The sequence below is a fragment of the Medicago sativa genome, chromosome 1, assembly GCF_051527215.1.
Source record: "Medicago sativa cultivar Bolivia chromosome 1, Bolivia_mono, whole genome shotgun sequence".
In the NCBI taxonomy this organism is placed as follows: Eukaryota; Viridiplantae; Streptophyta; class Magnoliopsida; order Fabales; family Fabaceae; genus Medicago; species Medicago sativa.
In genome coordinates this window covers 65,105,130-65,249,308 of record NC_140749.1, presented here as the reverse complement: position 1 = coordinate 65,249,308, position 144,179 = coordinate 65,105,130, and the positions used below count along the sequence as shown (strand labels likewise).

At 33.5% G+C, this 144,179-nt stretch overlaps 9 protein-coding genes, 5 non-coding genes and 3 pseudogenes across 15 annotated transcripts; 5 read left to right on the top strand and 12 right to left on the bottom strand.

Annotated features, from left to right (window-relative positions):
* The window catches only part of LOC146956451 (uncharacterized), a 4,982-nt pseudogene extending 4,708 nt beyond the window's left edge, over positions 1-274 (bottom strand).
* Positions 275-756: 482 nt separating this feature from the next.
* Positions 757-863, top strand: LOC146956450 (small nucleolar RNA R71). Its single transcript, XR_015025267.1, has one exon. It is a non-coding gene; the product is annotated as a small nucleolar RNA R71 (small nucleolar RNA).
* An 8,732-nt stretch (positions 864-9,595) lies between these two features.
* Positions 9,596-16,400, bottom strand: GR (glutathione reductase). The gene is made up of 11 exons (XM_085728930.1): positions 15,997-16,400; positions 14,369-14,594; positions 13,982-14,260; positions 13,718-13,894; positions 13,038-13,091; positions 12,807-12,955; positions 11,945-12,008; positions 11,669-11,839; positions 11,445-11,582; positions 10,845-10,939; positions 9,596-9,835 (listed from the first exon to the last, which is right to left on the bottom strand). Exons 1-10 carry the CDS (start codon positions 16,356-16,358, stop codon positions 10,898-10,900), a joined length of 1,662 nt encoding a protein of 553 aa, XP_085585056.1. The 5' UTR covers positions 16,359-16,400; the 3' UTR covers positions 9,596-9,835; positions 10,845-10,897.
* Positions 16,401-18,786: 2,386 nt separating this feature from the next.
* Positions 18,787-20,045, bottom strand: LOC146956448 (photosystem II reaction center W protein, chloroplastic-like). Its single transcript, XM_085728922.1, has 2 exons — positions 19,859-20,045; positions 18,787-19,216 (listed from the first exon to the last, which is right to left on the bottom strand). The coding sequence occupies exons 1-2, from the start codon at positions 19,953-19,955 to the stop codon at positions 18,900-18,902; spliced, it is 414 nt and encodes a 137-aa protein (XP_085585048.1). The 5' UTR covers positions 19,956-20,045; the 3' UTR covers positions 18,787-18,899.
* A 1,165-nt stretch (positions 20,046-21,210) lies between these two features.
* On the bottom strand, positions 21,211-27,850 carry LOC146956447 (putative galacturonosyltransferase 6). Its single transcript, XM_085728880.1, has 8 exons — positions 27,605-27,850; positions 27,489-27,523; positions 26,350-26,391; positions 26,091-26,226; positions 25,620-25,971; positions 24,692-25,046; positions 22,608-23,123; positions 21,211-22,231 (listed from the first exon to the last, which is right to left on the bottom strand). Exons 1-8 carry the CDS (start codon positions 27,684-27,686, stop codon positions 21,950-21,952), a joined length of 1,800 nt encoding a protein of 599 aa, XP_085585006.1. The 5' UTR covers positions 27,687-27,850; the 3' UTR covers positions 21,211-21,949.
* Positions 27,851-47,287: 19,437 nt separating this feature from the next.
* On the bottom strand, positions 47,288-49,597 carry LOC146956446 (histone-binding protein MSI1-like). The gene is made up of 2 exons (XM_085719765.1): positions 48,835-49,597; positions 47,288-48,187 (listed from the first exon to the last, which is right to left on the bottom strand). The coding sequence occupies exons 1-2, from the start codon at positions 49,558-49,560 to the stop codon at positions 47,480-47,482; spliced, it is 1,434 nt and encodes a 477-aa protein (XP_085575891.1). The 5' UTR covers positions 49,561-49,597; the 3' UTR covers positions 47,288-47,479.
* Positions 49,598-59,646: 10,049 nt separating this feature from the next.
* On the bottom strand, positions 59,647-60,447 carry LOC146956445 (PRA1 family protein D pseudogene; annotated as a pseudogene).
* Positions 60,448-60,578: 131 nt separating this feature from the next.
* LOC146956444 (U1 spliceosomal RNA) lies at positions 60,579-60,739 on the top strand. The gene has a single exon (XR_015025144.1). It is a non-coding gene; the product is annotated as a U1 spliceosomal RNA (small nuclear RNA).
* A 2,709-nt stretch (positions 60,740-63,448) lies between these two features.
* On the bottom strand, positions 63,449-64,497 carry LOC146956443 (PRA1 family protein D-like). Its single transcript, XM_085728898.1, has one exon. The coding sequence runs from the start codon at positions 64,278-64,280 to the stop codon at positions 63,699-63,701; it is 582 nt and encodes a 193-aa protein (XP_085585024.1). The 5' UTR covers positions 64,281-64,497; the 3' UTR covers positions 63,449-63,698.
* A 663-nt stretch (positions 64,498-65,160) lies between these two features.
* LOC146956441 (GABA transporter 1-like) lies at positions 65,161-70,048 on the bottom strand (annotated as a pseudogene). Its single transcript, XR_015020165.1, has 7 exons — positions 69,826-70,048; positions 67,776-67,898; positions 67,394-67,488; positions 67,107-67,290; positions 66,856-66,986; positions 66,038-66,252; positions 65,161-65,603 (listed from the first exon to the last, which is right to left on the bottom strand). The product of XR_015020165.1 is annotated as a GABA transporter 1-like (transcript).
* TRNAM-CAU (transfer RNA methionine (anticodon CAU)) lies at positions 67,643-67,714 on the top strand. The gene has a single exon. It is a non-coding gene; the product is annotated as a tRNA-Met (tRNA).
* Positions 70,049-75,510: 5,462 nt separating the features above from the next.
* Positions 75,511-82,122, top strand: LOC146956440 (Signal recognition particle, SRP9/SRP14 subunit). Its single transcript, XM_085728875.1, has 4 exons — positions 75,511-75,693; positions 75,902-75,970; positions 80,991-81,084; positions 81,857-82,122. The coding sequence occupies exons 1-4, from the start codon at positions 75,622-75,624 to the stop codon at positions 81,931-81,933; spliced, it is 312 nt and encodes a 103-aa protein (XP_085585001.1). The 5' UTR covers positions 75,511-75,621; the 3' UTR covers positions 81,934-82,122.
* Positions 82,123-97,042: 14,920 nt separating this feature from the next.
* Positions 97,043-98,427, bottom strand: LOC146956439 (uncharacterized). Its single transcript, XM_085749338.1, has 2 exons — positions 98,330-98,427; positions 97,043-98,222 (listed from the first exon to the last, which is right to left on the bottom strand). Exons 1-2 carry the CDS (start codon positions 98,425-98,427, stop codon positions 97,043-97,045), a joined length of 1,278 nt encoding a protein of 425 aa, XP_085605464.1.
* A 7,888-nt stretch (positions 98,428-106,315) lies between these two features.
* WRKY21 (WRKY DNA-binding protein 21) lies at positions 106,316-108,868 on the top strand. Its single transcript, XM_085728892.1, has 4 exons — positions 106,316-106,454; positions 106,868-107,690; positions 107,792-107,917; positions 108,437-108,868. The coding sequence occupies exons 2-4, from the start codon at positions 106,888-106,890 to the stop codon at positions 108,579-108,581; spliced, it is 1,074 nt and encodes a 357-aa protein (XP_085585018.1). The 5' UTR covers positions 106,316-106,454; positions 106,868-106,887; the 3' UTR covers positions 108,582-108,868.
* Positions 108,869-113,256: 4,388 nt separating this feature from the next.
* Positions 113,257-115,394, bottom strand: LOC146956435 (small ribosomal subunit protein uS19x). Its single transcript, XM_085728889.1, has 4 exons — positions 115,309-115,394; positions 115,066-115,214; positions 114,551-114,608; positions 113,257-113,664 (listed from the first exon to the last, which is right to left on the bottom strand). Exons 1-4 carry the CDS (start codon positions 115,309-115,311, stop codon positions 113,416-113,418), a joined length of 459 nt encoding a protein of 152 aa, XP_085585015.1. The 5' UTR covers positions 115,312-115,394; the 3' UTR covers positions 113,257-113,415.
* LOC146956437 (small nucleolar RNA U30) lies at positions 114,216-114,298 on the bottom strand. The gene has a single exon (XR_015025325.1). It is a non-coding gene; the product is annotated as a small nucleolar RNA U30 (small nucleolar RNA).
* Positions 114,901-114,983, bottom strand: LOC146956436 (small nucleolar RNA U30). Its single transcript, XR_015025326.1, has one exon. It is a non-coding gene; the product is annotated as a small nucleolar RNA U30 (small nucleolar RNA).
* Positions 115,395-144,179: the final 28,785 nt, after the last annotated feature.

The window sequence follows — 144,179 nt, the reverse complement described above, 5'->3', positions numbered from 1 at the left end:
TCTCACCTTGTGGTTCACTAATCTCTTTCTCAACCTCACTAGGCTTGGTCCTCGGGGAGTCCTCTAATTGCTTACCAATCCTAAGTGTAACAACGTTCATTCTAGGTTGGCAAATTTGTTGGACAACTTGGAAGAGTTGAGTCTCTAAGATCTTGTTGTGAGAGGAAATAGAGTCTACTTTTGATGTAAGCGTAACAAGAGAGTCATTCAAAAGTCTAGTTTGATCCATAAGTTCCTTGAATTGTGCGGATTGATTCAAAAGATAATTTTCCATTAAAAGTTCAAGATTAGATTTTTGAATGACTTTTTGAACGCTTGCATAACTTGGCGGTGTTGTTTCTTGAACCAGGGGGTTTTTATTAAGGCTTACCCCTTGGTTGTTTTGAATAAAATTTATTTGTTCAACACTGCCTAGTTTGCATTCACCACATTTTTTTACAAGAGGGAGGTGTAGAAGTAGGAGTGCTAGCACTAACATTAAGTTTTTCAAATTTGTAGGTTAGTGCATCGATCTTAGAAGCAAGGTGGTCATAGTTAGAGATTTCGTACATACCTGCCCCCCTTTTGGAGGGTGAAGACTTCGTAACGACTTCTTCATCGGTCCATTGAAAGAGATTTAGAGCCATGTCTTTAATTAAAGCATAAGCTATCTTGAAGTCCTTGTTCATTAGAGCACCACCTGCAGCTGTATCAACAAAGATTTTAGTAGCACATGACAAACCATTGTAAAAAGTGTGGATAATTAACCATTCCTCTAATCCATGGAGGGGGCAAAGTTTGAGCATTTCTTTGAAGTGCTCCCATGAATCATGAAGAGATTCCCCCTCCTTTTGATTGAATTGGAAGAGCATTGCCCTTAGTTGGCCGATTTTTGATGGGGGAAAGAAACGGATGAGAAATTCTTGCTTCAATTGGTCCCATGAGCTGATGGAACCAACTCTCAGAGAATGGAACCAATTAAGAGCCTTGTTTTTTAGAGAAAAGGGGCAGACTTAATTTCAAAGTCTTCACCCTCAACCGTTGGATACACGATAATAGCATATGGCTCTTCCTTTGAAGGAATTACATATTCTTTAAGAGCACGTTTTTCAGCCATGTCGGTATTATCTTGTGTTCTCCAAGAAGTTAATGGTGAATAAAAATAAAAAGAAAAAGAAAAGGAAGAAGAAGAAGAGAGAAATCTAATCACTAAAGAAAAGTTAATTAAATTAGTTAACTCCCCGGCAACGGCGCCAAAAACTTGATAGGCCAAACCGCAAGTGCACGGTCTATCGAAGTAATAATAGTAGTAAAGAGTATTGTTCCGCTAGGGAGTTGTTTAATTCAATTAACTTAAAAAGAATGATTAGAGGAGGAGAAAAGTTATAAAAAGAGAGGTTTAGTTGCTGAAGGTAAATAACAATAATAATAAAGAGCCTTGGGATCATTGGTTCGTCATAACAACGAATCCTTCACAATCAAGCCTTAAACTTTATAATTCTACGTTATTCTTAATTTCTAAGGACAAGTTTCTCTTTAGCGTATCAAAGCTTCTCTCGAAGTCAGTGAGTGTATCCCTCCAACAACCACACTTATTCTCATGGGTGATTGCCTTTGGGACCCTTGAAGATCGAAACTTTATGTGTCCCAAGGTTTGCTAGACTATTCTCATGTTTCGTAAACCTTTCTAAATTCACTTGTTCGAATATCAAAGCTCCGCGTTCGCTTTATGAATTGATATTTGTGATGATGAATTAACCATTATCAAACCCTCCGCGTTCGCTTCCACAGTTTGATAATAATTAATTCATGTTAAAACAGTGAATTTAGATAAGAAATTAAGGTAACATATAATTAGGGTTTAAGGCTTGGATTGATTCGGATTACGTCATTAGACTTATCCAACAATCCCAAGACAAAGAAAGTCTACTCACTCATGTTCATCGTAGACATGGGGGAAGAAGAGAGAAAACAATAAAGTAAATTGCAAGGAAGAAGGTAAAGGAAAATAAAGACTTTTATTGAAATAATGCTGAAAATATTCTAAGCAAAGGTGAATTGTTTATGATGGAATGCTACTCTATTTATAGCTTTACAATCGACTTAGAAACTAAGCAACTATAAGGGCAAAACAGTAAAGCTGCAACGGAGTAACTTGGGCTTGAAGAAAAGCAGCAAAAGAGGCTTCTGGGGGTGGCACGGCCGTGCCACATGTTGGCACTGGCCGTGCCAAGCTTCTGACTTGGTGGGAACATATTTTTGCACTGTATTTTCATAATTCTGCACCGTATGTGCTCCAGTCCTCTTTCTTTTGCTCCAAGACACCTTCCACCATATATTCGTTCCTAAAATATAATAAAAAGCAATTTGAAGTAAAATATTCAAAAAGGAAATGAATATGCAATAAAATAAAATCAAATCTTTATAAAACTAAACTAAATAAAGCAATAAAATAGACTGCACTTGCGGTTTTATCCCATCATTGTTCAAATTTTGTTTAGAATAGAAGAGTTTGAATTTGAAGATTGAAAGTGATCTGCTGACTTGTATGATATGTTGACTTTTGCTACACACTTGTAATTTGGTTTGATTTTTTTGTTGGCTTGTGTGATATGCTGACTTTTGAGTTTTAACTAGACTATATGACTATGAGTAATGAGTGTCACTGTGCGACTCATTTTCTTTTTGGTTAAATATGTTATTGGTTCTTACATTTTGCGCCGCTTTAAAGAATAGTCCCTACTTTTCAATAAATGTTTTTAAAATCCCCATATTTTTACTCCGTTAGCATAAATAGTCACCAAACGAAATGGTGACGCGACAATTTTTTTTTTGTTATTGTTTTTTAATGGATTGGGTCTAACGAAATGGATAATATGACCCGGTCCATCGATCCAACCCAATCCATAGGGGATTCAAATCCCTAAATTCCCAAATTTCTTCTTCTTCCTCCTTGTGATCTCTCTTCTTTTCCAAATTTCTTCTTCTTTCTCTTTTTCGCCCCTCATTTGTATCGTTAAATCAGAAAACATAACATTAAAAAACACTACAAATCCATAAAAAAACATTGTTCATTATCTTCAAAACCCAACATATGTTTCTTCTTCTTCAAAAACCTCTCAATCTCATTTATTTTCTTTTCACTCCTCAATTGAAAAACTAACAAGCAAGCCAAACTAGACATTCTCCCTCATAATCTTCAAAAATCTCACGAAATCCTCTTTCATAATTTGGGTTCACGATACAAATGAGAGAGTTTTTCCAGATCTGGGGTTCATGCTGTAATTCTTGAATGTGGGTTTATTTATGTGAATCTGAGCACACAGTGGTTTGAATATGGGTTTTTGATTCTCAAATCTAATTTTTTTTATGGTTAAAAATTGTAAGTGTTTATGGTTAAAAAATTTGGAGTGTTTATGGTTCTTATTGTAGGGTGGGTTTGCGAGGGAGGATTTCATGAGGTTTGCAGAATGAGGAATGAAATGATGTTGTTAAAGAAGATTTTATGAAGAAGATTGCTAGAAGATGAAGTTTAATAAAAGAAAAAAGTTTGGGAACTGAATATGGTTAGAGATTTAGAGGGTTGATTTGTTGATTATTGAAGAGAGGTGGAGAAAACAAGAGGACAAGAAGAAATTACAGAGATGAAGAAACACATGAGGAAGAAGAGGAAATTGTATGGGACTGATTATTACCACATATACATCCATGTGCATCTGATTTTTTGCCACATCTTAAAAAAAATTGGGACCCACTAGTTGCCACATCAGCATTCCGTTAAAGAATTGACATTAGGGACTATTTTTTATAACAGAGCAAAAATGTGGGGATTTTAAAAACATTTATTGAAATGTAGGAACTATTCTCTAAAGTGACGCAAAATGTAGGGACCAATAGCATATTTAACCCTTTTCTTTTTTATTTTCTCATATCAAGCACTGTTATAAGATCATATGATTTCCTATTTTTTGCTAAATTGTATTTGAATGGTTGATAAACATTGATGAGTACTCATGAAGCACTATTATTAGCTCTAAATTCATTGTAATTTGTTGTTATAGGCTTTTAAATAGTCTTTAATGTTGTTTAAATTTGTTTGCATTGAAATAGACTTTTAAGTAGGTTTAAGGCTTGTTTAGCCAATTTAGTAGATCAAATGAACGATTTGATGACCTTAATGTAAAATAGGCCACTTGACAAAAAAAAAATGTAAAATAGGCCTGGAAGTGGGCTTACATGCTAGTTCAAGCTTTTTAATAGGCCAAGAAAAACAACCTATGATAGGCCATATGCCAAGCTTAGACTTGTAAATTTTTTCGTAGGCCAGGCTCAAGCCTTTTAAAGCCTGGTCTGGTCTGGCCTATTCCTATCCCTAATTCTTATGCATTATCGCTTTTAGTATTTTCAAACATTTTCATCATATTTACTTATTACTTAGGACTATGCACAAAAGAACAAAAATATGTAGGCACAAGATGAAAAATATGTAGATTCATCACAAAAGAAGTTTTAAGATTCTATGTGAAGTAAACTCTTAAATTGATGAAAAAATTGATTTTCACGTTGATGAAATTGATTACCAAAAATGAAGTAACCGGTTACATGTTAAATTTTTTTAACGTTACAACATGTAATTGGTTACCAAAACAAAGTAATTTAATACCTTTCTATGTTAAATATAAGATTCTATGTGAAGTAAACTCTTAAATTGATGAAAAAAATTGATTTTCACGTTGATGAAATTGATTACCATAAATGAAGTAATCGATTACATGTTCAATTTTTGAATGTTACAGCATGTAATGGGTTACCAAAACGAAGTAACTTAATACCACCTGACAAAATTCAATTTTTCATTGAACCCCATTGAAGGATAATAAAAATGTTATTTGAAGGATAATAAAAATGTTTTTTAAGGTGTTATACTCTAGACCTATGGTTTTCTTCCATTTATAAATATGTAATCGAGTAAGTGAAAAAATAATGTAAGAATCTTTGTTTTGGCGTCCGGTTCTCAAAGAAAAAGCCTTGGTAATATGAAGTTCGTTCCCGAAGATAAGTAGCTTTAGCAATTTGTTTTTGATAGAGTCTGTTAACCACTTGAGCTCAATTGCTTAGTTATAAATAATGTGAAAGAAACTATATAAGAGTAAGATATTTGAAAATGAAGATTGTGAGTAAAGATGCATGGTATTTATTAGGAGGTTGTTAGGTCATAAGTTGGCTGAATAAATTAATTATGTGGTTGTGAGATAAAATGTTATGAGTTACCTATATGCGGTAAAAAATTCTCATAATCATTGGAGAAATTGGTCCTTCAAAAAAAATTGTTTGAGAAATTGGATTCAGTTTTGTTTTAGACTCCACTGCAACTGCAACAAACTCTCAACATTTTCTCTATTCTATAAACAAACTTCTTCATCTTCCATTTTTTCTCTATTCTAATCTCTCGCTATACTTTGTACGTGAAGATAAATCATCAACTATTTATTGTATTGTAAGTATCTCTATCAACTTCGTTTGATTTTGCTCTGTTTCTTTCGCAGAAACAAAGCAAAATCAAAATCTAATATAATTCATCGAAGAAACATAGCAAAATCAAATGAAGTTGATAGAGATACTTGCAATACAATAAATATTTGATGATTTATCTTGACGTACAGAGTATAGCGAGAGATTAGAATAGAGAAAAAAATGAAAAATGAAGAAGTTTGTTTGTAGAATAGAGAAAATGTTGAGAGTTTGTTGTAGTTGTAGTGGGGTCTAAAACAAAACTGAATCCAATTTCTCAAACAATTTTTTTTTGAGGGACCAATTTCTCAAATGATGATGAGAATTTTTTACCGTATATACGTAACTCATAACATTTTACCTCAAACACATAATTAATTTATTCAGCCAACTTATGACCTAACAACCTCCTAATAAATACCATGAATCTTTAGTCACAATCTTCACTTTCAAATATCTTACTCTTATATAGTTTCTTTCGTATTATTTTTAACTAAGCAATTGAGCTCAAGTGGTTAACAGACTCTATCAAAAACAAATTGCTCGGGCTACTTACCTTCGGGAACGAACTTCATATTACCAAGGTTTTTTCTCTAAGAACCGAATGCCAAAACAAAGATTCTTAAATTATTTTTTCACTCATTCGATTACATATTTATAGATGGAAGAAAACCATAGGTCTTGAGTATAACAATTTTCCCATACGTCTTTTTCTGGTGTGTTTAGCCTTCTTTCAAGTGTCAACAACAATTTTCCCTTTTCTTGTGTGTTTAGCTTTCTTTCAAGTGTCAACAACAATTTTCCCATACCATTACAACAAGAAAATTGCTCTTCTCCCATCAAGATTTGCCCACTCCCAACTGAACTTCACAAAATACCCTCCACGTGACTTGAGTCACGCATATGTTATACCCAACGTGACTTAAGTCACGTTGAAATACAACCTACGTGACTTAAGTCATGTTGAAAACTCCCGCTGAATCCCAACGTGAGTTAACTCACATTGGTTTTCTTTCAATATTTTTTTTCAACGCTGACTTTCTTTTGAAAAATAAAAAAGCAAAATGCGTAGTAACATAATATTTCACAGGTAATGGAATACAAGTCATAAAATACCGAAAACCAGTGCATTATCTATTCTAAAGCACTGAATATATTAATATCATTGCATGAAAAAGTAACCAGTTCAAGTAATTAGGTAGACTTGTAATTTGTAAATGAACTTCAAGTAACTAGCATTCTTGCTCTAAGTAAAAGAAAAAATTAAATACTTCCATTGCAAGCATAAGGACCAATTCTCATGTGAACATAGAAGCCTACTTGCTGCGCCAACTTTATGATGAAGAGCAATCATCCCCAATATGAAACATGAGTGAAACATAGAGACATTTGTTGCTTTTACTGCATCACACAAACAAACTCCAACAAGCAAATATTGAAAGCAAACCAACGTGTGTTAACTCACGTTGAGATTTAACGTGAGTTTCCTGCGTGACTTAAGTCACGTAAGTTGTATTTCAGCGTGACTTAAGTTACGTTAGGTTTAACACCTGCGTGACTTAAGTCACGTGGAGAGTATTTTGGTAAGTTCAGTTGAGAGTGAGCAAATCTTGATAGGAGAAAAGCAATTTTCTTACAACAATCCCCTAGACCCTTCGTCATTGGGATGAGTAATGGGTCTGATAATGTTGAAGTGAGAAATTTTGAAATTTTTCTGAGGTTGAAAAATTTAGAAGAAAACAAAATTATTGATGTAAAGTTTGAGAGATGGGGTCTTGCTATGTAGTATCCCCTGACCCCCCCCCCCCCCCCCCCCCCCCCCCCCCCCCAGACTTGTAACTCAAATATGAGGTGAAAGTCTAATGGGTTGATGACGTGACCATTCAAAGGTTGCTTCGCTCGTTGTTCGAGCTTTTGGACATGTGATTACGCCATAACACATTGTTGATAAAAATGACGCGGTTGTTGCTTTTTTAAGGGGTGTGATTTGAATCGTTAGATCTAAAGGTGTAAGATCGTACAGTTTGATCCTAACAGGTGTATTTGAATCGTTTTAGTTGACAAGGTTTAGAACTGATACTACTTACCAAAATGTTTCCTTATTCCAAGCAAGTGTTTTGTGGGGATGGAGTGCTAAAAACATCAGTTTATTTGAAAAGAAAAAAAAAATCTCATTTGTACAGAATATATGGATGGAATGGAGGTGTGCTGAACTTTGCTAATATTCAGCATAATTGTTTGAAAATTGCTTTTCTGACATCAAAAAGTTCATATTGACACAAGTAAATGACCAAATTACCCCAGAGGTAGTTAACTGCCTCTGGCTTTGCTGCACTTAAGTGCAGTTCCAGTTGTGATTTTACGCGTTTCGGTCGAAAAATAAAAAAAAACGAAACTTATTCAGAATTTTACGAAGCTTTACAGATACCTCTATAAAAATACATATAGATGATGTGAACTGTTTCGTAACATTCCGAATAAGTCTCAATTTTTTTTATTTTTTCGACCGAAACGCTCAAAATCGCAATTGAAAAAAATAAAAAAAATTGACACTTATTCGGAATGTTACGAAACTTTGCACATCATCTATATGTATTTTTATATAGGTGTCTATAAAGTTTCGTAGCATTTCGACTAAGTCTCGATTTATTTTGATTTTTCGATTGAACCATGCAAAATCGCAATTTGTTTCTAAGTGCGAGTCCGAAAAAGTGTCCTAGAGGTTGAACTTTTTCACGATTTTTTGCACTCATGTTTAAAACAAAAAAATAACATCTCCCAGAAAAAATTTGAATTTTTCGACAAGGGACGGATTAAATATGAATTTTTAACGCGCCTAAAATTTAAGACACAAAAACATCAAAACATCAACCTAAAAAATGAATTTTGAGCTGTTTTTTTGCAGACACCTCTATAAAAATACATATAGAGGATCTGAAAATTTTCGTAGTATTTCGACTAATCCTCAATTTATTTTGAATTTTTTACTGAAACGCGTAAAATTGCAATATTTTTCCAACTGCGCGTCTGAAAATGTTATATAGAGGTTGAATTTTTTCATTATTTTTTACACACATATTAAGAAGATAAAGAAAAAACATTTCCCGCAAAAAATTAGAATTTTTCGACAACGGATGGATTAAATATGAATTTTTAATGCGCCGATAACTCAAGAAACCAAGACATCAAAACGTCGACTTAGAAATTGAATTTTGAGCTGGTTTTTTTGCAGACAGCTCTAAGAAAATATATATAGAGGGTTTGTAAAGTTTCGTAGAATTCTGAATAAGTTTCGATTTATTTTGATTTTTCGATCAAAACGCGTAAAATCACAACTGGAACTGCACTTAAGTGCAACAAAGCCAGAGGCAGTTAACTACCTCTGGAGCCAGCGGCAGTTAACTACTACCGGATATGCCAGAGGCAGTTAACTGCCACTGGGGGTAATTTGGTCATTTACTTGTGTCAATATGAACTTTTTGATGTCAGAAATCTAACTGTTTTCACAACACCGGCAGAAGACAAGTTAGCTACCTGGGTCACTTGCCATCCATCCAGAGAAGTTGTTACAGTTTTAAATGTGTATGGAAGTTTGTTTGGATTATACTAAAAAGCATGTTTTGGTAGGGTTTGCTTAGAAGTTGAGATGATGCGCAGATGAGTGTGGTTTCAGTGACAACATTGGGATGTTTAATTACACGTGCTGAGTGAGTTATTTGCAATATCCTACGGTCGAATTTTCTTGGAATCAGGAGTCTGAGAACATTTGATCCTATACTGATTCTAACTTAGACTGCTTGAGACCCATTATTCGATCCAAGAGCTGCATTGCTATTCATCCATCATTCGAAGTATACAAGAGACAAGATGAAGTTGAATTGGTATGGGAAAATTCTTCCCACCCTATTCCAGTGAAGAATTAAAGGCTAAAATTTATTCAAGATGATGTTATTTATTTATTTTTTTAAATATTTGGATGCATTTCAACACACAAATTGAATCAATCTACCCCATCCTATTTTGTGCAGGATAAATTAATCCACTTTTCCATGCGAAAAGTTTGAAAAGTTAATATTCTACTTAAATCTAATTATACTAACCATGCTGTGTCTCAACTCCAACTGCTTCAAATTAAATAAGATAGATCATTTTATTTAACATTAAGGTCCCTCATGAGATTTCCTCTGAATATGTACAAAGGGATGAGGTGAAAGCGAAAAATAAATTACAAATGGCACATAATAGCTCCCAAAATTCCATTCCGCCCTTTTCAAATGAGCTCACCCCGCTATTTCATGTATTGTCTTGAAAGCTCAGTTGCCGGAGATCATTCGAAAAAGCAAGCCTGCGTAAACATTATTAAAAATTCATCTAGTCTGTCAGAGTTGCTAAAATTGCATTCATTTATTAACATTGTTCAATTGCTCAATAATATATTAGAACATGACAAACGCCGGAAACATGTTGCATTGGTAAGGATACAAGAGACTACAGGTCATAAAAAACATACATTCCTGCCATTTTGGGTTGGGAGTTTCTTCAACACAAGCAAGCACAACAAAGAGTTCAAAGAATAAGTAGTAGTGGTAGTGGATTTTATACAATGGTAAATGATTATTATAACAATAATACTGTGTTATAAAAAATAAAAAAAAAGACTTTAGATATCTGTATTTAATTTTATATCATTTTTTGGTTTAAAGTATCATATTGCCGCTATAACACATGGATAAGATAGTAAAAGACTTGGCTACATTTTCGGTTCTTATATTATGATTAACAAACATGCAAGTTGAAATCAAGTCCTCTCAGTTACCCCTAATCTACCCCCCAAATTCCCCTTTTCCTAAAAATCTCCACATGCTGAACCAACTTAATCATTTTAAACCTTTTTTTTGTGAATAAATCATTTAAAACTTTATTAATTCCACAAAAAATCATTTAATCAAAATATGAAGTTTAAAATAACAAAACCTGAAATTTCTCCATTACAGACCCTAAACTTGCTTACCACAAGATACTTCAAATTTTGTAACTATCTACCAAATTCTGAGTTTTGTAACTACATCAATTTCTGACCCACATGAACCATCAATGGAGAGAAAAAAAATTAAAAAAAATGGATTTCGTAGGTAATAAGAAATGGGAAATTGGGGAACTAAATTCAAGCAAATTTTTTATTGAATGTCCAAAACCAAGGGTTGATAATAATAGAGAAGAGAGCCAAGAGAGAGCACCTAAACCTAGTATCTAGTATAGTGCCATAGTATAACACAAAAGTTCTTATTTATCACAACAAAATGCAGCATCTAAGCAAAAAATGCATTTCTCAAGAAATAGTATTTCACCCTTACCTTAAGGCATCGGCAAGTTTCTCTGGTATAACAATTGAAGCAAAGCAATATTGTTAAGTTCCGGCTACAGCTTTTGCTTCAGAGTCTGGCTTTCCCTAGAATATATTAAAACAAAACAACCATTACGAAATTTTTTAGAAAAGAACCAATAGCATGCTAAGAGAACCATAAAAACATGGTTGGAAATGAAAAACAAAATACTACTAAGAAAACATGTTTTTCAAGCTATCTTTTGTGTACCCAATTTTGTACCATATATCATTTCCATATGAATAATGACATGTGGTTTTATCACCCAAATGAATTAAGTATCATATTGCTAGACTTCTTCGTGAGGGAAAGGGGTGACAGCAGGCTGTTGATTTGATCAACAGACCCAAGTAATCATGGCCTGCACAGGGAAGTTTTCTTTTGTTTTTTTTTTTTTTTTTTTTTTTAAGAATTCTAAAGTCTTTCAATTCTCAAGTACAAGGCAACGGAAGTCGACGTATTCATTAATGGTTAAGAAATCATCACAATATTTAGTATGCTGAACAGAATGCAGGATAATTTCTGCACAAGATATCAACGGAAGACACTGGCTGAGAATCCTTGATTTACCTGTGAATCAAGGCTCTTTCGAATCTTCCTAGTGGGAGTCCTCATGGTGACAAACTCCTCAGCTGCGGTTGGGTGAATGCCTACAGTAGCATCAAAGTCTGCCTTTGTCAATCCAGCTTTAATAGCAACTGCAAACCCCTGTTTATCATGCAAAATCTTATAAATAAGAGAATACTCATGTATCATTATCTGAGTAATATAAAAACTGCAGTAAAGACAAAAACCTGCACAATTTCAGGAGCATCATCCCCACACATGTGCAAACCCAGAACTTCATTTGTTTTTGCAGACACTATTAGTTTCATAAAAACCCGGTCTGGAAGCCCAGAGAGGGTGGCCTTCAGTGGCCTAAAATTTGCTGTGTAGACGTCAATATCGCCATATTGTTCTACAGCCTGTGCAAATAACCAAAATGTTAGTAAATCATAATTTGTATAATTCATCAAAATATTCAGAAGATCATTGATCTCAATGGATTTAGCCTGCCATAGGTCATTCACCTGCTCCTCTGTGAGACCAACTCCTCCAATTGGTGGTTGGGAGAACACAGCAGCAGGAACAGCTCTATAAAAGAAAGAATGTAACACAATCTGTTAGGAGGCTATGAAATACTTAAAGCAGACCAGATTATAGCTGCCATTCAATATATCTACAAATGAAAATGTGAAACAAATTTTAATCATAAATATGTGCAAAAAATGAGATGACTAGGAAAATAAACAAAATTTGCATAGTTAGCACTTCGCAGCAACTACAACAACCACCGGCAGCAAGCTCGATCACACATAGTTACACATATCAAAAACCAAAATATCAAACTTTGCTAAAAATAGCACTTCGCAGCAACTACAACAACCACCGGCAGCAAGCTCGATCACACATAGTTACACATATCAAAAACCAAAATATCAAACTTTGCTAAAAATCCTCTAGTCATTTTCCTTTTTCCACCTCTTTTAAACCATTAAAGCTCTCGTCATGATGTTACACACATATATTTACAAACTGTAGCATCTTGACCATTTAAGAAACAATGGTGTAATAGTTTAAAAAAAAAATGGTGTAATAAACCTCGCCATACAAATTCGTGTCAAAAACACATTGTCAATTTGCTAATTATCTAAGATTGATAGACGAAAAAATAGATTGATAAACATAATACTTTTCAAAGTTCAAACAAATAAAAACCAAATCAATTTTTAATGCTTGTTAAGCAAGATCAGGGAGATCATTATAAATGGTTAAGCAGTTGGATTATGATAATGACTAAGAAGTCAGTTGATGATATACAACCACACACTGGTCACTGAAGTCAATCTTTAATCAGGTTTTGTTGTCTCATTCTGAAACAATGTATATTACCTATAATCAGGTTTTGTTGGCTCATTCTGAAACAATGTTTTCGTTAATGCCACTCCCTCCATCAAAGCAACTGGAGTGAGATTTATCCTGTTTGTAGCATCTCCGATTGCCCAAATTGAAGGAACCGATGTTTGAGAGTATTCATCAACCTGGGTGAATGGGAGTAACACTGAGCGATCATATGAATATTTATCATATAGAAACTAATGAGTAATGATAAGCTTACACTACCTCTATTGATCCATCTTTAGCAATCTTCACACCAACAGACTCCAGTCCTAAATTCTGCAGTGAAATTGTAGTTCATAAATGAATCAACCATGTTATTAGCTCTTTCTGTAACATGAATAAGATAAACAGACAGTTGAAACGGTAAAATTTAACTAAACTTCAAGAACATGCAAGCCGTATGGAAATTGAGCCAACTAAGAAGCATGTGGAATTAAAATTAGCCAACCCTCAAGGACACTGGAGTTCAATAGTTCCTAATTTTGATAAATATGGAAATTAGCTTTCAGCATCAGCACATAATTATTCATGTAATATTAAGCAAGGGGCTGAAGGAGTGTGTCATTTTTTTAAAGACATACATTTCAAGTCCTAAAAGTGTATCATGGGAAAATATTGACATTTAAGTGAATAAATAAGACTATGTTTAAACTATCTTTATTTGATAAATTATATTCTCTTTTTCATGTCCTTTTCAATGACTTTCTGATTGAAGGTAATTATTGGAAGGCACAAATAAAAATCTTCCCTCCAAATTATTTCATACGCTAAAAGAGTATTTTTTTTTTTGGTAGTGCTTATAATCTTTTTTTGGTAGTGATGCTAAAAGAGTATTTGCTGGAACTTTACTTAGTTTTGAAACAGTCAACTACAAGTAAAACTACATAATCAAAACTTCATACCTTAGTATTAGGTTTGCGTCCTGTAGCAAACATAATATGAGAGAAACCATCCACGGTACCTTTGCTGGTCTTTAAAGAGAGTGAGCCATCAGCTGCCTTAGTGATAGCTACAGGAGACTCCTCAGTATGGAATTCAATACCTCTTAGAGCCATATTTTCTGCGACAAAATCTCTAATCTGCAGACATAATTTATAGTTTGAATGTGAAGAAAGAGTTGACACAAAGTAACGATTCAATACATTGTATTGTCCATGCTTGCTTACCTCTTCATCAAATCCTCGCAAAACCTGCTTTTGTCGTATAAATACATGAACATTGCTTTTCAAACCATTAAAGATACCAGCAAACTCCAAGGCAATGTAACCCCCACCAACAATGGCAATCTTCTCAGGTTTTGATGGTAAATCAAGGGCAGCATCTGAATCTATTGCATATTCCTTTCCAGGAATATCAGGAATGAAGGGACGACCTCCAACTGAAACTAAAATGTGTTTGGCTGTATATAACTTCCCATCAACATCAACTGTGTGAGGATCTACAATCTGTGAATTACAAAAGCAATATCAGCACAATAAAAATTTGATCTTTTTTCTTTTTTAAAATTACAAAGCTATTTATTACATGGAAATGGATCCAAAGAATCATCCCACCTTTCCACGGCCTTCAATCAACTTGACATTAGAATTTTTCAAAATATTCTTGTAGATGCCAGTAAGCCTCTGCAACTCAGCATTTTTATTAGCAATCAAACTACTCCAATCATGCTTAGGTTCACTGTCATATTTCCATCCAAAACCATTGCTTTCTTCAAATTCGTGAGAAAATTTTGAGGCATAGACGAGTAATTTCTTTGGCACACATCCACGTATTACACAGCTGCACAAAGATATGCATGTAGATGGTTTTAGAAGAGAATTGATTTTTTATACAACCAAATTTGAACAACTTTCATGACAACTTTTAAGGTGGTCAACACAGTTTAAATGAGTGGTTAATTACATTCAATAGATAGTTAATGGATAATATCAGATGTCAAATCTCATTAACCACGTATTTGGGCGTGGTTAACCATAATTTTCAGGTGTTCAACTACATATAAATCTAAAGACTTGAAAGTAGTGGTTAATCACGTTCAAATTAACAGCTACTGAAGTTAGAGGAATGCTAAAGACAACCTCTCTCAAACTCTCTCTTAAACAATTTTTAAACTGTTGGTCCAAGTACCATTTTCCAAAAACCAAATACGGGATAACCGGCTTCCCTGGTTTTAGATACACACGATTTTATTTTTTTATTCAAACTTCAAAAAAAATATTGCTCATCTCTTTCGTTGTGCCTGACTCAGTAAACCCACTCCTAATAATCAATACAAAAAATCTTCTGTTAAGAAACAACTACCACAATACCACACTTCAACAAGCCAAAGAAATGCTTCTCTTAAAAATGAGTTTTTTCTCTGAAAAAAAAAATGGTTTTTTTACTTTCTCTATATAGTTCTTCATCTTTATTTCAACTTCAATAACCACAAACCCAACCAGTCTAGTGTTCAAATCTTAATTCTTCCTCCTAATATATGTGTTCTTCTAACACAACAATTTATAATAAATGCTCTCTATGATGAAATCATTGGGATAAAATTTTAAAACAATATAGTATTAACTGTCAACAAACTTAATATCACAACCAACTTTCTTAATTCTCGTGTTTTTGTCAAATGGGGTCCTATATTTAGAGACAAGGGTAGTAGTATTAGTTAATGAGTTTAGACACATGTTATATCCATGAACCATATACCATGATTAACCACATGTTTCAACTAAATTAACCACCTAAAAAGTTGGTTATTCAAATAACACATCTCCTTTCAGAAAGACACGGAGAAAAAATCAACAATGTTTAACCAAAGCGAACAGGAGCAAATTAGCAAGTCAATAAGGTAAAAAAGTAAAAACTCATGTTCATGTTAAAGTTCTATCACTTGTTCTTATGATTTGCATAAAAAAAAGCAAAGCACCATAATATCATGTAATTAGCCAATTCCATTTTTACAACGTTCTCATTACAATTATTAGATAGACATATGTATACAACAGCACTATTCATTTACTTACTATTAGTACATTTTTCACACCCACATCATATTAACAACATCTGGAATTGTTCGTAAAACGTAGCTCATTTGGTTATACCGATATTGCTAGGTTGGACACTTTCAACGAACTGTGAAATTAACTAAAAAACGGAATAAGAAACCCCAAGCTATGGAAGAGGAACTTACGTGCCGCCGACACCTCCGGCGGTATCCGATGAGATTGTGGAGAACGGAAGCTCACAGATAGCAGCGTTAGCACCAAAATTCGAGGCAAAGCGAGAGGCACGGACACCTCCGCTTCCGGCACCGATGGTAAAAAGGTCGAAGTCATAGTGGCCGGTGGGGTCGACGCCGTTTTGCGATTCAGCGCGGACAGCGAAGGTGCGGTGGGGAGGGGATTGAGAGATTAGGGTTTTGGTGGAGAGAGAAGGTGTGAGAGAGAAGGAGCGAGAGAATGGGAAGGTTTTGGTGAAGAAGAGAGTGTTTCGGGTAAGTAAGGGAGAAGAACAAGAGAGGGAAAGTGAAGTAGCCATTGCTGCTTGCTTCATTAGTTTTGTTTTTTCTTCTCTCTCTGCTTCTCCAAAGTGCTTATTTAACACGTCAATAATGCGAATATATATATCTATGAGTTGAATAATACAAATTGGGAAATTAATACAAATTGGGAAATTATACCCTATACCCCTACATTTATACCTTCACCCCTAAAAATCACAAAAATTTCCAATTTTACCCTTTTTTTTTCATTTGACTTCACCCCCACAAACCATTTTGGGAATTGTCAAAATTGTACGGGGAACAATTGAAGAAAGATTTCAGGAACTAAAATTCATCATATTTAACAGAATTTTTAAAAAACAATCCCTTATAAAGTTGTATAAAAAAAGATAATTAACAAACAAAATTTATCCCTTATAAAAAATAAATAAATCATATTACAAGTTGCAATAATGAATTGGAACAAAACATGATCACAAATCTGAAAAATAAAAATCGATAAAAAAGAAAATAAAATGTAATAGATTTATTTATTGTAAACGGTAATTAGGTTAAATTGGATTAATTTTCAACACTGAAACTAACAATTTTGAAACAAGAAGATGCCTATCTATAGAGTTAATCCCAATGAATTCATCCTTCAAAAAAAAATCCCAATGAATTCAATAAATTGTGTTGGATTAAATTCCAGAATTCAATAAACAAGATGACCAATATTAAACTCAAAGTTTGCCCGATCTGTTAACATTCTAACAAGAAAATCCAAAACATAAGGGTTGGATAAATCCCAATCACGAGATATGTGAATGCTTTGCAAAAATGGCAGCACAAGCCACGACTCAATTACAACAATGGTTGTTTCCAATCCAAGGACGTGACTCAATTTGCGGCGGTCGTCGGCGGCGATTTGAATTTTGTTGATTGATGCTCCAATTTTTGCTTTTGGATGGTATTAGGAGTGGCAGCCGTTTGATCTCTCGAAGATGATAAACCTCAATCCATAGGGAGGGTATCATACGATGTTAGAGAAGCTAATTCTGGAAATCTTTCATTTACATTTTTTGCAACACAGAAACAAAATTTAAGTGGGAAATATTATGTGGGGGTGAAGTCAAAAAATAAAAGGGGTAAAATTGGAAATTGAAATGGTTTGTTGGGTGAAGGTATAAATGCAGGGGTACAGGGTATAACTTCCTACAAATTGGTCTTTTGGCTGGCACTTCGCAGTTCGCACGCACGCACGCTACATTTGGATTCGTTCGTCGTCACAGCTTACCGACCGTTTTCTTAACTTTGTGTTAAGCATAAGTGCTTATTATCATAAGTTTTTTATGTATAGATTTATTTATAGAAAAAGATAAAATAAAGTTAATTTTATTTTAGGGAAAATAAAGTTAAATTGTTTTTTGAATACATGTTATAAGTTTTTTTCATAAGTTAGTTTGGAGAACTTATAAAATTAAGTTGAAAAGAGCTTATGAAAAATGTCATAAGTTGTATTCGTAAGTTCTTCTAATTATTCTCACAAAATTTATGTTATAAGTTAAATAAGTCAATCCTAATAGTATGGTTACATAAGGTTAATTTTGGGACTTCAAAAAATTTGATTGAATTATTTTTTTTAATAACAAGTTAACAAATTTAATTTGTGTTTTTTAGTGATATATTTTATGCGAAACTGAAGAGATTTATATCTTAAGTTAGGTATGACTGTGATAGATGACAAAACTCTCATTCAAAAAATTTAACACTATTGCATTCTTATGATTGGATTTGAATTCGTATCTCTAAATAAGGTGGAAGATATCCCTTATCATTTTATTCAAATGCTCCTAAAAAAATTTAATTTGTGTATGATTCAATATTTTAAAAGTGAGTTTATTTTATCAAATAATAGGCTAAATTACACCATAGTCCTTTAAGTTTGATCATTTTCTCGGATTGATCCTTTAGGGTTTTTTCTCGAATTGTTCATTTATGTTGCATTGTGTTTGCACGGTTAACATTTTAAACAAGTTTTATTAAGAAAAAAAAATAGCATGTGTGATATTTTGATGCTGAGATACACATAGATATGTCATTCTTCATTTTATTTTCTTCCTTCACTTGTTCTTCTGTAAATTTAAGTTCCAAATCAAAATAAATTAGAGCTAGTATCTTATTTTTCGCAACAAGTCTTCACTCAGATGCACTGGTTGGAATTCACAAACACAAAACAATGAGTAATTCGTTCATCTTTAACTCATTTTTCCCACTGCTATTTTCATTCAAATTCTTATCTAATACTGTATTTTTATCTTCTCATACTTATAAATTGGCGCCTGAGCTAAGTTTGTCTGGCTTTGCCCCTGAGTGTAACCAACCCTACTTACTAGGACAAAGTTTGGTTGTTGTTTGTTGAATTGTTAATGCATTTTTATGTGTAATTAGTGAACGAATTATACACATAACTGAAACAAAGTAATGAAGATTAAGAGCTTAAGAAAAGAAGAGGTAATAATGAACAGCACAAGTTATTACTTAGATACATAATATCATCACAGAAAATAACTGAAGTACTTTGCTACATTCCATGATTCATTTCAAGCAATTTAAAGGGATAATCCAGACTCTTCATCCTCTTCAAGACTCGAGGCGTAGATAAAGTAGAGAGCCCAGATAAGACCGAACACACCAAAAAGGATCCAACCAAGAAGGTTGTTGCTGAGTCCAAAGGGAAGCCCGGTTCCTTCAGTGCTCATTCTTTCATCCACCAATGCCATGGCTGCTGGGCTTGACATAGCTGCAGCACATGCAGCTGCAAACAAAGATGATCCCATTCCAATGTTTGAGTTGCTTTCACTCACAGAAGAAGGCTTTCCCTCCATCGAACACCTCACTCTTCCCACCTTAGCCATTGTTGGCAATCCTGAATAAAATGATTGAATGTTAATTTATCAATCAAAATCATCCAAACCTCCGTCGATTAAAAATGGAGTAGACAATCATAATTAGTCTCATTTTTTAAAAACTGAACCAAATATCAAACAAGCGAGACATCTGAATCATGATTCAACCACCTTCAATTGCTTGAATCAGGACAGATCCGTGATCGAATTGCCAAAATAATCGAGCCATAGTATAAAATGGTTCAAATTTTAAAACACTATTCTAGTCCTCAATAAAAGTTATGAAATAAAGTTTAGTCCCCGAGAAAAAAAATCGACAAATAGTTTTTCATCATTACAAAATTGGGAGGGTAGTCTTGGAAGTTTAGTAACTTAGTGCAAGTTTGAATTTGCACCGAGTTTGACAAAATCAAAAACCACATGTTGGATCTTCAACAATCAAACTTACCGTAACATCAAACATGCACTAACTAATGCATTCTAAATTGATAAATATGAGAGACTATTGGGTGCCAATCTTAAAACATATATATCTCTGTCCACAGAAGTACAAATAAAATTCTCTAGAAAATTGTAACTTGTAAGTAAATAAATCAGACATTGAAAGATATAGTATCATGCTATTCAATATTTAGGATGAAAATCAAGGAAGAACAACATACCAAGAACAGGAGAGGATGAAACTGCAAGAGGTCTCTTTTGTGCAAGACATGCACGGGTGATCGATGCAGTTGTAGTGGTAGCTGAGATGGTTGCCATTTTAATTTAATTTTTGTTTTAGTAAGTGTGGATGATTATGGAGTGAGGTGACAGAGTATGACCAAGCTACTTCTCTTCTGCCTTCCAGATACTAGTTTAAGTGAAGTTGTTTAAAATTAATAATATGAATGCAAAGGTTGTCCATGCACCACAAAACAAGGATAGATTGAAGCTCATGGTTGGATTTTCTTATCTGCATTACTCCAATTATTTTTTTCCACGTGTCGGGTGATCTATTTCATGGCCAATTGTTACCCCCACATTACGCCAAACCCTTCTTTCTTCGTCAACATAATTAGATCAATGGACGTATATACTTTGAGCTTAAATTTGGTTTCAAATAACTTTAGTGTATTGACAAGAAAAAAAGGTGAAAATAAGTTACAATTTTGTTATATATTTTATAAATTAGGTATTTGGTAAGTTGTAATATGCTGACTAATCTCTCAAGTTAAATTTGGTGCATGTTTAGACCGACGATTAGTTTGACAAAATCGGATTATGATTAAGTGACTTTGAGGTGAAAAACTCATGATGACTTTAATGTAAGTTCGTGTGTTTTATGAAAAAGAAATAATAAAAAGATGATAGAGAAAATAATACAAGAGAAAGATAGACACAAAGTCATCGTGACTTTTTTGTCTTAAAGCTATTGAATCCCCAATCCAACAAAATCATAGTTTCGGATCCCACTTCGATGACTTTAGTGCAAACGTCATTGTGACTTTGTGTCTATCTTTATTATCTTATATTACACTCATTTTATTTTATTATTTCTTCTCATCTCTCTTTCATAAAATGTACAAAATTACAATAAAATCAATGTGACTTTCCTGCTTTGAAGTCACCGAAATAGAATCTAGCGTCATCGTAATTGTTTAAACTATACTCCCTTTGTTCCCAATTATAAGTAAATTTGACTTTTTAGGTTCATTCAATTAACAATGTATATGGTCCATAATATGAACCACATACATCATTAATTGAATGAACCTAAAAAGTCAAATATGTTTATAATCGGGAACGGAGGGAGTAAAATATAACTTTTGTCAAAATTGCAATGGCTAGTCTATCAATATTATCCTGAGTCAATCGTCAATCCAAATATGCAAATCACATTATTAACAAAAAAATTAAAAAATTAAATAATATTGTAGCAACAAAGCTCTTATTCAAGAGTTTTTACCATGGTATCATTGGTAATAATCAAAATAAAAACAGTTTTTTTTTAAATAAAATACAAATAGGAAATAAATTGTTTCTCAAACCAACTATTTTCCAATAGCAATTAGCAAAACACACAAACAGCTGATTCCATTCAAAATACAGGGCAATAACATCAGATATTTTCCAATAGCCCCTTCAAAATATTTGAGGGGCCATAGCACAACCACGTGAAATTTTTTATCAGAATGATGACAATTTTGAACTAATCTTACAATGTTGAGAGATATAACAGACCTCTTCAGCCATTCCAGACCTTTCTAACCTTTGGTTGCTGTTCAGTTTCACTTCTGATCTTCGGTCTTCCATAACCGCCAGAAAATGAAACACAACTAGGTCATACTGGTCTTGGCTGTTGGAAAGATTGCACAATGGTCTTTCCTTTCCACCGTGTAAAGATTAAAGATCAAATCATACTAAAAAAAAATCAAAATGCAGCCATCATCTCTATTCTGATTTGTAAATTTGTTCTTCCATGTAAAACATAGTGCAACTCCTGGTTGGCACGCCGAACAAAATAACAAAGAACGTTGGCGTGAATTAAGAGAGCAACTATGTAGAGTGTAGACTCACAAGAAGCAGTAGCATCAGTGTCCACTAAAACACTCATCACTGACACTTATCTTGATTGTAACTGTAAATTGGAGAGAACGTTTTCGGGAAGGATGGAGAACTATACAACAAGAATCACAGAAAGAATAAAGTGAATCAAGCGATTAATGTGCTACCAGACTTGTCAACAAGAGAAGTGGACAGTTTTAGATTTTCAGCTATGGCTGGAGATTGCACTGTTGTAGAAAAGGGTGGTCAAAATTCAAAAATTTGGTCCAATAACCTTTATATCTGCCCATTGCAATATCTAACCATGGCTTCCTAATCCCGTCATAGTGTATAACGGCAGCCTGCTCAATCTCATTTCGATCGACTCCTGAGTTATGACCAAGGCCAAGAATGTGCCATCGTCTGTCCAACACCTCTGTCTTGTTATAGAAGGTGAGCCAACCTAAAGGCATACGTGCAACGTTCCAATTCCACAATGGCTTCTCAGAACCCTGCAACCATTCACCCCAACAAATTTGTATGCATTATAAATTTTATCTGAAAGAAAATATTGCAGGAAACATTTTTTGTTCTGGTCAAACTTCCAAACAATGATAAAAACAGGCCCACACATCTCAATTTTCAAATAGTAATTGGAATGATAAGACATTTTCCCAAATAATCTGATCAAACCATCAAAATTTAAAATAAAAATAAAAAGAAAATAACAAGTTCAAATGCCATGGCAGCAATTCTTTAACTCTCCATAACCTAATCAATGAGCCTAACTGAAGAGTTGATGAGAATTAGATGTGAGAAACTTGATTGGGCAGTAAATAGCAGAATCATACTAAAGTACTGAAAGTAAAGACATTTTTGTAACCATACCATTTGTGAATATTTGTTATAGACAGCCGTTAAATTATGTCGCCTCCATTGTTGCAAATCAAACAAATTCATTCCAAATGCCCATGTGCAAGAATTGACATCAAAACTCTCTCCAATTAGTGGATCTGAGAAGTTTATGAACGCATCAATCCTATGAAATGGGGTTTTGCCTTCCTGACAAGTTCCAACAGCTCCATTAACATTTCCATTCATATTGACATTCCATAGTTCACTGAGATCTTGTTGAACCACCACATCATGATCAAAGATCACGATCTTATTTAGGGCAGTGAAAATGTCTGGCAGGTAGAAAAGCAAGTAGATCAATTCAGAAGTGTATCTTGGATCGCTGTTACCATTTTTAACGAAGGTATTGTATTTCGACAACCATTCAATGTTGTCCGTGCTCTGTATATGGACAGTAGCATTGCCAGGAGAGTTTATCAAGAACCACATCGAGATCGCTGGCAAGTTGAGAGAATCAGTCACTATATGGAAAACAAGTTTCCCTGGTTCCTGCAGTTAAAAAGTCACTATCAAGCTTTCTTGCCATTATATTCAAGCTGAATAATCTGAATAATTAACATCGAGTAAATAATAACAACTGATATAGGTTTATGAATACTGAAAAACAAGAAAGACACCCAACAATGACACGGAGCATACTATTGATGGGAAGGATATACTCTTGTTACAGATTATAGCACCTTAGTCTAATACTCCTATTTATACTAATACATAATCAGGTCTAGTATGTAAACGAATAATTAAGTACTAGTTATTAGCTAATTTTACATTAGGTCATTTTACCCTTTATCCTTGATGGTTATATTTAAACATGGTCTTGTACCTCATTTGAGAATCAATCAAACATTTCAACAATTACCTTCTTCTCTCTAAAATCCTAAAACTCTTACTCTCAAATATTCATGACAATTTCTCCTTTGTATCGGATTCTATTCTAAATCATTAGAATCCCTACACTTGAGACTTGAATTTTATCGGTTCGTCCCTAGAATCCATTTTTACCGTCTAATTGTATTACTAGTACCTCGGCCATAAGAAAATATCACAAAATCCTAAGTTCCCGTCCATAATTAGATGATTAACTGACTTCAATGTATGTTCTAAAGATTTTAGATACTAATCTAAAGATGTCTTAAATATACTTAAACAAGAACTTTCTTGCAGATTCCCAAAATAAATTATCACTGTACTGTAAATATATTGAAATGAATCCATTGTTTGTTTTACAAATCAAGATTAAGAAACAGGATCTGATTCAGAGAGCCAGGACTCATCTAAGAAAAAACTACTTATTAGGGAAGCTTATACCATTTTTATCTCTCTCTCATCTTGTTTACGCTGCAACAGCTATTAAGGTTAAAAGAGTTCCTCCTAACTGGAAAACAACTGCTTATGCATTAGTTAATGGTGTATGTGATGTGATTAACAATACCTTTCCTTTTGAGAAAAAGAGAATCCAGTTATAAGCGCAGTAGAGAGGTATTAGATTTGAAGTTAAAGGGAGGCATTATGAAGGAGTATCAATTATAGTAACAATTTCTATAATGAAATATTATATATCAAGTATTTACAGTTTACGCAGCCTAGTTTTGCAGTAAGTGCAGCACAACACCCAATGTTGCATGTCATTCAAATTGCACTAATATAGCCAAAAATGAAATGCTATGTACTGATAAGGTTCAAGGAAGGATTATAATGACGGATCATGTTCTTACCACTTGCTCTTTCGTTCACGATTTCAATGTGAAGAAAATAGAGAAGAAAAACAAGCACTTTTAGCCAATATGGAAGAGACTTGACAAGCATCAACAGTCCAACTAACCCCACTAAGGGACTAACTTTACGATTCTCAATGTTGAATTTTTTTATAACTAAACCTATTGGTATTTGCTGGTATTTTTTTTCTTTTTCAGCAGTTGAATTAGGAGTAACAACAAATACAGTAGCTGAAAAGTAAAAATAAAGAATGGCAATGGGAAAAAGAAGCAACCTAGTGCTACAAAGCTCCCACCATAGCCAGTGGAAGTTAAATTCATATGAAATAATAAGGTATTTACCTTGGCAGTTGAGACAGTAGAGTTAACAACAACTGCACATGCCAGAACATTGTCAGAGAAGACAACATAATGATAAAGTTCTGGATGATGAATCTTATTTTCATTTGGAAGCTTTCTCTCCTCAGGTCTTAGGGCAAAATATTCAGCAGTCAGCCGCATAGAAAGACAGTGAAAGTTTTTTTGGGCAGTCCGTACAGCAAGATTAACAAGATATGTTGCCTGACTTCTCTGAAAACGAACTTGCTCTTCAGTTTTGCGCTTCATTGCTTGAAGCTTAGAAGCCACAGAACAGTCTGAGACAGAACGGCTGACAGTAGACAGTGAGGCCTCCATGTGTCTCATTGCCTGCAACACACTGTGAACTTCGATTGTTTTCATATTGTAAAATATCATCAATTTCAGAATTCGCATAACATCAACTTTCTAGATGGATACTTTTTCACTGGAAGACCAACGATGTTACTCATTAGTTTCTCGCCTATATTTTACTTTGAACTTTTGAGAAAAATGATGTTTTGGTCCACGAAGAATACGAGGTTTCTTAATGATCTCTCCATTAATAACTCTCGATTAAATTTAAATCCTGCTTTTATGTTTAATTTGCTTCTACTGATCCCTTTCTACAACCTACATGCTTCAATAAGTAGTATGCATACTTAGTACCAAAATGAAGCAAAATAAAGAAATACTAGGATTCAATTCAGAAAACTAGAAGCTATGGGACCAAATGAAAAAGGTGTCACATATACATCTTTTAAGGACTAAACCATTAGTTTTCTCTTGAAATTTCAAGACTGTGTTTGTTAATTACACTATTCAGACCTTTAAGGACTAAACCATTAGTTTTCTCTTGAAATTTCAAGACTGTGTTTGTTAATTACACTATTCAGACCTAAACGCAAGCACATAACTACGTAAGAAACTTTACCTCCTTGACAAATCTGAATCCCGGGTGGCTCCTTCTACTGCTCGCTCCATCTCTTTCATTTGCAGCTCCAGCTCCTTCAAGTGTGAGTTGCTGCTTGGTGGTGCAAACTTCAAGTATGCTTTAGCCATTAAAATTTTATCTTTAATCTCTTGAACCTTCTGATTTTTCACTTCACGAGAATTAGAGTTTAAAATATGATGATGGTCTGCTATTCGACCTGATGGCCTATTGGTCACTTTAATATTCTCCTTCGATGTTCCATGCGCAACATCATTTACATTTGTATCTTTGTCTGTGGAGGATAAACCTTTTCTCTGAGCATCCTTGTCTTGTCTTTCATCATGGTTGAATCCTGAAAATTGATAAAGATGCAAATTTCACAATCCCTTTCAGTTAATTACTTGAGTGTAATTTTGAAAAGGCTCAAAATTTAACAATTCAAAATAAACCTACATGGCTACATATACCAACCATTTCTTTCAACAGCTGCAATTCTAGATTCCTCATCATCACTATTCTTTTCTGAACTGTAACTAATTGTTGAAACGTCTTTTTCTTTGTAAACAACTCGATTAGGCTCTTCTAATTCTTCAGCATCTTGCTGAATCTAAAAAGAAAAAGGCCCAAATCACAATCATAAATTTAAATTATTTATCTTTCATCACTAGGAAGAGAAAACAAACAACTCAAGGTGACAATGAAATATTTTTTTTATCAAATCTCCCACTACCTGTTCTACAGCATTTAACTTCAAACCATCCGTCCTGTATGTCTGCAATCAAAACATAATTCAATAAATTCAATTTCCATAGTCGAGAATAATAACCTATGTATTTGGATTAACTTTAAAAAAAGTCATTATTAAGTCATTATGTATGAGTTCTTTCTATAACAAAAGATAAAATATGGTCAAATTATTTCCACATAAACTATAAGTTGTTTTCGTAAACTATCATAGAAAGCTTATGAAAATAAGTTGAAAAGAGCTTATGGACATGTCATGAGTTATTTTCATAAGTTGTCCCTAACAATCTGACAAGTGTTCACTTCAGTACATCTCAATGAGTGTAGAGCTTCTGAAAAGTTTAAATGCAAATGCTTTTTAACTAATATGTGTTAGGACCTCCGGGGAACCTAAAACACTGGGTTGGATCATCACATTGGACCAAGAGCAATCACACAAGTGAGTTTGCACACTATATCTTCACCTAAAACCTTAAGGCATTAGGTATATGAGGTCCTAGTGCTCCACGTCAACTATTTTTATCCAATGTGAGACTTTTAACTCACACTTGACGCACCAACAATGTGAAATATCATTGTTTAAATTAAAAGCTTCATATTGAAGATATGGTTAGTTAGATTATCAGAGCCTATCCAAAATCCGTTGGACCACCTACTATCAGGTTTCAACTATCAGGCTATTCGGGTCACAGTCCAAATGTCCAATCTTTGGCGTGGGGGGTGTGTATTAAGAGTCCCACATTGGAAGTGATATGACCTGAACACGTGATTATAAGTGGGGGCAATCCTCGTTTTACAAGTCAGTTTTGTAAAGTTGAGTTAGGCCCAGCCAAAAGTTTAATATTTCATAATCATTGTAAGATTATTTCAAAACTACAACTGATTGTTGAGAACTTTATCCAATATAGCTCAAAGGCTCAAAGTTTAATTGCCTACTCAATACATTTTCTAGTAATTAACATGAATCAATCGAAAATATTAAGATTCAGATTATCCACAATTAAACTCCAAGAAAGCACAAGAAATTTCATTGACCTATAAACTCGATAACACTAGAACACTAGAGTTAAAAAAATTATATGTAAGAAAAAAAAAAGCTTCTATCAAGGTGAAGGAGAATCTTACAACACGATACAAATCTTCAAGGAACTCTCTTCTCCCTGAAACACAAGAAATTTCACAATAAGTAATGGAAAAGAAATAATGGGCCCCACACGTCCTTAGGAGAAGAAGAAGAATACCTAGGAAAATGAGAGGAGCAACGAGGGAAAGAAAGAGAAGAGAGAGAATGAGGATCCTTTGGCGTTGACGAAAAAGCTTCATAATGAAAGTGTGGGAAACAAGTGCATTTGGAAGATTTAGATCGCGAAGTGGGTTAAACACTTGGAACTGAATGATCTGAACATTGTTCTTTCTTGTTTATCCATTTTTGCTATGTGTGTGTTTTTCGCAGCACAAACAACAATGTATAGATTTGGAGGAGGAGTGAGTAACACTAGGTGAAGACCAGTGTGTTTGTACTTTTGTCGTGTGTCTTATCTTTCTCGTTGCAGGTACAATTGTGACACAACACACGCGCGTCACGCGAATGAATATAAGTACATCAACATGAGAAAATGAGAAAATTGGAGAGGAATGCTAGCAACACTCACTTTTCAACATTCTCTCTAGCACTCACGCATTTTATTGCGTAAAATCCGTGTGGGTTTCACCATTTTATCTTGAATCTATTTCTAAAGTATGTAAATTGCTGTTGACACATCTCAACAGGCTGAGAAACACGAGTAAAGAACCAAAATACCCCTCGGTAGTAAACTGCCGAGGAAACAAGAAACCGGCAGCAGTTAACTACCAAGGATTTCCTCGACAGTTAACTACCGAAGATTTCCTCGACAGTTAACTACCGAGGATTTCCTCGACAGTTAACTGTCGAAGCGTCCTGAAGCCAAGGCAGAGGCAGTAGCTTTTGTATCCTAAACCTGTAATGTGTTTCAAACACAAAACACAACATATGTACCTGTTTTTTTTACGCATAATGGTTCAAATCAGAAAACAAATATTGGCGCAAATGCACAACTTAATTAAACCAACATTTTTACCATTAACGAAAGTAAAATATCCCAATGAAATGAAAACTAATGTCGTCAGAATACGAACATACAAACCAAAGTCATCAAAATACCAAAACTAAAAAACAAGTCCTAAAAAACGAACTACAAGTAATCATACTGTTGGTCGTGGTCCTGCTGATGCTGGTGCCTCCTCCTCGGCCTCTGGCCTCGCCTCCTGGTAATGATCGGTGCGATCTGCTGCCTAACATCATGCAAGGCCGCATACAACTGCTGAGGGGTCATGCTCATCACCTCCTGACCCAAAAACGCATCAGAATGGGCAACAGCGCCGCTAACCATTTCATATGTATCAGGCGAGCTTCTCGCCTCGTACCGCTCCCACTGCTCCGCAATGATCTGCTCCTCATTTGGAGGCCTCGAAATATCTCCCGGAAGAAGTGGCAAAATCTGAAGGTGAGACACAACGGTGTACCATCGTACATAGCCATCTGCCATACGCCATGTATGCTATCCTGCATGCTCACCCCAATCGGCCGCCTTAAGCGTGCGAGTGCGCAAGTCGACGAAGGCCTGCACAATCTCAGTCGGTGACAGCTCTACAATCTCAGACGGATGTCTAGGGACGGTCTGGACGTATCCGTACTGCCTCAAAATCCTCTCGGGCAAGTGACGGTACACCCTACGATCACCGCACATAATCCAGCCTGAATACCAGAATACCTCCTCGAAAGCCTGGAAGTCCCTGTGCTATTCGTACGGCCTCCAGCATACGTCATCAAACGTAATACGATCAAGCAATGACTGATACGTGACCCCCTCTCCATGACCCTTTTGAAGCTTCCACCTCGCCGCAACCGGTAAGTTTTCAACATAGTCGGGGTTTGGATCAACATCATAAAACTTAGGAAAGTGCGCCAAAAATCATGCCTGCACAAACCATACAAATCACATTTATAAATTATTGTGCACGAAAAATATAACATAAAAAATAATAGTTATCAAAAAAAAATAAAAGTTAACAAAAAAATAAAATATAAATTTTCTTACAGTGAGCAGTGTCACGCTTCCCCCAAGTTGCCTGTCTCTGGGCAAACAGGCCTCAGCTAACTCGTTGTATAGGTATGCAAGTGTCATCCCTCCCTACGAATAATTACGCATCCCCGCGTAGCCGTCCTCCATGGTCGTCAGATAGACCAACTCGATGCGTTTGTTGCTTCTATCACCAAACAACAAGCATCCTACAAGATAGAGAAGATAACACCTCACACAATATTTCCTAACCCTCTCCAACTCCTCCATCTCCTCTGGATCCTCAGTATCTGCCAATATGTTAGCCCTACCAAGGTGCGTCCTATATAATTCCCTCAGCTTTGGATAACTAATGTATCCATCATACTCTTTATTGCAAATTTTCTCTGCCTCCCTCTTCGACGCACCCAAGTGATTCACCAGTAGTGCCTCTCCCTCCTGTCTCAACATCTTCTTTCGGTGGCCCAACATCCGCCCTTCAATCGGAACATGCATAAGACATGCGACATCCTCCAAAGTCACGGTCATCTCCCCCATGGGCATTGGAAAAGTGTTGGTCTCGGGATGCCATCTCTCGCATAGAGTCATCAGCAAAGCATGAGGCACAGTGGCGTAGCCCAAGAAAACCAAATCATGTAACCCGCTCTCCCTAAGCGGATCCCAAAACTATCTCTGATTGTCGTTTGGACGTCCGAGAGTCAAAATCTTAGCGCCATGATTAATCGGTTTTACAGTACGGAACTTACGGCACTGAAATAATAGAAAAATAAACATAGTTTAAACAATGTAAACATTTAACTAATAAATATAAAACTTAACAAATGCAAAAATAAAAATAAAGAAAACATATAAAGAAAATCACAAATTTAATTTGCCGCACATATTTTTAATTTAAGACATAACATATGTAAAACTTAAAAAAACATATAACAAAAACAATTTAAATCAAGAAAGAAAATATAAAGAAAATAATTAAACATAAAGAAAAGAATTAAAAAAGGGGAAATAGTCACTTTGGTCCTTGAATGAGTGACGAGTAGTCACAATAGTCCCTCAATGTATCGAAATAGCAAAATAGTCCCTGATTATGCACTTTGTTAGTCAAAATAGTCCTTGATATTAAAATATTTCGTTAATATTGTCATATTAGTCCTTCAATAGACTTACTTATTGTCATATTAGTCCTTATACGTACTTACTTATTGTCATTTTAGTCCTTATATCAAAGAGTTATTGTGAGTATTAAGGGGTTATTTAAGCTTTAGGGACTATTTTGACTAACAAAGTGGACAATCAGGGACTATTTTAAAATTTTGATACATTGAAGGACTATTGTGACTACTTGCTACACATTCAGGGATTTAAGTGACTATTACCCCAATTAAAAAAACACATATAAAAGTTGATATAATAATTAAACAAACACACATATAAAGAAAATAATTAAACATAAATAAAATAATTAAAAAAAACACATATAAAAGTTGATATAATAATTAAACAAACACACATATAATTAAACATAAAGAAAGAAAATTTAAAAAAATTACACTTACGTTCTCTGAATTATACCAAAGCGGCAATGCCACGTGGTTGGCATAAGAGTGCAGCAGAGATAGGTTTTGCGGTCCTCCAGGAAAGGAAGGGTCCTTAGGTAACACCTCCGGGGCAGCCGCTGCTGCAATGTCATCATCATCTGGTATATGTTGCTGCTCTGGCATATACTGCTCGTCGTACCCACCATCAGTGACATCATGGTGATCCTGATAATTCAGGTACTCCACCTCCTGGGTCGGGTTAACCACCTGCGACTCTTCAGGCTGTGCCTGAGAAGCCTCTGAAGCCTGAGAAGTCCCTGAACCATCCGACCTCTGACCTCTTCCCCTCTTTGGGATGTGCCCCCTTTGCCTCTCCTTCTGGTGGCTTTGAGTCATCGCATGCCTACCACCAATCATCTTAGATGGATCAATGGGGTCCTGATCGGTCATATCTACGAATTTTTTTTAAAAATTAACATCATTTCCCATAACCTAATCAAACACATTAAACCTAGACTAAACATAAACATTAACATTAAACCTAAACGCACTAATCATAACTTAATCATTAACGTTAACATTAACAACATTGAACATCATTTCCATAACCTAAAATCATTCATATAATCATCATTACAATAAAATTTATGTCCATCATTTCCATCATAACTAAATCATTTCTATACACTTAATGATTTGTGTCCATCATAATTCTCATAACCTAAACACACTAAAAAATCAATATACACTTAATCAAACTATAATTAACATCATTTCTATCATTTCCATAACCTAAACTAACTAAATAATCAATATAATTTTCATTGAGGCATTTGATCAAACACTTTGTGTGCAAAGTATAAAACATATTCAAATTGTGTTCATTTGCCACCATTCAAAGCCACATTATCATTTAAACAACATAGGCAACAACTACATTCATTTATCAATTCATAAACTACACATGCAATCATCAAATTGTCAATTTTAAAATCAACCATAACCACATGCAAACTACTCTAATTTTTTTAAAAAATAAACCTAAACAAACTAACATTAACATTGCAATGATTAATGGTACTTACTTGTGATAATGTGGGGATGATTGGCTTGCAATTCGTGAAAATGGATTTTGGAGAGAATTTGGGATGTTTTTGAAGAAAAGAAGGAAACTGCAAAACTGAGTTTCTGCTTCTGTTTATGTTCAGCACGCCTCGGCAGTTAACCGCCGAGGATTTCCTCGGTAGTTAACTACCGAGGGGTATTTTAGTCTTTTACTCGTGTTTCTCAGCCAAACCACATGTGTATACAACAATTTTCCTAAAGTATTCTACCTACATATATCTTACTCAACAAGAAAGCAAGTGTTAAAAAGATAGTGTCATGGACACTAACACATTTTTTTATTGAGTGAAATTCATGTGGTTTCCACATATTGAAAATAGATCTCACATAAAGTGGTGAGATTCATATGAGTTTCACTCAATAGGAAAATAAGTGTTAGAGAGTGCTAGAAAGAGAATATTCATAGCATTTTTCATTATTTAATAGCAAATGTTTGCGATTTAAATTACTCTAACTACACCCACTTTAATGGTATGGCATAGAAAAATAGTTGATTTATGTTAGATCTTAGTGTAAATTTTACACTACAAAACACATATATTAAACTAGTTCTAATGAGCCATACTTTGCACTCTAACGGTACAACTGTATATACACTCTCACTCATGTGTCATGTGATAATTTATAAATAGAGTAATCGACCGCAAAATCATATACACTTTCTTGTTTTGTTGGTACACCATTTGTGCTGATGAGGAAGAATTAAAAACCACCTTCAGCAACTCCAACAACACCATAGAACCGCTTCTGCCGACTCTTTTTATCGTGCATAGATCAATAACAATCACTGCAAGAAATCTTGCATATTGCCAGGGAACAATGCCAGGAGCAAGAAATCCTGGCAAATTTGCCAGGAGCTATGCCAGGGAAAACTCCTGGCAAAGTTGCCAGGGGCAACCCCTCACAAAAATCGTGGCAAAATGTATGCAGCAGAAAAGATTCTTCTGTGGTCAGAAAAAGCAGGACGGTACAACACTTTGCCAGGGGTTGTGCCACAAAAAAAACCCCTGGCAAATTGCAAAGCCTGCAAATTTGTCAGCAAAGCCTGCAAAGGCTACGTGAATAGCTGTATGGCAGCGCTGAAATGAGTTGACTAAAGAGCCGCTGGGCTCTGTGGCGGTTTGCCAGGGGCAAGACCCTCGGATAACCCCTGGCAAATTGCATCTATGAAAGGAGGTATATAAGCTAACATAACACATACTAACACTCATAACCCTTCTTCAGAAGCTCAAAACTTTCTCTCAAACCCTTCTTCTCTCAATCGCTCAAACCCTTCTTCCATCAAACATTCAAATCTTCTTCTTCTATCAAACATTCAAACGTACAAACTCACCACATATAAACATGCAAAAGGGAAACAATTAAAATCGCACAAACACAACAAACATAGAAAGCGATTCTGCTCTTCCTCCTAAACTCCTTCAACCTTCTAAACACACAAGACTCAACACAGTCCAGTTTCGACAATTTCTTTACCATTCGACAATTTCTTTCTCCCTTTATTTTTGCTTCGGTTTTGATTCAGATCTTGACCTTGAGGTGAACTCAGTCCAGTTTCATTTTGGCTTCAGATCTACCTCTGTATGAATCGAAGTTCTGCACTGTTGTTGTTATTGTTGTCCTTAGATCTCAAAAATGTAGTGATGTTATGAATTTGGATTTGTGTGTTTGAAAAAGTTTGATGTTGATTTGTGATGATGATGAAAATGGATTGATGGATGTTTTGTTAGTTTAATTGTGTTGTTGGTGTATGAATCGATGAGATGATGGCTGGGAAAATTATTCAATGTGTTCTTGATATGTTCATGATATTTTAAAATTATTTAAAATAATTTTTATTATTAAAACAATTTTAAAAAAAAGAAATAAAAAAAACAATTTAAAAACGTTTATTTTAAATATTTTATTAACGTTTTTTAAAAAAAATTCGTACACAATTTGCCAGGGGTTAACCCCTCGCAATGTCCCTGGCATGTTTTGAAAATGACTGATGTGATGGTCTGCAAAAGCCTGCATTGACCAGAATGTGGCAGAAAAGCCTGCAATCATGCAGACACAATTTGACAGGGGTTGAGCCAGGGCCTATGCCAGGAGCGCATTTTGCCAGGAGCTAAACCCCTGGCAGGACAATTTGCGATGAGCGGATTTGCTGGGTATTGTGCTCTTGGCAAAACTCCTGGCAAACGTCCATTTGCCAGGGCTTTCTGCATTTTGCCAGGGCTTCCGCCCCTGGCAAAATGCAAGATTTCTTGTAGTGAATTTTTATGGGAACTAAGTTCTTGTAACTTCGATCCCTCAGCCTACCAAAATAATAGTTGGAAAAGGTGTGAAATCTTCCAAGATAGCTAGATCCATCATGGCACCTCCACATGCTGAACTCGGCAATTGGAGTGTCATAATCTAGCAGATTCATGTTGAGCCTAAGCATTCACAACGAGATCCATGGAGATAATTGATTTTCAGAGGGATTTGTGCAACTTAAAATCTCACAAGCCTTTGAGAACTGTGTCACAACCTTAACAATCTATGGAAGACGAACATGGTCGACGTCTGATGTTATATCCTCAAAAGGAAACTTAATGAGTTAATTAAGATAGAGAATGACCCTCACCCAGCCTATCTCACTTGGAAGGGTCCTAGAAGACCTCCCGTGACATTCTACAACAAAGAATTACTAGGAGGAGTGTTAAACTCCATCTTCTCCCTCCTTATCGAGATCTACGTAGCCAAATTCAAAGTAAAAAGAGCTTAGATCGATTAAGGCAGCACATGTGATGTCATGTATGCCAATTTATTCAAAACTTTGTAACTTCCTAAGAAAAGCCTCCTACCTTGCCATGGGACAAATGTGCAAGTCTTCAACGGAACACCCATGCGTTCGTGGGGATATGTCAATTTTATGGTTACCTTGAAATAAAGGGATGATAGAAGAACGATCAAGATTTGTTTTTCATGGTTGACAACAAAGCAATGTTAAATTGTATTTTTAAACAAATAACCCCCAAAGTACTATATGCCAAAATGTTGACTATGCATAAAACATCATGCCATTCACACTCAAGAATGCAGGAGCGGCTTACCAAAGAATGATGAATAAGATTTTCAAGAAACAAATAAGGAACAAGCTCAAGATATGCATGGATGGCATGATCTCTAAGTCAGAGGATGAGATTCATCACACCCGACACTTGTAGGTCGTGTCGCCAAGGTTTGCAAGCACAACATGCGACTAAACTTGAAAAAGTGCACCTTTGGGGTCTGAACGGGGGAGTTTTTAGGGTTTTATTTACTAAAGTGCGTGATAGAGGTGAATACAAACAAATGTCGAGCCATCATCACCGTGGACATCTCTTACAAAGAAAAAAATCCAACTCTCAATGGAATGCAAATCACCCATTCTCACTTCATATCTAAGTTCACACAATGCATCATGCCATTCTACTAGTCGTTACGAGAGGAGGCACACTTTGAATGGACATAAGAATATGAGGCAAATTCCATCAAGCTTAGGGAGGTTTTATCTCAACCCCTGGTACTCTCTGGGCCAGATCTGGGGGAGGAATAAGGAAGCATGTCGTTTGGTATACTTCGTGAGTAAAGTAATCAAAGGACCAAAGATAGGGTATCAGAAGATCGAAAAGGTAGTTATGGCCTTAATGAACATGACCAGGAAACTTCACTGATACTTCTTGGCCCATTTGGTAATAGTGCAGATTGACCAGCCAATAAAACAAGTGTTGTTTAGACTACACTTGACCGAAAGAATGAAGAAATGGTTCGTACAAATCTTTGAATTTGACATTCCATTTGAATGTCAGACAACCCACAAAATTAGGGTTGACAGTTATATCCTACTCATTTATCGCCTTTCATATTCAACAATCTTCACAATGTTGACAGCTGATCGAAATTTGTTCACCCTGGGTAAAAATCATTTTCATTGTTTTTCCACAAAGTATAATACACTTCTTCTTTAAAGCTTCGTGTTCAATGTCATAAATCATGTCCTTTAGTTGGTCATCCAAATTTAAATTCACTTTCACCCTTTTGGACAACACACTTGTTTTTTCTAACTTCTCACTGTTCCATGTATTGTTATACCTTAATTTTAGACCTAAAAATACTTGCTCAAAATGTTTTTCCATCTCTGATATGTGTCTATTACTCTTGAGAGATTGCCAATTTGATATTGTTTTACCCTGATATTTCACCATGCTTTATCTACATATGTTACTGTCTTTGTTTTGAAAATATTTTCAACTGTGATTTTGTCTGTGGTTTTCTTGCATTCGAAGTCATTTGAAGTTGTCTCTGATCAATTGCATATTTCTCTGCACTTTATTTCAACTTTATTTGCAAAAATCATGGGAAAGGGCATTTTAGTCATTTCCTGCATTCAAACTCATTTTAATCCCCGAAAATTGTCTCTGAGTCTTTTCAATTTGTTTGTATAAATCCTTGTTTCAATTCCATGTTAAAATCCATTTCAAAAAATTGCACTTGAGTCATTTTGAGTCAGTTTAGTCCCCAAGGGCGTTTTGGTCATTTCACATGAAATTTTGACAGAGAGAGGATACTTTAAAGTACCTCATTTTGTAGTTGGTTCATTTTAGTCCCTTTTGTGTTTCTTAATTGTTTCACTTTACGTTTTTTCCATTTTACCAATTTTATTCCAATTTTATTATTATTTTCATTTTAGTCCCTATTTTTCTTTTATTTTCATTTTAGTCCTTTTTGTTATTTTTCTTTTTTTTAGTCCTTCAATTTCTGTTAATTGCATTTTAGTCCTTTAGTTTTTTATTTTGAAGTCCAGTCCTTTAGTTTCAATAATTGCAGAAGGGTCCCAAGTCAGAATTTCAGGTCCAAGGCCGAGCCATTTTAGTCCAAGTACACATGTCACAAGCTCATTGGGTCAGACGTCACACTTGGCCTATAAATACAAGCCAACTCATCAATGCACAGTACCAATCACCATTCAGATTTCGCCAACTCATCAAAAATCACAGAAACAGAATCACATTTTCTCTCTCTTGGCAGTTACGATCAAAACACAACAATTTTCCAGAAAAGTTCATCCCCAAATCCAAACCCTAGAATTCCAGAACCATAAATTCAATCCAATTTCAGCAAAATTGCAACGATTCTCAGAGATTCATCATCGAATCTTCATCCCTGAATCGTTTTCTTCGCAATTCAAGTGTGAATTCATCACTGTCTGTGACGAATTCGCCACGATCACGAAGAAAAGTTTGAAAAGAGAAGAAGAAGGATCAAAGTAAAATTTTGAACCGACGAAGAAGAAAAAGAGATTCACCGATTTATTTTCGGTTTCCAGAAGTTTCAAACACTTACCAGAAGGATTCGAAGCTACTACGAAGCTCTTCGAAGAGTTCTTTGTTCGAATCTCCTATTAAACTCAGGTAACTTCACAAAAACTTCTTCGTTTTCATCGCAAAAGCTCATCGAAGGTTTACAAACACAAATAAACGGTGAATCGAAGCAGATTAACAAGTTCTAAGACTTGTTCTTTCGAAGAACTCTGAAAAGATTGAAAAGATTTGAAAACCGAACCCTAAAATGTAGATCTACGAAGATTCACCATTTATTTTGCAAAACTACGTTCATATTCGTAATCAGTGTGAAAAGTAGAGTAAGTTAGGGTTTAGATCCATTCAGATCGGAGTTGTTTAGGACTTGCCGGAATCTGGAATTCACGGCGGTGACGATGAAGATTCTGATGAATCTTCATCTTCGCCAGCCGTTTCATTCCAGAAACCGGCGGTGAAAGATGAACAAGGGAAGAGAGAAGTGAGAGCTTCTCTCACTATAACGAGAGAAGAGAGAGAAATGAAAGAGGGAAATGAATCAAACCGGCGTGGTTAAGCTTTTATAGCCAACTGAACCGGACCGGTCTGATACCGGTCCACTCCCCTGCATTCTGAGCCGTTAGATCTAGGTTTTTGCTTCCTGGATCGATCCAACGCTCCTGAGCTTTCCTATGTGATCCAGATCCGTCTAGGCTTGGGCTTGGGCCTGTTTCTGTGTTTTTCTTGGGTTTCTTGCTATGTACACCTGCTTTGTTGCTATCTGAACCCCTGTATGTTTGATTTTAGGCCAAAAATTCCTAAAAAAAAATTTATTAAAACTTTTCTTGTTATTTTTAAATGTTCTTGAATACTTTTACATGTTAATTCTGACTTGAGAAATATGTGAAAATATTTTGTTTCTTGTTAGTTTAATGCTTTCTATTTTTGTTAAAACTTTGTGAAAATTACTAAAAACAATTCCTATATGTTTCTTGATGTATTTGTGATGTTTTGTGATGATTTTACATGTTAGAAAATGGATAAAAAATATAGGTGAATTTGCTTGTGATTTTTTTGGTGCCTTTTGTCAATATTTGTGAAGTTTTTTTGTATGGTTTGATTCCAATATTTTGCCTCATGATGATTGATACTTGATGAATAAATTTTGTGATATGTTTGTCTTTAGTTTAGTGTATTTGGTACTGTTTGTGATGTGTGGTGTTAGTTTCTTGTTTTACAAGTTATGTAATTAATTGTTTGTGAAAATAAAGTACCAAATGTGTCTAATAATTCTCACATTGTTGATTGTAATAAAACCTTTGGAAAATTGTCATGATATGAGGGTTATAGGTCATATACTTGTTTTGATATTATGATAAATTTTAGGTATATTTTGCTACTTTTATGTTAAGAGTTTTGTTACTTTTTTGTCAAGTTTTTTTAGTGTTTCTTTTGCTTATAATTTCTATTCTCTTATGCCTTATGCTACTAACCCTCTCATTTTATGTTTCATTCATCCATAAGCATCCCATCCTCCATCTTATATTCTTAGCTTTTGTTTCTTGCACTTTAAATTTTGCCAAGACTTAGCATGTAAAACCTAGGTTTTTTGTACTTTACTTTATGCAATTTAAATTCTTGCAAGACCATAGCATGTAAACTAGGGCCTATGTAAAGGACAATGGACTCTAATGATGTACACCGACACAAGCACCGACACATGCACACACATCACAATGGATACTTTAGATGTATGCTTAGGGAATGTATGATTTAGATGTATGCTTAGGAATCACGATACTTAGAAAAATTCTCTTTTCCAAAAAACATGAACAACTCCACTCAAATAATTTTCCAAAGAAACCTTGGGATCAAAATCCCATTGAATTTTCCCTTTATTTTCTTAAACAAAAACCTTAATGAACTTTAATCATACTTAGACCTTTTTTTTGCAAAATAACTAATCACACCTCACATTTTCCAAATCTTATGCCCTTGAGGCCTCTCTCTCTCTTATTCTTCAAAATTCCATTTTCAAAATTAAAATCAACCAACAAAAACAAAAACATTTTTTGGAAGAGAACTACATGGATTTTGATCCCTTAAAAGGGTATGTAGGCAAGAAGTCAAAACTTCTCCAATTCCAATAAAACAAAAATCCAAACACATTCCTCTCCCTCCAATTCTTAACCTAGCAAACCCTTAGGTGTAAATAACATTTTCAAATAGTATTTAAAAATAAAGCGCGTGCGTAGAAATTAAAGACGGTTCCTATAGGATACTATAGTCGTTATGGGTGCCTAACACCTTCTCATGACGAAAACAACTCCCGGACCTCAATTCTCAAGGGTTTTTCTTATTTTTCCCTTCCCAAGAAAAATGAGATATCAAAGGTTAAAAAGGTTCAAACTTAATCAATGTTTGACACCCGAAAAACCAAGATAAAACATGTATATGTTATATAAGTGCTACAAATCTCTTCAACAAAGATGATCCCATATTGTAACAACATGAAGTGGATTCGAGCGACTCATTAAATTATTAAATTTAACCTGAAATTCAAACAAAAATCAGATATAAGAAAACAACGAAATAAATAACCCCTACCTTATACGTTAATATCATAAACAAATAATGAATGGGCATGAAACCAAGATATGCCTAAAACGAAATGAATTAGGCATGCAAACAAATTTATATGAAGGAAGACTACATAGTCACACCTAAATAAAGATAAAACTTAAAATTCACAATATTTGGAGATAGAGGTAGATGATAATATTACAATGTTCAAAAATGAAAGTAAATTATGGTGTTGCACCACTAACACCTCATTTGGTTATTCTCGCGGTTTGTTTGCATTTCATCTTGTTGCTAGGTGTATGTGGTACTCCATGTTTGGTTTCTTTCCCACTATCTCATATCATTTATATTTTCCACATCCACTGCATAATCGCTTTCATATTGAACTAAAATGGACTAATTTTTTTCTCTATCTACCATAAACCGCGACTTGCTCATGTTCAAAACAGGGAGGGCTATCATGAAGAAAACCTTATTCATATTCTTTGCAAAAACAACAAATTGGGTCGATCCGAATTATATACATAAAACACCTTCTCAGTCTATTAATAAAAATCCACAAATTCTGAATCAGACAAGTAACCTAGCAAGATGAAGAACCCAGAAACGAAATAAAATGAAACCGGAAACGAAAACACGGGTGAGAAAATATAGCAATTCACTCAGAAAACCTGAAACACACAATCATAGAAACATGGTTCGATTCACTTGGAAAGCAACAAAGGAGACAAACAAGTGTGAACATATGGAGAAGAAGTACGAATGGAGAAAATGAAATGGAAGGAGACGAACACAACTCTTCTTTCTATTTATTAATTAGACATTTTAAATTTAAAAAATAAACTTTTATGGATTTATAAATTGTTTTTATGGTTAATTATGTTTCTAGTCCCTATAAAATAGCGACCTTGTAAGTTTAGTCCCTACGTAATTTTAATAGCATTTTTAGTCCCTATAAAAAAAATTTACTTATAATTTTAGTCCCTGCTAAAACAAAGTTTGATTAATTATCCTTAAACTCTTAAATTTTTGAACGATTTTTTTGAGACAAGATTAGAACACTATGAAAGGTTCGTTTACTAAAATTTAGAATTTTCTGACATGAAATGAATTAAATATGAATTTTTTAAAACGACAAAAGTTAAAGATAAAAAGTAATAAAATCTGGATGTAGAAATCAAATTTTGCGATAATTTTTTGCGGACGAACTTTTAGTAATGTTCTAAACATGTCTGCAAAAAATTGTTCAAAAATTTAAGAGTTTAAGCATAAATTAAACAAATTTGAATTGAGTATGGACTAATACTCAGTGCAGAAAAACAAAATTAGGGACTAAAAATGCTATTAAAATTAAGTAGGGACTAAACTTACAAGGTCGCTATTTTATAGGGACTAGAAACATAATTAATTAACCCTTGTTTTTAAAATAATGAATTGCCACATTTTTTCCACGTGTATATGTTGATACAATAATCAAGTTTCGGATAAAAAGTGCTAGATCAACAAGAAAATGACCCCAAGGACTTTTTTAAAAAACAAAAAAAAATTTGCAAGGGTATATTTCAATTTTTTTTGCAGGGACCAAAATCCAACCAAGCCATATTTGTACGGACCATTTACATATTTTAAATAAAACTATTTTGAGTTCTTTATTTGAGTTTGATATGATTTTTCTCATCTCCTCGGATCCTCTCCTAAAATGTAACAATAAGTAGCTAAATATTTCAGTGTAAAATTGTTGCACCACAACCATGGAAGAAGATCTGAATCTCGATCTACCTGGCTAATTTTTTAGTGATTATGATTTGTATTTGTTGTGGATGCTTATATTATAGACTTGAAAATTTGATCCTAAATTTCTATTTTTCTTCTTCTTTGGACTTGGTTTAGTTTGCAAGGAGTGCATTTATATACAAAAATAAGAGAAGAAGAATTGGAACGTTGTCCTATATGCAACATTTATTTAGGGGGAAATCATTATACGAAAATGAGGTAAGTCCCTCACAAAGTCTCTTGTCGTATACTTATAGTGCACTTTTTTGTTTGATTTGGCATGGTTTAGTATTGTCAATTAGGAATAAAATATATTACGGTAACTTGCAATTGATGTTTCTTAGATGCACTATAATTCATTTGATTTATTCCAAGGGATGATAATACTTTTGTTGCAGTCTTTGACCAAAACTAGTATAATCTAAGCAAACAATCTTCATCATAAAATACAATATATATAAATTATAAATGGAACTTTATGAACATATTTATAATTCTAAAGTTAGATCAAAGATTTGAAGTATTCATATTGCATAATTTGTAAGATTCAAATAATAAATTATATTTTTTTTGTTCTAATTGATAGTATTTATTGAGAACAAATATGTCAACTGGATGCATTAGTACATAGAATCTTTATTTGAGTTTGTTGCCTTCATAATTCTTATATATATATATATATATATATATATATATAGGGAGCATATATAGGGAGCATAATACATATTATATATAGGGAGCATATCTAGTGAGAAAGAGTATCCTTATGTGAGAGTGAGAGGGTGACATATCAACCATTGGATAAAAACACACAGATCATATTAAAAGACACTCATGTGCTCCACTTTTCAGCTATCACACACATTATTTCAAACAAAAAAAAAATCCACAAACCCCTCACCTTATCTCTTCCATATTCTTCTTCAAACCTCTCAGACCTTGTTCTTCACGTCTAGGTCACTTACAATGACCCCCTCCTCCTTTATTCCTCTTTCAACACGTATTGGTTTCTCTTTCCCATTTTCTTTGACCATTTTTGTAAAAAAAAATAAAATAATGTAAGTCTGTAACAATGTTTGATGAGTGAACGGTCGCGAGAGGGAGAGATTTTGCGGTCACGAATCCACGGCGAAGAGGGTGAGGCGACCATGGCCTCTGATAAGTCATGGGTACAGATTGAAACGTTCGCATCATAATCTAAAACTCTCCAATTTTTTGACCCACGATTTGCCCAATTTTCAACCTACGATTTCACTTCTTCTCAATACACAAGCACACAATTTTATTTGTTTTTTTGTTTTGTTTTTAGAAGTTGTGGTTTCAAACGGTTTCTATTACTGAAAATTTTTGTTACCTCTTGAAGTGTAGAAACGATTTCGATCACAACAAAGCAATGTATCAGTGCCTCTACATGTCCAAACCAACAAATCTTCTCTAGCTCTCGGTGCTAGTCAAGCGATCAGAGGTTCATAGAGAACTAGGGTTTGCAATTTTTAGTTAAGGGTTTCTGTTAAGTGGTACACAAATTTTGTACAAGTGAATTCCATTTATAGACTCGCTTGTGCGCACCATATCCTATGGTGTACTGTTTTCTACTTAAAACGCATTGTACATTACGGTGTACCACATTTAATAATTTAATTAACTAGATATTTGACCCGTGCGTCGCACGGGTCTATATTTCGATTAATGGTTAGATTTTTTTTTTAGGGAAGAAAAAAAACCAATGTTGGGATAAAGAAAAAGGCAACAATTAATGGTATATAATTGATGATGCACTATTTCACCCGCTTTTAAAAAAAAAAGGCAATTCCATTTGCCCACATGTTCAATATTAGATGTATTAAACGCAAAATGAAAAGTAATCTAAACCATCAATATCGATATTATCATACACGATCTTCATATGTTGATAATTGTTGCACTTTTTGAGTTACACATGTTTCATTTAAAAGCAAACCAACAATAGAAAAATTGTAAATAAACTAAAATACACCAAAATAAATAAATTATGTTGGGTTGTTGAATTAGCATCACAGATTGTTCAGATGCGATGCAATAGCTGCAGTTTTGGTATCACATATTTAACTACTCCTGGAGTATATTACACTGTTACATGTAACTAAAAAACTTCTATAACATAGGTATCAAGGATTCAAGACTTATATTCAAGACTTATTGAACATCAAACTTTGATCACAAATTGGAAACACCAGTCATCTCATATTAGTAGCAAGACTTTGAGATTACTGAACTGTTAAACAAAGTCCATCTTCATTGGGAGTACACACATAATGGATGATTTGGGTTGTGTTGTCTTAGAAGTCTATCGTGGACGGTGAATTATCAAAATTTGTAACCGGTCTAGCATGAGGATCCATTGTCCTCAATGTTTCAGTGTCTACACATCCTCCTTGAAACTACACCAAATAACAAAACAAAAAAATTGCTATTAGTTCAAATTGCTTACAAAAACAGCCATCATTGGTTAACATAAAAAAAACATCAATAAAAAAACACACTAATTTATTGTGTCCTTGTGTCTCTTAAAAACACAACACAATTTCTCAAACCATCAGCACACAAATGAAAATCAAAGTTTTAAGATGAAACCTAAAAATAAATGGAGCTAAAATATAAAGCAAAAGAAGAATCACCATCATCCACACATCATTATGCGAGTTCCAATTATCTTTTTGGCGATCTTTTCTCACAATGACCAACGATTTTTAGTAAATTTCATCAAGTTGATTGCATAATGACCAACCATAGCATAGATATAGAAAGAGTTAGGGTTAAGAAATTTAGTTTGGAAGTAGAAAATTGTCGTGTGAGATTCAAATGAAAGGTAGAAATGAAGAATTGAGATACATATTGTCTATGGAATTGAGAAGAAAGGTAGAAATGAAAAATTGAATTTGAATCAACAAATGAAAGAGTGTTGACTGAATTGATTTATGTGAGGAAATGAAAGAGAAAGTGGAGACTTAATTTGTTTCTTTGGAAAAAGAAGAAAATTTTGAAGGTGAGAGACAAAGTCATAAAGCCTACAAAATTCTATAGTTGAATTGTTTTCCAGGTGGATAGTTGTTTGGTTTTCAACGTGGCAGTGCAATGGCCTTATTTAATGTTTTTCAATGTTCAAGCATGTATAATGAATGTATCACGTTTCACAACATAGCTTGGTTAATCCCACCGAATTTATAAAGTCTGGCAACAAAAGGAAAAAATTTTGAAATTCAAATTGGCAAGATTGTGGGAGGGAAATAAAGTAGGGTTAACCTCTTAAGCATTTAATGCAGTGGAATTAGAGGGAAAATATTAGGGTTTAGTGATAGCTTAACCTAATAAGCTTTAAGAATAAAGGATAAGTCATATTTATTAACTTAATTAAGAATAAGTCCCTTACTTATTAATTTATAAATAAGTCTTATTTATTTATTTTCTCTCATCTATATGTCATATGTGTGTGACCTTATAGGTTCCCTTCACATTGATAATAATATTAAAGCATATTATAAACAACGATAAATATCTACCAATAAGTGGTTGTCACCCAAGTGAGAAGAATGTCATGTGATATGACGAAACATTTTCCGTGATAACAATCATGTGCATAATTACCCCTTTGTCTTTATATCTATATTGAACATAAGACATAGATTGTGTCATCTTTGTATAGCTCAATATTTATATTTCTTGATACCGTAATATATTGAAGGGTTAAATATGTTTTCGGTCCTTATAAATATACCAATTTTTCGTTTTAGTCCCTCTAAAATTTTCCTTCAACTTTTAGTCCCTATAAAATTTTCAATCACTACTTTTGGTCCCTATTTTAAAGTTAATTTTTGTATTTTTTAATGAAATTTTGCAAAAATGTCTAGAATATTGTAAAAATATTTCCCAAAAAAAATTAGAATTTTTTAACAAAACATAAATTTAATATGAATTTTTAACCATAAAAAATATAAAAATTCATATTAAATTCATGTTTTGTTAAAAAATTCTAAATTTTTTTGGGAGAGATTCTTATAATATTATGAATTTTTCTGCAAAATTTTATTCAAAAATATGAATTCTACATATGATTTTACTTTAAAATAGGGACCAAAAGTAGTGATTGCAAATTTTATAGGGACTAAAAGTTGAAGGAAAATTTTAGAGGGACTAAAATGAAAAGTTGATATATTTATAGGGACCAAAAACATATTTAACCCTATATTGAATAACGAATAAGTTGAATATCTCATATTGACTAATTCGGCATGTCCATGCAATTTTACTGTCATATTTCACCAAGAGGCCTAATGATACTTATCCTATCATGCAGGAGGAGAAAATCTCATCTAGGACACTCATGTCTCTCAGCATGATTCATCGAATACCCAATAACCAACTTTATAGTTAACATGTTACAAATAATGTTTTAATGGTAACAAAACACTTGAGTCCACATCTAGGGATCATAATGGTTTCAGGTCTAAGAGTAGTATACATTATTATAATTATGAGAATATCTTATGACATCTTTATAACATACTATGTAGTATTACGATGGTGGGTCAATCTAATATAAATATTACTCCAAATGTTTATACCTATGTATAGACTTAATATCTCATATCTATGACTTGTGAGGCGTGGTCATCAATCTTCATACATAATAGTATATACGCTTCATTATTATCCCCATTTATAATAAAGTTTGACTACATATACTTTTAAGAATAGTATTCTTTGTGTGAATGAAATCTCACGATTAAGTATCACTTAATGTTTCATTACTTGAACTATCTATTCAAGGGACTTTATTAACCTTATAGAAAATATAATAAAGAAAGCCTCATTTTATTTGATAATAAAAGTCATGATACATAAGTTTAACATAAAACTATTGTCCTTTATGGCTTACACCAACATGTAGAATCGTACAATCCCTCAAGCAATGCTTTGTATGAATCTTATCTCATATCTCAACATCTGTCATCGGATATATTCTCCAAGTAGTATTTATATGAACATCTCTATCACAAAAGAGTTGATGAAGCATGTCAAATACTTAAGTCTAAGAAGAAGAACCAGGTGACAAAAATGACGAGAAAGAGGATGAGAGATAAAGGGTGATATAAAAGGCAGAGGATGAATGTGGTATAATTGATGCATAAATGGTTGATTGAGTTTTATTCAAAGGGTGGATCATCGAGGGAGAGGGTGAATATTTGGAGAGAAGAAGTTTTGAAATGGACGGGACATGAGGTAATTGGAGGGTGTGGTTGCCAATGGAGTGAGTGGGGAAGATGAGGTTAAATGGAGGGAGTTGTAATAATGGTAATGGAAGAAATTTCATTTTAAAAATAAATTATATTTCTATTTATTTTCTGTAGAGATCGATTCTATTATGACTACATTGCCAATTTTTAAATAAAAATGACATAGGACTTCAACATAATATCATGGTGAAGACAATCATACTTCAAACCACAAAAAAACTCAACAACAAATTAAACAACAATGTTTAAAAAGGATGAAATATAATAATATCAAACCAATACAAATAGAAAATCCTGCCAACCTATTTAACTAGTTTATTCCAAATAATTAAATCATACAATAAGAGAACCTTATGAAATGTTATCAACTTCTTCACCACCATCATCATAATTTCTCTCATACAAAATATCACCATCTTAATCATCATCATCGTAATCATAAATTCCTTCATCATAATCACCACCACCACCACCATCATCATCATCTTCATCATCACCATCATCATCATCATCATCATCATCATTATCTTTATCTTCGTCTTCATTACTATAAATCTCCTCACACATCTTCCATACATGAATTGAATTATCCATAGAAACACTAGCAATCATCATAACATCAGAAGAATTCCAAGACAAATCAGTTATTCTTCTTGTATGACCATTGTGAACAAAAAGCAATTCTGGTGGACCATTTTTAACATTCTCACCATTTTGTATATCACCAATCTTATTAATATCCCACAACAACACTTTCCTACCATGACAACCAGAAGCAAACACCATCTTGTTATGTGGATTCCATCCAACCTGAAAAACCTTTCCAGTATGTTGTTTAAAGGTGTGGACACAATTATAAAGATCATTGCTTTTGCTTATCTTTCTTGTATCCCATAGTTTTACCGTTTTGTCCGATGAACCGGTAATGACAGACCATTCATTAAATGGATTGAAAGATAAACAATTCACTGTGTCGGAATGAGCAACACAATATTGAACTGGATTGCTCACTGATGGGGCTCGAACATCCCATAATTGTAAATATTTATTTTGCCCAACAGATCCAAATAAATTCTCATTCTTTATGTGCCAAGCTACATCTTCCACACCTTCACCTTCATTAAACTAATGACAAAAGATAATCATAAATAGGGTCAGGGTTTTCATTTGAAAGATATATGGGGTTAGGCTAATTTCAAGACAACATTAATCTTTGTTTTTTTTTACTGAAAACTGATCTAAAATTTAAATTGACTTAATTAAATACAAAAAATAACTTCGCATCAAATGATTGGATGTTGAGTTTTACAATGGAAGGCCGCCATTTTTCCATGCCACACTATCAATTTTAAAATAATCATACAAAAATGATGTAACATGGCAAAGTAATATATTCTTGTTAGATGTTTGTCTAAAAAAAAAAATTACACCAACAATGTGTATCCTTTAATTCTAATATTTTAAAGAACATTCACCCTCAAGTAAATTTATTTTACACTAAGATTCAATGAGAATCTACTATTCTACTGCATCATTTTAATACTATTTTCTATTTTATTTTGAAATTGGTTTTCTATGAAGGGATAAATTGTTGCGTGGTTATTTAGTGTAATGCAAATTTACACCGAAATTGCATCGCCCTTTAACTCAAAATAAAGACTATAAAAAAAATGAATAATTAACCATGATAGATTAATTTGCACAAAAAAAAACTATGATAAAATCAAATCAAAAAATTTCTTTTGAACAAAGGCGAAACAAAGATTTGATACCTTGAAAACTCGCAAGGCATCGAGGGTATTGTTTTTGGGAGTTGCATTAATATCCCACACACAAATTGTAGAATCGTAAGCCGCACTAAGTAAATGACCACTCTTGAATTTGCTCCAAGACAACCCATATCCATCAGTTTGATGACCAAACAACCTTAATTCAGGGCGACCATGAGCTCTAGATGGACGTTTCTTGCAATCAAATATATAAACTTCCTCACAATCTGTCTTAGTTGCAACAATTGAAGGTTTTTGAGGCATGTAACGAGCAATGTTAATATCACCATCATGTTTGATTGCCTTGACAATCCTAAACTTATTGCTGATAACGTCGATCACGACTTTGTTGTTGTTGTGACTGTAAGCTCTATTGGTTTTGTGGGGGTCCCAATCCTCAAGAGGAAGTCGAACCTCAGCTATTATGAGGTGATTGGGAGATTTTCCATTAGTGCATGTTCCCAAAATCATATTTTGGAGAGAGTGGTATTTTCTTTTTCGTTCGCGGCGTTCTGGGAGCCATTGGATTGTGTAGGATGGCCATTCAAGTGTGTGTGTAAAGAGAAAATCATAAAGTTGATAACAGTGATTCCTGAAAATTTTGTACTTCTCCCTTACCAACTCAACATTAAGGTTTCCACTAGATTCAGTTTCATCCTCTACAGATGAACCACTAGAATCATTATCATTCTCATTCTCCATAAGGGGCTCTGTGTCTTTAGGTTGCATTGATTTGTATGGGTGAGGGGAGTTTAGTTTGGTTCTTTTTTTTTTGTTTGGAGATGTAATTTCCAACGAAGCCTATTTCGACTTTTATATAGCTTGTAAATTATCTCACAAACTATTCACCGACTCACCACCTTTTCTGCCACACTCTCTACTCCAAATTATGAATGTCCAATAGATGTATGTTTTTTCAATAACATATTTACATATTATATAAGAATATAGTATAATTTTAATAGCCAAAGAGCAAGTACCTCATTATTATGGTGCACCTGAGTGGACACTAATATAATTTTTATATTATATAAATTATTTTATATGTTTCCTAAATTTTCATTTGACTAACCTTTTATTTTTTTATAAAAATATTAGTTATTATTATATTTTAAGAAGATTAATCAAATCTATTTATTTGGTTATATTTCTAATAAAAAAATATTAACTTTCTTGTTTAAAGAGATAATTATTTGTGAAAGTATATATAGCATTTCATTAATTTAAAATATTATTTGAATGTGATTAATATGAATCAGTTAAATTTAGTAAAAAAAAGAAAATGAATCCATTGAAAAGGTGTCAAATGAATCCATTGAATAGCTTTAATGTTTTTCTTCGCTTTTACTTTTAAGCCTTCAATGTAATATTAAACATGTCACAATAGTCAATCAATATCATATTGGAGACATCTCGTCGTTCTTATTTAATTGTCATGCTGACTAATTAATTTTTATTTATGTACGATTAAGGATGTCACCATTTTAACTTCTCAAAAGAAATTAAACACTCTACTTAAAGATAAAATTATATATTTTGATGGGTTGAAACTTAAAATACCCCTTGTATTTCTCACTAATGCAGTTTTGTATTATAAAAAAAATAAAGTGACACAAAAAATAAATAGTGAATTAATTTTTTTATCATTTAATTATTTTTAAAACTTTTTAAATGTTTGTGTATCTTTTCTTCAAATGATGTCATCCATATATTTTGAGAAATAGAGATGATATAATAAACTATACTAATACTAAATCAAAATTTAGAGATGCAAAAGAAGAATACAATATAAAATAACTTCAATTTTTTCTTGCCTCAATTTCTACATCAATATGACACTTCAAATAACATTTCTTGCCTAAATTTGACCTGCTAACATTATTCTTATGGTCCAAAGAGAACCTTGTTAAAAAAATTAACAGTCCACGTGTCATGCTAGTAGTAGTTAGAGTTTGTTGATTGGTGCGACAACACATGGGTGATGCATGAATTTTACGTTTTCCTATGTTGACTCATTGGGAAGATAAATGTCTTTAATGCTTAGAGCATCCAATACATTTACAGTTGAGAGATCAACAAAAATCAAGGGAATCTTGGAGATGTGTTGTATGGATGTGATTGACTCGTGAGAGATTTGTTGGGATTCGATGAACGTGGGTGCACATGGTGGGCCAGATGCGAACAAGGTAGGAAGCTCGTGACAACTAGTTTCAGGCACGCGGATGGTGGTTGCGCACATGGGTGATGCATGAATTTTACTTTTTCCTATGTTGACTCATTGGGAAGATAAATGTCTTTAATGCTTAGAGCATCCAATACCTTTACAGTTGAGAGATCAACAAAAATCAATGGAATCTTGGAGATGTGTTGTATGGATGTGATTGACTCGTGAGAGATTTGTTGGGATTCGATGAACGTGGGTGCACTTGGTGGGCCAGATGCGAACAAGGTAGGAAGCTCGTGACAACTAGTTTCAGGCACGCGGATGGTGGTTGCGCACATGGGTGATGCATGAATTTTACGTTTTCCTATGTTGACTCATTGGGAAGATAAATGTCTTTAATGCTTAGAGCATCCAATACCTTTACAGTTGAGAGATCAACAAAAATCAAGGGAATCTTGGAGATGTGTTGTATGGATGTGATTGACTCGTGAGAGATTTGTTGGGATTCGATGAACGTGGGTGCACATGGTGGGCCAGATGCGAACAAGGTAGGAAGCTCGTGACAACTAGTTTCAGGCACGCGGATGGTGGTTGCGCACATGGGTGATGCATGAATTTTACATTTTCCTATGTTGACTTATTGGGAAGATAAATGTCTTTAATGCTTACGACATCCAATACTTTTATAGTTGAGAGAATAACAAAATCAAGGAAATCTTAGAGATGTGTTGTAGGGACGTGATTGACTCGTGAGAGATTTGTTGGGATTCGATAAGCATGGGTGCACATGGTGGGCCAGATGCGAACAAGGTAGAAAGCTCGTGACAACTAGTTTCAAACGCGCGGGTAGTTGCGTGTAACAAGTTACATTGGAAGTTCTTTTAGAAGAAGAGAGAGAGAGAGAGAGAGAGAGAGAGAGAGAGAGAGAGAGAGAGAGAGAGAGTGAGAGAGAGTGAGAGAGAGAATCATTTGTGGATCTATCAAATTTTTTAAATGATGAACCATGTTTGTCTAGAGATATTTGTTGAGCGAAAAAGTTATCTAACAATAGGGAGGTGTTTAGGGGGCCTAGGGGTGGCAATTTTTTCTACTAATCCATCATTCAACTACCTAAGAATCCATTAGATCTATCCATTATAAAATAAAATTGTTAATGGATTGAATCCAGTACATCCAACATATTTTTTAAAATCAAAATGGGTTTTTTTTGGGAATAAATCCAATGGATCATTTTCAATATTTAAAAAAAATGTTAATTTGTTTATATGTATTGTCATGTCATGTGATTTTTGCTTGATTCTCTCATGCATGATTCCTTGCTTTATCCTTTAGACATTAGTCTGTGTTTTTCTTTCTTCAATTTTTGGTTTCTATCCACATTTTAATTCCAGTCTTTAGTGTTAACTTTTCAGTCTTGTGTTGAAATTTAGATTATCTAGGACTAGCGAAAAGACGAATACGTTTTTATTATGCTAACGTTTTAAAATTATGAACATTGTTGTTTTTATGTTTTTTTTTAACAAGTTGTTTTTATGAAATTTTGATTTTGATTAAAAGTAAAAATATAAATGTTTTTTGCTTTAAAATTATAACAAATCAAACTAACTATGATTATCTATTTCAATGACACCTACAATATAACAAAAAATTTTTTTTATCTAAATTCTTATTTTTTTTATTGACACCAACATCAATCAATTTTTATTGACACCAACATCAATCAATTTTTATTATAGAAAAAGTTGTTTAAGAGTATAACTGTCATAATGAAAAAGTAAGTATAATATACTCATCTACTTCGTTACACTTTTTAAAGGATAAAGAAAAAAATGGACATATACATACTCAATCGTGTTTGTTACACTTTTATTTTAATATTTGAATTTATTCTTATCAATTTGTTATATGTGCTATTTGTATCTAAAATTGAGAAAAATTTTGGAAAGAGAAAAAACCAACCAAAAAGAACCAAAACATGCTATTTTCCTTATATATAACGAGCAAAATATGCACGTGCCCGTTTTTCTGCTTTTTTTTATTGCGCTAATTATCTATTATATTTTATAAAAAAATTGTATGTAAATTAACGAACGATATTTTATATAGAATTTTTTATATAGATTAAAATTATACGTATAGATATTTGTGACTTTCAAATGTAACAAACTCAACAAACCATATTTATCTTTTTCAATGACAACAATAATATAACAAAAAAAAAATCTATTTTTTTAATATAACAAACCCTATTTATCATTTTAATAACACCAACAATATAACATTATTATATCCTTAAAAAAAGATAACATTTATTATAGAAAAAAAATTGTATAACGATATAATTGGAATAACAAAAAAGCCAACCCAAAATCTTTTCAAAGTCCCCATATTTTCTTTATATATAGTATAGATATTTATAGGAAAAAATTTTGTTTAAGGATATAATTGGAATAATAAAAAAGCCAGGCCAAAATCTTTTCAAAGTCCCCTTATTTTATTTACATATAGTAAGTATAGATATAGATTACTATTTTTTAAAACGAGTGTTTTTTAAAAAAAAAAGATTATCTAAGATTACGTCGGATGTAACATCCCTTTGTCACACAATTTTTTATATGTTAGATAAAGTAGATAATCGCCTATAGGTTTAAGTTTACGTGTAGTTTCAGTCAAAGATTTAATTGTATTTACTTAAAAGGTAAAAAACAAAACCGTGCAAAACACTTGAAAACATTAAACAAATGTTAAAATTGAACTATTTGATTTAACTTGGCAATTAGTACATTACTTATGTGAAAAACAATTGGGGGGTGTGGGTGGGTGGATATGTTTGCATAAGGTTTGGTTGTAGTTGAAATTTAAATTAAACTTCAAATAAATGATAACAAAAGTATCGGGATTGTTTGAATCTGATAATGTATTTTCCATATGTATTTTGCACTTTTATTTAAATAAACTATAGTTTTAATTATATTTTAGAATTGTTTTAATACTTTTTGTTTAATTGTCAATGATAGGATAAGATTAAGTGAATACGAATAAATTATAGAACATTAATGAAAAACATGCATTTGATGATAATTGATGATCAAGGATCAATTGATGTTAATGGAGACCTTCTTCAATGTATATCTAGTGGAAAATCAATATGTAACAACTCAAATATGTAGTCAAAAGTTAGGATATCATTATAGGTGCCCACAATGGTTGCGTTCATGTAAGCGTGAAATAGGTTGAGGCTTCATAGTTTCCTCAAATGTGTGATTCTCATTGCTTCAAGCAATTAATGCTGACGTAGGAACTATGTCCCACAGTTGTGGGTTCTCTAACTTCTCCATTAGAGCACTAGCCTAGCAAAAAGTCACACGATCCAAAATAATTGCATTATCTTTGATACAAAATACAAAATATCATATATTAAAAAATTAACATTACACAATAAAAATAATCGTATTATGTTAAAAACATAAGAAGTAATACTAATATAGATTAAATTAATGCAATATATATGATTAAAAACCAACAACCAAGAGATCAATGCAATACAAGAAGATGATGATGATGATGATGATGATCATAATAATAATAATAATAATAATAATAATAATAATAATAATAATAATAATAATAATAATAATAATAATAATAATAATAATAATAATAATAATAATAATAATAATAAGGCAAAATTACACTTTTAGTCCCTTAACTTAATTTCAGGTAACAGTTTGGTCCTTTATCTTTTTTTCATTTCAATTTGGTCCTTTTTGTCCATTTTCATATGAATTTTTAAGTTTAAAATTCATGATTTTATTTTCTTATGGTCTTTCAGTCTTCAAATCTATGATCCTCGTCTATGTTTGCATAATAATATTAGATTTGAAGCGTGAAAATGTATATGAAAATGGACAAAAATGACCAAATTGAAATGAAAAAAAGATAAAGGATCTATCACTGATAGAACTAAGAGAAGAATTGAAAATCTTTCATGAAGATCCTTAATTGAACTATGTTTGCATAATAAAGGATCTATCACTGATCTATCACTGATATCACTGATAGATCCTTAATAATAATAATCACTGATAGAACTAAGAGAAGAATCTTTTTTTAGGTTCATTAAATTATTAATGCATCTGGACTATAATATAAACTAAATACATTATTAATTCAATGAACCTGAAAATGAAATCTTTTCTTATATTTAAGATCGGAGGGAGTACATGTGGCTACCCTTTCGATTGTTCACTAAGTTTATCAACTTGATGATCGTTCATTTTCTTTTATGGAAAATGCTAACAAGTGTTCTAAGGACACTTGATAAGAAATACAAAAAAGAAATTTTATCTTAAAAATGGTACATTTAACACCTCTATATTTTAGACATTAACTTTTTTTTTATCTTAAATTTATCATTTATTTCTATTTTTAGTTTCTTAACAAATGCCCTAAGAACACTTGTTAGGATGACCCTTCTTTTATAAGCAAAGAAGAGGAAGCTTTCCCAGTGGAATGTGGAGTATCTCTGGAAAGAGAAGCAAGTTTATATCTGGTAAAAGATTGCTCCAAAAACTCTTCTCAAAGAAGAGGGGCTAATCTTATTGTTTCTTCCTTCATAACTCCTTACTTCTAGTAGAGTAAAATGTAGCAATTTTAGGTGATCCTAAAGTCCTTCTTCGTTATAAAAATTGACTAGGTAGTCAACCTTGTGGCTACCCTTCTTTGTGGATATTAATAAAATTATCCTTTTAATTTTCACATTTATATCATGACTTCCTTTCTTGTTGATTTAGCCAAAAGACTCATTCTTAGCCATGAACAGATGTACCATTGAGTCATGCCTTCAACAAACTTTGTCATTTTCCTTGTAACCATGATTATCTCCAAAAAATTTAACTGTATCGGTGAAAAAACTTCCCTTATTCAAAATCATCCCTCTATATAAGTAACTTATTCTCAATAGCACAAACTAATATTTTGCTCATGGTGCTCATAAAGGGGAAACTTCTAAATCCAATTTCTCTTGGAGCTCATTTGTGAAGGCATTAGCCAATTTGCTATGGAATCCATCATTTCCTTCATCTTTTGAACCATTTTATTGTATGTATTTCAGGATGGAGAGAATTTGATCACTCATTCTTTGGAGGATTTTCTAATTCAAACATTAAAGTGGCTTTCTTCTTCGTCTCAGTCATCTCCCCCCTTGTTTGTGTCCTTGAAGAGATCATCCTTAAGGAGTTTCTAACTCAAACTTCAAAGAGGTGTTTTTGTGATATTGGTTCTTATTCGGCTAGTCCTTTATCTTTTCAAGAGTGTGCTAAATTGAATGCAACACTGTAGAACGATTTTTCTTCAAAAACCGATGAGATAGTCACTTCTAGAGTACTACTATCTCGGCTATCGACTGTTGATATATCGTTGTCCCTAAAGACCACATCTGTCTCCAAAGACAGTTGTACAACTAAAGGTACAAAGGGTCAAAAATCCTAAACCTACTCTATAAATATTGCCTCGTACACATTGGGTAAGGTATACTTAAATTTACACAAATATACTGTTCTATGACGTTTACTAACTTTATCGTCAGAACACGTGCATGACGACGCAGCCAGACCGCAACTGTGCGCCTCCCAACCCTTAACTGTAGATGAAATTTCAATGCCATATCTTGCACCGAAAATAGTCATTCACTTATGCCACAAATAACATGTACGTTTTTTGTTTTTTAATTTTGCTAATTGTTTTATTAACTAATTAACCAATAAATACAATTTCATAGAACATTCAAAATAGAGACTCGAACAAGTCGTTATGGTTTTTCATGCATACAGAACCACTACGGTGTTAAACATCTTTGCGTTACAACATGAATGTCAGATTCTCTCAGAAAAAAAAAACATGAATGTCACATATATATGTATTTACTCAATCAAACTTTTGTTTTCAGCATGTAATTCACATTCAATCATGTCATGCTTTATATACCGAACATATTACTCATCAAAATTCATATACTTGAACAGTCTTTAAATCATGCATTTATGAGTCCAACACCACATGTTAAATCTGACATAAGTACTGAATATTGAATCCTGGATATAAATTAAAAACATCATGCATGTATATGATCAATATTTATTTATTGATTCGACGTGTTTATGTTGAAAATAGTGTTGTTTCAAAATTAACACAACAATTTCTTTCTAAAAAAACAATATTGATAATCAATGGTCATATCCAACGTAGAACATAGATGAAATTCACCGTCACCAAATTTTTTGCTGAACATGAATGTTACATAAGCCGTATAAAATCAGTCTAATTTTGGTTTATCTATCTTACTCTTTTATTTGCAAATGTTTTATGTGTAAATCAGTTCAACATTACGACAAATAATTTATAGGCCACACACACAAAACAATCAAAATTGGAAACCAATACAACCCCATTGATAAATATATAATTTTCATATAAATTAAATGTGTATCTTTCACCGTAGTAAAAATAAATAAGTGCATGAGTGTTCATCTCTTCATCAAAGTTGCAGCCATTATGCAACCACAAATAAACTTATAAATTGAACCTAGAAATTGTTCGATATTGTGTTGGGAACTGCCGCATAACTTGAACAAATAGAAGAAGATAACGGTGATTGCATATAAATTTCAAAGTGTGCGTAAACATGTTAAGCTTTAAGTTTGATTCGTCAAACGGATGCAAAAGAGTATAGTGGTGACTTCCCTTCAGAATACTTTGAAATCATTGACGTGACTTGAACATTCACACCAAACTTATTGATCAATGATAATTTACAAAATAAAGTTCTCTCAGTTACTCTCGTGCACTAGAGAAAAGAAAAAATGATTTAGTGTTATTTTTGACATAATTTTGCTCACAAGAATATGATTTTTTTATGTCTCTTTTTCTGCCTCAAAAGTGTCTATCTATAGAGAAATTTATGTCCTTTGATAAAGGAAAAAAAACCTCTTTGAAAGAGTTTGTTATAGACACAGTTGTTACATTGCTTCATTAATCAAGCATTAAGCCCTTTGGCTGAAAGATCTCTATTTACACCGCTTCAAAGATCTCTATTTAACCGTTGCAAGTTTTGAAATCTATATTTTGAAAATTCCTCTCACATTGTTTTAAGTCATGGAAAGGATCAAGGTCATGTTACTCACTTGAGTGTAAACCTAGTTGCCAAATAAGACCAATCATGCTCACTTGATAGTTCTTCATCCCTGAAACTAGTAATATATAAGTGATACAGAAAACTTGCTACTATACATCTCTAAGGAGGTATACGTAATGATGATGATAAGTAAGATATACAAAACCATTCAAGTGCTTTAACTACAAGCTTGGAATAACTGATTCTTACATAACATGGCCTTAGAAACTTCATAATCAACTGGACAAGAACTCAATCCTTGTTTCACTTTTTCCATAATTATGTTGAAAATCTGCTCAAGGTAGAGTGAGCACTTCCATGGTCAAAATCCAAAGGGCTCTTGCATGAAGAGACATGTTAAAGACATAAATTAATCATTCATCTACTTAACTTGACCTAAGGAAACACAATATATTTTTATGACATTTCCAAGTTTCAATACTTCACTTGCATGGGATCTAAACAGGGTTATGCAATGCACCTCCAAAGCACAACACACGTCAGACTAATCAAAAATAATCAAATCTAAAAATCCGAGCTACCCCTGATAAGCATCATTCTGCTCTAAGACCAACCCCAATAAACATCACCGACCATGCCATTATCGTGTGCACTTAAATTGATCACTAAAAAGGGTAAAAAACAATGGATGAGGCAATAAGGTTGAAAACTGAAATAAATATGGGTCATGTTTGGATAAACAAGTTAGTTACTTGCTTCGAACATAAGTGTTTATCAATTAAGTATATATGTATAAGTTATTTCAATAGCAAAAGATAAAATAAAATCAAACATTCTTCACATAAGTTAAAAGTTGTTTTCATAAACTACCCTGACAAATTTATAAAAATAGCCAAAAATAGCATATAAGCATGTCATAAGTTGTTTTCATAAATGTTTCCAAACAGTCTCACAAGTACTAATACCAATAAATAAACTTGTATAAGACAATCCAAACAAGCCCATAGTCATTACAACAACAACTAATTTATGAACTATTCACATCAAATGACGAACCAATACGGCTAACTCCTCAAAAAAATCCAATCCAAAAGCTATCTTTTTTTTTTAATGACAAATATTAGTAGTTTGTTAGATTAATATTTACTCTTTCGTCCGGGTTTGAACCCAAGACCTCCAACTCATTTTCTCTTAGCTCAAACTAGTTAAGGTACCCAACCTCCCAAACCAAAATCTATCTACATTTTAACCAAATCCAAAACTAACAAACAAATCTTATATATGATTACCAACCCTATTGCAAAGCAAAAGGAAAAAACACATCAAAAGAATAACAGTGATACACTGAAAAATGGAACTCAATATACACAAAATGAATGTTTTTCATTGAATCTAATCAAGAATTTACAAACTAACAGCATAGTAACACTATTATTATTATATTGACATTTGAACATTTCACATTTTTGTACTAACATATATGAAAAATGCAATTCAAAGAGATAAACCAAAACAAAAAGAATGTAACTAACTATATTATCAGTGTCGACGTGTCCGGCATCCAGTGTCCGTGTCTGAGTCCACGCTTTAGAAGTAATTAGCTACATTCTAGTGTACCTCGTTCGCTTGGTATTGAAGCTACCACCAACAACTGAAAGTAAATCACCATCAAAGATCTCTTCTTCATCTAAATACAAATCATCAATACTCCGAAACGCCGCATGCAAAACAACCACCGCAGCACCGAAGAGCACCGACACGAGGACGTTAAGCCAGACGCCGGTGAAGACGAGTGCGACGACTGTGAGGGCAGAGAGTAGAATGAGGAGGAAGCGGTTGTCGATGGTGAAACGGAAGAGGACGACCGGGTGGTCACGGAAGAAGAAGAGGAAGAACCAAGCGGCGAAGACGGCGAGGAAGACGATGAGGGAGAGAGGGTGGTAGAGGAGGCTGAGGAAGAGGATGAGGAGGATGATGATGGCGTAGTTGATGCGGAAGTGGTTGAGGTTGCGTTTTATACGGAGGGTGGTTTCCGAGAGGGAGTGAGGGAGAGTGAAGGATTGGGGAGTGAAGAAGTTTTGACATGGGAGGCACGTGGGGTAGTTGGAAGGTGGGGTGGCTCGTGGGGAAGTTGAGTTTGAAGGGAGAGAGTTGTAAGTTGGAGTGGGATAGATGGAAGACATTGCATCACAATTGAAAAACGAACCCTATTTCTATTTCTATTTGTAGTCATTGGATTCTTGTTTTCAGTCGTTGTAAATGATTTCTTGATCTTCCATTGTGGCCTATTCCAATTCCATCCATAACATAGCATAGCATGGGTTATGCAGAATTGTCAACAGAATTTAGGTGCTTAGTATATTAGCACTAGTCTGAGTCCCACATCGGGGAGAATAGCTGAAGTTGTGGGGGAAAGTGGTTATAAAATGAAAGTGTATGATACTGAGATACATACTTACCTGGATGGGGTCAATGGGTGATCAAGAAGGCTCATGGCCTAGGTTGGTGACCTCCATTGCACTTAGGAGGGGTGCCCGCCTAAGGTGTTCTCAAGTAGAACAACCTACATCATAATTTGTTGCAGTGGAGGCCTGCGTTCGCGCAGCCTCCTTCAAGAATAGTCTAAAATTTTCCAAACTTCTGTAAGGTTAACCAATTTTTTTTCGTTTTGCAAAAAAGAAGGTTCACCAAATTTTTTCAGTTCTAATTATTATTTTAAAAAACAAAAACTAAATTCCAGTTCCTATTATTGTTTGAACAATTTATTTTTTATCGCATATGTTTTTTTTTTTTTTTGTGGTGGCAGGGATTTGAATCTTGGACCTTGCATATATTATGCATTGTTCCTACCAACTGAAGTGAAAAAGAAAACAAAATCTTTTGATGGTTCTTCATCCCTGAAACTAGTAATATATAAGTGATACAAAAAACTTGCTACTATACATCACTAAGGATTCATCCCTGAAACTAGTAATATATAAGTGATACAGAAAACTTGCTACTATACATCACTAAGGAGGTATACGTAATGATGATAAGTAAGATATACAAAACCATTCAAGTGCTTTAACTACAAGCTTGGAATAACTGATTCTTAACATGGTATTAGAAACTTCATAATCAATTGGACAAGAACTCAGTCCTTGTTTCACTTTTTCCATAATTATGTTGAAAATCTGTTCAAGGTAGAGTGAGCCTTCCATGCTCAAAATCCAAAGGGCTCTTGCATGAAGAGACATGTTAAAGACATAAATTCACCATTCATCTACTTAACTTGACCTAAGGAAACACCATATCTTTAGAATATCTAGATAATGTTTCATAATATTATCATTATATCTTAGGCAGAAAGGAGGCAGACGAGTTTGAGTTAAGACGGAGTAACATATTTCATGCAGCCATGCTTGAGTTTGCTCCAGTCTTGTAAACAAAGAACCAGAATTTATGAAGTGTCTGATAGAGATGTTCATTGTAGAAGAAACTTCTAGCGATGGAGATCATGGTCAATGAAGATGTTTGATTGGGTGCAGACTTTGGTTGTTAACTGACATGGGTAGCACAACATTCACTTCTAAGTTTTAAAATACCCCCCAAACTGCTGTTTCTGTAATGTTCAACTGTGACTGCCAGTGCCAAACTTCCATGAATATTGTGGCTACCATTTTCTGCCATGTGACACAGGCGGCACTACAGACTTCCTGGTGGCATCTATAGGATTTCTGTCACGCCAACGATGGCAGCAGCACTGCCACGGCCTCCTTTTGACAAAATTGTCTGAAAGCCCATTAAGTTTGAAGCTTGGACAATGTTAACTCAAGTATTGTCAATCACGGATCACAAAAACATAGTGGTTTGTTTAAATTACGCTATCAACAGTGCTATAGCGCCGCTGTAGCCACTATTTGACAACATTTTGTACAAATTATATATCACATAACAATAACAATTTGTTTATATTCCGTTACTCTATAACCGCTATTTGACAACATTAGCTAAAGCATACTTTATCTTCTGGTGAGTTTAGCTTTTAATAAAAGAAAGGTTATACCAGGTATGAGGAAGCGTATGATAGTTCTATATCTCTCAAGTCTCCAACATGATGGATTGTTTTTCAGACTGTGCAGGCAGTGTTCAAGTGGAATAATCAAGTTTTCAAAACAGAACCACAGTCTAAAGTGGATGCAAGTGTCGAACAAGCTATGTCATACGATTTTCCATTAAACATAGAGATACTAAATCATTGATATCTAAATATCGAATATATATTAGGGAGTTGAAGATTATGAGGAATTTGTATTCTCTTTTCAGTTTCTTTCAATTTTATGACATTTCCAAGTTCCGATACTTCACTTGCATGGGATCTAAACAGGGCTATGCAATACACCTCTAAAGCACAGCACATGTGAGACTAATCCAAAATAATCTAATCTAAAAAATCCAAGCTACCCCTGATAAGCATCATTCTACTCTAAAACAAACCCCAACAAACATCACCGAGCATGCCAATATTGTGTGCTCTTAAATTGATATTAAAAACTTTATCTTAAATTTATCACTAAAAAGGGCAAACAAAAAATAAAAAACAATGTAGGAGGTAATAAGGTTGCAAACTGAAATAAATATGGGTCATGTTTGGACAAACAAGTTAGTTACTTGCTTCTAACATAAGTGTTTATCAATTAAGTATATATGTATAAGTTATTTCTATAACAAAAGATAAAATAAAATCAAACATTCTTCACATAAGTATATATGTATAAGTTATAAGTTGTTTTCATAAAACTACCCTAACAAGTTTATAAAAATAAGCTGAAAATAGTTTATAGGGATGTCTTAAGTTGATTTCATAACTTTTTCCAAACAGTCTCACAAATACTAAGACCAATAAATAAACTCAAATAACACAATCCAAACAAGCCCATAGTCATTACAACAACAAGTAATTTATGAACTAATCACATCAAATGAGGAACCAATACGATTAACTCCTCAAAGAATCGAATCCAAAATCTATCTTCTTTTTTTTAATGACAAATGTTAATAGTTAGTGTGTTAGATTAATTTTTATTTATAAGGAAGTTAGTGCGTTAAATTAATATATACTCTTCCATCCGAGTTTGAACCCAAGACCTCCAACTCATATTCTCTTAGCTCAAACTAGTCGACTTATCCAACCTCCCAAATCAAAATCTATCTACATTTTAACCCAATCAAAAACTAAGAAATAAATCTTATATATGATTACCAAACCTATTGCAAAGCAAAAGGAAAAAACACATCAAAAGATATAACAGTGATACACTGAAAATTGGAACTCAGTATACACAAAATGAATGCTTTTCATTGAATCTAATCGAGAATTTACAAACTAACAGCATAGTAACACTATTATTATATTGACATTTGAACATTTCACATTTTTATTTTGGAACTAACATTATATGATATGAAAAATGCAATTGAAAGAGATAAACTAAAACAAAAAAAAAATGTAACTAACTATATTATCAATGTCGACGTGTCCATGGCATCTGGTGTCCGTGTCTGAGTACGTGCTTTATAAGTAATTAGCTACATTCTAGTGTACCCTGTTCGCTTGGTATTGAAGCTACCACCAACAACTGAAAGCAAATCACCATCAAGGATCTCTTCTTCATCTAAATACAAATCATCAATACTCCGAAACGCCGCATGCAAACCAACCACCGCAGCACCGATGAGCACCGACACGAGGACGTTAAGCCAGACACCGGTGAAGACAAGCGCGACGACGGTGAGGGCGGAGAGTAGGACGAGGAGGAAGCGGTCGTCAATGGTGAAACGGAAGAGGACGACGGGGCGGTCACGGAAGAAGAAGAGGAAGAACCAAGCGGCGAAGACGGCGATGAAGACGATGAGGGAGAGAGGGTGATAGAGAAGGCTGAGGAAGAGGATGAAGAGGATGATGGTGGCGTAGTTGATGCGGAAGTGGTTGAGGTTGCGTTTTATACGGAGGGTGGTTTCGGAGAGGGAGTGGGGGAGAGTGAAGGATTGGGTAGTGAAGAAGTTTTGCCATGGACGGCGCGTGGGGTAGTTGGAAGGTGTGGTGGCGCGTGGGGAAGTAGAGGTTGAAGGGAGAGAGTTGTAAGTTGGAGTAGGATTAATGGAAGACATTGCATCACAATTCACATTGATTTGATTGTTTGTTATGAAAAATCCCAAATCTCTATTCTAACCCAAATTTGTGAATATTTGCAGTTGGAAGTTGGTAGGTATAATTTGAGTAACCGAGCATGTGACTATGTGAGTCATTCTTTGATTTCTTTACCATTGTTCTTTTTGTTTCGAGCAACCGACTTGGATTTGATTTTTTTTATATTTTTATTTTGAATGTATTAACTACTATGGGAACTTTGTTGAACAAGTCATATACGAGGCTTACCAAAAACACTTGACTTTTATATAGGAAAAAAAAAAAAACTATTTCATCAAAGAGAAAGGGTGAATTAGTTTTTTTTTATCTTAATCCTATGAATTATAACCTAAATGGTTATGGTTCGATTGAAAGGTAATTAAAATTAGATTAAGTATTATTTCATTCAGGTTTTAAACTCGATTTTTCTTGATCAATTCGTCTTTTTATTGGATATATGTATAAAATATTTTGATTATGTTATTTAATCATCAAAATACAAACATCCTATGTGATATTGTATATGTTTATCTTTGTCTCTTGCATTTTATATTTTCTACAACACACCGATCTTACAAAACTAGGACATTGTAGTCACATTAAAATATTAAAATTTTGGTGTAAACAAATCCATTCAGCGTACTCCTAAAAAATATGAGAAGCATATCGTATGATTATTTTCACTTTAAACTTTTTCATTAATTACATCACGGTTGCATTGATATTTACCTTCAATAATAGCAGAGGGAGAAAAACAATGTTAGTAGTTGAGAGTTGAGACTATGGTTAAACTTGAGGAAAATAAGAAATAGGAAACACGTGAATTCTATATGTAAAGATGAGAAAAGAAAGAAACGAAAATTGGAAGATATCAACCTATTTCATGTTATCATGTTAGTACATTTCTTTTACATATCATGGAAGAATTTGTAGTTCTTGATATCTTCCACTATGGACCTTACTGCACCAATGCAACCCAATATAGCAACAACTGAGAACCAAGTAGCTATCACAATATTTAATGGCTTCATCAAAAGGCCAAGTTTTGAATTTTTGGCTATGTTTCCAGCTTTAAGGTATGCTAAAGCAGGAAACACAAAGTCCAAAGGAGTAAACCCAATTGCCCCACAAATGGACACAAAATCCCCAAAAAAAGGCATAGCTGCAGCAATAAGAGTAACAAGAATCATGTATGTGGAAGTAAAAAAAAGTCTTGTCAGTTGACTTCTTAGGGGAAAATGGCTAGTTGATTTGCTGGATTCTATCCTTCCCTCAAAATAGGCATACGTTGGCCTGCAATAAATCTGATAATGATGCAAGGAGCTCATTAGTAAATGCATTTGAACCATAATAGTTTGGTATTAACTAAGGACTTTGGAAATAATGAATAGCAAATGATGAACCATAAAACTATGCATATTTTTGCTCTTAACCCTCCGGTTTCCCGAGCAAAGTAACCCTGGTAATCCGGAGTTTGGTTGGGAGGTAAGTAAAGTCGGGTCAATGATTGTTCTACTCAGGTTTCAAACTAGGATTCTCCTGAACAATTTATCATTGACTATAGCTCATTATTCACTTGTGCCCGGTAAATATACTACTACTACTACAAGTGATAATTAAAAATAGCGGCGAATGCAAATGTACACTCTCTTACATTCCTTAAAGAGGGTGAACAAAATGGCCACAGGTTCCAAACAGAATCATACTCTATTGTGTTGAATTGTATAAGAGACTTTACCTGAAAGCATCCACATATTTGAATAGCTGCAAATAAATTTGCCATAACAACAGTCCATTCTGGAATGGACAGAGAAGCTAAAATGTAAGGTTGGACTTGTGATCCAAAAGCCCAATATCCACAGAAAGCCAACTGCCAGTAACTCAAAACAATCACAGTGATGCTGCTGATATGCTTTTATACATATTCTTCTTTGCAGGTTCTTTCACTGTATTCTACAAAGGAATATGTTAGAACAACAACTATGGTTCAAAAGAAAACAGATACGAAAACACACACACAAAGAACACACGAGATTTGCTCTCGGTGTTTGACCAATTGTGCCTAGGTCTCCAACATAGCAGTTGCGGTACCTTTCTATTATCCAAGCTTAGGGTTTACAAATTATAACTTGTGTTTAAATACTACGGTCCAGTTTACAAGAATAACCATGAATCGTACTGCAGGATACTTCATCCCCTGCACCCCTCCAGTCGTAGTCCAAGTAGCGAATGGGTCGGACTCACTTATCAATAAACTATGAGTCATACATACCATACCCAACTGAACATGGTGTTATTAATTGTCACTTTATATACGGCTATGTGTTTTCCATTCCTTGTATTTTATATTGCACTTGGGTTATGCTGCGAACCTTGATATTGCCACAAAATGCAGGCACATGCCATAGCAATTGTGACGTCGTTGCGGTCTCGTGGAGACCTCAAAACTCTTTATATTGTGTTCATGATTAGCTAGGTGAACCACAATTTAGAAATATACAACTATACACATACAATTGGGAGATTGTTGTATGAAAAGAATATTTAGTTAGATACCTGTATTTCTGGAAGCATTGCATCCCCAAATGAAAATGCAATGGTACCAAGGGCATTGAACGCTTTGAAGGATTTAGATGCAGAACTACCCTGCAAACTATAACTTACCGATGTTCTGTCAATCTTCTTCCCTAAGATATGTCATAAATCAAAAACTTATTATACTACCAACATGAAATGAATCAATATGCTAAGACATTGATCAGTTAGGAGAAGAATGAATTAGGCATTAAGATCGATCACGAGCTTACCGTTGTATATGGTAACGCCAATGGTTGTACCAGCAAATCCAATCGTGCTAAAAGTGCACAATGCATTAACCCATCTCAGTGAGTGGATGTCAGGAAGTTGAGAAAGTAACAGTTCAAAGATTCCAAAGAAAATAAAATGTTGTAGGGTTAATTTTCCATCTGCATGATAATGCTTGTAAACTGCCTGTAAAAAAAGTGGAAATAAAAAATTTCCGTAAGGCAGAAAAAATGGAACATGTATAATATTTGTTTTATCATATTCCATAAAATATGGTTTGATGCATAACCTTAAGGCTGCTTCCAGCTGCAATTTGGATGGCAATGTTATTTCCTAGAGAAGCTATTTGCTGGAATAAGGCAATAGACCAATACCCCCATAATCCTTTAAGAATGATTGACAAGGAATTAAATAATGTTACAACGGCCATTGATAATATACGAACTGCAGCAAGCACAAAGTTGCAAATATAACAATTAACTATTGAAAGCAATTTGCAGAAACTACATATTATATGTAAGTTATAAATTTAATGTAGATCAGAGTGGCGCAGCGGAAGCGTGGTGGGCCCATAACCCACAGGTCCCTGGATCGAAACCAGGCTCTGATATTTAATTTTTTTTTTCTAAAAAAAAATTTAATTTTTTTTTTCTAAAAAAATTGTTACCAACCAAAAATACTGTGTGCAAGATGTCTATAGGTAAGGCGCTTCTCCCCATTCCATTTCCACAGTGAAGCGATCAAAATGCTAGAGTACCAAGTGGCTAGTGTTGCACTCACCAAACTACTCACACCTGAAATCATTAAAAGAAGCATTTCACATGGTTGCTTGATATGGAGATGAATCAACCATTTTTTTTCTTTCTACAATTTCTTCAACAAAAAATTGACAAAAGAATCAAACAATCCTGATTATGCATAAATTATAAGCGTTGACTAAAATGTGAACGCCACTTAGAGCATCTTCAATCGACTTTTATAATGAACCTAATTTGAATTTCATACACTATTAATGAGCGGTTTCTACAACGTTGCGTCATACTTATATTCATACAAATTTGGCTCCATTGATAAAACAAAATAAGATACCTTTTTTTTAGAGGAAATAAGGCACCTTATATTAAAGATGATAGGATATCATGTGCCAACAAAAATGATTTAATTTTATCATATTATGAATCAAATGAACATCGCAACAAGATGGAAAATCAAACAACGTTGCATAAGACGACGAATAATAACAACACATTCCTATGACGAATTTACGAAGAAAATTTATATGAAAATCACTTATTTGGATTGAAATAAAGAGAAAAGATTGAAAGAGGTGATTTCGGATATTTTTTTTATCCAAAACCATTTTCTCAATGAAAAAATGGAAGAGAGAAACCTTTTTTTTTTAATGGCAAATATAATATATATATATATACACACACACAAATGAGGCCGCCGAAGCGGAACACCTACAACCCACCACAAAGGGTGGCCACCCGGAGCCCTCACCACCCCAAAAGAAAAAGGAACACAAAAACACCAAAAAGAGGGCACCAACAGCCGGAGCATCGGATCCAGCAACACCTGCAGGCAACAGAGAGAAACAACAAAAATAACTCGAAATCCACCCCGGGAAGGAAGGGGAGATACGACCACTCCCTACCCGACAGGCAACCCCAGGAAACCAGACCACCACAAAACTCTACTGATTCAAACACAGGACGGGCTGCGCCTCCCAGTCATAGAGGGAGCAGGAACTCGCAGGACACTTAGCCCGAAACCACTTCCAAGCTAGGAGTTTAACTCTATCCACCGCTGGCTCCTCACGGAGTGAGCCACCAGCAAAGATAAGGTCGTTCCGGGAAGCCCAAATGGTCCAAATAACAGCATGCCAAACAAGAAGCAACCCTAACCTAACTCTCCTCCCCCCACCTAAACCTGTGAAAGCCTGAAAGAGAGAAACTAGGTTGTCTTGTTGGAGAGGGAGAAAGAAAACTATTAAAGTTTTTTCCTTTTGGTCATGAGAAAACTATTAAAGTTAACTTAGTACGATTTGTCTCTACAAAAAATAAGGTAGATAATAAAGGGTAAATAATCAACGAGAAAGCAATGCAATGACATTTTAGATATGTAACATATATACTCCATATAGTAATACTGATAAACCATTTTCATTGACTGTTTTCCATGCATCATTAATATTGTGTAATCAGTGAGGTAACTGTTTTCTGTTCCCCCAAAGCAGGACATAGAATCAGTTTAAGAGTAAGGCTACTAAAGCTCTAGCTTTAAGTCTTTCCAACAAAAAAAAAACATTTTTCATTAGATTTTATAACCAAAAATGTCTCAAATACAGACTAAAAAGACTTCATATATTAAAATTTGTTTTAGACCTCACCTACAAATAAAATTTATTGGGCCCACCCTAGAAGGAGAATTTCAACAATCATGTAATTCGTGAAAAAATTTATACTATATTATATGAATAGTACGATTATGGTTCTTGTATCTCAAGAGCTAATAGTATATGATTATAAAATTAATGAAATCAACTAAGGTTTTAGTAGTTTTATCAGACCAACTAACAAGGGTGTGTTAAAAAGTGTCACGTCGATTGGAAGATGATCAGAATAAGTGTTTATAAGTAAGGACAATTTTTACTTTACAAACTGATTTTATGGAGTTGTGTTATGCCAACCACAAAGTGTGAAATGAAAGGAGTAAAACTAACCAAGAGGCCAACCGAGAGAAGCAAGAGCAAAAGGCAAAGGAGCATAAGCTGCAGGGGTAGCAATTGTAGTGACAACATGGAAAGCAGCGTGCTTCCATGTTCCTTTACCACTCACTCCTCCTCCTTCTTCTACATCTTTTTCTTCTATCCCTACCTCAGCTGTTGACCTTTGCTCTGGTAAACCTCATTTTGTTTCAGCTACAATCACTATGCGTCTACTTTTCCTCTAAATAATAGTATAACTATAAATTAGTAGTATCTAATTCCTTTTCTTATTCTTTGTATTTTCTGGTGAGCATCTTCTTTTTCTTATTCTAGTTGGACTTTCCTAAATCACTTGTCACAAACTCGTCTAATACATGCTTAGGTATTCTCCTTGTGTGTTGTGTTGACTTGTTACTAGGAGCCGAAACTTTGGACGCAAGGAAAACGACAACCTGTTGGAAGAAATGGTTTGGGGGCAAAGGTTTTTTTTAACGAAGAGATTTAGTGAAAAACTTGAAAATTAAAATAAAAAAATAATATACTAATATATAATAATTACCCGAGTTTGATTTCCAATAGAACAATTGACTTTTTTTTGTTTATAATTGAACAATTGACTTGTCAAACTTTATTTAACTATCATCGATCTGAAGATTATAATGGACCATTTCACTAGAAATCAGAGTGTTAACAAAAAAAGAAATATGTATTTATAATATTTAGTATGATATAAAATATTATAAAATACTTCCACTCTTCCTTTTTATAATCTTCATTGTCAATTTGCACATATATGTTAAGAAAAATTAGTGTAATTATTTTATTTTATTTATGTAAAACTATATTTAATATTAACTTGACAAGCCAGAGATCCCTTTCACCCGAAATATTTCATTAGACAGATAAACGAATTTTAAGATGAATACATTTTAAGGTAGTAGAGCCTCCATCCAAAAATGTCTCTTTTTTTTACCGGAAGATTTAAGCAATAAGTGTTTGACTTTGGTCAATATCGTGTGTGGAAGAAACTTAAGGATTGGAAGGAGAAAAAAAAGTTCTCCAACAGGTCAGGAAGAACTCATTAAGTCGTTGGCTCAATTCATTCTCACCTTATATTATGAATTATTTTTTGTTTCCAGCAAGTCTTTACGACCAAAGTAAGTCAATGATAAACACTTCTGGTGGGGCTGTAATTGTGGTGAGAATGAAAAAACTAATCGGTTAAACTAGAATAGTTGATGTATGCCTAAAATCATAGATTATAGCATAGTATAGAGAAATGGTGACATTTAGCATGGGAATGAACTCTTTTTTCCCATGATGGGAAAGTGTGCTTTACAACCATAGATTTAATATTATTTTAATTGGATGGTTGTGATGGAAGAAGTGGTAATTGTTGCAACTTGTTGTTGGACATTGGGTAACAAAAATTCTGGCCCCACCAATTAATTAAATAATAATAATTCAGCATTTTTTTTGACAAATAATAATTCAGCATTTGTTTGTTTTAAATTATTATTTTTTATGAATTCATGGGCCTTAGCATGAATTGAAGCCAAGCAAATAAATAATGGCTATTTTAATTCAGCATTTGTTTGTTTTAAATAAGTTTAATTTAATATTTGTTGATTTGTTTTTTTTTCATGCCAATTTTGGTTGATTTATTAAAGAATGGCTATTTTTTGTGCATTTTTTTTTTTAAACATGAATTGAAGCCAAGCAAATAAATAAGAAAGAAGCTTATATCTCCCAGAAGTGTTCATCGCTTCTTCATTCTCAGATTCCTTTCGACTCCTTCTTCTTCATTCCACCTTTCTATTCCTTCTTCTTCATTCCACAAGCTTCATATGCAAAAGAGATGACAGATCCGTGTATAAATTACCCCCAATTTTTTCAAATTTCAATCAGAATTGACAAATTTCATGTTTTAAATGCTAAATCGTTTAAGAATCACTTAAAATCCATACCTTCAGTTGAAGAAACGAGATCGATGGATGAAGGTGTTTTGCTTGGTTCGAACAAACAACCTCTGTCAATGGAGATTAGGAGTGATTGGGGAAAGGTTTTTGATGAAAAAAGTCTCAGCAATGAAGAAGAAGAGAAGATAGATCAACAATGAAGAAGAGAAGTTGGTATACTTGAGATTTTCAGAAGCATAGTATTTTCAGAAGCATCCATCGTATTTTTGGATGTAGAAGAATAAAACGATGTTAAACAAAGAATATGATTTTCTGGTTGATAATAGCAATTGGGGGGTGTGGTCCAGAAAAAAGAAACAATATTAAAAAACTGATTTTAAATTTTTTGTTTTTTATTTTGGTTCAGGTTACCGACCCACAGGTGGCAGGGAAAAAGACACTTTCCCATGATGGGAAAAAAGAGTCCATTCCCACCCTAAACGCCATCGGTCATGAATCATGTGTCATTATTTTATTTTTTTAAGAGGCAATCGAGCTGGGATTTTCACATCCGCGTAAAAAATTAGGCTACACAAGATTTTTTTTATTATTAAATAAGAAAATTAAATTAAATTAAATTAAATACGAAAACATTATTACGTAAAAAATGGGTTAAATAAGTTTTTTTGTCTTTTTTTGGTAGTGGTCGGGGTTTAAACCCCTGACCTTGCATATTTTATGCATTGTCCTTACCAACTGAGCTATGCTCATGAGGACAATAAGTTTTTTGTCTCTATAAATATAACGAATTTTGATTTTGGTCTCTAAAAAATTAAATTGAATGTTTTTCATTCTCGCAAAAAAATTATTTTGTTTTTGGTTTTTAATAACCATTTTATTTTCATGTAAATGTTAAAATTATAACTTTTTTATGTTCAAATTGTATGCATGTTATGTCCTTTTATTTTGTTCAACATTTATATATTTATATTATGTTCAAAAAAAGGTCAAATCATGTTAAAATTGTATTCGTTAGGAACAAAACATAAAACAAAATTTTTTTAGAGACGAAAACCAAAATTTAATACATTTATAAAGACAAAAAACTTATTTAATCCAAAAAAATTGACAAAATTATCAGGTAAAATTTTAAATTAAGCAGTACGTTAATATAATAAGTCAAGCAGTTCGGTAATAAGCTCAAGGAGAATTGTTAGCAGTATATCTTATTTTTGTGTAGTCTTTTTTTATCCGTACCTAATTAATATTGATTTTAAGAATAATACAGGGGGAGTACGTAATTAGTTTTGAACAGACTATATTTTCTTTTTCTCTTTTTTGCAAAAAACCCACTATATTTTGTTAACTAATCACTCCTTATTATTGAAATTATTTGATTAAAAGAATAATAATGGGCTACGTAATTGATCTTGAATTTTTATTTTAGTTTTGTTAATAAATTATTGTTGGAATTATTTTTAATTATAGAGTAATAATGAGCAGGGTTAGTACCTACTAGTCACTAGTGTGTAGGCGTAGCTTTTCTTTGTTTGCATGTTCAGAAAATTGGTCAGGAAAAAGGCAGAAGGTATATTTTATTGTTTGCCTCAACCGGTGGTAACTGCCACGTGCCCTTTAAAATGTAACTTTCCCATCCTGGGAAACAAGTTTACTGTCCCAGGCTAAACGCCACCTAGAGAAATACATATAAATGTGTACCTTGTATGATCGATGTAATCTTAAAAGAAGCTTTAAAGACGTTGAGAACTCTTCTCTCCCTTCCTGATGTCTTTTGAATGGGAGTGTAGAATGAATAATTATCTGAACTAATGAGATAGTCAGTATATATAACCATCAGTAGATAGAGAGACATCTCAACATGATTACTATGAGAAACGGCTCAACCCATCACGATTTGTTTCTAATTACGGCCCATTATAAATATCTCTTTATTTAGTGCAATATTATAATTAGATTTTTTTTGAAGAGACTAAAATGATATATTACCACCATAAAAAAGTCATTTAGCACAATGAGTACTAAAGGAAGACTTAAAAGATCCAAATTACAATCCCAAAAAAGATAATCAAAACAAAACAGTGAGCAAAAAGGAGCCAGGTTACATAAGTTAGGTATAACATAAAGTTTTGCCTCCAAACATTGTTGTTTGTTGTCCTGGCAGGTTCTTTTTGGGTCCTTCACGAGTGAGGCAGGGGTATGCTTGCCTCATGCAAGTATATTTCAGCATCACTATTTGAAGCCTTGGGTTTGGATGTTCCGTGTATGTGCGGCACTTTTGTATGTTTTCCGTTTATTTTATCCGTGAGTTGTTCTGCGTCTTGCATACACTCGACGTGAATAATATTTGCCGTTTCAAAAAAAAAAAACATTGTAGTCAAAATCGAATAAAAGAATTTTCGATTTAAACCACAAATACACAAGATGCTTAACCTGTTCTCCCATAGAAATAATATGCTCCTCCTTATGTTGGAAAATACACATATTTCTCTCTTTCCAAATAATGGATACAACCGTTAACCATAACATCTTGAACGCTAAACATATATTTTTAGAAAAACCTCCCAAGCACCAAAACTGATTTAGATGCTCAATTAAGTTCCGAGGAGATGCCGAAGAAATCCCTAACCAACTGCAAATCACATACCAAATGCTTTCAACAAAATTACAAGAAACAAATAAATGATCTCTATCATCATTACACCCACATCTTTAATATTATAATTAGAATTAGAATTAATATCCTTTTATAAGATTGTTTTATCTTGCTGTTACAATTTGGATTGAGGATTGCTCTTCTTGTACTGTTTTTTTTTCCTTTGATAGAAACCCCTTCATAGTTTTTTTTTGGTACAGCTAATTCTATTTAAGTCCACATGGTTTCTTATTCTTAATGAATTTTCATTTACGTCGTTCAATATTTACTTTTTATATTTCAATCTCAAAAAAATCCAATAACGAAGTGATAGAGCTCCAACACTTAATTAGATCCACCAAATAATGAATTATTTGGGAGAATCCGGATTCGATTTTTTTATGAGGTTTATTTGTCTATTGAAATCAGGAGATAAATAAATCCGATCTTTTTCCTAAAAAAAGGGTTAAATACGTTTTTGGTCCTAATAAATATATCAACTTTTCGTTTTATTCTCTCTAAAAAATTTCTTCAACTTTTAGTCACTATAAACTTTTCAATTGTCACTTTTGGTCCCTATTTTTAAGTCAACTCATGTGTAGCTTTTGTATTTTTTAATGAAATTGTGCAAAAATTTGTAGAATATTATAAAAATCCCTCCAAAAAATTAGAATTTTTTTAACAAAACAAAAATTAAATATGAATTTTTAACTGTCAAAAATATAAAAATTCATATTTAATTCACGTTTTGTTAAAAAAATCTAATTTTTTGGATTTTTTTATAATATTATAAACTTTTGTGCGAAATTTAATTCAATAAATATGAATTCTACATGTGAGTTTACTTGAAAGGAGAGACAAAAAATGGAGATAGAAAACTTTTTGGAGACTACAAATTGAAAAAGAAAATTAAAGATACTAAACAAAAAAAAAATTGGTATAATTGCTCTCTAATAAAATTGATATAATTACAGAGACCAAAAACATATTTAACCCAAAAAAAATCCAATTATAGACAAAACAAAAAATCCAAAACAAATTATTACTAATAATAAAGGATATATTTATTTAGAAAATTAATCTAAAAGAGAGTATATATTTATATTTAGGGTTTTTCTTAATAAGAAAAATCATAAAAATTAGATTTACCCTCGTGTAATTTGAAGCCAAAGTGGATTCCACTTCAACACTCCACTGCATACCAACCTCGACGAAACCTGACCTGAGTGAAACATAATTTCCAATTGCAAGCAATCATGGTTTACATTACTTCCTGGGACGAGTTTTTGGATCGATCTGTTCAATTATTCCGCGCCGATCCCGATTCTGTAAGCTATTTTCTTCTTCAACTTTCTCCACGATTTCTACTTCTTCTATTTGATCATCGATAATATCGAAAATCAACAAAATCAAACACTGTAATTGAGCAATTCTGATTCAATTGCGATTTTCTTATGTTATATTTTATTCAATTCCCCTAATTGTTTGTTTATTTTTAACCCCTAAAATAATTTTGGGGTTTGATTTGAAATGTAGACGCGGTATGTCATGAAGTATAGACATTGTGATGGAAAGCTGGTGCTTAAGGTTACTGATAATCGACAGGTACTAATTTTATTTCTTATAATTATATCTATTTACCTTGTGTTTGTTTAAGTAGTGTATCATCCTTATGTTAGATTGATTATTATTATTATGAATTATTAATATAAATTATGTATCATCCTTATGTTTGTCAAATCACTAGAGGCAGAGATAAGAAAGATCTAGAGATTAATGAGTTAGATCGGAATATGGTTTATGATAGAACATTATGGCGTAATTTGATCCATGTAGCCGACTCTACTTATTAGGATAATGCTTGGTTGTTGTTGTTGTTGTTGTAGTTAATTGATGAACATGTGTTGGGTTTTTTCTTTTTTGCTAAATGATTAGATAAATGCTTGTAGTATAGTATGTGTTCAAATTTTGGAACTTGGAAGAATACAAATCAAGACAAGAAAGTTCTATGATATAGCTTCTTTTTGTTGTTGAATGTGATGGCTTTTTAGGATATAAACAGATAAATATTAAACTGGTTTGGAAATTCCAAATTGCGGTTACTTGAAATTTGGTTGGGGGTAAATGAAGGGGAGGGGAGAAAAAACACACCCAAGTTGATTTTAGCTTTGCTTGAATATTGGGGAGATTATAAGGAGAACGAGTTTTGAAAATTTAAATGTATTCGCTAAAATTTCCTTACATAAAATGCAATATAGAAAATTATAAGGGTATACGAAGATTGTTATACTTTTTCTCTATTGAAATTTCTCCCTTGTAAGCGAAACAAGATGTGACTTCCTTCCCTTTGTTTGAGACAAACAGAGCCTTAACGATACCCATCAATATGATTATTGGCCAGTAGTTATAGTTCGTTCTCCACCCTGCCTCAAAACAACTCGTTACTTTTGGTTTAGTGTTTAGCATTTGAAATATATGAGTTTCAAACTGTTCAAGGATGATTTGAAGTTTTATTTTTGTTAAAACAATGAGTTGAAGGTTTGACTTAAAAAATAAGTTATATATCATTCGTTAACTTTTATGCATGCTGTAATTGTTAATAGTTCTATATATACATTCCTTTTCATTTTCCAAGTAGTGAATGCTCCGTGAATGATATCAGATAACTTTCTCTTCGTTATAGTTTCAATTTACATATGCTGCAGTTGAGGAATTGTGTCATCTATTTATACAATCCATATTTTTTAATCTAGCATAGCGATTGCTATAAAGATATTGTTGATTGACGATATTCCCTGAATTCTTAGGTGAATTGTTAAGTGTTTAAATACACAAGATAACTTCCGGTTAGTGAAAGCCAAAAACAACATTCCTGTACAATGTGGGATGCTTTCATTTGTTTTTGGTGATGTAATCCTTAATATGGACACATTAAAGTCACAGCATTTGTGGGGTGCCAATTTGGCCACAAGCATGGATGATTTATTTATTCATTTTTCAGACTTCAGACCTGTCACGATATCACATCGTTGCATGCAAGTTAAAACCGCGTATTTGTTTAATTTATGCTACATAGGGTCGTTCAGCAATTGTTAAACAGGTTAAGTATTTTGCATGGGATTGGTGATGTATTCTTCAACCCAAACCTAGACACAAACAAGTGATACTTCTGGGCCAACTGGGTCAGTTGTTGTGACCCATTAGGGTTGCTAAGAATCCCAATTGGATGCATGACTATATTTTAATCCCAAGTGATCTTATTCATAAACTCTGTGACTAGCACTAGGCTGTTGTTTTCCTTTCTTTTGTGGCTCCATATTAGTTTCCTTTCAGTTATGATTATCAAATTGTTCTTGTTACTGCACGATACAGGTGTCAAGAGATCCTTATTACTTGGGAGTGTATGAGCACTATTTTTTCTTGTAGTGGCTACAAACCTACAGTAAACGAACAAGCAAGAATTAAAGGGTGTCTTCTAGCAAAACCCATATATATATATATTCCTTTTTTCATGCAAGGCCCTTGCTTGGTACAAATGGATGCACTCTAATCACCAAGTCTCCACTTGGGATGTTTTTAGTCATGCATTTGCAATGAGATTTGCACCCTCAACCTATGAAAATCACCATGCCACCCTCTTCCTGTTGCACTAGAAAGGCACAGTCATGGAGTATCAGGGCCAATTTGAAAACATTTTTAACTGCATGCTTGGCCTTCCACCAGAGCCCTCCTTGATTGTTTCATTTCCAGTTTAAGGAATGACATTCATAATGAACTCATGAGACATTATAACCTGGCTAATGCTATTGGGTTGGCTAAGTTAGTTGAAGAAAAATTGGCAGTAGCTATACCACTTTTCAACCATTTTCCATGGCCACCCCGTTCCCTTGCACCCTCTTCTTTAGTGCTAGGACTGCCACCCACACCCTCTACACTACCCATACGCAAACTATACCTAAAGGAAATGCAAGAGTGCCGTGCTTGTGGCCTTTGTTTTAATTGTGATGTTAAGTTTGGGCCTGGTCAATGGTCACCACTATAAGGCGAAACAATTTATGATTGTTTTAACTGATGACTAATTCTATGAGGATGTTGTCACACTTGACCTGGACTCTTAACCAGCAGATCCGGTTCCTCCTAACTTACCCTCTTCACAGCAACTGTAGACTCCCTTACAGATGCTGCCCATTTCCATCTTTCGAATGTGGCTTTGAGTGGCTCCCGCTCACCATGCACCATATGCCTCCAAGGGTTAACTTGTGAACTAACAGTTACCATTCCCGTCGACTTTGATAGTTCCCATAAAATTATTCAACCATGTATTGTTGTTTTTCCGGGTTTAGTTGTGGTAGCTATTACTCTATTTTTGGTATTGGTGGGCAATGGGATTCTATCCGTTATAAGAGCAGCTGCCATATTGTTCCCCTAACACTAGATCGCGAGCTTTTTCTCATTCCCTTCTATGTTCTCTGGTTCTCCCATACATGGTGCTGATGCAGTTTTGGGTGGTCAATGGTTACAAACTTTGGGTTGGTTTATGTCCCGATTATACATCCCATGGATTCAATTCTCCCACAACACTGAAATTGTGACCCTAACCGAATCCCCTCCCATATCGATTATTCTTGTATCACTGGCCCAATTTTCCTGTTTTTTGTTTACAGATTCTATTGAGTCTATGCACTCTGTTTCCTTTTCCCACGACACAACGATCCCTACCACCATTGACTCCACACTACTCGTTGATACAAGCAAGCTTCACCCAGCCATTCCTCAGGGCCTGCTACCACCCTGTTCCTAAGACCACGACATCCACCTTCTTTCTGCTTACCAACACATTAATGTTTACCCCCTACTGCTACCCTCAGTGCCAGAAAGAATGCTCAATGAAGGACTTGTCAAACCAAGCAATAGCCGATTTTTCCCCCATGTCCTCCTTGTCAATATAAATAAAGGGACATGGCAGTTTGGCTTATTCTACTGTGCCCTCAATGCTATCACAATAAAAGACCATTCTCAGTCCCCAGTCCCCACAATGAATGAGTTGCTAGATGAACTCCATGGGACTACCGTCATATTCTTCTGGCTCCTGAAGACACTTTCAGACCAGCTTTTTGAAATATTAATGGCCATTTTGAATTTTCAGTATTGTCTTTTGGCCTCTCGAATGGCCATCCACTTTTCAAGCCACCGTGAATGATATTTTTCAGATTTATCTCCGCAAATTTGTGCTTGTTTTCTTCAACGGCATTCTTGTTTATAGTAAGGAGTGGGCCTCTTACCTCTCCCTTCTACAATAGGTCTTACGGGTATCTACAACATTCCTCGACGCAAACCCACTTTGGACAAACAAAGCATGTGATACTTCTGGGCCAAACGAGAAGGGCAGCTAAGAAGCCCAATTGGATGCATGACTATATTTGAAGCCCAAGAGATCTTATTCATAAACTCACGATGATGACTGGCACTAGGCAGTTATTTTCTTTTCTTTAGTGGCTCTTCAGTTATACTGTCAAATTGTTCTTGTAACTTCACCAGCAGTTGTCAAGAGATCCTTATTAATAGGAAGTTTATGACCCCTATTTATTCACTTAGTGCCTACAGTAAATAAACAGCAAGAATTAAACCAAGCTTTCTTCTTCCCCAACTCTAGAGTGGTCCGTTGCTCAAAATTAGGACATTTATTTACAGTTTTTCTTCATTCATTACCATTGATAAATTTGTGCTGCATCATTTAGCTTCTTCCAAGCATTTAAATATGTAATTCTTCATAAAATATCAATCAACTTCAAGAATCATGGTATGATTATGAATCTGCTAAGTTACTTCTTTTGTAGGAATCTTTATGTTGATTAATTTTTTATTTGAAATAATATAATTATGAGTTATGACTTATGTGTATAAGGATTTCATTTTCTAGGCTCCCCCGTTCCCTGCCTACCCCAATACCTCTATATGATAAAGATTGAAAATTAGTTTAAGACAGTAGCAGAAAAATATTTTGATTAGATATTTTGTGCTTCATAAATTGAAGACGGATTAGGCCCTAGGTTACCCAATTATCCCAACAAACCAAATAAATATTCATATGGCATCTTATGCCTGATACGATGACAGCACAATGGTCTCTCTTGGAATCTCCATTGTTGAAGGAATTAATTCAGTGGCCCTGGTTTATTGATGCACTATAAATAGTTATATTCCTTTAGCCTTTGGAAAGTGGTGATGGATGACATGTTGAACATCATTGGTCGTTCTTACATGTTTTTTTTCCTGCTGATGTACCACATGAAGTTATCTTCACCAAATTGAGAATCCTCATAGGTGGCCATTTAACGTTACACATTTCAAGGCTTTTTTTTCTTTAGATACAAGAGTGATTAATTTAGAAAGATCCGACTCCTTCCATCAATAAATTTTGCTATGACTATAATTTCTGCTGAGTCATTTATCTTGCTTGGAATATAATTTTTGTCACTTGTGTGAATCCCATGGATGCATGTTCTGCATAAGCATATCATTTGCACTTTAAGAAAATATTTCATTCTCCTCTCTCTCCCTATTGCTTTCTAAGTCACATCTAACATAAATGTTCCTAAAGTTGATTGTTGTTGTTTTTGACCAGTGTCTAAAGTATAAGACAGACCAAGCACAAGAAGCTAAGAAGATGGAAAAACTTAATAATATATTCTTTACGTTGATGGCTCGGGGACCAGAAGGTATGTCATTGTTTATGCTTTGTTGATTAGCATGCATTTTGGCATTCATTTGCACAGCAATATATTTTGTATGGGAAATGATTTTGAAATTGTTTTCCTATAGCACTACTCGTAAATACTGAAATCACTAGAGAGAACAATAAGTAGAACTTAATTAATCGGTGCATGGTAATGACATTAATCAGCTGAACATGTGCATAATTTTTTTCTTAGGCCACTGTTGCTTAGAGTTAGGGTGCGTTTGTTTCGACTTTAAAAAAAATAGATTTTGAGTTAAAAGAATCTAGAGATTTATTTTTAGAGATTTTTAAAAAAATCTAAAGCTATTTCTGTTTGTCTACTATCATAAAAATCATTTTTTTGAGATTTGAAACACTTAAACTTGAGTTCCTTGCATTAAGAAAAAAAATAGATTTTGGAAAAGCTACTTGAAATAGATTTTCATTTTGAGGCTAAAAATGATTTTTTTAGCAAAATGGATTTTTTTAAAATCTCAAACAAACACAACAAAAACTAAAAAAGTGATTTTTTACTCAAAAAAATAGATTTTTTTCAAAAAAAATCCAAAACAAACAGGCCCTTAATAGCATGTTAAACATGAAACTTTTTCAACAGTAAACTAGCGCGTCTTGGTACCATGCTTAAATGTTGTAGCAGTTCCATGTCAACATTGATGATACTTTTAAGTTCGTTTCCTTTCTTATCTTGCTGAGTTCTCACTCTTATCTTGTTATTAACGATAATGACAAAAAATATTCCTCTAATTCTACAGTGGATCTTTCTGAAGTCACCGGGAAAGAACAAATGGATGCACAACCGATTAAAAAAGGAAGAGGAAGAAAGCAATAACTGATGTATCTCTGTCAAAATAGACTATGAATCTTAGGAAAGCAGTTGTGATTTTGATAGATTTTTTATCCAATGCCTTGATCACATTTACATTATTTCTTTTCTGAACTTACCTTTCTCAAATACGAATTTCGGATCCAGTCACAAAATGAAAAATTAATCTTGGGCATGGTTTTGTCTACAACAAAATTATTCTCGTACCATTGGCAAATTGGCATTACTTACCATTGCCTATTGTTATTTAATTTTAGCTTTTAGGATTGTTTTTGTGTCGCAAACGCAATCATTTGAAATGATTCTACCTTAAACCATGTTCTACCTTCAAACCAGATAGGAGTAACTCGGTTGAGGAAAGCATCGCAATAGCCTCTATATTTAGTGTATGTTTACTGTTAAATGGCTTCTAATTTAGTCGTAAACTGGATTTCCGCTTTCTACTAACTGCAGCCACCTTCTTTTTTTCTCCTTATCTTGGGCTTCCACGCGAGCTTTTTTTCTTTATTGCACTCATGTTTGCATGTCTTATGGTCTGTTTTGAGCATTTTGAGTTGCTACAAGATCCTGTTTTTCAGAATTGTATTGATTCAATTGGTTGAACCTTACTGGTTTTGATAGTGATTTTGTCTTAGTTTGAACAGTTAAAAGCACTTGAATCATAACCCATAAGTCCCACCAATTTGATGTATGGTTGATTTTTAAAACATCAATTGATGAGCTCATCTATGTTCTAAATATGGAGTTTTCTACGTTAGAAAAGTTGCATAGGCAACAATGGCACTTTCTTTCGGTATGCTTGTCAATTTAATCTAGAACCTAAACTTAGACCAAGAATTTTCCATTGTGGAATATCAACAATTGATCAAAGATTGCAGTTTTTGGGGAATAAAATCGCCCAACTTGCAATCGAATTGATAAATTTGTGGGTCATGTCACAGTTGTATAAGTATATTTACCATAATATCAGGTTCCAATCATGGTCGTACATGTAAATAGTCGTTAATCTGTTTCACCAGATCCCGATGTTACCTATTTGCTTTTATCTGCTTTGTTGGCCCATTAAAAAGTTAAAGCATTTAATCCATGTGCCATGAAAAAAGCTTGTTAACTTGTATCTTTTTCCCTCTCCCTTGAAAGATTGTAAAGATACAAAGGCAATTTGGAAAATATTCTTCAATCAAATAAAGGAAACAGATGGGCAGAATGTTTTTTTGGGTGGGTAATGTGCCAGGACAAAGTGCATTGCTTTGATTTGCTTTATTTTTATTGTGATTTGTTCCAAGATCAGTGGGGGCCTGATCTCCAGGACCTAGGGTACTCTAACCAGTACTACTAGTTTAGTATCAAACCTTGTCCCGCGTCATTGTATGTCGTCACAATCCTACACTGTCACGTATTCAAACAAATCACCGCTATTTGTATAAGATTACATGAATCGTATACCAAAGTTGGCAAGTCGGTATCAATCTAACTCAAATTCCTTGCAGACAAGGGATCTTGATTAAGATTGGACCGTTTAGTTGAAAGACCACTGATGTTTTGACTACATAAATGTCGGGATTATCTTATTGCAGGGAGCGAATCCATATCAAATTTATTATCGATGGTCAAGATCTCTCCACAATCACTTTTTACATGAGGAACCCCTTTTCCTTTCCTATTGCATAAGGGGTCTGTTTTGCAAAACTCTAACTTTTATGACATCATTTCATGGCTTGGATGTGAGTGCACAAGTTAGTTTCTTGATCCTAAGAATGCTATGGCAGAAGCGAATTGAGTTTAAGGATCACAATATGTGTTTGTGAGTAAAGGAAAAAGACTTAGAAGTGGCTAATTGTGATTTAGTTAAAGGAATATGGTTGATGTTGCTCATTGATTTTTTAAAAAAACAATGTTGATTAGGAATATGCTTCTTTTGGCCACAAATAATAAAAAGAAAGAAAAAAAATGAGAATATGCTGCTCCAACTATGGATGATGTTGAACACTCAAGTAAGAGAACAACACAAGCATGCCAAGGTGCTAAATAAAGGTGAAAAAATGTTTATGTCAGTTCAACACATGGTGAAGTATAAAAGAGTTAAATCTTTCATTTCTGTACCTTTTAGAGTAAAGTTCCCTTTTGGATTTATATCTTCAATTTTATCTTAACGGTTCTAAAGAGTTCTGTAGCGTCTTTGTCTTTTCTTTTTCTCTTTTTTACTTCCTTAATATCATTTTAATCTTTATGCTGTCAATTTGAGTTTGTTCTATGGATCCACTTCGAATGTACTTGGTTAAGATATTTTTAATAAATGGAGAGGGAAAACAAAATAGGAATGGAATAATTTGATTTTTGTTGTCTTTACATGGTAGGTGAATAATATGATCAAATTTATCTAGCTCTCAATTATTTTGTACACAAGTCATGAAGAATAAACATCTATGAAATAGTATGTTTGTTTGAGAGGCGACATTGTTGTGAACGTTTGTTTCTAGCTTTATTTTTTATGGTGATGGTGATATTTGCCTCTTAACGTAAGAATTGCAAATTAGCTGAGTTTTCAAACATACACTTTGGTTAAAAAGGACCCAAAAAAAAAAAAAAAACTTATTTAATATCACTTTTCTTACCATTCTAATTTTATTCAACTCGCAATCGGACCTTGATGATAGGAAAATATGAATAAAATACACATTTAAGTCTAAATGGTGTGCGGTATGTGCAAGTGTTGCTCTAAAAAGTCTATGTTTGAGAGCAACACTTACTTGGACGCAAATATAAATAAAAATGATTTTAGCAAACACGCTTTCACACATCAAAGTATATATTATTACTTATTTAAATAATATACATTGTTTAATTTATTTACTTTGTGGGTCCTAACTCTTTTGGGTTAAATATGTTTTTGTTTTCTATAAATAAGTCAAATTTTCATTTTAGTCCATCTATAATTTTTCTTCGACTTTTAGTCCATCAAAAAAATTTCATCTTCACTTTTGGTTCCTTCTTTTAAGTAAACTCATATGTAGAATTCATATTTTTGAATAAAATTTTATAGAAAAATTATAATATTATAGGAATCTCTTCCAAAAGAAATTAATTTTTTTTACAAAACATGAATTAAATATGAATTTTTATATTTTTGCCAGTTAAAAATTCATATTTAATTAATGTTTTGTTAAAAAATTCTAATTTTTTTTGAAGAGATTTTTACAATATTCTACACATCTACATAATTTTATTTAAAAAATACAAAAGTGGACTTAAAAATAGGGACCAAAAGTAGTGATTGAAAATTTTATATAGATTAAAAGTTGAAGGAACATTTTAGGAAACTAAAATAAAAAGTTGATATATTTATAGAGATAATAAAAACATATTTCATCCGATGCTTTTTATTCTAGCTTGTGACTAAGTTACGTAATGCTCATGTGTTTGGTTTCATTTAAATGAGGGACAATGGAATACACTTTGTACAATGCGCTGATGGAACAAAACGTGGTGTATGTGGAATCGCAGTCTTTATGCTTCAAATGGAAGGAAAAAATCGGCTTCTAAATCCTTCATTACAAGACTTTGATCCAACATTAATCTGTGTCGTGCAGAGTGCAGGGATCTCCAATTTCGCAGCTTGACATGATTATAAAATCTCTCATAGATATGCTCTCTTCCATGTCTACAAATGGAACTAGAAAAACATACAATAAACAGTTATTTTGATTTAACATGCACAAACAAAATGATCTTGTATCATGCACAATGGTAGAAACTAGCTTGTCCGTGAGGTGGCATTTAGGGTGGGAAGGAGGAAGATTTTCCCACCATGGGAAAGGAGATTTTGGCCATTAGATTAGATGAAGAACATAGTTATATCATAGACACTCAACACTATATATTTTTTACACTATCTCCCACCACTTATCTATTCTTCCACCACCCTTCTCTCTCCTCCGTTCCCATTCACCCACCTCCAGCAACAGCATTCCCTCCGTCCCAAATCTTCTTCCTTTGTCTATTCATTGCCATTGATTATCTTTAATTAATATGCTTGTTATTAAAATTTATCTCTGTAAAATCTTTGGAAGTTGAAGACTCAAATCTAACTTATCCTTGTGGCTTGGGCATGCTACAGTGTATTGATTCATATGCTGTTCAACAACAAGGGTCTCCATAATCAACAATTACTAAGTCAAAATACTAGATCTCCTTCCACAAACTTACTGATTCAAACCAACCACCACGGAAACTTTGTCTAACAATAGAAAAAATTAACTAAAACAAAAGTGATAAAATAAGCATCAAGTAGCCAGTGTTACGTTAATTGATAAAATTTTAATAATAAGAATTAAAATTGAAATATATTATAACATTGTTGAATCGATCATTATTTTGGTTTTTGCAATGATTCAAGCTTCTATTACAGTTTCTGGAAAAGTGCAGGGAGGTGGAAGAATAGGGTGGGTGAGGGAGGTTGTGAATCGTGATTTGGAGTATGATAACGACTGGTGGAGGCGGAGAAGTGCAGCGGTGTCGGCGATGGGAGAAGCAGCGAGGCCGGTGATGATTGGAGGAAGATGATGGATCAGCCTTGTATCAGAGAGAGAGAAAGAGAAGACAGATTTGGACATGTGGTGTTATCTTATGCACACGATTGATCAGACATACCAGACTGATTGAATTATATGATGGTCTAGTGTAGAGAGACTATGATAAGATCAATGTTCCTCATTGATCTAAGGGTCAAAATCTACTTTCCCATAGTGGGAAAATCTTCCTCCTTCCCACCCTAAATGCCACCGGCATTTAGTATACACACTACACAAATTTGTGTATCATGCACAAGTTTGAGAAAGTTAATTTTCTACCATTGGATCTAAAAAGAGCACAGATTTTATTATAGTCTACCAACACTATATTTTTTTTTATTGTCTTCAACCTTCCACTTCTGTGATTGACCCACCACCACCAATACAAATGACTTCAATTTTTCGTTCTTTTTTATTCCTTGGCTATATGTTTTAATTCTATGATGATGCTAAAATTTACATGATATCACGCATATATGTTTTAAAATCAAAAAGTCATATCAGTACCCACAATATCAACGAACAAGTCAAAAATATGAACATACCTTAACTTCCAATTTATGAAATCAAGTGGGATCGTTGGGTTTAAAAGTTAAACAACTCAAGCCCCATGATAAAGAAAAACAGAGGGATTAAATACAAAGAATACACTACAAACTCTTCAACTTAAAGAAATATGGGTTTTATTAATTTCTGATAAACTCCTCTATTTTATTTTTTTTGTTCTTCTTCAAACATCACCTCCGATAATGGCAAAAAGCTATAATAATATTCATATACCCAGCTGAGTCCACCTCATGACCCAATAATAGAGATAGCATTTGCTCCAAAAGCAAATGGTAATCTCTCTTTTTATTTTTGGATACAGTAATTGGAACTTTTGATTGCATAAATTACTCATTTCATATTTAATTTTTTTCTGCATAATATGTAAATAAATTTAGCTTGTTGAAAAAACAATGGTCAGAGGAAGGACGAGGAAGCTATACAATGGTAGAGGGGCGGATTGGGTGGTGGTGGTGGTGGTGGTGGAGGAGTAGGTGATGCGGATGGTGTTGACAGAAGTTTGTTGTTGGAAGGATAGAGAGGAGGAGGTAGAGAGAGAAGTTTGTTGTTGTTGTTGTCTTGTTGATACAACTCTGTACAATTATGTGAAAACCATAAGTGGATTCTGAGATCTAAAAAGCAGTACTAATGGAGGTTGAAGACAATATGATAAAGAATGTTAATATAATACAGTTAGACTATGATAAAATCGATACTCCTCATTGATCTAATGGTGTATAAAAAACTTGTGCATTAAAAAAGTAACTTTGTTAAGGTGCACAAATTTGTGTTTTGTGCATACTAAATGCCACCTGTCCGTGATGCAAGATTTGTCTCACTTGTGTGTCATAGCATTAGCTTAAAGGTTTAAGTAGTTTTAACATTTTTTTTTTATCAAGAGTGAGGAATTTTTACCTAAGTGGTTTTCCTAAATAAATCCAGATATGAAGTGACAAGTGCATTTGGCGTTGAAACAAGTGTGTGCACTTAAGTGGTTAATGAACACTACTTTAAAACAAATTGCTTAGAGTTTAAATTTTGGATGAAATTGTCATGTTTTACTTAACTACCAATTGGACTACAAATGATCAGAGTTCTTTCTCTTATAAATCAAAGACTCGAGTTAAGACAAAACAAATTGGATTACTGGAACCCCTATCCCTGAAAATCAAAGGGTGACAAAAAAATCTATTTGATGTAAAATTATTAGGAAAATATTTTTGAGTTGTGCTAATGTTGTTAGAGTTTATTTGACAAAAGTAGAAGATATGTGAAACATGATAAGTCAATTTTTAACCAAAAGTTTATTAACAACCCAAAACAAACCATAAAACTATAATGTGGTTTGTTTTGGGTTCAAGTGTGTTTAGTTAGTTCCACATGATTATGAATAGGTTAAACATTAAATATTTAGGTGAATCATATACATAATGTCTGAAAGTTTTAGGTAAAGATATTGTTTGAATCTCTATTTGGCCCACTATTATTCCTGTTGCTTCCCAAACTCCTGAAAAAGTGGTATCAAAGTCTTAGTTCAGCTTGGTGGGAGAGCGATGGGATCATAGCGTTTGGATCAAGTATGGAACATGGGATATTGTTAGGTTCAAGTGTGTAGCTAGTTTCACATCAACTATGAATGAATGTTAAGCATACAAGAGACATGACTCATGTATCTATTGTCTTATGATTTTTGATAGAGATACGTGTCTTCCTTTCTTATAATCTTGGTTTATTGTTGTTTCCAACACTCACCAGAACTCCTCAACAATTTGGTGATTTAGAGAGAATGACATCGAGGTTGGCGTGATAAAAATATTGTATATTAAATTCCTTCATTGACAAAAAAAATCATCTAGGAACACTTTTAATTCAAAAAATTGTCATATATATATATATATATATATATATATATATATATATATATAAAAGACCAGGGAATGTTATTAAAGTGATACTAATAATTAATTTGTTTAATAAATCATTATTTACACTTGAATAGAAGGCAAGCGGGCAACAAGCTGTGCCGCTAGACCTTTTTGGATGGCAAAACCAATCCTCGTGAACACAACATTCCTGGACCTAGGAGACATGACATTGTTATGCATGGCCTTTTGAACTCTATGTAGAAGGTCAACAACCTTTGGTGCTAGGAAACCAAAAGCGTCAAAAGCAAATGGTATAAAAGCATGTTGATTGTGAGAACACGCTTTCTCATGTTTGGCCACTTTGCTTGACGCAGCTTTTAGGGCTGCCTGTCCTACGGAAAAACTCTACTTAGTATGATGTGTGATAGAGCGATATAAGATGGATAAAAATTATTTTAGTTTGTTCAAAAAAAAAAGATGGATAAAAATTATTTGCACTTAGTTTTTATTGATTTGAAGAAAGGGTGTGATAAAGTTTCTTTTGTGAAAAGTCCTGGAGAAGAAAGGGCTTATGATTGTATATATTCTAACTATTAATGACTTTCATGACAGAGTCTCAACTAGTGTTTTGGCGCAAAGGGTGAAAACACATAAGATCTTTCCATTGCAATATGACTACACCAAGATCAATCAACTCTAATTCTTATCTTTTTTCATTTAGTCTTGGACAGATTTACATAACACATAGAAGATTGTTTCATTAATCAATTTCACTATTTCATTAAGAAAAATTATTCATCATATAAATACGATGAACATGTGTTTTAGAAGAAGAATATGGGAGAAAGGAGATAATAGAGAGAGATAGAGAGAGAGAGATATTTATTAGTTATGAAGAGTGATTACAACATGTCTAATATAAGAGGCTTATTCACATTGTTTGCTTAGTCTAATACAAACTTGAATTAAGACTATCATAACCAACTTAGAATTACATCTCAACAAATTCATTATGTTTCCATTTATGTCAATTTGGTGTGTTCTAATAATACACCCGTTTTTATGCTAGATGATCTAAGGAGACTCAGTTTGTCTTTGATTTCGGTAATTTAATTAAATTTTTATGGTACATAAAAAAACAATTGTATCAATAGTGTGCATTCCAAAATTCCAAAATCGATTCTGTTAATAAGGGGATCCTGCCCTGATAAAGTGACAGCATTAGCATGTGCCATTTGTCAACTGATTGAAGAAAGGTGAGGCAATGATTAGTTGGCAAATACCAAAGATAAACAAAAATTGATAACAAAACATATATACAAAAATTAGCAGAAGATATTTTTTGTGTTTTTTTGACAAAAAAATCATCAAAATTAGCAAAATATGGAATCTGAGTTGTAGTGAAACTTTGTAAAATTAATTGAGGACATCAAAGTTACATTGTTGAATTGTAGTAACACTGGTGATTTCAAAACATACCAACATAAATCAAATAACACATTTAGGGTCTGTTTGGTAAACACCAAAAAAGAGCTTTTAGCTCTTAGCTTCTAGCTTATAAGCTCATTTGACAAAAATAGCTCTGTTTGGTAACACTTTTTGACCATGAGCTTATAGCTTATTTCACGAGCTTATAAGCTATTTTTCAGAAGCTATTCCAAGTAGCGTTTGAGCTTATAGCTTATAGCTTCTCATATTTTCTTCTACTTTTACCCCTATTGTTTTATCTAAAATCCATTTTTACCCTTTTATTATAATTTAATTCAAACCTACAATTCCCTAATATACATCCCCCGTTTTTTTTCCCTAATAAATATACATCCCTCGTTATTATTTTTTTTGACAAATACATCCTTCGTTATTATTTATCTCACTTGTCTTATGTTGTTGACAATATATATATACCTCCATTTATCTTTTGCCTTATGTTGCTGACAATATATACCTCCATTTATCTTCTTTTTTTTTTTTGACAAAATACCTCCATTTATCTCTCTTGCCTTATGTTGTTGACAAAAAATATATATACCTCCGTTGACAAAAAAGTATATATACCTCGTTATACTTAAATAAATTTTTTAGTGAATAAAATTTAATTTACAATATAAAATATATATTAAATTTATAAATTTCAATTACTTTTTAAAAAACAAAATTGAATTAAGAATTCCTGAATATTTAAAGGGTTATGATAGAAGACACCTTTTATGAAGGTGTCTTTTATCAAGTTACTCTATGAGCATTTGCAAAAAGACACCAACTTACTTTTATGAAGGTGTCTTTTAGCAAAGTTATAACTAAAAAGTGAAAATCACACCTTAAGGTGTGACTTGTTAAAAGACACCACCAAAGGGTGGTTTGTAACAAAACCCATATTTAAATATCAAGTTATATAAACTTTATATTTTGAATTAATAATACCCTTTTATGTCATTTTACATTTATCAGCTAGTTAAACCGCTAATTTTACCAAACACTTCAACCAGCTTATCAGTCATCAGTCATCAGCTAGCTTATCAGCTAAAAACTATCAGCTAGCTTATCAGCTAAAAGCTATCAGCTAGCTTATCAGCTATCCGCTATTTTTACCAAACAGAGCCTTAGTGGCGACATATATCTTTGTTCCCCTTTTAGATAAAGTTCAACCGTTAAATTGTTTGTATTTGTAATAAAATAAAATTTGGCTTGAATTTCACATTTAATAGACTGGCTATTAATTAATAATAGTAAAAATAAAGTCACGTGGAATTTATTCTTTCGTATGATAGAAATTTAATTGATTTAAGCTTGCGTGTATGTACCTCAGATATAAAATGAGACAAATTCTATGACCTCAACAGAAATATGCTTCTTTTAGGTAAAGTGCAGCCATTTATGCTTATATTCAAATAAATTAACCTAAATATTTAGTGATCACAATCACTTAGACACGTATACACAAAAATAAATATTATTTGATTATTTTAAAATACATATTATTTACTTATTTTCTTTTTCTATCTTATTTAATTATGTGTCCAAATAGTGTGACCACATTTTTTTATTTTTTTTACAAAAGTGTGACCAAATATTATGACCATACAATACTTTCATATAAATTAAATACCACCAAACACATAATTTGTGCAACTTTTTTTTTGAACAAATCAAAATGAGATATATTAATAAACCAACGGTGTCGCTCCCCGCACAAGGTGTGCAAACGGATGACACCGGAAAATATTTACAAAGTTATGATGCCTAAATTAGAGCACCAACCACAACGAAGAAAATTACAACCGAACACCCATACAAAGAATGGGGTGTTTCCACCAATCATGGTAATTATAAGCAAAAGCTAACTGTTTTGATTTCAGCCAAAGGAAAGAATGAAGCTTCACTTTTTCAATGAGACTAAAGTGAGTAGAAACCGTATTTTGAAATACCCGTCTGTTCCTTTCCTTCCAAAGCACCCAAATAGTAACAAACCAAACAATCTTGAAGAAAAAGTGAGAATAGGTTGGCATACCTGCCATCTTAGTGAACTGAATAAAATGTTGTCGAAGCTCACCAGCGTGCACAAATGAAATGCCTAACCAATTCCAAACTAGAGCCCAAAGATCAGCAGATAAAGTACAATGAAGAAATAGATGTGACACAGATTCATTACATTCACACCCAAATGCACGCGACGTGTCCGTGCAAGGGAGGACACCGCGAATCGCCAAGTTGTCTTTAGTTGGAATGCGATTACGAAGAAGACGCCATACAAACAAAGACACCTTCAAAGGGACATGCTTATGCCAAACGTTGTCAACAAGGGACCTGTCCACCATGTCCTCCGTCGTAGTAATAAAGTGGTAGGCTCCCCGCACCGTATACCCATGAATAGGATCAGGCAGCCACCTCCAAGTATCATGAACAGTATCCTGCAAAACAATGTTACATAATAAAAGTGAACATTCCCTCACAGACTCCTCCTCCCACGCAAACGACGCCTCCACACCCACGCCCCTTCGTCAATACCCCAACTGCGATCCTTCATGTCTCCCACCGAACAGTCCTTTACCACCGCCAAATCAAAAAGGCGAGGAAATTTCAATCTCAGCGGGATGTCACCAATCCACCTATCATGCCAAAAAAAGGTATCCCTCTCATCTCCTACCACCCGCGTAATATTATCTTCAAACCAATTCCCCACTCCCTCACCTACTCCCTCACGAATACGACACAACATCTTCCACCACACCGATGAGTTTCTCCCACCCTCTCTAAGTTGCCCACTAGCCTCCCCATAGCGTGCTTTCAGCACACGATACCACAAACCCCCCTTCTCCGTCAACATTCTCCAACACCACTTACCCAACAAAGAAATATTAAAAGCTCCTATCCTCCTAACCCCCAGCCCCCCATCCTCCTTTGGTAAACAAATCGAATCCCATTTAATCCAAGCAATTTTCCGATTAACCTCACAACCCCCCCCCCCAAAAAAAATCTTTTAAAAATAGATTCAATAGAAGAAATTATACCTGCAGGGGCTTTGAAAAAGGAAAGAAAGTAAACCGGAAGAGAGGACATAATAGATTTCAGAAGAACCATACGGCCACCAAAAGAAAGAAATTTGTTACTCCACGACGACAAACGAGCCTCAATTCGGTCCACTACAGGTTTCCAAAAACTCAACTTCCTCGAATCACCACCAATGGGAAGACCCAAGTAAACAAAAGGAATAGAACCACGTCGACAATTCATCACTGACGCCGCTTCCGTCAACCAAGAATCATGAATATTCACACCTGTCAGCAAGATTTTATGAAAATTAACTTTTAACCCAGACACCTCCTCGAACAAAAGCAATACCGCCCTCATCGAGCCCACGTTCAACCAGCTTTTTTCACCAATAATAAGGGTGTCATCAGCAAACTGAAGATGGGATAATCGGACATCATTCCTTTCACCTACTCCAAAACCGCGAAACAAATTGGCCTCTACCACCGCATTCATCAACACATTAAAACCTTCAGTTGCTAATAAAAATAAGAAAGGCGAGAGAGGGTCCCCCTGTCGAAGGCCCCGCTCAATAGGAAATTCTTCCGTCGGATACCCATTGACAAGAACCGACGCCGTTGCAGTTCCAACACACTCTGAAATCCACTTTTGCCGCAACGTTGGAAAATTCATACTAATCATCACTGACTCAAGGTATTTTAAATCGACTGAGTCATATGCCTTTTCAAAATCCACTTTGAACAAGAGCAGCTCCTTATTCATTCGCCTAGCTTTATCAACAACCTCATTGGCTATCAGAATTCCATCTAAAATTTGCTTTCCTTTGACAAACGCTGATTGAGAGTCGAAAACTACACTGCCAATAACTATCCGCAAATGATTAGCTAAGACCTTCGCTAACACCTTATACATACACCCCACCAGAGAAATAGGACGATAATCATTCAAGCGTTGAGGGCTATTCACCTTTGGAATCAAAGCTATAAAAGTAGAGTTTATCCCCTTTGACAATTTTCCGTTACGATGAAACTCCGTTAAAAAGGTCATAAAGTCAACCTTCAAAATATCCCAAAATTTTCTGATGAAATCAAAGTTGATATCGTCCGGTCCCGGACTATTACAACCGTCACAACCCCACACTGCCTGTTGAACTTCTTCTAATGAAAATGGTCTTGTCAAATTACCTGCCTCACCAAAAGAGATTTTTTGAAATTGAAGTCCATGAATACCTGACCGCGTCCCCCCACTGTTTTAAAGTGAGTGGAGAAATGATCGAAGACTACATCTCTAATATTTTGAACACCTTCCACAATAACGCCACCCACTGAGACCATATTGATTGCATTTTGACGTTGTCGATTTGACATCACACCGTGAAATTTTTTTGAATTAGCGTCACCTTCCTGTAGCCAATTCATTCTTGATTTTTGCCAACTGATACTATTCTGAGCCCGGGCTAAAGAATGCAAATTAAGAGATAAGTCATGAAGCTCATCTAACTCATCCTCTTGTAACAAAGACGTCTCTCCTTTAGAGTCCAAAATCGAAATTCGATCCTTAATCATCGTAATCTTGCCATTCAAATTCTGCGAGTGTTGACAGTGCCACTCCTTAAGACTTGCTTTCACCAATTTCAGCTTCTGTCTTAACACAAAACCGCCCCAACCTTGTAACTGAAAGGACCCCTATTTATTTCGAACAAAATCCGCATATCCTGGAAAATCAGCCCAACACTTCAACATACGTAACGGACGCGGTCCCCAATTAGCTTCATCGACATGTAACGATAGAGGCACATGATCGGAAAGCCCCCGTTGATGAGCAACCTGAATACTATTAGGCCAACATTCACACCACTTTGCAGATAATAGGAATCGATCAAGTCTACTCATAGACATGCCATCACCACGATACCAGGTAAACAACCGACCACATATAGGCAAATCAATCAAAAAATTGTCTTCAATAAATTTGTTGAAACAATCTGCATCGGACTGCCTAAAAATTGTCCACTACCCCTTTTTTCTTCTGGATTACGAACGGAATTGAAGTCCCCACAAACACACAGACACACATCATTAGTATTAGCAACTATCGGCGACAAGATTTCCCACAAAGCCCGCTTAGCCACCGAATCACAAGGCGCGTACACATTAATAATAACAAAATCTTCTCCAATACGAACAATCGTGCCTTTAATCACTAACACATGACTAAAACTCATGGTTGACCAAACGTTAACACAGGATGTGTCCCACACCGTCACCAAACCCCTAGAAGCTCCCACCGACGGTTGATAAGAATACCCACAAGCTGTATCACCCCACAAAGATTTAATCATCACGTCGTCGACAACTCCCAATTTAGACTCTTGAATACACAAAACAAAAGGATGCTTTTCAAAAACCAGCTTCCGGACCTCCACCCTCTTCTCACCACCTCCTAACCCCCTCACATTATAAGACACCACCTTCATTGAAAACACTGACCCCCCTAACACCAGCCAACCGAAACTATTCAACAACCCGTCCCCATTCCCTCAATACCCACTTCTCCCTTAAAACCCACCCCTCCACCACCAACAGCCCGCCAACCTTTCCTTGCCTCCCTCGTCAACAAATTAAAACTATTTGATGTCTCACATTGAAAACTCACACCTACAGTCTTACCAATATCCTTAACATCCGCCTCGACGTCTCTAGGCTTACCATTTAACAATACCCAATTTTCCCAATCCTTGTTTACTGAGGAAACTGAATTTTTTGTAGATTCAGAAGTAGATGTGTCAGCTGATGTCGATTTATTCTTACCTTTACGGGTCTTTCTTTTTCTATCATGCCTTTTCAGGATTTTTAAAATTTCTTTCCGATCATTTACCGGCATATGAGCAACTCTTTTGATAAAGCCAACGGAACGCTTAACATTTCCTCCTTTACTTTCCTTTGACGTGAAAGTGAAAGAATCATCACAAGGCTGCCCTTTACCCCCTTCAGAAACTGCAACAGTAGCTTGTAAACAAGTAGGAGATGACACATTACCACCACGATTTTCTTGCGAGCTAGATAACCAATCGAGGCTCCACATCACTACACCACTGCGCATAACAGACCCATCAGCTTTCTGTTTTTGTGAAATACGAATAGAAGGTGAATTTGCTTCTATTATTGGTTGCAAAATAGGTTGCAACGGCTGATGGAATTGCTGCTCCCCACTAGCCAATAAATCTTCCTTCATAACATCATGTATTGGAATACAAGCTTCTGGTAACTTTTCCCCTTTATGCTCCACCTCTTTCTTGCCATCATGCTTACGGTGCTGATTGTGTTGCTGCTCCACATTAACATTTTCAATTTTCTTCACAGCAGTATGTTTTTTAATAATAATTTCTGCCTGTTGTTCCCTTTTTTGCTCCATAACAGCAATATGTTTTTTAATAATAGCTTCTGCCTGTTGTTCCCTTTTTTGCTCCATAATTTTTTTACCATCATGCTTGCACCACAAATTATGTAAGTCATCAACCAATTCGTCCAACTCCCATTCCCCTTGAACCTCTTCAAAATCAGCGTCAACATTAATTGGTAAAGGATACAGACAAGAATCATTCACCTCTTCCGTTAAAAAAGCGTCCTCCCCCAAGCAACATCCTCACTCCTCAACCAACTTAATGGGAAAATTGCAACCATCAATACAAAATAGGTGTGACGTATTCACTATTTCAATATTAGACGTTGAAATAAGAATACGTGCAAAATCTAGTCGTGCCTTGTCCACCGTACACTCGTCCGCATGAATAAACCTTCCCATGCTAGACACACATAACCTGAAAAAGTCCTCATTCCATGCATGAATGGGCACCCCATAAACACGTACCCATGCACCGCGCTCATACCGCACTTCCGATGCCGACCATTTTTGAACATCAGCAAACAACACTCCAAAAAAATGCATCGCATCATTAAAGACCTCCGAAATATCCCCTCCATCAGAACAATATAAAAACACTTTTTCCCCACCCATTGGAATCACGACTACATGGGGAAACCCAGCATCCACAACTCTTTGTTGCAAAGCCAGTGTCGATTCACCTACCTGCACCGTCGCTACCATACCCATCTTGGCCCACTGACGATTGTCCTGATGAGTATTAAAAACCGGAACAGAATGAGTATTCGAACCAAAAGGAAGCTGCTGTTGTTTCAGTTTCACCGGCACAGCCACTGGTTCCTCCTCCTTGCGACGTGCACCTGACACCCCTTCATTACCTTCCTTCATTCCTCCCCCAATGACATCAGGCCTCTGCCCCGTTTTCCTCCCTCCCTCAACCGTGCTCCCCACCTCCTCCACCGTCCGAATCTTTTTCTTTACTCCCTCACCCACCACCGGCACCTCAACATTACCAACAATCACATTCTTCACACCCTCACCTTGCTTCCCCAACACCGTATTTCCCCATCTCACATTTTTTACCCCCTCCCTTCTTGTCTTCACAACCGCTTGCCCCTTCACCACCATAACCCTCACAACCGGCGCGACAACAACATCATTGTGCGCAAACCTATCAAACCTAGCTTCTCTAGCCCAAACACGACAATTGTCTAACCAAACATTATTCACTGCCCGTATAAGTTTCTCACTATTCTTGACATTAACATAACGTACGAAACCAAACTCCTGACCTCTAGCATTCTTATGACGAGCCACAAACACATCGGTCAGGATACCACATACCTCGAAAGCTTGTCTCAATCGAAACAAAGGAATGTTGTCAGGAAAATTAGTAACATACAACGCAACCTTCCTCACAGAGTTCCCTGCGTTAACTGTTCTATTATGTCATTCCGCCGATGATAAACGTTCTCCATGATTGTTGGAAGCACGTCCATCTTGATTGTTGTCCCAAGAAATCTGATCCCACATAGATGCATTGTAAACCCTGCGTGACTCCTTTTGCCGTTCCTGTCCCAAAACCCTAGCCGCTCCTCAATGCCTGTCTGATTCCCTTGACCTGTCTGATTCCCTTGACCTGTCATGTCCTCTGTACTCTGGTTCCTTCACTTTCCTCTTCCTAGACCGCACCACAGACCAATCTCCCCTATCCCCCCCAATTTCTGCCACCCTGGCTGGACCCCACTCCCCCCAGTGTATCTCTCTGTCGGTGAAAGATTCCGACGCGGTTGTCCGTAGGAAACCCTAGGGCGACCACCACTCATTCTCTCTCTTAAATTTGTCCTTACCCTACAAATCATAAGCTTTTGAAAGGTTAAAAGCTTAACGCGCCAGGTAGGGGACGAACCTTTGTGCAACCTTACTAGTTAAGTATTTTTCTTTTGACAAACTAGCTATCAACATATAAAATTCCTATTGTGATTGTTTCTTCCTGTGCAAGCCACTGGCTTGAAGCCAGCCATAGCATAATGATTGTATTTCTTTCACTTCAATTAATTAATCAAGTTTCAATTTAAATATATCACAACTTAGAATAAACTGTCATTTTCATCTTTTACTAAGGTATTAAATGTATCAAAATAACAAAAGCTTAACTAATCATATTTTTTGTCTATTTCAAAACAAAATATAAAAAATCATATATTTTCTCAATCATTATAGTCAATAATTATGTTTTTCATTAATCAATTTTGTTGTCAAATCTATCTTTCAATTTGATTTATAAAACTATTAAAAAAATTATTTAAAAAAACTATAAATATCGTCTCACATAATTAGAGATCAAATGATTTTTTTTTTTTTTGAATAAGAGATCAAATTGATTATTTACTCATCAATTCAATTGCAACCATGATTTCCGAGTCTCGTTCCTTTATGTGTGATCTTTTCTGTAATAATAAGGGTCTTGTTAACAAGTGTCCTAAGAGCATTATTTAAGGAACCCACAAAAGAAAAATATATTTTGAAAATATAAGTCAAACATTTGTTAAAGTCATACTCGTACAATTTCCAATGCAAAAATTGCCACTTTTATATGCTTAAACAATATCATTAGGACACTTATTAACATTTTCCTAATAAAAATAGGAAAATGATAACATGTGCCCTTGGGGCACATATTAAGAAATTTAAAATAGAAACAATTGTCTCAAAAGTTGTGCATTTGATTTTATTCAACTTTTAAAAGTCAAAATTTTGTTGTTTTCTATAAAAAGTTTCTAATTTTGAATTCCTTAACTTGTGCCCTAAGGGCACAAGATAACAAGACCCATAAAAATAATACCCCATGTCAATCTCTTTAGAGTAAATTAGTGCTATGAAGAAAGAGAATAAAAAAAACAATGAGAAGATGAGTGAGCAATCACTAGACTAATGTGAGTTTAGTTATAGATTTGGGTTAGTGCAAGATTGGTCAAATCCAACATAATAGTTGTGGCATTGGAGGATGAAGTGAAAATATTAGTATGTTATGTCACGCTTTGGATAATCAAAGTAATAATCCACTTGATTACACAAACCCACTTTGCAACAAAGGCAGAGGCTATTGTTACCAAAAAAGTCAACGAGTGGGCCCTTACTTCACTTCCGTGTCAGTGAGTTGCCAATCGAACGATATTCCCATGGCGCACGCTAGCATCAAGCGTACGGTAAGAGTAGTCGAGTCAAGTGAGCACTTGCCTTGGGATACGCGTCGCTACTTTTACACTTGTTTCTATTTCATTGGTTGATATTGTCAAATCACTTTATTAAAACTTCATAATCATTTACATTTGTGATTTTTTGACTAAATAAAATAGAGTAAATCAAGTGACCTTGAGTTTAGTTTAATTGTTAAGAACATTGTATAACATATTTAGGTGTTGAAGTTCAAACTTCACCTACTTCAATAAATTTTAAAATGTGTAAGTTTCAATTGTTGGGTTACTTGACCAAAAAAAGAGTAAATAAACAAAAAGAAATTATTAACTTGCTAATCTTCTTGGGTAATGGTCTTAGACACAAAGTCTCCAAATAATGAAATATTTAGTTGCTATTCTTTATAGAGTAATGATATTTTGACATTCATTTGATGACAACTTTGTTGACAACCTTGTTTTTCTCACTTCTTATTGGTCAAAAACAATGGAGAGAGAAAAAGGAAGAGAGAGGATAACAACATCATGTGAGTATGAGAGAGAAAGTTGTCAAAAAGTGGTTGTCAAAATATCATTTTTCTTCTTTATAACTACTGGGGAGCACGACGTTATTGGCAATGCAAAAGATTCAAAACTATAGAAATATGTTTGCTCTAGAAATTGACCATCATCGTTACAAAATATTTAGAGATCAATTTAGAGCAACATATTTATGAAGTTTAATGATTTAGAGATCAATTTGTTAGATTGCTGTCAATTTTAAATGGTATTTTACACATAAGTGTAAAATTTGAAAGTGATATTTGTTCATAAGATTATAAGGTGTGGGGTTTGCGTAAATGCTACACTTAAAAAAATCCAATTTTTTTCAACATATTTTATGAAAACAAAAAAAGAACAATTACTCATGTGACATGACAATCAAGAGCCACATCATGTTAACTAAAAATAAGAAGAATGCTCACATACCCATAGTGATTCTCTTAGTTGTGTTGTCATCTTAGAACCATAGTTTAATAGGGTTTAGTTATTCATAGTAACTAAAGATAAATTCGAGTGTGAGAAGAGAGACTTCTCCTTTGAAGCTCCTAGTGGTTGCTTCCCTCTTGAACCACTTCATTCTAAATGAAAAATAATGAATGAGAGGAGTTGTATTTATAGGCAAAGTTTCCACCTGGGTTTGGGCCTTAAAACTATATTTTTTCACCAAAATAGCACACCGGGCACGCGCATGACTCGCTGGAGGAGGGTGCATAAGTGTGTTTTGTGCACCCAAGGGTGCATGGCAAACACCCAGGGGAGCATGAGTGTATTTTTGCACGCCTGAGGGTGCCTGGATCACACTCGTGGGCGCACCAGTGTGCTTTTTTCGCACGTAATCATATGTTTCTTCATACGTTGGGTGTTTTCTTCCATATAACTTGTCTTGGAACTTGGAATAGAATTTCTCCTTCTTGTAATGTCTTTAGAGGCCTCTTTAATCTTCATTCATTGTCTTTCCATTTCTTCACGAATCTTCAAGATGCTTTGCTTTGTCGATTTGCATGATTTCTTTTTAAATTACATCAAAACACTTTAGAATTGATATGTTTTGGGAAAACTAGAATTACATGAATCGATATGAAAACATTACAAAATGTTCTGAAAGTCATAAGCAATTGCTCTAAAACTCCTCTATCTTGGATCAAAACTAAATAAAAATGTCTAAAAAATATGCTAAGAATAACGTAAGACGACTTGTCATCACAACCCCAAAATTAAATTGTTGCTTGTCCTCAAGTAACGAAAGAGAATAAATTTTAAGCTTTGCATATTTTTTAGGAAAAAAAATCTTTCTGAAGAGGTTGCTCAGATCGTCATTTCGTCCCATTTATAGACTTGACTAACTTAAACCTTTCATGCGAGCGGGACAGACTTAAAGAAGATACCTCACACTTTCAGCCACACTTTTTCTAGGATACATGTATGTATAACCTAAAGCCAGTAGGGTTGGTCACGATATTTGTCCACTTCAGTCGTCACGTGAATGTACTTTGCTGTAAATTTGAGACAATTTTAAATAGACATTCAAGATCAAACTACACACACACTCTATAAGGTCTTTCAGAGTTATAAAGTGAAATAGGTTAATGTGAGATATACTTGGGAAAGTAGGCCTATAAAACAATATTGAGTTAGATTTTCAACCTACGGATTCCTACTAAACAAGGAAGTATTACCAACTTTCCTTCCTTAAACCAAAACAAAATGTGTATTGAGTATAACTATTTATCTTTAATTTTACGAGATAGATACAATGAAGTATCACCAACCTTCCTTCCTTAAACCAAAACAATATAGGTACTAAGTAGAACTATTAACAATGAAGTATTTATCTTTCATTTTTATATGATGAATGGGAGAAGTTAAATTTATTTCTTAAGAGGTGTCCTCATCATAAGTTTGACGAGATGCAAAAGATGAAAATGTTTGTTATTGATTTGAAGGATCGAACATGTATGTTATTGAATGCTTCGGTGGGAGACACTAGTAAGTGTCTTATAATATGTTTGGATCTATGAAGTGTAGTAATAAAAATGCTCAATGTTACAGCTCTGTTTGGCAAGACTAAAAAGTTAGCTTATATCTTATAGCGGATAGCTTATAAACTCATATGACAAAAAAAGTTTCGTATGGTAACGGTCCTATTATAACGAACTTATAGCTTATTTTAAAAACTTTTAGCTTATTTTCAAGACGCTATTTCAAGTAGCGTTTGAGCTTATAGCTTGTCATTTTTTCTTCTATTTCTACCGTTATTATTTTATCTAAACTCCATTTTTACCCATTGTCATTTATTAATATAACTGCATCATAAATACTAATGTCATATAGTTAGTTTTGTAGTTCAATGTCAGAAATTTCTGAACTCACGCTTATTATATGGTGACATATGTAACAAGCTATAAGCATGTTGGTTTGATTTCACAAAATTTTGAACCCAGATTCATTACACAATGACATATGTGACAAATTTTCAACGCATGAATGCAACGTCACAAATTTTTGAACACACATTCATGGATTTGAGATACTCCCTCCCTCCAGTCTTATATATAAGAAAAGATTCTTTTTTTATATACATTGAATAATTAATGTATCTCGTTTACAATAAAGACTAGATACATTGATTATTAAATATATCTAAAAAAAGATTTTTTTCTTATATACATGACCGGAGGGAGTATATATATAGACACACACATATATAATCTCAATTTGATGAAGGAGGTAGAAATTAGAGAGAGTGGGGGGAAATGAGAGGATCCAGGGGCGGATCCATGTTGGGGCAATGTGGAGCTATAGCTCCACATGCTTTTTCCTTTTATTTTTTATTTTTTTTATATATATAATAGGTAAAATGCAGCAGCAGAATACTGAACTTTTACAGTGTGTTTTAAGCTTGAGTCCCGCAAAGTCATTTACAGCTTTTGATGTGAACAAGTTATTGAGAATGATTGAGTTTTATCCAAATTATTTTATAGATGTGTTGAAAGTGACGTTACACATTCAACTTAAGAATTATGTTACAGATGTTCGATCTGACCCAAAATTTGCTAAGTTGAAAGGGCTTTCAGATCTTTGTGCAAAACATGTAGAAACAAATAAGTGCAACACATTTGCTATGGTTTATAAACTTTTGAAGTTGGCTTTGCTCTTGCCGGTAGCAACTGCAGGTGTTGAACGTGTTTTTTCAGATATGAAAGTTGTGAAGAGATGTCCGTCTTGTAACTTATATATAGAAAGAGATGTGCTTTTAACAATTAGCAATGATGTCATTTTAGCTCATTTTCAACAAATGGATAGAAGATGATGATGTATTTTAGCTCATTTTCAACAAATGGATATAAGACAATTTTCATTGTAATGTATTGTATCAAACTGTATTATTTTTTATTTTTAATGTAGTTTGCATTATTTTTTGTTTGAAATTTTAGCTCCACATGTACCTAAAGTCTGGATCCGCCCCTGAGAGGATCCAATCTCAATTTGCACATTTATCTCATTGAAAAATATATATGTAACCGTTTTAAAACGTATTCACGGACAAACAATACTTGAAAAAAATATTCAATTGTATAGGCTAAGCATGACTTATTTTTTTGGTCAGGTAGCCAAGTGGCTAGATTCATACACATTATGTGTGAAGAAGTGGGAAATCCAAGGTTCGAACCCCGACCCCTGCACATAATATCCCTGGTAGCTACCAACTGCACATAATAGGCTAAGCATGACTACTACTATTTTACCAATTTCTAAAATATTAAAAGTTTAAATAAGAATTCATACTCTCTTTTGTTATAAATATAAAAAAAAAATATCAAATGTATTTTGTTCGAAATTCGACCTAAATATATATGACTATTTACAATGACCTGTGATTTTAGTGTGTTGGTTCAATTTCACAAAATTTTGAATCCACGTTCATTACACAATGATGTATGTGATAGGTATTGAACGTGTGAATTCAACGCCACAAATTTTTGAACTCTCATTCATCTCACTGAAATATATATAACCGATTTTAAACGCATTCACAAACATATAATACTAAATAGAGAAGTTTAAATAAGAATTTATAATCTCTTTTGTTATAAATATACGGGAAAAACTCAAATGTATTTGGTTCGAAATTCAGACTAAACATATTTGACTATTTACGGTACCTATGTAACAGGTTTTAAGCGCGTTGGCTCAATTCATAAAATTTTGAACCCACATTCATTACATTGTGGTGAATATGGTAGATTTTGAACGTGTGTATTCAACGTAATAAATTTTTAAACTCACATTCATCACTGAAATACATGCAACCGATTTTAAACGCATTCATAAACACATGTAGCCAATTCTTACAATATTAAATAGAGAAGTTTAAATAAGAATTCATAATCTCTTTTGTTATAAATATACGGGGGGAAAACAAATATATTTGGTTCGAAATTTTGGCTAAATATATTTGACTATCTACGGTAACCTATGTAACAGGTTTTAAGCGCGTTGGTTTAATTTCATAAAATTTTGAACCCACATCATTACATTGTGGCGTATATGGTAGATTTTGAACGCATGTATTCAACGTAATAAATTATTGAACTCACATTTATCTCATGTAACCGATTTTAAACGCGTTCACACGTACATAATACATGGAGGAAAAAATTCACTAGTATATGTTAGGCATGACTACTAATATTTAGCCAATTCTTAAAACTTAAAATATGAAATAGAGAAGTTTAAATAAGAATTCATAATCTCTTTTGTTATAGATATACGGGAAAAAAATCAAATGTGTTTGGTTCAAAATTCGGGCTAAATATGTTTGACTGTCTATAGTGACCTATGTAACATGTTTTAAGCGCGTTGGCTCAATTTCATAAAATTTTGAACCTGCATTCATTACTCTGTGGCGTATATGGCAGATTTTAAACGCGTGTATTTAACTTAATAAATTTTTGAACTCACATTCATCTCACTGAAATACATGCATGTAACCGATTTTAAACGCGTTTACAGCACATATTACATGGAGTATATGCTAAGCATGGCTGGCTACTAATATTTAGCCAATTTCTAAAATACTAATTAGAGAAGTTTAAAGTATTTAGTTCAAATTCATACTAAATTACATTGAAACTTTTTACTCTATATTTAAAACAAAATGATGTATTGGTTAAAGAAAATAATATTAACATAAATGAAAAATTGCTAATATTCTAAGAAAACTTACCCGGGACCAGTTAGATTTTATCCAGTCAAAAGTTTGTGAAAGAAATTAAACTTAAACAGTTTACTAGTTTACTTCAGTCAAGATAAACTTACTTTTAAACATTGAAAGAACACATCAATAAGGTAAATCCAAAACTCTTTTTTTGAAGGAAGGTAAATCCAAAATTTCAAACCAATTACAAAAATCAGAAACACAGTATAATAAATTGAATCAAGAAGTAAAAGTAGTAAAAGTGAAGCTGAAATGGGTAGGTCTAAGAAAATATTAATTAAAGCTGAAATAAGGGAAGAAAAAGAATAACAAAGGTCTTCATGTGGGTCCCACCTTCAAATCTGTGACAGAGACAGCAGTTTCATTTCTCAAGCTGTTTCTCATGCTCTCTCTCTCTTTCTCTTGTGTGTGTTTTTTTCTTATTTAAACTCTAAACTCATCTTTTTTTTTCCTCCCTCCCTCTCTCTCTATCTCTCTCTCACTAGAGTATAGCTACAAATATAAAATTGTTTTATTTTTTGCTTGTTTCTTAGGACTTTAATTTATAAATGTTTTTAGTCTAAAGTTAGAACCTTTGTATTCTTATGTGTGTGTGATGGTTGTGTGAACTCTCAAAGAAACCAAAGTCCTCTCTTCACACCTTCAATCTCAAACCCATGGAAACATCAACAACAGCAACAAGATTCTAGGGTTTGACAACAACAACTTCATCAAGGTTTGTCTGTACTTTGATGTTTTTTTGTTGGTTTTTTTTTGTCACATGAAAATTGGGTCTTTTTATTTTTATTTTTTTTATCTTTGGTCTTTTTAATGTAATGTTGAAAGGCACTATTACTTGATTCTGATTCATGGGTCTTTTCTGTTTCAAAAAAAATTCAACCTTTATCTTCTCATGAACTGAAATTTTGTAACTTTAACTAAAAATAAAAATCCTATTTTTGCGGTTCATTGTCTGGTGAAAAATGGGATTTTTTTTTCATCTGGGTATTTTTATCTAACACATGAGAATCAATGTCTGATATATTTGTGGATAAATGAGATGCTTTCTTTGTATTTTGGTGTGTGCTTCTTTTGATTCAGGAACTTGGTTTTTTTTTTAATATTTTTATTTTCTGAATTTTTTTATAGATAGAAAGAGGGAGGCTAAAATGGAAGAAGTTGAACAAGCAAGCAGAACAGCTGTTGAAAGCTGTCATAGAGTTCTAAGTATGTTGTCTCAATCAAGGGATCAAGTTCATCATAGGAATTTAACTGTTGAAACTGGTGAAGCTGTGAATAGGTTCAAGAAAGTTGTGTCTTTGCTTCATGGTTTGGATCATTCAAGAGTTAGGAAGCTTAAAAATCTTCAAAATGTCCCTTATCCTCAAACTGCTTTCTTAGACAACCCAAATTGCAAAAGAAACATCATCAACCATCACACCAAAAATGTTCACTTTACTCAAACTACCTATCCTCAAAATTCAGTTCAGGAACTTGGTTCAACCCTAAGAAATCCACTTTCTCTTGGAAACCCTTCTTTGGAATTGAGTTCAAACGGGAAAAGTCCGCTTCACCTTGCTCAACAAGCTGCATCAAATCACTATCAGTTCTATCAGCCGCAGCAACAGCATCATCACCAACAGCAGCTGCAGCAACAAAGGTTGTTGTTGCAGCAGCAGCAACAAATGAAGCATCAAGCTGAAATGATGTTCCGAAGGAACACCAGCGGCATAAGCCTTAATTTTGACAAGGCTACTAGCAGCACACCAACAATGTCGTCTACTAGGTCTTTCATTTCCTCCTTGAGCATAGACGGAAGCGTGGCTAACGTGGATGGAAGTTCCTTCCATTTGATTGGAGCTCCGATCTCTTCAGATCAGAATTCACAGCACAAGAGGAAATGTTCTGCTAGAGGCGATGAGGGAAGCTTGAAATGTAGTAGCAGTTCTAAATGCCATTGCTCAAAGAAGAGGTAATTCTAATGGTTGATACATTAATGGTTAATTTCTGTTACTTTAAAGGTTTAACAAACCATTGTAATATGATATTAATAACTTTGTGTGTTCTTGACAGGAAGCATAGAGTGAAGAGATCAATTAAGGTGCCTGCTATCAGCAACAAGCTTGCGGATATCCCTCCTGATGATTACTCATGGAGGAAGTACGGGCAGAAGCCTATCAAGGGCTCTCCTCACCCTAGGTATGTCCAACCGTTTTGCTATTTGAGATTTAATTTTATTGATTCGATTCAAGGAGCAAATGAATATGACTGTGCTGTGATAAACAATAATTTTATAAAACTTCTGAACTATTTTGTTATGCTGCTTGGTGTACATTTATGATTTTATCTTCTTTTGTGTCATTATAGTATGTTGACATGATCTGATTGATGTACTAGCCTGTGGGGATTTAAATAATTTTGGTCTATGTGTGGATATGTAATATGTTGATTGGAGTTCTGCTAATATATTCCTTTGTCCATGTTTGTAATTTTCATTACAAATATCATATTGACAGTTCCATATGTTCGATAGCCCTTTTTTTTTAACTTGAACATGTTTGAGAAACCGATTTTGCAATTTTGATGCTCTAGGTGTAAAATTTATGCTCCATTATTGTCACATTATTGTCAATCAAATGAAGGTGAAATCTGAACTACAACTCTACAAGTTTTATGTGTGATGAAACTGATTGTAATGTCTTGATTTTGTTTCTTCAGGGGGTATTATAAGTGCAGCAGCATGAGAGGCTGCCCTGCTAGGAAGCATGTTGAGAGGTGCTTGGATGAGCCTACTATGCTAATGGTTACCTATGAAGGCGAGCATAATCACGCCAAGGTACCAACACAACCTGCAAATGCATGAACTGCATGGAGAGTCCCGTCATTCTATTTGTGAAGACCTCTATGTGATTGGCTTGAGATGTTTCTGTACATATTTCAAGTGATGCGAGCAGGACTGCAGATTTTGCCTTTTGGGTAGTAGCTTGGTTGGGGAGTCGTTTATTTAGAGGGAGTGATGAAGATCACTGGTTTAGTGCTGGAGTATGTAAAATTGGATAGTTTCAATTCGTAAGAACAATTTTATTTTTCTTTAGTATGTTATTAAACATTTCAGGGTTCTCTAAATTAATGGAAATTGTCTTCGGAAAATGGTTGAGTTCTTTCAATTTTGTTTTTTCGAATCAAGGTTCTAGCAAATTGATTGTCATAGTGATATACAGCACAACAATTGATTCTAGTAACTATAAGTATCACATAATCTATGTGCGTATACATAGTATGGTTATCTTTGTTTTGGGTGTTAAAACAGCTTAAGCTAGTTTTTGCGTTTGGAAAACACACTTTCTATGGTGGTATTGCTTTGCATTCAATGTGAAGCTTCCTTTTGTAGTGGTGTGACAGACAAGGATATCTTGTTGCTGCTTCAGGATGCAGTGGCTGTGAAGGATTAAAATATGTGTGTGAATGCGCATTTCAGGTGATTATGATGGAAACAAACACATCATTAGTGAACTGACTGCGGTTAGGGGGGTTCTAATTCACGAGAATGCACGTTGAAAGTGTGACTATGATGGGTACAAACACATCATTAGTAAACCGATTGTTTCAGTTTCACGTGAATGCACGTTTGAATTGTGACTTTTGATGGACACAAACATCATTATTAAACCGACCACGGTTTGGGGGATTCCAGTGCATGAATGCGCGTTTAAAGTGTGACTGATGGAAACAAAAACATCATTAGTAAGCCAATTGTGGTTAGCGGTATTCAAATTTGCATGAATGCACGTTTGAGGTGTGACTTTGATGGAAACAAAAATGTCATTAGTATACTGACCGCGGTCACGAGGATTCAAATTCACGTGAATGCAAATTCAAAGTGTTACTATGATGGAAACAACGAAATTGGAAACCGATTGTGGCAACTGGCATGGGGTATTCAAACTCACGTGAATGCACGTTCGAGTCGTGACCTTGATGGAAACAAACACATGCCAATGGGATTCAAATTCATGTGAACGCAAGTTCAAAACGTGACTATCATGGAAACAAACACATCATTTTGAAACTGATCGTTCCAACTGGCAAGTGGTATTCAAGTTCACATAAATGTACGTTCGACGTGTGACTTTAAAAGAAACAAACACATCAATAGTTAACTGGCAAGGGGTATTCAAGTTCACGCGAATGCACTAAATCTATTCCTTGATGTTAATCTGAAATTCATAATCAACAAGCTAATAATAAAGGTTTTCGAAATAACAATATTTGAAATAATGACAAGTTATTATTATATTTTTTTTTTTTTTGAAAAAGATTTGAAGTTTTTAGTTGATTCTGTGTAACAAACACTGCATTTATACAATTATTTCTTTTTGAAAAGCTAGCATCTTCTCATTCAAAGACAAAAAGAAATAACTTAAAGTAGGACCATTCTTGATTTGCCTTAGCTACATTGCAAGCTTCCTTCTGTTATTGTAAGCTACTAATAGAAGTGTTCTATTGGTTTTTCAACAGAACATGTGAGTTGCAAGGGGACCAATATGGGCATTCATGCTCGATCATAGTTTCATTGGGTCCAATATCAATATTGTTGGAGAATAAATTCAATCTTTTGACCCCAAATGCTTGCAAATCATTGATGTTTTGTAATCACTTGCCTCATTTAACATTTTCTACGAAAAAATTTGAGGGATGGGAAATATATTTGGACTATTGACTATATTCTGCAATTTATGATAACGATTTTGTTAACATGTGCAGTATTATACTACACACAATAAGTCTCATTAATAAATGAAAATTGGATAATTAATAATAAAAAAAGGTGATAATTAATGAGGTTCATTGGATGTAACATCCCAAACGTTTGAAAAATCATTAAGATTTTGGTGAAGAATCAAATAGTTAAGTCTCAAAATATGATTGCAAGGATTACATTCTATATAATACCAAAATCATTAAGATATTGATTCTATTTATACTAGCGTAAATGTTTGTCTGCCCATTTTTTGTATTACTTTGAAAAGAAGAAAATAAATATGGTGTGATTGATCATAAAATATATATAGATTTTTGGTCAAATAACTTTGTGGTTAGAAATTCTTTTTTTTTTTTAATTGAATAAATAGAATGTTTGAGGTTCGAACCCGACCTTCGTATATATTATGCAATGTCACTGTCAACCGAGATAAGCTCACGAGTTCATATTATAAGACTATCTCCATAGCTTATCTCAATTGACCAGAAATTTTGCATAATATATGCAGAGTTTGAACCCCAGACATCTAACTGGCCTGTTTGGATTGGCTTATTTTAAAGTTTATAAAAAATAATTTCTGCAAATAAATAAACTTTTATGTTAATTCATAAGTTCTCAGTAATGAAAATTGTATCTTCATAAGCTGTTTTTATCATAAACTACCTTGACAAACTTATGAATAATACATAAAAGTTTATTTATTTATTTGAGGGAAAAAGTTTATTTATTAATATAAACTGTTTTGCATAAGATCAAAAATAATACAATCCAAACTCCAATCGAAACGGCTGAATTCTAATCACAATATTTATTGACAAAAAAAATACTTATAAGGCTCAATCGTCCTTATCCACGTATCTTCAACTAGCACACGCGTTAGTGCAGTTTTAGATATGCTGACCTGCCCAATTTTGGATATGCTTTAGTAATAAATATCAAGGCTACATCCATAATCCATTATAATGCTTTAATTTCTAATAATGATATGATTGAGGGAAGACTTTTTTTTCCCACATATTGATGATGATTTAGGAAAAGTTTATAACCTTTGATGGAACAAATACTACGTATGGATCCACTATCATTATCATCAGTGGTAGACTAACCAAGAATATTAATTTGGTCAAATTAGGAACCACCACTTAACACGCATTATTCATTACACAATGATGCAAGATACAACCAATTAGTGACAGTTTCTTGGCAACTTGGCTTTCTTAATCTTTTAGCAAAGAGTGAGAGATTTAGTTTTTACAAATGTGTTCTTTTAACGAAGTGCTTTGTTTCAAGGAGTTAATAAAAAACTTGAGTTACAGGTGGATCAGACTTGAGTTCAAATTTTAGCGGAAACAATTTAATCAGACTTACAAACCTTTCAATCGAACTTTGAATTATTAAATTTGTTGCAAAAACTCATTTCTTTGAAAATTGAAGGGCTAATACAAGAAAATTGCTCTTCTATTTTGGGACTAATGGTGCTTTCTTGAGAATATTTTAAAAAAAATGGTTCCTATTGTGTTATTAATTTATTATTACAATTACAAAATTCACCAAAAACAACTACTACAATCACAATGAGTGATTTTTGTTGAGCTCATTCGCAATGAAACTTAGTTCTTCACTATGAGCATCTCCACTATACATCGACCAAAAATAATATATCTCAAAGCCAGTGCAGTGAAATATTAGACTTGTTTGCAAATTTGAAGGGGGAGATAAGGGTTTTGGGTGAAAGAAATGACGGAGGGATATGGAAGAAAGGAAAATTCCTCCAACTTAAATAGAGGATTTGTTTATCTTTATGACACAAAATTCCTTCAAAATGGATGAACGCAAATATTATTTAAGGAGTACTTTTTTAAGGGTTTAGATAAATATGCTGAAAAAAAAATTTGAAATGTATTTATGATATTCATTTATCATTCTTCACTTCTTTCAAAAAAGAAATTTTAACATTCTTTACAAAAACACTCAAAAAATGTGGAATTATTTATGTCTCCCCAAACCCCCATCCAAACAAGCCCCTTTTTTTTGTGTTAACTCTTATTACCCAGGACCAGGTTCTCAGATGAATGGAAGTTCCAGGGAAAAGGGACAACGATAATCAGGAGTTCAACCGTAAAATAAGTAAATTTATTCAGGTATTGTTCCATCTACAAAAAAAATTCAAATTCTCCCGAACAATTTATCCTTTTGTACAAGCCTCGGTTTATATATTTTCCGTTCGTTTTATCTATTGTTTCTATTGAAGTGTCGAAGAAGAAAACGAAACATAAATTTGTGCTGAGTATAACATTCAGTTAATATATATATATGTTGGTTTTATCCTTCAATAAAGCAAAATTAAAGAATTCTTTCCAAAAAAACCAAATTAAAGAATTGAAATTAGAAAGAAAGAGTGATAAATAGGAAAGATTATAATAGAAATATTAACATTAATGTTTTTATTAGTATTGTGAAACTACATCAAAACAGTTTTTCTTCCCTAAAAAATTTAGGGACAGAGGGAGTACACGATTATGTGACATGGTGAACATATAATTCAAAACTGATTTTATTGATGAGATTTTATGTTTGGGTTAAGTTTATAAAGTTTGAAGGTACAATTTATTTCCAGCAATATCTTTCATTTGGACCACACATAGCAGGGTCCTCTAGTTCGTGAATATATACCAGTACGATTTAAGTGAGGTCGCCCACTATAATTTTTCCAAGCTTTAATGGTCAATAATATTTAAATGATCTATAAACCATATAAAATAGAGGAAACAAAAACTCCAAAAAGCTCATCAATAAACAATTAAAACCAAAAACTTTAGTTCACTGATATCCTAGTGTCACAACAATATCAAATAGAAACAGAGCATTTAAATAGTTCCAGTAAAACAAGCAAAAGTTTGCATTGAAAGATAATGGGGGGCATCGATGACAATCTTCACTTCAGAGGAATAAACCTGGAGGAGTGAGTAGCACCAATACCAGGCCTACCGTGCTTAACAGGCTTGTAAGAGATTGAGAATTCAGCCAGATAATGGCCAATCATTTCAGGCTTAATTTCAACTTGGTTAAAGGTCTTTCCATTGTAGACACCAATGATGCTACCGATCATCTCAGGCACAATGATCATGTTACGGAGGTGAGTCCTCACTGGTTCTGGCTTCTCACCCGGTGGTGCTTCCCTTTTCTGTAAGGATATACAAGTAAGATTAAAATCAACACAGCATCACCTCAAACAACAAATTAGATGACAATCATACAGCGCATAGCTAAAATTTAAAATGATAGCAATGATTGGGTACACAATCATACAGACCATAGCAAAAGTTTAAAATGAAACCCAATGATACACAAATTTGGTACACAATTATACAGACCACTGCTATCGAATTAAACTAGACTGTGAGATGAAACCTGATGATACACAGATTTGGTACACAATCATACAGACCACTGCTATTGAATTAAACTTGACTGTGATTAAAATGAAACACAGCATTGCCTAACACAACCGGTTAGATACATAATCATACAGAACATAAGTAAAATTTTAAATGATACATGATTATTTAAACAAGTCAAGTTTAATTCAATAACAGGAACAATATGTATCTGTCAAGGAGATATTTGTGACCATATCTGTTAAGTTCAAATGTTCACCCCCCAAATTTAAGACAGTATATTGTTGACAAATAATGCAAAAAAAAAAAAATAATATTTTAGATCAAGTAGAAGGGTGCTCAGAAAGTAATGAATGGATATGAAGGTTATCCTCATAATAAATCAGATTAACGAGATTATTTCATAACATCATCACAGCACCCAAAAGATACAAATGCAAAAGAGAACAAACTAAAAACTATTCGTCACAAATCTTTGATCACTGTGCATCAAATCAATCCATCCCGTAAATAAACAATTTCCAAATTACTCAACAACTAAAACATTACTCTACTTTTTTTAACAAATCCTACAAACTCCAAATTCCTTATACAACTCTAAGCGCTAAAATGAATCAATTACATGAATTAACAAATTAACTAAACAGTTACATAAATAAACAGATAACTCACCGCCTTGCGGAGCTTCTTGATGAGTGCCATAGGCTTGCGGGTCAAACCACGTTGAAACCTGAAATGAACATATTGTTAAATATAAATGTGAAAATGAGAAATGGATTTCAAAAGAAATTAACACAAGTCCTTAAGGATCCTGATCCTATAAGTAACAGAACATAAAACAACAACAAACGAAAATGATACATAAAAATCAAATTTTCGAGCTCATTTCCTCACATTTCTTCAAAATGCTACATAGATCTGATTCAATATTTCTATTTATCCCACAAAATAAAACAAAATGAAAACAAGTAACCTAAAATATTCAACATTTGGCCAAATAACCTAAAAATGATGAAAATGGTGCTCAGAAAGTAATGAATGGATATGAAAATTATCCTCATAATAAATCAGATTAACGAGATTATTTCACTTAATCATCACAGCACCATCTTCATCATTCATATATTCAAATTCAACAACAATAGCAATGAAAAACAAACGCATATCAATTAGATTCAAAACTATACCTTCTACGGGCACGAGCAGAGAAAAGCTTGACAAGTTCATCAGTGGACATATCCAAGAGAGCATCGAGATCAACACCACGGAAACTGAACTTCTTAAACGTTCTCTTCTTTGGCACTCCTTGTGCAGCTACCTCTGGTTCAACATCCGCCTGAAAAATCAATCAAATTCATCATTCAACAATGCGAAATTCAAAGTAGAATAAGAGTGAATCGAAGAGAAAGAGATAGAGTTAGGGTTTTCACCATGATTGCAGTGAAACTTGCTCGATCTGGTTCTTGCTCGCGGCTGCTTCTTACCTCGCAGGGATTGTGCTAGGGTTCTTCTACCTTGTGGATTGTGAAGGAAACGTTTTTATACCTGTTATAATGATAACGGGTTGTTGGGTAATGGGTTTGGACTCATAGCCCAATGGACTGTTTTACTTGGATCTACACATTCCCTAATGTATTGGAATAATACTCGAAAATTGCTATTTTAACTTCAAAAATTACTCTTTAATACCTTGAAAATACCTAAATGTCTCCTATGGAGCGGCAGTTAACTGTTGCTCGCTAAGTGTTCCCAAAGGCATTTAAATTTCGTTGCATTTAAGTAAGTGTTCATGATCCATTTGCATTGAGTTTATTTGCTTTGATGTTAGATTTATTTTCAAATTGGTAAAATGTTTGTATTTAGGGTTTATGTAGATTTTGATTATTTTTTGTTTGTTTGTAGTAAATGATCAAATGTTTGCATTGTGAATGTTGTTATGACTAGATTTAAGTTCAATGTGGTAGTTTAAAACTTGAAATAAGACAATGGATCATTGTCGTATATTTTTCACTCCAAGTGTTTGATGAAATGTCTTAATGAGGTTTTCATTGATTTTCTCAACAATAAATCACTAACAAAGAATATATAAGAATTTGATTCATGACTAAATGATGAACAATTTAATTGCAATACTAATATGTGATTGATTAATAACTGCAAACAAATATTAGATAATGAAAAATTGGTTTTCATAAATTCAATCACATCAAGATTATTTCACTCGAACATGTTATTATTCAACATAGACCAAGTTCAAACATACAAGAAGTAAAAATGTCAAAGGAAGAGAAAACGCCAAGATTTTATTGCAATTCCTCAATCGTCCTTGCTAAGGGGTACATCTACTCCTGGCGAATGAATTCACTGTCTTCCACTATGATTGTTGAATGCACAAAGTGCTGCAAGGTTTTTGTTACAAACAATTGTTCCAATTATGCCAACCTTTGCCTCCAAAGATGACAAAACCTAGATCTGATCTAACAATATCACCTCAAACTTGAACCAAATCTGAATCCTTTGCATTTAAAGCTTCAACACTTCAATTTTTCAACTTTATGCAATCCTTTAGAAATCTTCAACAGGATCTCTTCATTGACGTAAACTCCATCGAATTCCTTCAATTTTGATACACTAGAAACATCCCCTAGATTGTTAGAGCAGAAAAGAAAGCCTTCTTGTATCCTTTGGAATTTTGAGCACCTCAAATTCCTTGAAACAGTCAAACCATTACTCAACCTAATATTGTCCCCCCTAATTTATGAACCAAACTTACATAGTTCTCTGAAGAAAGTGTTTTCACAAGATTTTTTAGAAAGAGTAGAGAGAATAGTAATAAATTATTGAGGGGAGGTTGTATTTATAGATAAAGGGTATTGATGCAGAAGAAAGCTAATTTTTAGGGGAAAAACATTATCTGAAGAAAAAACATTGTCTGCATTGATTCACACTTGAGTTGAAACAATTGAGATGGCTAAAAATAAATATGGGCTTTGAATCGATTTATATGAAGATCAAATTGGTTAAGATGAACTCCATGAATCTTAAATCGATTCAATGATCATTCTATCCAGTTTTGAATTGATTCTAAACTAGTTAGAAACCTTATGACTTGTCTAAATCGATTCAGAGCGTCAATTATGACATGTGAATCAATTCAATCTTTAAAAAGTTATAATCTTTAAAAAGTTATTTTTAAATATTTGAAATGCACTTAAAACCCTATATTGTACCAAAAAGGATTTCCATCAAAATGTAGATTTGAAATATGAATTTTTGCAAAGAATTTATGCATGGAAAATATTTTTATGCAAGTGAGAATTAATTATAGACTAGACGGACACATTACAATCTAAAATTATCCTTGGAATATAAGACATCACTCAAAACCTAAGATAAGTTGTTGATAGACTTTTAGCAAGTGTGCTAAAATTATCGAAGTAATAAAAAATAAGTTCGTTTCCACGAGGACTGTGTTAATCTCAATTGAACAATAACGTTAGTCTCTAGGATGTGTAAATTTATTTTAGTGTCTGAGGCAGTAGATTTGTGTGAATAAAAGTAAATAAACGGAAAATAAAGATTGTTTGGAAAATATATGGAAAGATGAGACTAGGTCATTCGAATCCTCTGATTTATTCTGTTTGGTATACTGCACCTATTTCCTATGAATATTTCAACAGTTTCAAAATGGTTAACTAAAATAGCCTTAATCAATCCCTTGACTTAGGACTCTCTTCTCAGATTGAAGTCCCCAATTCCTTGGGTGAAATAACATTCTTTGGAGGTTTTTATAACGTTAACCTAATATCACAAATAAACAATTATTCATTCCTAGACTAACCCTGTTTATTTGAACAATTCAATTAGGTCTAAGTTGTAAGCTATGGTCGGTAGTAATTCAATCTTGCCGATTCAGATTATATGGTGTCAATATATAAAAAACATTAAGAACAATTGAATTGAATAAAACTAGATTGATATTCACATGAAATAGAGTTTCACAGCAACATGTCTCAAACATAGTTACATCAGATTCATCTCAGACCTAATCTCTAAGAGATTTAGCTACTCATAATCAAAATCATAAATAACATAATCACTGGAAGAATTAAAACATACATAAGCTGACTATGAGTTGGTTAGACAGCCTCCTCGTCAGTCCTTTGCTCTCAAAATCGCACTTTAGGTCTCCAAAATTCTGAACCCATAATTTTGAAACTAATTGCTACTTAAATAGGAAAATTTGCGCCTCCAATCGTGACATGATTTTGCTTTTAATAACAAACTTCCAAAATTAGGGCTTCTAAAATCGTGTCACGATTTAGCCATTGTGACACGTTTTCTCTGGCAGATTGCACCTTATTCTGGTCTTCAAACCGTGTCACGATTTTCAGCAATCGTGACACGTATTCACATTCTTTCCAAGCTTCAATTTTCTCTGCTTTTCTTGTTGTATGAGCTTGCCTGTGAACTCAAAATATCAAGGAATTACATTAAAAATTATGTAATGACAAGGTGTCATCAGTTGTAGACAAAGAAATACATTTTTTAGTGACCTGGCTTAGGAGGCCAATGCTCTAGTTACCCGGTGACAAGTTGTAAATGATAGTTTATTTACGGTAACCACGTGTACTTCATACTTGATCCTTCTATCACATAAAATACTACTTAATCTCCTCAACCACCAAGACCGTAAAGGTATTTCTTTTTCCCTTACTATTTACGTTCTACTTCCCTTAACTTAACATAGTTTAAAGAATTTATTGAAGTGGAAGCCACCTTAGGCCGGTGTCTGGCTAGGTGATCACTGATGTGCGGATTAGGCAAGTGTACCAAATCGTTACCAAGTAATAAAGTGATAAGTAGAGTATCGTATCCACGGGATTGTCGTTTTGTCCAAACATTTCGCGTTACTTATTTTAAGTTGACAATATAAAATAAAAGAGTTAAGGGTTAGAGATTTGCAATTTTTATTTGTTTGCAACTGAGCAAGTTACCTGTTTTTAGTTGCAGAAAAGTAAGCGGCGGTTAGGATTCTTTGAATCCCTCCTATGTATATTGTTGGATATTAAATAACAGTAATGTCGCATTCATTTATCTCAGGTAGACTATACAAGTAATGAGGTCATTGGAACGTTACTAACCTAATCGGTCGTCATGTTGCACCTACTGGTCACATGGTGATCCTTACATGTGGGGTCTATACTTCTTGGTTGACTAGGTTTATCCCTCCAATGTTTGGTTACACCTGATGGTCACACGATGATCCTTACATGTGGGGTCTTACCACCTTAAAGGTAATTGAAATCATATACTTTATATTGGATTTCCAAGATTTCCCAAAGCAATGAAGGCCAAGGTTCATGCAGGTCTACCCATCTATGAAAATTAGGACACTCATATTACACTCTCTCTCGCACTTAGTAGTTCTACAAACGGGCAGCCCTATCAGTTTCTACTTTACCAAGGGTTTAAGAGAATGGTTCTACTAGGCTACATCTTATTTCCTTCAAGCAGACACTTGTTTTCCTAATTATTAACTAGTTACCTCCTACATTCAACATATTTTACTCAATATTAGTAATGTCACCTCCTAAGTACTTACTATTAGGGTCAACTCGCTTTCGGTATCTTTCGCTAGTTATAACTAATTACTTCCTAAACAAATAGATATTAGTATCAAGATATAAGCATCAAGATATTAATATCAATATTAGGCCCTGTCACAACCTAAATATCTAATATATGGTTGCACTACTATAAAAATAAACTAAATTCCTAATAAAACTTAATAGCCAACAAAAGATAAATAAAATATAAACGACATTAAATTAAATAAATATCCAACAAAAATAAATAGAGGTTCATCTTAAACTCTAACATAAAAATAATTTGTTACACATGGTAACTAAAAACAAATTACTAAAGATAAAAGCATACTCTAGAAAATCAAGGAGAAGATAGAAACTCCTCCGAAACTCTAAAATTACCTTCCTCTTGAACTGCTTCAGTTATGAACGAGAATTTATGAATGAGGAAGGTTGATATTTATAGTGAGAATTTTTAACTGGGTTTGGGATAACAACGCGGGCTTTACCCACAAAAAAACAGGAAAAGATGCTTGCGCCCCGCACATTTTGGATGCTCGGAGCGCATGCACTATGCTCTAGGCGCATGGCATGTGCTCTAGGCGCATGTTGCAGCTTCCTTGGCCTAATTTCTCCGATTTTCCTTCATTTTAGGTCTTTGTCTTCAAATAACTTGCCTCGGAACTTGGGAACATAATTCCTCCCACTGTAAAGTCTCATGAGGCCTCTTGAATCTTTATTCTTGGTCTTCCCAAAGTCTTCACAAATCTTCGGTTGTTCTTGATTTGCCGATTTGCATGATTTCTTCGTGAATTACTTCAAAAACCCCTAAATATATTCAGGATAATGTTATGCCCAATGGTTTTTATCAATTGAAGGATAATGTTATATAGAAAAGTCCTTATTGGTGCTGGATAGTTTTCTTCATATGGGTAGTACGACCCATAATAGGTATTCATTGCGCCCCTGCAATTATATGAAACAACTACCCAAACAACGTCATTTAACTAAAATAATTATTAAATCTTTTTGTATTTTTGGATAAGATAAACAGAAAATAAAATCTTACATAAAAATAGTAACAAACCCAATTCTATAAAAGTTAAAACCTAATTTAAAAAGATAAACCTAATCTAAGACATAAAGATAAACCCAAACTAAAAAATAAATAGGCCTAAAAATACGTAAAGTAAGTTGCCTTGTTGAGTACCAACAATCATCGACAACGACGCCAAAAACTTGACGACAAATTCGGCAAGTGCACCAAATCTTAACAAGAAACAAAGTAGTAAGTTATCGTCTCTACAGAGATTGTCGTCAACTAAGAAATTTGATGTACCTATTTAAACTAAGAAAACAGTAAAAAGGGTTTAAGGGGTTTCAATTTTGAATTATGTGCTCAATGCAAGTGGTAGTTTACAGAAATGTAAAGAGTTGTTTCAGAGGTTGGACGGTGATTAGGATTCTTGGGATCCCATTTGTCTTCTTTGTCTGGTTAACACAATATTAAATACTAATAATGATTAAACGCTTGATAAACGATGTGTTGATTATGAAACTGTGGTCAATCTATATAATTATTTAAGGTAACTGTGTTGAACTAGAGCGGTGCAAAGTAAATTCTAAAAGGATGGATTATAAATCTAGCATCATACTTATAAAACCCTAAATTAAATAAGAACTTGAGCGGAACAATTGAATTAAATAAGGATGGATTATTTATGGTAACTGTGTTGGACTTGAGCGGAACAATTGAAAATTGAATAAGAACTTGAATTAACTGAATAATGTAATTGCATTTATTAATTATAACAGATAACCATAGGTTCATTTTAGAACCCTAATCAGAGGGATTTTAGTTTCTCAGGGCAATAAAAAACATAAAAAAGAAAGAATTACAAAACATACTCGCAACGGAGAAAGTTGGGAAAAAAACCCTAGCTGCTCCGCCTTGATTATCATCTTGATCCTTGCACTGTCTTGATTCTGAATGAATAAAATATTTGCAAGTGCTCTCTCTAAAAACAAGTTTAAAACTAGATTGTTAGGTTTTTTCCACTAATTTTGGCTTGAAAAATAAGTCAGAAGGTTGTTTTTCCCAACCCCATGAGCCTGGGGCGCATGTTGAGGCACATAGTATAGAAAAAAACTTCCTTTTGGGAAGTTCTAGGCTCCTAGGGTGCATAAGGCACGTCATGATGATCATGGGGCCGAAACTTGGCTGAAAGATATCATTATTTGAGTGATCTTCTTCCATGCTTTCATGTTGGACATTATTTTTCCACATTGTATTTCCTTCAAAAACCTTCTTGAGCTCCTTTGTTCTTCATTATTTTGCCTCCATAACTCTTTGTGATGTGTTGGTCTGCCGATTACATGATTTCTCACTAAAATGACTCAAAACACCTATGGAGTTTCTAGTTTTGGAAATATATAGAACGACATAGACTCAAATGAAAACAATATAAAACGTCCCTTAAATCATAGGCAACTCCTCTAAAACATCTCTAAAGTGACCTTAAACTTTACTAAAACGACTAAAAAACATAGCTAAAATATCAACAAATATCTTACCATCAAAATGGCATACATTTATGTATGTGTCACTGATGAATATATTTTTTCCTTGTTGACTCATATAATTCACAAAAGGTGGGTTAGTCTTGCTTGGATTTAGACACTATGAATAATAGCCTATTATAGGAAAACTTTGAATTTAAATAGTTTTCACCCTATAACCCAGGGTCTTGGATTCACCACTATTTTTAACAATTTCTTTTCAAGTGTGTTAACTTTGTAGTATGCTTTGTCGTTGTAATATTGTTTGTTCTTTCACATTAGAAAAACGAGTGATGGTATGAAGGTATAGTTTTAGAAAAATTATGGCTAAGACAGAATTGATACTTAAGTGTGTCCGTAGCAACATACATCTCTTTTCTAGGAACCTACCTAGCTTAAAGTTTACAATTTTGATATAGTTGCAATATAAAATTCTTCAAGTGTTGTGTAGTTTGAATTGGAGAAATTTGATGGAAGAATTAATTTTAAATTATGCAAAGTTCAAGTGATTGATGTGTTGATACAATAAATATTACACTTGCTAGCAATGTCTCTATCATGTTAAAGGATGTGTCAAGCGTAAAATGTTATAGAAAGAGTTTATGTCGAAAAAGAATTTTTTGTGAGCACATACTTAAAGAAAAACTGTTCTTGAATTTTTTGAGGAAAATTTCATTTTACTCAATGTCGTTGAAAATTTTAAGCTAAATACATCTTTTGGTCCTTTAAGTTTGACACAAATATCAGATTAGTCCTTTAAGTTTTTAAGTTTTAAATAGATCCTTAAAATGGTAATGGTGCATTAAATTAACAGCTTAAAAGACCTATTTAAAACTTAAAAACTTAAAGAACTAATATGATATTTTTGTCAAACTTAAAGGATCAAAAGATGTATTTCGCCAAAGTTTTATTTTAAGCTATAAACTAGAGAAGTTTAAATATCTTGAGGGACACTTCCCTAAAACAAAAAATATATCTTGAGGGACACTATTGAGTCTAACTGAATAATTAGATTGTCTAGAGTCGTTATTTACCTAAGATCCTATGATAGATTTGGACATGCAACGCCAAAGACGATTGTTGGTGTAAGCCTTAGAGGCAAATAATTTTATGTTAAACTTAATGTTATGTATTATGACTTTTATTATGAAATAAAATGTTGATGATCTAATTTCATTTTCGTCGTTGTTCCAAATTCCAATCTTCATAATTAATGCCATGGGAATCGTGCTGCTTGATAGGTCCGATGACAATTTCGTGAAGCATCCAATCCCAAACTATTGAAGAGATATTCTAATTTTTTGTGTTAGAATTTCTTCTAATATTTTGTCGGCTACAATCAATTGTTAGTTTTGGTTTTAATAAAAACGGACTGATGTTGTGATCCATTTGATGATGCTTAGGCCCTAATAAAAGTGATCAATAGATAATGGGCTTTTGGGCACTTAATCTGATTTGTGTAGAAACATAGTGTAGGCCCAAACACTAGGCCCATGATGGGTGGTGCCTAGGGTTGCACGATTATAAATAGAGAGGCTAGGTCCCCTTTGCCATCACTCTGACTATTCTGCTCATTAGTGGTTTGCCCCATTGAAAACCCTAAGTCCGGAGCACGTGAAAGGCAAAGGAAGACTCTTGTCTCAAATCTCGGTGAATCCAGTAATCACAGTTTCCAAGTAAGTGTGTTCTAATTTCATATAATAACTCGATCTTGATAATTTAATTCTTACGTGTGGTATCAGAGCCTACTGTTATATGATTTAGAACCCTAATTTTTATTTTAGAGTTCATCGTTAATTTTCCCCAAATTAATCCATACTTGGGATTTTATTGATCGCTGGTTTTTATTTATTAATAAGTTGGTTCGCTTTATTGGATTGCAAATCGTAGCATAAATACTAGCAAATTAATTTGTGTTGGCATGGCTATCGTATATGTATATGCTATCATAATTATTCATGGTTTCATCAGCATGCGATTACAAGATTTTAACATCGAATCATTTTTTCATGGTTTTTCAATTCAATTTAACTTGATTAAATTGCTTTTGTGCGATGGCTGTGTTAAAAAAAAACAAAATTAATTATACTTTTGATTGACATCAGCATGAAAGAAGCATGGATTTGCTTGATGGTAGCCGATTATATTTTGATCATTGAAAAATTAATTGTCTTTCGGTTCTTGATTTTGTTTCCCATGAGTTTGATAATATGTGCTTTGCATCCTATGTGAGTTTTGATGGTGAATATTCCTTTTCGGTTGATATATACATGAATTGATTTATAAAGGGTTAAGGGAACCTGATTGTGCTACTTATTCGGTCACTAATTCATGGAAGGTAGTTAAACAATGTGTATATATTTATGTGTAACTGATTGAGGCTTATTATGCTTTTATAAGAATCAAGTATTATGGTATTTATGTGAACTATCAAGTGATATTGATTTTCAATTTTATGCAATGATTTCTATGTTTTAATTTGGACAGAATTTATATTTTTGGCATGAATTGATTGAATCCATGTGCTACTAAAATGACATTTTTTGGATATTAATATGGATCGGAAAAGAATGCTTCTCATCATGCAATTGAATTCAAGTTCCTAAAATGGATATGGATATGATTAATTTTGAGTGATATGTTTCTAAAGATTTAAAATTAAATCTTTAGTATTATTGTTGCCATATCCATATCTTGTTGCCATATCCATATCTTGTTGCAATTGAATTCAAGTTCACTTTGGCTCATTTTTCGTTAATATCTAATATTGTTGCCATATCTTGGAATTCGATATTCTTTTTACCTTGGTATTTTTTGGGCTGATATATTTATATTTTTGGTCTGTACTTCATGGTGAATTTGCATATTTGTTTAAAAAGTTCAACTTTATTTTCAAGAATTTGTTCTTATTTTGAGCATACAATTTGAAGCTTTGAATTAAAAGATTTGTTTGTTAGTATTCAATTTTGATTCATTGAAATCGTTTTAATTTTAAAAACATATGGCTAGTAGGGAAATTAATATTTCCTATTCTTGTATGTGTTTGGTCTATGATTATTTGGCAAATAATTTTTAATCAAAATGAAGTTACTTGAACAAGAGTTTTGATTGTTTTCTTTGTGAAGTTTTATTAAATTTCCTTAATCTATATGAAAGATGGTTTGAGTCTAATAATTGTTTGCTCAATTATGATTTCCTTTTTTATGTGTCATACATGTATTAATACTTGTGAAATTGGTAAATTGATCCAATTTTGTGTGGCTCCTTCTTTTGTTATGTTTATGGATAGTTTCCTTTATATATATAAACATCATTTCTATTCTATTATTTGAGTGGATTTGAGATTTGGTTTATTCATAGATTGAATTTTCTTTAAGAATATGTCTATCCTGATTGAATTACAATTGCATGTGTGGATCCAAAGACAACTTTGAGTAGTCATGTTCAACTTAAGATCATGTATTTTTGTGCTACTCTTTTTTATGTTGTTTTTGTCACTAAAAATTGATTTTATATTTGTTTCTGTTGCCATAAGGTTTGCGGTTTTTGAAACAAATTTCACATGTTGTGATCCATTGTGCATGTGCATCTAATGTGAATAAATATTGGCATGATTATTATATGAATCCATCATGCATAATTTTATTTTATCTCAAATCCGGAAGGAAACACCATGATTAATATTTTATGGATCAAATTTTGCATATTCAAAAGGATTTGTGGATTGATTTGTTTTGAAAATTAAGTAATTCTTGGAAATAATTTCCAAACATTGTTTTCACATTATTGTTTATGGGAATAAATTTTATTTTGTGAAATATATTATTTTTTTTATATGTGAGATATATATTCCCAAGGACGAGTCTAAAATATTATTTGTGAAATTCTCTTTTATAGAAGTGAATTATTCTATTAAAGTGTTGTATTTGTGAAATTACTTTACACTCAATTTTATCAATCATAGCACCAAATATCAATGTATATGAACTTATAATTATTAAATTATATGTTGCCTTGTTCTTATTTGAATGCTCAATTGTGGAATATCATAAAAGATAATTTTCGAGCAATTCTGAAGGCAATCAAAAACTGTTATCCTTGTATTTTATTGATGTATTATGAGAGTCTTTCTTTTGCTATATTGGTTTGTTGTTGAATTATGAACCAATTGAGATGACAATATGCCAAATTGTGCGGAACTTTTGACAAGTCGTGCTTAATGACTCTACATAGAAGGAGAATTGATTACACCTTTTGAGGTTAGCCATGGTTTAATTAATTTAAATTCCTTTTATTGATTTGATTACACTTGTTCTCTTATTATATAAGGGATGAACATATCTTATTGGTGTAATATTAAGGCTAAAATGCACTTTTGACCTCCTAAGTTTCGCCCGGTAGCGATTTTGGCCCCCTATTAAAAAAAATGACTTTCCAGCCCCCCAACTTCACCCCCTTTTGCAACTCAAAGGCCCCCTTTAATTTTGACTTGGTCAAAACCAAGGTGCCCAATAGGAGGATGCCACGTGGAAATTTTTTTAATTAAAAATAAAAAAAACGCCACATAATTTTTCTTGAAATTAAATAATTAAAATAAATAAAAAAAACCCCAAAATTAAAAGAAAAAAGCAAAAATTAAAAGAAAAAATCGATTTCTCCCTAACCTCAATCTCTCTCTCTAACCTTCAACCACCACCACCATAATCTACACTCTTCTCTCTCCCGCCGCCACAAACCACTCTATCTCGTTCCTCCTCCACCTCAACCACCTCCCTCGAAGGCTGCATCACCACCTGCCACCGCAAAATCCAAACCCACTGTGAACTCATTCAGGTAAATCAGAAACATAACACCACCTTTGTGATCTTGCTGCTGCTGCTATTTATTGGCTCACATCTCATTCTCCCATGAATACCCAGAAAGATACATATCAAGCATCACTTAACATCATCAAATGCCAGAACAGCAAACCCAACAACAACACAATCACCAAAAGGAACAGAACAGTAAAAAAAAAATAAAGAAAACTCAGCACCATTGTTATCCATTTTTGTTTTCTATTATTGTTCTTCAGATCTGTTTCAATAAGCGATTTTGTTGAAATTTTTATGTGGAATTGAAGTTCTGAATTTTGATGTTTAAATTGATTTGAAAATGCGATCTGATTAAACCGTTGAATTTTGATTTGTGAAAGATTGCGAGGAAGATGCGATCAAAGTTGATTTAGACATCGTGTTCCTGCTCCGGTGACCGGAAAGTAAAATATGAGACGACGACGACGGTTTGTCCGGCGAGGCTACGTCGTGTTGTTGACAAACACGAGACACTGCCGTCGGCGAAGCGTCACATGAAGAATATGGTTGGAGAACCAATTGGAGAAGAAGAAAGGAATTGGTTTTTCTGGGGTTTTTAAAAGGGAGATGAAGGATGACGATGAATATGTCAATTTTGCTTCTTTTTAATTTTTGAGTTATTTGCTTTTTTTTTTGGGTGTTTTTTAAATTTATTTTAATTATTTAATTTCAAGAAAAAATTATGTGGCGTTTTTTTATTTTTAATTAAAAAAAATTCCACGTGGCATCCTCCTATTGGGCACCTTGGTTTTGACCAAGTCAAAATTAAAGGGGGTCTGTAAGTTGCAAAAGGGGGTGAAGTTGGGGGGCTGGAAAGTCATTTTTTTTAATAGGGGGCCAAAATCACTACCGGGCGAAACTTAGGGGGCCAAAAGTGCATTTTAGCCTAATATTAATTGACATGACCATTGTGTGATAGTGAATATAGTTGAATAATTGTTTACATATTTTTAAATGTCTTGAATTGATAATCCAACTATCATTCTCTATCAAGTGGGAGAATCTTCCAACTATCATTCTCTATCAAGTGGGAGAATCTTACATGTCAATTTTCTAGAAATGAAAAACAAATATTATTTGTTGGTGAATAATTTTTAGTTTATTATGGAGACTTACATTGAGGATATTATAGTCTTTTCTTAAATATTTTTTGTGACTATTTTGTCTTTTACCCTCAATGCTAGTGAATTTCAAGTCTCGTGTATTTCCGTTGCGTAGTTAATTGATTTAAATCACTACTTGTTAATAAGATTATGAGTTTAGCGATAATAGTTACTCTTCCAAAAGATAGCACGTGATTACATGTTGATTTTCTTTTATGTGCTTTTAACGTACTTTTCTACCGCATTGTATAAAACAAAATTATGATGAATGCAAATTGAAACGATATTGACCAGTTTAGATGCATTTAAATAATGCATATTTTTTCTGTGTCGTATTTTGACAAGAGTTGTTGATTCCTATGCAAAAAGAATTTCTTGCGTTGATATAGGTCGTTACCACCAAAGTGGGACCGCCTCTATTGATTGATTGATGAAATTTCCTTTTGTAGTTTGAGGAATGTTTTTAACTGTAACTTGTAGTTTCTAGCCCAAAGGTGGTTATTGCATTTCACAATTAAAAATTTATTTGGGATAAGTTATTGGAGAATGTTTTAAACTAAGGAATTTGCCTGCCCAAAGGTGACAAATTTCTGAATTCAATGCATTCTCATTGATTAACTTACCTGAGGTTTTGACTAGGGTTATAACCTTAGTTTGTGCATTCTGCCCAAAGGTGATTGTACAATTATATTGGCCTCATTGTGATAGCTTGTTTATTTTGAGTTATATCTTGTCAATTGATATATTTTGATGCATTCATGTTTTGTCTCATATATTTCTTCAATGGATAATTGTTATGCTTTTATTATGCATGCTCATTGATTAACTTATATAAGATGGAGTTATTGGAGTATATGTTGAACCAAAGAATTTGTTTGCCCAAAGGTGACAATTTCCCAAGTTCAATGTATCCTTATTGATTAACTCATTTGAGGTTTTGACTTGGGTTTTCGAACTTAGTTTGTGCATTCTGCCCAAAGGTGATTGTACAATTATATTGGCCTCATTATGACAACTTATTTATTTTGAGCTGAATCTTGTCTTATGACATATTTTAATGAATTCATGTTTTGTATAAACAATGCGTTTCTCTGTAAATAATTGTTCTACTTCCATCGAGATGTTAAACAAGTCAAATTTTAACAAATGGAAGTAAGATTTGGAGTTGCCTCTAGGAGAACATGCATGAACTGAAACAACCTTTTGGTAAGTGGGAGATGACTCACAAGTTAAAGTACTTTATCATATTGGTCTCCGTGTGTCTAATGAAAAAATTATTGGACGTGAAAATATGACAATGTTGTAATTTATGAGTAATTGCGAAGTCAGTGGGAGATGCCAACTTAATTTCATATTAATATGATTTAAGAGAAACTGTGAAGTCAGTGGGAGATGTCAATATAATTTAAGATTCTAGTTTTGAACTTGTTTTGAAAAATATCTTTCACATACTTTCCTTTAGGATGAATCTTATTTGTGTTTCTTTGTTGGATGAACTTTGTTTTAGTTTTACTCTTGGAGGTAGAAAACTAAGTTTGAGATTAAACTCACATAACCTTGCTTCATCCTTTGTTCATCTATATAAATTGTCTCTAGTAGATGGTTTATGACTCCCTGGATCTTTTGTTGATAGTTTATTTAAGTTGTCTTTGACTTCACATAACCTTTCTTCGTCTTTCATTGTCAATTTTATTGCTATAGGGCCTAATGTTGAGGAAGGCATCCTTTACTTTATGACATAAGCACTTGGATCATATTTATTGGGGAAAGGGCTGAGAAATTAATCAAAGTAAATATTCTATCTTTCTTAAAGTTTAATGATCCAGGTACTTGTGTGGATTGCATTAGAAGCAAATTTACTAAAACCAAAGGTTACAACTAGCATTTTTGAACCCTTTGAAATTGTCAAAAATGAAATTAGTGGCTCCCAACTCCTATAATTTATGGTAATGAATTATTCATTACATTCATTGGCTTCCTAACCTTGACATTAATTGTTCTTTTAACCAAATGACTTAGATTCATTGTTTTCAAGAGTCACTTTGAATAACTTGTGGATTCTTTTGATGCATTTGGTTATTGGGAGTTTGAATTTTATATTAATAATTTTTTGATGATGAATTTTTCTTTCACTTATTTTCTTTGATATATTGATGTGAATTTCCATTCAATTTAATTATTGATGATGAGATGAATTCTTGTGTATATCAAATATCAAATGTGAAAAATTATAGCTCAGTGTTGAAGGGATCACTATGTCGGTGATCGACACTATTTTGGAGCTGAGGCATTACATGTAAAAAATTTGAGCTCAATGTTGACAGGATCTTTATGCCAGCTGTTAACATTATTTTGGAGTTGATGTATTATGTGTGAAAATTAGAGCTCAGTGTCGTTGGGATCACTATGCCGGTGATTGACACTATTTTGGAGCCGAGGCAATGTGGTTTTCCGTGGACCGCATAATTTCTCTGGCTTTAAGGCATTTGAGAGAAATCACATAATTTCTTTGGCTTTAAGCATTTGAGAGAAATCACATAATTTCTCTGGCTTTAAGGCATTGAGAGAAATTGAGGACCGACAATGAAAATGATAGTATGGTCGATGATCACGTTGACATATCATTTCTTGCTACACTCTACACAGATGACTAGTCGACGGAATTGGTGATATTTGTAACCATGGAAGGTGTTGCATCAACTAAGGATATAACTACCGCCATGATTCGATATCATTCAGTTCTTAGTTGGACAGAGTCTTTATTAAGTGTTGCATCATGGGATCATGTAGTGGCCACGTTAGGAAGTTTGTTATCAGTCCCAGAGTCGTTTTCAAAAATTATTTTTAAATTTTTATTTTTAAAATACACAATTGATTTTGCCCAAGTGGGAGAATGTTAGAATTTCTTCTAATATTTTGTCGGCTACAATCAATTGTTAGTTTTGGTTTTAATAAAAACGGATTGATGTTGTGATCCATTTGATGATGCTTAGGCCCTAATAAAAGTGATCAATAGATAATGGGTTTTTGGGCACTTAATATGATTTGTGTAGAAACATAGTGTAGACCCAAACACTAGGCCCATGATGGGTGGTGCCTAGGGTTGCACGATTATAAATAGAGAGGCTAGGTCCCCTTTGCCATCACTCTGACTATTCTGCTCATTAGTGGTTTGCCCCATTGAAAACCCTAAGTCCGGAGCACGTGAAAGGCAAAGGAAGACTCTTGTCTCAAATCTCGGTGAATCCAGTAATCACAGTTTCCAAGTAAGTGTGTTCTAATTTCATATAATAACCCGATCTTTTGGGGGGGGGGGGGGGGGATGTTGAAAGAAAATTCAAAATATGTATTTTAAGTTTTAAAGATGATAAACATATTTAAATTATACAATATATGGGGGGGGGGGGGGGGGAAGAAAATTCAAAATTCGTATTTTAAGTTTTAAAGATGATAAACATATTTAAATTATATTTTTATTAGGTTCTGATTATCTTTGCATTTAACTTGTGTATTTGAGTTTTTAGTCAATCATAGTTAAATATTAATGGCGCACAACAATAATACGTATTTTGCTCCCATGGAAAATCATGCAAAGCTAATAAATTCCAAACCAAGCTTCCATGCACGTGTAATATTGATCAAAGGAAGGAAAGATGGATAGTTTGGCATATTGCAATAAAGACATTAAAAGAGAAATTAATTAAACATTCTATTGTGACAAAATTGGAACATATGAAAACAAGAGGTTTTTAGCAAAATATCTATGGACCAATGAGAAAGCAACAACACGCAAGGTGAAGGTGGTATGAAGCAAGGACACGGTTTTGCTCTTCAAGTTTTAAATAAAACCACTTAGTTCAATCAAAAGGAACAAAGAGCACACGTGGACTTACCTACCTTAGTTGTGAAAAGGTTATAACCAAATTGCAAGTTGCAATTTGCTAAATTGCAAATTGGTAACAATTGAATGTTTAATTAATTTCTCTTTTAATGCCAATATGCCAAACTAGTCATCTTTCCTTCCTTTGATCAATATTACACTTGCATGAAAGCTTGGTTTGGAATTTATTGCCTTTGCATGATTTTCCATGGAAGCAAAATATGTATTATTGTTGCGCGTCATTGATATTTAACATGTTACCGACTAAAACACTCAAATACACAAGTTAAATGCAAAGATAATCAAAACCTAATAAAAATGTAATTTAAATATGTTTATCATCTTTAAAACTTAAAATAGGGATTTTGATTTTTCTTTCAACATTAAAGACCAAAGAAATCATACATACAATATAAGTCAATATTAAATACACAAAAATAATGTCATAAACATAGTCTAATTTATAGTACTCTCAACTAGGAATCCTGAAGACATAATTAGAACCTAATTTTCACATTAAATATCAGTTATAATGGAATTAGCCCCTTCTCCATCATTCTAGTTTTGACTTTAATAAAAGCAAGGGGGAAGTGGATTTCAAACAAACCAATATCAATGTTATGTCCTATTGTTTAAAACAAAAATACAGCTAGCTAAAAGAAAATACTCTACATGTAATATCAATCAATCGAACCCGCAACTAAGAAGTTTTAATTAATACTATTAAACCATAAGGTCAAGATTGAAAGGTGATAATTCAGTTTTGAAAATGGAGACACGACTTTTTATTTGTGCTATGTATGGAGATAATCTTATAATTTCTCTTCTCTCTTCCTAATTATGGTAGGAACCCATACTATAATACTACGATGATTCTTGTGTCGAACTTTGCGGACTTAACCCAATTTTATTGAAGAGTTGATTTTTATTTCGGCATCCCATTGTACACAGCTTTAGTAAATGGACAAATATTGTTGGAAAACATAATTATTATTTGGGTAAAATATGATTTTCGTCCCTGTAATTATAGGCCGTTTGAATTTTCGTCCCTGAGCTTACTAATCCTCCCATCTTATCCCTCTAATTATTAATCATTTGAAAATTCGTCCCTCATCAGATTTAATCAGTAATTTGCTGACGTGGCAGTCTCAATTAGCAAAATTTTGTATGAACGGACAAAAATACCCTTTGGCTTTTTCTCCTCATCTTCATCTCTTCCAACACCATTTCCTTTTTCTCCAACAATCACTACCCATTTCCTTTTTCTCCAACAATCACTACCTTGGCAGTGCAAACTCATAAAAGACCCATTTTTCATGAGAATTCTAGGTGATTACAACAATACTCATAGAACAAAGAACTGAAAATCCAGACCCATGGCCTCGTCGGAAGAAACAACAACATGACAACAGTGATCACGATGGTGATTCCACAATTGCTCATATTGCATAGTCCACCATCCTTGTCTCACGAAACTCAACAAATTTTGGTTTTTCCCAAAGTCAGAGCTCCCAACACATGATAAACCAATACTGACACCATTAAAACTCAAAAGGGTGTTTGAAATTGAATTAACTAAAGGATTCAATTTTTTTCTCCGATTCGATTTTTTTCTCAGATTCGAACTCGAATTCGAATTTCGTATTTTGTACTGTTGTTGTTGTTTCGATTCTCGAAGGAGGAGGGAACAGTGTGCTGATTTTGTCGAATTTGAGTTATGTTGATTGTTGTCGATGAGTTTCAGGACCATTGTATCTCCGTTATCTCTTTACAAACTTCAATTGAAGCATGTGATGTGTTGAATCTTCTCTTCATTTGTTGTTGCCGTTCCATAAAGCTTGATTCCATAAATGGTCAATTTGGGATATATTTTGTTTGTGTTGAATCAATTTGGGATAAATTCCATAAAGCTTCTCTAATTTTTCTCTGATTTTTCTTGTTGTTTTTCTTGTGTATGTTGAATTGGGAAAAAATTGTGTGAGTGTGGTCGAGGAGTTGTTGTTCACGTGATTGTCATGGTTTTAATTTTCCTTCTTTCTTTGATTTTTCTGAGTTGAAAGTGAGAAGGTGATGAATAATCATGAGTAGATGATGAAGGAGGAAGGTGGTTATGGAGAGGTTGGTGGTGGTGTCGTGTTGCAGAGAAGAGAAGAGGAGTGAAGGTTTTGAGAAGATGACATCAAGGGTATTTTTGTCAATTCCCATGCCATTTTACTGATTTGATGACGTGGCAGTGATTAAATCTGATGAGGGACGAATTTTCAAATGATTAATAATTACAGGGACAAGATGGGAGGATTAGTAAGCTCAGGGACGAAAATTTAAATGGCCCCTAATTACAGGGACGAAAAGCATATTTTACCCTTATTATTTTATGGACATTGAAAACCATTACCTAACTATCTTGTGATAGGGGACACCGATTGATTTGAATATCACCATATCTCAATATCAATTTCAACATGAAACAATACTTCTTATTTTATGGAATTTGAGAAGCAACAAATGGAAAAGAAAATAGTAGAAGTTTAGCATATAGTAATTGTCGATTGAAATGCATCTTGAAATACCACATATAAACAATTTAAACATAGACAACTGTGTAGTCAAATTGAACCTTCCAACATGTCGTGGTTACTTTAAAATTAGTGGAAAGCAAAAATTCTAAATTATTTAAAGAGGTTGCTAAATTGAATGTGAACAATTCAAAGCACTTAACTAGAAAAGTTGTATTATTGAAAGAAAAAAATATCATACTAAATAGTAAATACATATAAATGCACAAAATATGTACTTTGAATCCTTTTAAATCAGACCGAGCTATATCTATCATTTCAAATATTGATTGAAATATGTACTTAATAGTTTAAAAGCAGTACTTTATATGCATATAAAATCATCATGTCAACATAACTCAGTTGATGGGTACATTGTGATACCACATACAAGGGCAGAAAATAAAAGGTTAAAAATAATACACAAGTAAGAAAGAAAAAAGAAGTTATTTACAAAAGATAACTATCATACTATTTACCATTTATTACTATCATAATTTATCTTTCCAATACAAAATTAACTACATTTCTTTTGAGGAGAAAATTAAATACATTTCTTAATATGTATGAAAATGTCAAAATAGCCTATAATAATATTCGGAGGGAGTAGAAGCCATTACAACGTGAACTTGAGATTTGTGAGGATGCTAAAGAAAATGTGAACCCATATGTTATTTATCCTTATTTTTCTCATTGTTTGGCCCATTTATTTAAAAACATTTATTTATTATTCTCAATAGTGTTTTATTCTATCAACAATTATGGTCACGCTAGCTTTCAACAAGACTATCAAGGTCCTCTGGAAGATTAGAAACAAATTGCTTAACAATATAAATTTGATTAAGAACATGCACCTAATTGTAACTCATCTTATTGGAATTATAATAAAGCTACTTAACTCTTCTAAGTTTTTGCCTATAAAAGCCTTATATACCCAACAAATAAAACCAATCTCTCAACGACTAAACCTACCTGCACCCTTATAATTTCCCTCTCATCACTCATTCATACATCAATTTCATTCAATCAACGACCACCGTTCTTATACACATCTAATTGGTGCTTTTTGTAACGCCCTTCTATTAAAGCGATAAAACACGCGAATATAACAAATATTCAAAAAATAGACGCTACGTCTCAATAAAATCCAAATCAACATGCATATATATATATATATATATATAAAATATCTCAACAGTCACAGCGGAATACAAATCATATAGCTCCAACATATACATTCTTCAAGTCCCAACAAGTGGACAAGATCTCAATAGAAAATAACAACATAGTCCAACAGAAGTATAAAGATACCGACCCTAATCAGAGCCTAGACCTACAACTCCAGACGATAGCGGAGATAGCTCCCGCTATCCAAGCACTCACCACAAGCAATTACTCCTGCACAACGTCTACCCATCCATACAGACAGGTAGGAGGCAAAAACCACTGGGGGTAAGCTTTACATTAATCATAATTAATAAATAATAATTGAAATGAATAAAACAATTCAATTTCCAAATAGTTTGCATAAACAATTAACCTCCAGATAAACATTCATACAACAAATCCAATATCACACAAGCAACCATCATTACATTTATCTCCAGCAAACATTAATCACATTCAAGCAAGATTCCATATCATTATGCATTGCGCCTAAACTTGACACATATATGCATGCGGTACCGTAACAACAGTCATTAGATGCCAACCGCACATCTATGTAAGAGTACACCTCATCTTACAACAACTATGTAAAAGTACACCTCCTTTTACATTTCAACATATGACTCAATATGATATGATGCATGGACATACAACAACGACCCGATAATGCACAACTTCAACAAAACAACGACAATGTAAAAGTACACCTCCAATTACATTGACTATCTCAACAACAATTGCATTATCAAGTATACATGTCCACACATTCAACAAATCACAATTCGGTAAGAGTCATCATCATGAATCAACATTCATCAACATCAACTACAAAATATCACAATGATTCCATATACTCTTCATAAACCAAGTAAAATGGAACAATACAACATTTCATGATAACATCATTGTTATACCCCAATTTTTGACCTAAGGATCACACATTCATACACCAACACGTGTCCTTTGGCCCTGATCAGTCTTTGACTTTTCAGCGAAAAATTCGGCAGAGAGGTATTTTAAAATACCTCATTTTTGATTCCGAGTCAGGCCCTCTTCTCTCAATTTTTATTTATTATTTTTAGTTTTTTATATTTTTTTGTAGTTATTCAATTTTAAATTTTAAGTTAATTACTTTTATTTAAGTTTCTTTATTTTTATTTATTATTATTATTATTATTATTATTATTATTATTATTATTATTATTATTATTATTATTATTACTACTACTACTACTCCTACTACTACTACTACTACTATTATTATTATTATTAATTATTATTATTATTATTATTATTATTATTATTATTATTATTATTATTATTATTATTATTATTATTATTATTATATCAATTGTCCAAAATTAAGTCCCATCAATCCAGCAACAATACTGCTGTTCTCCTTCCCAAGCCAACAAGCCAAGAAACGTGTTTCTTCCTCCATTCCAATCCAACACAATCTGTCTATCCTTTGCACAATCCCATCATTTCAGCTGAATAATCTTGAAATCAAAGCAAAGATGTTGAATTTTCACTGCTACCATGCCTATGGAGATAGCTTGCGGTGGTTTAAGTTCAAAGATGTCAGAAACATTTGAAATGGATGGCAAATGTGAAAGCCAAAGTCATATGCGGCACATCCAAGCTTGACAATTAGGAACCAAACATTTAATGCTTAGAGCTCCAAATCCCTCTATAAATAGAGGATAAACTTCAACAATGATTATAATACCCCTAAGTTCAAAATGACTAAAATACCCTTCTAACACCGAAATTACTAAATTACTAAATTACCCCTAAGTACCCTTCTGTCTATCCTTCTAAAATGATCAAACGAAGTACCCTTCTGTATTTTAGAAGGATAGACAGATGGTGGTATAATCAAACAAAATTACTAAATTACCCCTACTCTCAAAATGACCAAAATACCCCTAAGTCCAAAATGACTAAAATACCCTTCCAACACCGAATTCTACAATTCCCGACCAAAAATACACACAGAGGCAAATAATCACATAAGAGCACATACACATAAATAAATAATAAAATAAATATAGCGAAAAATCGGGCTGTTACACTTTTCAATTTGGTGGTATTTCAAGAGTTTATAGTTTGGTGTTGTTTTCACTGAACAAATTGATTTCTCGTGTTTGTGTTCCAATTTGCGGAATTATTTCATTAATAATTTCGTAATAGTTATGGTTTTTGAAGAAATCATCACAACCGCAATTGTCTAGATTTACGGCACAGGCATGGATTCCTCCTTCAACCTAAGTGTGACTCCTATATAATCAACTAGACCTATCTCATCAAACATTCCTTATTTTAAAGATATCGTCTCCATTCATTTCATTTACACTAATCCATTCATTTCATTTACACTAAATCAACTTTTTCTTCTACATCCAATGTCCACCCAAACCCTATCATTGATGACCACTTCATTATTCCATATGGAATCTTATGCAATTTTAATGCACAAACAACCATGGATCCCGATTACAACTTGTACAATATTTTCCGTAATGTGCCGACTCACATGTTAGACACAATTTTATATCACATGAGATTGTGCTAAAGAAATGGTTGCTTTCAACGTTGAAGGACGTGACATATTGGAGATGAAAGTGTCGCTTCATGTTAACTCGTACATTGTAGTAGAATATCCTTTTGAGCAACATCATCGCAATTTTAATGATCAACAAAATGAGAATTTGCTAAAGGAATTAGAAGTTGATGAGTTGCTACATGAATTGGAAGAAGATGATTAGCTATTGAAATTGGAAGAAGATCATTTTGAACAGTATCTTTGTAATTATAATGATCAACAAAGTATGGATTTGCAAGATCAATTGGAAGATGATGATTTGCAAGAGGAATTGAAAGAAGATGATTTTCTAGAGGAATTGGAAGAAGATGATTTGCTACAAGATTCGTAAGAAGATCAATTTGAGCAGTATCTTTGTAATTATAATGATCAACAAAGTGTGGATTTGCCCGATCAACTGGAAGATGATGATCTGCTGGAGGAATTGGAAGTTCATTTTGAGCATAATTATAATGATCAACAAAATGCTGATTTGTTAGATCAAATGAAAGGTGATGATGTTCTACATGAATTAGAAGAATATCATTTTGGACAGTATCCTCTTAATTATAATTATCAACAAAATATGGATTTGGTAGCGGAATTGGAAGATGATGATTTCCTAGAGGAATTGGAAGAAGATCATTTTGAGCAATATTCTCATAATTATAATGATCAACAAAATATGAATTTGCTAGATGAAGTGAAAGATAATGATTTTCTAGAGGAATTGGAAGATGATCATTCTAAGCAATATCATCATAATAATAATGATCCATAAAATGATGATTTTCTAGAGGAGTTAAAAGATGATTATATTTCTTTATATTCTATTGATCAATGTTCAATTTGTTTGAGGAGTTTTGCAGTGGATCAGAGAAAGAGCCTTTTCACACAAAATGCTCTCATGTTTTTTTATAAAGAGTATATTAGCAAGTGGATTGATCGATGCATCCATCGCTCATCTTCTTATCCTTGCCCATTGTGTCGACGGGAGATAATATAAATAGAGAACGGACAATATATGTTTTTTTTATTTATAATTATAGTATTAGTACATATTGATTAGTGGTCTTTATCTAGACATCACATATGAAAATTGTATTGATGCAAAAAAAAAAAAAGGTTATATGGGTAGGTTCTTGCTACTGTATTTACCGGACATGATATATTTCCATTTTATTAAAACTGTTGACTTATGTTACTTTTTTTCTTCTTGTAGTGATTGTAACACCCCGTTTTCCCAACGTAAAAATTTCTTAAATAAAATCAGAGTTTTTCATCATAAAACGGAATGTCACATTTCTTAAAAAAACGTAAATGGAATAATAATTTATCCTTCAAAAATATAACAACATAATCTTTAAAACTTCGCAGCGGAATAGTTTGACAACTTAAATAATCTTTGGCACAAGGGCCTCAATATAAAATTTCATAAAACTTAGTTCAACATCAATTCTTGAAAGATTCATAAAGTAACACGTAAGGAACAGAAAGTAAAGACATAATCCCATCCCGTTACGTATCAGAGCACCTAAGACACACTTGTGAGGAGTCCACTCACGACCGCAACTAATCCTGGTTACCTGCAAGTTACCCATACGAAGAGCAACATTTCCAAGCAGAGGGGTGAGATTTCTCAAACAATAATATAAAGCATATAAATCATATAAAGTACATTCAACAACTTAAACATCTTATAATTCATTAATCATATCTAACAACTTAAACTTTCTTAACTAGTGTCACTATTCTTCCTATATTAGTCATATACTTCATCTTATATTATCAATAATATCACATACATCATCACATATCATCATTAGTAAACATGTAGCATCATATCATAAATCACATAGCATCTTATCATAAATCACATAGCATCTTATCATAAACAACTTCATAATCAATCATCATAAGCAACTTCGTAATCAATCATCATACACATCATAATCATTCATCATCTTAAGCATCATAATCATTCATAAAACACTTCATTAATAGCTCATCAACTTGACATCTTAACATCTTAACATCTCGATAACTTGACATCTTAACAACTTGACCTGACAATGCATCTAGACTCGACTATGCAACTCTTAACGTCTTAAACCATCTTTGATCATCATGAAAATGCAAATGCATGTGGTACCATTTTAGGGCATAAACCCTCATCATCGTGGTTGAGCATAAATATACTCCTAGGGCATAAGCCCTCATCGTCGTGGTTGAGCAAAAGCTCCATCGTCGTGGTTGAGCAAAAAGCTCCATCGTCGTGGTTGAGCAAAAGCTCCATCGTCGTGGTTGAGCAAAAGCTCCAGGGCATGAGCCCTCATCTTTAAATGAGTATGCATGGACTCAACATCTTACGTCTTAGAAACTTTATGAACATCTATGACATCCTAACATCTTGATATCTTGACAACATAACATCTTAACAACTTGATGACTTCATAACGACTCGACGACTTAACAACTCTTATCATCTTAACGTCTTAACATCTTGACAACATATGGATCACATAAATAATTCATGTCATATCATAATATAACAATATCAAATGATAATAAACAACATCTTAAAACATCATATTCATCAATCATAAACAACTTCATATAACATCGTATTTAAACATCGACAATAATTCACTATGTATCTTTGTAAAAACATAATAAATTATCCACAACATATTTTCATGTCAAACCAAAGATACTGGAAAGATATAACAAATATCAACAACTTTCATGTTTAGAACAAAGATCAATTCAAAACAGAAACATATGAACAAAACGCAAAAACATGAAACAGAGAATGCTGTCACCGTACAATTTCGCTAAGACCTCCCTGTAGTATTTTAATCATAACTCAAAGACCAAACATTATTTTCACGCAAAACCAAAGCCACTAGAAAGCTAACAAAATTATCTAAAACTTTCATGTTTACGCCTAAGACCAATTCTGTACCGATCAATACCAGTTTTTATTTTAAATTCGGAAAAGTTGTGCTGAAAGTCCATAAAAATTCACTGTGACCTACATGCAGTAATTTGACCATAACTCAAGCTCTATAAATCCTATTGACGTGAGACCAACGGCATTAGAAAGCTAACATCCATACCTACAACTTTCGTGTTTACAGATAAACCCAGTTCGGAACTTAAACTTGTCAAACTGAGACAATAAAAACGCGTTTTGCACATTGACAGCAAAATCGCAGTTCAGCTGCGATTTCGCTTTGGGAAAATCTTTTCCACTTCTTATTCGATCCAATACTCTCCAAACTTGATCATAATCATTACTCTATGATTGCCCTATCATTAGAACACTAATTATTCATCAACTTACTGTATGCAAATTCAAAGGGTTCTCAAATCTATTAACAACCTATTACAATTATTAAACCCTAATTCTTAAACTCACCAACATCTCATCCAATTTCATGGTTTTAACCTCAAAACTACATCCAATAATCATCCTATGGGTTATCTAAGGACTGTATACAATTTCTACATCAATTCAACAAGTTTTCATCATCTAATCATCAAATCTCTCTCAAAACCCTAATTCTCAAATTCTCACAAACTTTCCCCAACTTGTTAGATGCAATCTAATGATTTAACAACTTAATATTAATGCAAGATAGTCTCACCCTCACCTTAGATTAATTCTTGAATCAGCGGCAGCGTTCTTCTTTCCTAAGGTCTTTTCCTCTTCTCTTGACTTTTCTCTCCTCTTCTCTTCTTTCTTGTTCTCCTCTTTTCCAAATTGCGGTTTCCGGTAAACTCTTTCTAACCTAAGCTTCTCTATTTATAATACTAAACGCTCTTCCTAAATCTATTTTGGCCCAACAACTTATTCTTCTTTCTATTCTAACCCCCTTCTTATTTCTCTTACACCTCAAAACTACTCTATTCCTCATAATCTTATTTATTTCTAAATTAAATATATCTCTCCCCCACTTAATAATAATAATACACCAATAACAAATATATCTCTAACAAATAACAAATATATTTCTACACCAAATAACAAATATATCTATAACAAATATATCTATAACAAATAACAAATATATTTCTACACCAAATAACAATATATTATGCTAGTAAATACCAACATATAACATAAGAAAATATCACATAAATCATGTAAATCATACCAATCATATCAATATATTCTAAAACTAATTAAAATAATTAAATAAAAAGGAGGGCGTTACAGTGATGACCAATATAACCGAGATTTGTTTGTAAAAACTTTCATATTCAAAACTTTTGAGCAGAAACATGTTATATATGGATTTTCCAGTTTGGAATAAAGAAAAGGAGGTTTTAATCTTGTATTTATAAAGAAGGTAACTCTTGTGCTAATATCCTAGCTACCATAGTGTTTTCTTTATCCACTTTCATTTGGTGGGAAGACATTCCAAATGAGATCAAAATAGATTTTGCTAAAAATAGATTAGGCTTTCCTAACTATAAAATTTCTTCCTTTTGAAAAGGCTTTGGTCTAACGTTCAGACGGGCACTATTGCCCATCTTTTCTATTTTTTTTATTGCACTAATGCATATAAATTACGAATAATATTTTTAATTTTTTTTTATTAAAATAATTTTGATTTTAGTTAAAAATATATGTATAGATAATATATATTTTTTCACTTTCATATTGTAACAAACTATACTTATCTTTTCCAAAGATATCAACAATATAATATAAATTCTTATCTTTTTAAATGACACCAATAAAATAGCATTCTTATAGTGAAATTTGTTTAGAAAATTGCTTTTTTGACATACAAAACTTCATAATAACATGTAAATGACGTTTTTTTTTGCCATTGAGTGAATCAACACTGTAACGCCCTCCTTTTTATTTAATTATTTTAATTAGTTTTAGAATATATTTATATATTTATATGATGTATATGAGGGATATATGATTTGTTGAGATTAGATGTCTTTTTATAATTTAGTTAATATATTTTGTTATGTTATATGTTTGTATTTACTAGCATAATATATTTGTTAATTGTTATAGATATATATTTGTTATTTGGTGTATTATTATATATTTAGTAGAGAAATATTATTTATTAGAATATGAGGATTATTAGTGTGAGTGGATTTGGGGGTTAGAATAGAAAGAAGAGTAAGTTGTTGGGCCTAAATGGATTTGGAAAGAATATTTTAGTATTATAAATAGAGAAGCTTAGGTTAGAAAGAGTTTACCCTAAAACCGTTTTTTTGGAAAATAGGAGAACAAGAAAGAAGAGAAGAGAAGAGAAAAGTCAAGAGAAGAGGAGAATACATTAGGAACGAAGAACGATGCTGCTGATTCAGGAATTAATCTAAGGTGAGGGTGAGACTATCTTGCATTAATATTAAGTTGTTAAATCATTAGATTACATCTAACAAGTTGAGGAGAGTTTGTGAGAATTTGAGAATTAGGGTTTTGAGAGAGATTTGATGATCAGATGATGAAAACTTGTTGAATTGATGTAGAAATTGTATACAGTCCTTAGATAACCCATATGATGATTATTGGATGTAGTTTTGAGGTTAGAACCATGGAATTGGATGAGATGTTTGTGAGTTTAAGAATTAGGGTTTAATAATTGTAATAGGTTGTTAATAGATTTGAGAACCCTTTGAATTTGCATACAGTAAGTTGATGAATAATTAGTGTTCTAATGATAGGGTAATCATAGGGTAATGATTAGGGTCAAGTTTGGAGAGTATTGGATCGAATACGAAGTGGAAAAGATTTCCCGAAAGCGAAATCGCAGCTGAACTGCGATTTTGCTGTCAATGTGCAAAACGCGTTTTTATTGTCTCAGTTTGACAAGTGTAAGTTCCGAACTGGGTTTAGGTGTAAACACAAAAGTTGTAGGTATGGATGTTAGCTTTCTAATGCCGTTGGTCTCACGTCAATAGGATTTATAGAACTTGAGTTATGGTCAAATTACTGCACGTAGGTCACAGTGAATTTTTATGGACTTTCAGCACAAC

What these genes read in the sequence shown, in the direction of transcription:
- GR (XM_085728930.1), bottom strand. Translation starts at nt 16,358, where the DNA reads ATGAAGCAAGCAGCAATGGCTACTTCACTTTCCCTCTCTTGTTCTTCT. An exon ending in GCCGGAGGTGTCGGCGGCAC is followed by an intron (nt 14,595 to 15,996) that starts GTAAGTTCCTCT and finishes ATCTTTGTGCAG; the next exon opens with CTGTGTAATACGTGGATGTG. An exon ending in GACGCAAACCTAATACTAAG is followed by an intron (nt 13,092 to 13,717) that starts GTATGAAGTTTT and finishes ATTTCACTGCAG; the next exon opens with AATTTAGGACTGGAGTCTGT.
- LOC146956448 (XM_085728922.1), bottom strand. Translation starts at nt 19,955, where the DNA reads ATGGCAACCATCTCAGCTACCACTACAACTGCATCGATCACCCGTGCA. An exon ending in TTCATCCTCTCCTGTTCTTG is followed by an intron (nt 19,217 to 19,858) that starts GTATGTTGTTCT and finishes CATTTTATTCAG; the next exon opens with GATTGCCAACAATGGCTAAG.
- LOC146956447 (XM_085728880.1), bottom strand. Translation starts at nt 27,686, where the DNA reads ATGAAGCTTTTTCGTCAACGCCAAAGGATCCTCATTCTCTCTCTTCTC. An exon ending in TGCAGCTGTTGAAAGAAATG is followed by an intron (nt 25,972 to 26,090) that starts GTTGGTATATGT and finishes ATCAATTTTCAG; the next exon opens with GATTCAACCATGATGAAAGA. An exon ending in ATAACAAATATTCACAAATG is followed by an intron (nt 22,232 to 22,607) that starts GTATGGTTACAA and finishes GAATGGTTGCAG; the next exon opens with GGTTCTGAGAAGCCATTGTG.
- LOC146956446 (XM_085719765.1), bottom strand. Translation starts at nt 49,560, where the DNA reads ATGCAACCTAAAGACACAGAGCCCCTTATGGAGAATGAGAATGATAAT. An exon ending in ATGCCTTGCGAGTTTTCAAG is followed by an intron (nt 48,188 to 48,834) that starts GTATCAAATCTT and finishes TTTTGTCATTAG; the next exon opens with TTTAATGAAGGTGAAGGTGT.
- LOC146956443 (XM_085728898.1), bottom strand. Translation starts at nt 64,280, where the DNA reads ATGTCTTCCATTAATCCTACTCCAACTTACAACTCTCTCCCTTCAACC.
- LOC146956440 (XM_085728875.1), top strand. Translation starts at nt 75,622, where the DNA reads ATGGTTTACATTACTTCCTGGGACGAGTTTTTGGATCGATCTGTTCAA. An exon ending in TCCGCGCCGATCCCGATTCT is followed by an intron (nt 75,694 to 75,901) that starts GTAAGCTATTTT and finishes TTTGAAATGTAG; the next exon opens with ACGCGGTATGTCATGAAGTA. An exon ending in GATGGCTCGGGGACCAGAAG is followed by an intron (nt 81,085 to 81,856) that starts GTATGTCATTGT and finishes CTAATTCTACAG; the next exon opens with TGGATCTTTCTGAAGTCACC.
- LOC146956439 (XM_085749338.1), bottom strand. Translation starts at nt 98,427, where the DNA reads ATGACAGGTCAAGGGAATCAGACAGGTCAAGGGAATCAGACAGGCATT. An exon ending in GGCAAAAGGAGTCACGCAGG is followed by an intron (nt 98,223 to 98,329) that starts GTTTACAATGCA and finishes ATGACATAATAG; the next exon opens with AACAGTTAACGCAGGGAACT.
- WRKY21 (XM_085728892.1), top strand. Translation starts at nt 106,888, where the DNA reads ATGGAAGAAGTTGAACAAGCAAGCAGAACAGCTGTTGAAAGCTGTCAT. An exon ending in TGCCATTGCTCAAAGAAGAG is followed by an intron (nt 107,691 to 107,791) that starts GTAATTCTAATG and finishes TGTTCTTGACAG; the next exon opens with GAAGCATAGAGTGAAGAGAT. An exon ending in AAGGGCTCTCCTCACCCTAG is followed by an intron (nt 107,918 to 108,436) that starts GTATGTCCAACC and finishes TTGTTTCTTCAG; the next exon opens with GGGGTATTATAAGTGCAGCA.
- LOC146956435 (XM_085728889.1), bottom strand. An exon ending in TCTGCTCGTGCCCGTAGAAG is followed by an intron (nt 114,609 to 115,065) that starts GTATAGTTTTGA and finishes TGTTCATTTCAG; the next exon opens with GTTTCAACGTGGTTTGACCC. An exon ending in TCAAGAAGCTCCGCAAGGCG is followed by an intron (nt 113,665 to 114,550) that starts GTGAGTTATCTG and finishes ATATCCTTACAG; the next exon opens with AAAAGGGAAGCACCACCGGG.